Source organism: Gobius niger (genome assembly GCF_951799975.1).
Source record: "Gobius niger genome assembly, chromosome: 13".
Classification (NCBI taxonomy): domain Eukaryota; kingdom Metazoa; phylum Chordata; class Actinopteri; order Gobiiformes; family Gobiidae; genus Gobius; species Gobius niger.
This window is the reverse complement of record NC_136864.1, coordinates 24,983,860-25,105,755: the sequence shown is the minus strand read 5'-3', so window position 1 is coordinate 25,105,755 and position 121,896 is coordinate 24,983,860. Positions and strand designations below refer to the sequence as shown.

The 121,896-nt window shown below is 40.4% G+C and overlaps 9 protein-coding genes across 12 annotated transcripts; 4 read left to right on the top strand and 5 right to left on the bottom strand.

Moving 5' to 3' along the window:
* Nucleotides 1-483: 483 nt before the first annotated feature.
* ccdc13 (coiled-coil domain containing 13) lies at nucleotides 484-16,158 on the bottom strand. The gene is made up of 13 exons (XM_079569297.1): nucleotides 16,067-16,158; nucleotides 13,534-13,710; nucleotides 12,830-12,975; nucleotides 12,543-12,685; nucleotides 12,399-12,464; nucleotides 12,194-12,313; nucleotides 10,470-10,574; nucleotides 9,952-10,119; nucleotides 8,442-8,618; nucleotides 5,628-5,876; nucleotides 3,927-4,015; nucleotides 3,678-3,740; nucleotides 484-679 (listed from the first exon to the last, which is right to left on the bottom strand). The coding sequence occupies exons 2-13, from the start codon at nucleotides 13,698-13,700 to the stop codon at nucleotides 592-594; spliced, it is 1,581 nt and encodes a 526-aa protein (XP_079425423.1). The 5' UTR covers nucleotides 13,701-13,710; nucleotides 16,067-16,158; the 3' UTR covers nucleotides 484-591.
* A 495-nt stretch (nucleotides 16,159-16,653) lies between these two features.
* On the bottom strand, nucleotides 16,654-20,879 carry LOC306972556 (HIG1 domain family member 1A, mitochondrial-like). Its single transcript, XM_079569227.1, has 4 exons — nucleotides 20,795-20,879; nucleotides 17,656-17,730; nucleotides 17,452-17,586; nucleotides 16,654-17,322 (listed from the first exon to the last, which is right to left on the bottom strand). Exons 2-4 carry the CDS (start codon nucleotides 17,723-17,725, stop codon nucleotides 17,258-17,260), a joined length of 270 nt encoding a protein of 89 aa, XP_079425353.1. The 5' UTR covers nucleotides 17,726-17,730; nucleotides 20,795-20,879; the 3' UTR covers nucleotides 16,654-17,257.
* Nucleotides 20,880-21,609: 730 nt separating this feature from the next.
* Nucleotides 21,610-61,497, bottom strand: LOC306972551 (HIG1 domain family member 1A, mitochondrial-like). 3 transcript variants are annotated; one of them, XM_079569222.1, is made up of 5 exons: nucleotides 61,488-61,497; nucleotides 24,923-25,004; nucleotides 24,176-24,253; nucleotides 23,958-24,092; nucleotides 21,610-22,481 (listed from the first exon to the last, which is right to left on the bottom strand). In XM_079569222.1, the coding sequence occupies exons 3-5, from the start codon at nucleotides 24,246-24,248 to the stop codon at nucleotides 22,408-22,410; spliced, it is 282 nt and encodes a 93-aa protein (XP_079425348.1). In that variant the 5' UTR covers nucleotides 24,249-24,253; nucleotides 24,923-25,004; nucleotides 61,488-61,497; the 3' UTR covers nucleotides 21,610-22,407. The 3 variants fall into 3 exon arrangements, with proteins under 3 accessions (XP_079425348.1, XP_079425347.1, XP_079425346.1); XM_079569221.1 differs by lacking the exon at nucleotides 61,488-61,497 and having other exon boundaries at nucleotides 24,923-25,059; XM_079569220.1 differs by lacking the exons at nucleotides 24,923-25,004; nucleotides 61,488-61,497 and having other exon boundaries at nucleotides 24,176-24,260.
* LOC306972437 (7-alpha-hydroxycholest-4-en-3-one 12-alpha-hydroxylase-like) lies at nucleotides 31,112-32,703 on the bottom strand. Its single transcript, XM_079569035.1, has one exon. The coding sequence runs from the start codon at nucleotides 32,676-32,678 to the stop codon at nucleotides 31,146-31,148; it is 1,533 nt and encodes a 510-aa protein (XP_079425161.1). The 5' UTR covers nucleotides 32,679-32,703; the 3' UTR covers nucleotides 31,112-31,145.
* LOC306972903 (7-alpha-hydroxycholest-4-en-3-one 12-alpha-hydroxylase-like) lies at nucleotides 46,888-48,423 on the top strand (the record flags this gene model as incomplete). The annotated part of the gene is made up of 1 exon (XM_079569609.1): nucleotides 46,888-48,423. The coding sequence occupies exon 1, from the start codon at nucleotides 46,891-46,893 to the stop codon at nucleotides 48,421-48,423; it is 1,533 nt and encodes a 510-aa protein (XP_079425735.1). The 5' UTR covers nucleotides 46,888-46,890.
* A 3,453-nt stretch (nucleotides 61,498-64,950) lies between the features above and the next one.
* On the top strand, nucleotides 64,951-69,896 carry gjc2 (gap junction protein gamma 2). Its single transcript, XM_079569296.1, has 2 exons — nucleotides 64,951-65,275; nucleotides 68,260-69,896. Exon 2 carries the CDS (start codon nucleotides 68,289-68,291, stop codon nucleotides 69,531-69,533), a length of 1,245 nt encoding a protein of 414 aa, XP_079425422.1. The 5' UTR covers nucleotides 64,951-65,275; nucleotides 68,260-68,288; the 3' UTR covers nucleotides 69,534-69,896.
* Nucleotides 69,897-73,214: 3,318 nt separating this feature from the next.
* iba57 (iron-sulfur cluster assembly factor IBA57) lies at nucleotides 73,215-81,861 on the top strand. The gene is made up of 3 exons (XM_079569242.1): nucleotides 73,215-73,620; nucleotides 76,020-76,348; nucleotides 81,430-81,861. The coding sequence occupies exons 1-3, from the start codon at nucleotides 73,313-73,315 to the stop codon at nucleotides 81,822-81,824; spliced, it is 1,032 nt and encodes a 343-aa protein (XP_079425368.1). The 5' UTR covers nucleotides 73,215-73,312; the 3' UTR covers nucleotides 81,825-81,861.
* Nucleotides 81,862-83,631: 1,770 nt separating this feature from the next.
* Nucleotides 83,632-87,912, bottom strand: jmjd4 (jumonji domain containing 4). Its single transcript, XM_079568981.1, has 6 exons — nucleotides 87,486-87,912; nucleotides 87,226-87,391; nucleotides 87,018-87,143; nucleotides 85,462-85,729; nucleotides 85,240-85,386; nucleotides 83,632-84,202 (listed from the first exon to the last, which is right to left on the bottom strand). Exons 1-6 carry the CDS (start codon nucleotides 87,736-87,738, stop codon nucleotides 83,864-83,866), a joined length of 1,299 nt encoding a protein of 432 aa, XP_079425107.1. The 5' UTR covers nucleotides 87,739-87,912; the 3' UTR covers nucleotides 83,632-83,863.
* A 2,427-nt stretch (nucleotides 87,913-90,339) lies between these two features.
* Nucleotides 90,340-106,784, top strand: snap47 (synaptosome associated protein 47). Of its 2 annotated transcripts, none has more exons than XM_079569184.1 (5): nucleotides 90,340-90,596; nucleotides 91,943-92,451; nucleotides 95,117-95,619; nucleotides 98,052-98,179; nucleotides 106,374-106,784. In XM_079569184.1, the coding sequence occupies exons 2-5, from the start codon at nucleotides 91,952-91,954 to the stop codon at nucleotides 106,518-106,520; spliced, it is 1,278 nt and encodes a 425-aa protein (XP_079425310.1). In that variant the 5' UTR covers nucleotides 90,340-90,596; nucleotides 91,943-91,951; the 3' UTR covers nucleotides 106,521-106,784. The 2 variants fall into 2 exon arrangements, with proteins under 2 accessions (XP_079425310.1, XP_079425309.1); XM_079569183.1 differs by having other exon boundaries at nucleotides 98,049-98,179.
* Nucleotides 106,785-121,896: the final 15,112 nt, after the last annotated feature.

Genomic DNA, 121,896 nt, shown 5'->3' with positions numbered 1-121,896 from the left:
CGTTTTCGAGGGAGTTTTCCTGGGAGCTACTGTCTGTGTGGAACTTTTATTCATTTTCAGACAAATAAGATACAACATTTATGTATTTGTACTGTTTATAAATGATATTGAGTCTGTCTGTATAAATAAAGGATGAATAAAAATAATTAAAAAGAGGTTTGTGCCTTTTCACAAACACCTGTCATCCAAAGTATAGTTGGTTGTGGACCACTGCTGCGATGTTGACTCGATGTGAAGCGACTGCCTTCTTTCCCCTATGTACTGCTCACTGCACTGTTCCTTTGTCTCTTGTCTTTTTTCCCCCAACTAGCCTGAAACAAGCCAGGGATTTTAAGAATCTAAGCCTCATTCTGGCAGTGCCATCTGGGAAGATAAGATCACTGAAAAGAAAAATCCTGGTCATTCAATTTATGCTGATTTTCTTTGGTCACACACGGTTCTTGAACATGCAGTAATTATCCAATGCGGCGCTTCTGCTTAGTTATCTCCAGGTGGGATGTTTACTTTGCTCGGGCTTTATCTATAATTCCAAAGCGGCTTGACATTTTCCAATCATGCTGTCTCGGGGAGTTGTCAGACTGTCCAATCTTCTCACTCCGGGTCCAAATTGGTCACCTCCACTGTCCCACTGGGCTCCTGTCCGGTCACCTCAACACTCCTCTGTGTCATCTCCTCATCTCTGGGGAGCACAAAAAAAACAACACTCAAACGCCACCCAAGGCCTCAACACAAACCATACGTGGCGGAACTGGCCTCATTAAGAGAGAGAGGGCCCGATCTTGTGCATCAAAACGGAGACGATAGCGTGACATTTTGCGCTCAGTAGGAGCCACTTTGTGATCTTGCCACTCCAGACTTGGCGCATTTAAATGGGTTGAGACACACACATTTTCCTCCAACCAGATCGACTCCGCGTCCAGGAGAGTGGTTGTGTGGTTGTGTGGGGTGAACATGTGCTTTTGTTTTGCTTTGCGTTCACGCCAAGCGCGGGCCGTTCCGCGCCACAGCGGACGCTGTAGCTCTTTTTCTCTCGAGACGTGAACATCGTTTAGCTCACGATGGGGTAAATAAAGTTTTTACTTTGACCTGTGAGAGCCTAAGGCTTAAGAAAGAACGCAAGACAGCGCAATGTAAAGGAGGAAGTGAATGTCAGCCGTGTTTCCATCAGTGCAGTGACGCCCCCTCACAGGTGGCGGAGGCGAATGGCACATATAGCTCCGCCACTCGGAAAATAATTCGCCAAGAGCCTGCGCCGCCCCGTGCGCCGCCACAAGATCTGGCCCAGAACGTTTCTTTTACAATCTCCAAACTTGGATTTATTGTTGTATTTTACTTATGTCTGGGATTATCCGCCTACATTTATAAACACAGAAGTCTCCTCCGCTAACTCTTGAGCAATGGCATAGGCACCTGGCGTTTGTTTAACCTCTTCACCTCCACCAGAGCTGAGCACATCAAAGCTTACATTAAAAACAACCTCAAAGGATGAAAACGCAACAAAAGCGTGCCGGAAAAGCAAAAAAAAAAGCAATGACAGAAAGCAGCGAAAAAAACATGAAAACATAGCAAGAAAGCAACAAAAAAGCGATAAAAACATGACCAAAAAAGCGACAAAAAAAGCGACAAAAACATGACGAAAACACGGTAAGAAAGCAACAAAAAAGCGATAAAAACATGACCAAAAAAGCGACAAAAAAAGCGACAAAAACATGACGAAAACACGGTAAGAAAGCAACAAAAAAAGCAATTTAAAAATCTACAAAAAAAGCAATAAAAACATGACAAGAACATGGCAAGAAAGCAACAAAAAATGCAATGGAAAATCAACAAAAAAAGCGATGAAAACATGACAAATAGTGACAAAAACGTGGCAAAAACACGGAAAAAAATTGACAAAAAAACCATAAAAAACATGAAAAAGCATTGAAAAAAAGCAATGGAAAAGCAACCAAAAAAAAGCCACAAAAAATTGACAAAAACATAACAAAAACACGGCAAGAAAGCAACAAAAACTGCAATGGAAAATCAAATCAATCAAAAAAACAAAAAGCGATGACAAATAGTGACAAATAGTGACAAATAGTGACAAAAACGTGGCGAAAACACAGTAAAAAAAAAAAAAACAGCAAAAAACGTGACAAAAAAGCAATGGATAAAAAGCGATGAAAAAGACACAAAAAAGTAAAAAAAAAATGTGACAAAAACAAGGCAAAAAACAAAAACCTACCAAACAAGCGATAAAAACATGACAAAAAAGCGACAAAAACATGACGAAAACACGGTAAGAAAGCAACAAAAAAAGCAATTAAAAAATCTACAAAAAAGCAATAAAAACATGACAAAAAAGTGACAAGAACATGGCAAGAAAGCAACAAAAACTGCAATGAAAAATCAGAAAATCAAATCAATCAAAAAACTTAAAAGCGATGAAAACATGACAAATAGTGACAAAAACGTGGCGAAAACACAGTAAAAAAAAAAAGCAGCAAAAACATGACAAAAAAGCAATGGATAAAAAGCGATGAAAAAGCCACAAAAAAGTTTTTAAAAAATGTGACAAAAACAAGGCAAAAAACAAAAACCTACCAAACAAGCGATAAAAACATGACAAAAAAGCAACAAAAACATGACGAAAACACGGTAAGAAAGCAACAAAAAAAGCAATTAAAAAATCTACAAAAAAGCAATAAAAACATGACAAAAAAGTGACAAGAACATGGCAAGAAAGCAACAAAAAAAGCAATGAAAACATGACAAATAGTGAAAAAAACGTGGCAAAAACACGGAAAAAATCTACCAAAAAACAGTAAAAAACATGAAAAAGCATGGATAAAAAAGCAATGGCAAAGCAACAAAAAAAGCCACAAAAAATTGACAAAAACGTGACAAAAACATGATGAAAACACGGCAAGAAAGCAACAAAAACTGCAATGAAAAAATCAGAAAATCAAATCAATCAAAAAACAAATAAAGCGATGAAAACATGACAAATAGTGACAAAAACGTAAAACACAGTAAAAAAAAAAAAAAAAAAAATCAGCAAAAAACGTGACGAAAAAGCAATGGATAAAAAGCAACAAAAAAAGCCACAAAAAATTGACAAAAACATGACAAAACTGTGACAAAAACGTGACGAAAACACGGCAAGAAAGCAACAAAAAGTGCAATGAAAAATCAGAAAATCAAATCAATCAAAAAACAAAAAAGCGATGAAAACATGACAAAATGTGACAAAAACAAGGCAAAAAAACAAACAAAAACATGACGAAAACCTACCAAACAAGCGGAAAAAAAGAGACAAAAACGCAGCGACCATTTGGCACAATGTTACAATCACTTTTGTAGGCCTTAGCTTTCAAATGAGCCTTTTCGCTCCCCAGTTGATAAGCTTTTAGTTTTGGGTAAAGTTAAACTGGAGAAAATGCACTGGGTTCAGGTTTAAAAGGCCGTATCATAACTTTTGGTTACTTTATGTTGAAAAAATAGTCAATGTCTAAAGAATTCAAACCATTTCAAACAGTCTTTCTCTACGCACAAAGCTTCATACTAGAACATTCTGGACATTACCTCGTGGACTGCTGAGCCATACAGCCAATTTCACTTGACAGCTCTTGATAAATTGCAACGTTATTATACGCAGGGAAAAGCTTTTAACAGTGAGCAATGCTTCTGCTTACTTAGATTCCACACTGCTCCCCACAGCGGGCAGAACCAGTCTATGACCAAATTTAGACACCGATCTGCAAAAGAAAGTCAAAAGTTCAAATTAAAAATGTACCCTGGTAGACGGTGACAAAACTCTGGGGGCATTAAACTAAATCAATATAATACATAGCGTCTACCTTCGCCAGGGGGCACCATTTTAAAAGATTGAATTTCTAACAAGTCACACGAGCTCAGTATGTCAGACTGGAGTGTGGACGTACAAGGAACGTGCCGTTTGCTTGGGGAGGTCTCCCTCTTCTGGGGGAAGTCCTGTACTGCACATGGTAGAATGACTGGACACTGAGTCTTCCTGCAAAAAAATAAAGGAAAATTATATTATTGAAACTGAAAACTATCAATAAATGAAATGTATTACTTTTCAGTTTCTGTTCCATGCCCAAAACAATTTTCAAAGGATTTTTAAAAGTAAAACATTATAGAATTTTCCATGGATTTCTCCAGCACGAAATTCTATAGCGATTTTCTGCATTTATACACTTTTATTGGATATTAAATCTTCAGTATTATTGTGTTTACCGTATATTTTACTCTTATTATTAATGATAGCGGCACAATTGGTTAGTGAGTGCGAGCTGAAAAATCAAAAAACAATATTTAGTGGGTGTGTGGCACATAATTTACCATTTGAAATATCCTCAGTGTTGTGAAGTAACTGAATACTTGTATTCAGAATACATATGTAGAATACTAATTTTGAGTAACTGTATTCTGGTTAGTTACCCTTTCATTTGAGGGTATTTAGAATACAGCTACTTTCCTAATATCAAAGGAATACCTCACAGTACTCAATCATTAAATTGCAGTTTCATAATTGACTCTGTGCATACAGTAACTTCTAATCATTAAAACGCCGCCCAAGAAGTGACTTCCTGTTTCGATCCAGCACACCAAAATAAAAGCACCATCTTATTCATTAGTTCAGCAAATCATTAGTTCAACTTTCTTTCTGTTGAACTGTTAACAGACAAAACACTTAAAATGTGTGTATTTAATTATATTCTTGTAATGTTGCAGGTACCTGCTGAACTAATCAGTGAGACGAGCTGTGTGCTTTTATTTTATTTTATTTTTTAAGTCATTTGTTGGGCAGCGTTGTTATGATTTGAAGTTATTCACAGAGTCAATCAAAACAATAACAAAGGGAAGATCAAAACAGCCGGGGAAAAGAAAAAAATGTGTCGACAACGCAAAAAAAGGTTTTTGCAGGCCTTAGCTTTCAAATGAGGCATTACCTATAGGCTGCAAGCTTAAGTCCAGAAGTTTTTTAAATTTGGGTAAAGCCAAACTGGATAAAAGGTGCTCGGTTAGGGCGGAGGGTAAGCTTAGCAAGAGGTCGAGACACAGAACCTCAGGAGGAGCTTTCTCTGAGCTGCTGCCGCGATCCTAAAACAACTGAAAGATTACTCAAAGATGCGTAAGTGGCTCAAAACGCCACTCCAGATATGTTTTTGGTGAGAGAAAAACATTGTAACATAGAAAAAAAAAGAGTATAAGACTATCCAAACCTGCAAGTAACTTCAAATGACGAACAATTGTGAGAGAATAAATAGATTTTAGTTCATTTTTTGCCGACAGAGAAGACAGAAGCCAAACAAAAAACATAATTCCCTCCATAAAATCCTCAGCAGCGCCCACCACCTCCATTTTGTTTTTTCCGTCACACATTTCCGTCACATTTTCCTTGCTTTGTTGGTCACGTTTTTTCACTCTTTTGTTGCATTTTCATCCTTGTTTTCGTCTCATTTTTGTTGCTATTTTGACACTTTCTTTCCCCACAAAGCTTTTAGATTTGGGGAAAGCCGAGCTGGAGAGAACGTGCTCGCCTCAGGTGGGGGTTAAGAGGTTGAACCACAGGCTATTGCAGAATGTCGTGACGTCGCTTGAACGCAACAAAAACTGACCCGCTGAAGGGAGAGCCGCTGGATCTGCCTCTTGAGCTGCTGAATGTCGGCGTCCTTCTCGGCCACCACCCGATGGAGCTTGTGCACCAGGAGGGACGAGGCGTCGGAGCCCGCGGGGGGGGTTTGGGGGGAGGCGGCGGAGGGGGGCCCGGCCTGCGGCGGAGACCCGGAGGGAGGGGCGTTCTGGCTCTGTCTGCTCTGCTGGAGACTCAGGCGCTTGAGAACGTCCTGCATCTGCGCCTGCTGCTTCTGAAAGGAGTGAGGCACAATACAAAGAAGAGGAGTGCTCTTGTTTACTATGTTGTTCAAATCATCATTGTATTTTATGTAATTAGGGCCTGGCACAACCAAACACAAGTTGTCTTTCTACTCCGGCTCAGGGGCCTTGGTGGATTTATTCATTTTTTTCTTAATAGGATGTGTTAGCGAAATGTTTTTGGCTAACTTCCTGTCGGCCAGTGTAAAGTAAAGACTACTTCCTATTCACATTTTGTTGCAGCTTAAAAATATAACACCATTTTATAACACATAAACCGTAAATAAAAGCCAATCTGAGTATGCTTTATAAGAGTTAGTACAGATGGTAATACAATTTTACAGTTTGTTAGCATTAAATTAGCAATTAAAAAATCAACAAAAAAAATCTATAAAAACATGACAAAAAAAGTGACAAAAGCACTTTGATGAAAAACATGGCAATATAGCAACAAAGACCGCAATGAAAAATCAACAAAAAAGCGATAAAAACATGACAAAAAAGTGACAAAAACATGACGAAAACATGGCAAGAAAGCAACAAAAAAAGGAATAAAAAATCAACAAAAAAGCAAAAAAAACATGACAATAAAGTGAAAAGAGTGACGAAAACATGGCAAGAACGCAACAAAAAAATGCAATGGAAAATCAACAAAAAAAGCGATGAAAACATGATGAATAGTGACAAAAATGTGGCAAAAACACGGCAAAAAAAAATCTACCAAAACCGTGAAAACATGATGAACATGATGAAAACACGGCAAGAAAGCAACAAAAACTGCAACGAAAAATCAGAAAATCAAATCAATCAAAAAACAAAAAAATATAACACAATTTTATAACACATAAACCTTAAATAAAAGCCAATCTGAGTATGCTTTATAAGAATTACCGTAGTACAGATGGCAATACTACTTTACAGTTTGTTAGCATTAAATTAGCATTAGCATTTAGCTTCAAGGCTAAAACCCTTACAGTTATAAACACAGGAGTCCTTCATTGAAGTATTTACATCTTGAGTGTTTTCAGCTAACTTCCTGTCAGCCAGTGTAGAGTTTATACTACTTCCTGTCCACATTTTGTCGCAGATTAAAAATATAACACGACTTTAAGAAGAAAACTTAAATAAAAGTCAATATGGGTATGTTTTATAATAACTAGTACAGATGGCAGTGCTGTTTCACAGTTTGTTAGCATTAGCCTTTAGCTTCAAGGCTAAAACCCTTACAGTTATAAATACAGGAGTCTACTCCAGTGAAGTATTTACATCTTGAATGTTTTTGGATAACTTCCTGTCAGCCAGTGTAGAGTTAAAGGAATAGGCCACCGTTTTTACATACTAAGATATGTTCTTATTTCACTTTAGAGGTGTTAATATATCCCCGTCTGGTCTTTGTCCGTGTGCTCTGCCAGGCAAACGGAGCACATACGCAGCCTCTCCCACATGTCCTATAGCTCCAAAAAAGCTCACGATAGAAGCTACCAAGCTCTTCCACGTGTTCCCTATTTAAATAAAGTTACGTGAAGTGTTTTCATGCGAAGTATATTTACCCAGAAATGTAGCATGTCGATTTTATAAGCAAATAAAAAGGGGGACTATATTGTGAGGCGTAATGATACGAGGAGCAAAACGTCCGCGCAGTAACTCCTAAAGGTTATTGCCGGAAGTGAGCGGGGAAGTCTTTAGGAGTTACTACGCGGACGCTGTGCTCCTCGTATCATTACGCCTCACAATATAGTCCCCCTTTTTATTTGCTTATAAAATCGACATGCTACATTTCTGGGTAAATATACTTCGCATGAAAACGCTTCACGTAACTTTATTTAAATAGGGAACACGTGGAAGAGCTTGGCAGCTTCTATCGTGAGCTTTTTCGGAGCTATGTGACATGTGGGAGAGGCTGCGTATGTGCTCCGTTTGCGTGACAGAGCGCACGGACAAAGACCAGACGGGGATATATTAAGTCGACTAAAGTGAGCTAAGAACATATCTTAGTATGTAAAAACGGTGGCCTATTCCTTTAATACTACTCCCTGTCCAGATTACAAAAAATATAACACGATTTTAAAACACAGAGGAAAGTAAGGGGACTTCGCACATGGCGTAGGATTAAGGCTGAAAACAAAATCTAATGAAGAAGTTCCCGCACACCATCAAATCTTTGGATAAGGTTTATTTAAATGGCAACATTTGGACCCAACAGACCTTTAGACCCGACTTTCAGACTTAACCTGAACATTAGACTTTTATTACACAATTATCCCCATGGGTTTTTAACTGTCAGCATTACACACAATTCTGTGGTAGGGACAGCGCCTGGTTTGGAGAATGGAGCACAATGGACAATTCGGTTCATGAGACTAGAGTGAAAAGCACTTAAGCTTGAGGTCTATTCAACAGATCTACCTCATCAAAATCACAATAGTAAAAGCGATATTAACCGTATATGTGTATCATGCAAGGAATGTCTTTTGTGCTTTATGGTCTTGCCAGGAATTGCAAAACATTATTCTAATTTCATGTGTTAGTTACTGTAACATTACGTTTTCGTTTCTTACCAGCAGTGCGTCGACCAGTTCATCATCGTGCTTTCCCTTGTCCAGGAGAGTGGCGATCTGGCTTTTGAGACTCTTCAGTTCAGACGACAGCGACGCGTTGCGTGCTTTGGAGGCCTCCAGCTTTTTCTTCACGTCCACATGGTCTTTCAGCAGAGCCTCGTGCTCAGCTGAAATCCTCTGCACACAAAAGAAGGGGTTTAGAAAGATTGTCCTGCACCATGATTATACAGGCTCATTTGAACACTTTTTGGGTGACTAACAGGTTTTTTTTTTTTTTTAAACAGAATGTCCTAGGGCAAAATTTAACCTCTTACCTCCCACTTTCACAGAGCACATTTTCTGCAGTTCAGAGGCCAGTGTAATGCCTCATTTGAAAGCTACAAAACTGATCTAAGCGGATCTTTTTCCTCATATTGTTGCCGTTACTTTTTTGGCTTTTTCATAATCACTCTGTCAGTTCTTTCCTGCCTTTTTGTAACTTTTTCATTGCTTTTTAGCGTTTTTTTTTTCATTCTTTTTTATTTCTTTTTTTGTCGCTTTTTTGTCACTGTTTCATTGCTTTTTTTGGAACTTTTTCATTGCTTCTTTGACACTTTTTGTAGCGGTTTTATCTTTCATTTTTTCATTGCTTTTTTGTCGCTTTTTCATTGCTTTTTTGTCACTTTTTTATTGCTTTTTTGTCACTTTTTTGTCTCTTTCATTTCTTTTTCATTGCTTTTTTGTCCCTTTTTTGTCTCTTTCATTTCTTTTTTGTCACTTTTTCATTGCTTGTTTGTCCCTTTTTTGTCTCTTTCATTTCTTTTTTGTCACTTTTTCATTGCTTGTTTGTCCCTTTTTTGTCTCTTTCATTTCTTTTTCATTGCTTTTTTGTAACTTTTTCATTGCTTTTTTGTCACTTTTTTTGTCTCTTTTTCATTTATTTTTCGTCACTTTTTCATTGCTTTTTTGTCACTTTTTTTGTCTCTTTTTCATTTATTTTTCGTCACTTTTTCATTGCTTTTTTGTCACTTTTTTTGGTCTCTTTTTCATTTATTTTTTGTCACTTTTTCATTGCTTTTTTGTCACTTTTTTGTCACTTTTTTGTCTCTTTTTCATTTCTTTTTCATTGCTTTTTTGTCCCTTTTTGTCTCTTTCATTTCTTTTTCATTGCTTTTTTGTCCCTTTTTTGTCTCTTTCATTTCTTTTTTGTCACTTTTTCATTGCTTTTTTGTCACTTTTTTTTGGTCTCTTTTTCATTTCTTTTTCGTCACTTTTTCATTGCTTTTTTGTCACTTTTTGTTGCGTTTTAGTCACCTTTTTGTAGCATTCTTGTCACTTTTTCATTGTTTATTGACACTTTTTCATCGCATTTCTGTTGCCTTTCCGTCACATTTTTGTCTCGTTTCTGTCGCCGTTTTGACGCTTTTTTTTCCCCCAAGGACCTTTTAGATTTGGGTAAAGCCAAACTGGAGTGAAATGTGGTCGGTTTTCAGTTGGTTTTGGGGGTTAAATTCGGGGCTTATCTCAGCACCTCAAACATCTCCCGCTTCTCCTTCTCGATGGAGCGTAAGTAGCTGAGGTTTCGGTCTTGGGGAGGCGTCTTCTTCAGCGTTCCCATAAACTCTGGCTCGTCTTCGCTCTGGAGGCCGGCCTGTCTGCGCTGAGCCCATTGGTTGAGCTGCTGCTCCAGATCCCGAACCTGTGGTGAGAAACGCACAGTCACAGTGAGTCAGTGGCACACGAGAACCTAACAAAAACAAAAACAAAACAAGTCTGTCTAGTTTTGCTGTGCAATGATTGAGCCAGAACAGCAACAATGCCACAGCTATCAGATATTCAACAGCAGAGTCAATGACCCCCATCAAGTACATTTGCAAAGGTTAGGTCAGGACAGACAAACAAAGTCACTTCTCATGACAAAGTTCTTTTCTTGTTTGCCCACGTGGAGGCTAGCTGTTGTGTACATTACCGTGACACTATTGCTCCCTGAAAAGCATTTACGTTTTGCCCAGTCTGTTGCCTGCCTTGTCCCAGTGTAAAAGGCCTTACCCTTGTTTGCAGGGCCAGGATCTGCTGCGCTCGGCCCCTGAAGCTCCCGGGACAGCTGAGCAACTGCTGCAAGTTAACCTCTTCTCCGACCTCATTGCATAAAACCTGAAAACAACCACAATGACTGATGTAGCTCTTCCAGGAGATTCACTGTTGTCAGGCATATGGAGTGTTGATTTGTATTTCCCTCAGGAAGCCTCCCGACATCCCTTAATAATACATTTAAAAAAAAAAAGTGTTTCTTGCTTTATTATAAACAGTGAATTTTGTAACATGTTTTTTAAAAGTCAATTTCTCATTTAGCCAGAAACCTAAGTACTTGCAAGAAGAAACTTTATCTGTGCCATCAAGTCCAGAAAATAGGAACAGATATTTTTGCCTGCCTTTAGTGAGAGTTTTATTAAAGGATTTTGAATGGCATCAAAAAATAGCTTGGCCAGCAGAGGGAGCAATGGACTTGAGATGAAGCCTTGGCGGGACAGTTTATATGTGATTAACAAACCCACAACCTAGAGGCATCGGACTAGGGGGTTAAAGGGTACCGAGTACCCAGGGCCCGGGGCAGGGTAGGGTTTAAAACATGTGTAACATAGAAACACTTTCTAATGGAAAACTAGCTTTAGTGGCAATCACTAGATGGAGGTATCACATATATAGTGGCCTATGACTGCGCCCTGTATGGTGGTCACTGAACTCTGCTACCCGCAGCCATTGGCTTCAACTCAAGTGCGTGTGTTTAAAGAAGGTGTGCTCCTTAATGCAATGGCACAGAGCTAGGAAAGAGACATCTTAGTCTTGCCTCATCCTTATTAAACATTATCCTACTGTGTTACATATTACTATGTACTGTTACATATTACTATGTATCGGCTCATTTTTAATTACAGTTAAAAATGAGCTGTAATGACTGCCTCTGCTGCTGCGGCCGGTGCAGTGAGGCAGAGCGGGCACTCCTGCCCTTTCCACTCCCTCTCTCTTCATTTAAATCACTAAAGTTTCCCTTTCTTTTTATTTGTTGACTGCCATCAGGCCAAAACAGACAGTGACAAGACATAAATGAGCCACACGCATTTGTAGACTCGTTCATTATAAATGCAGCGCTTTAGAGACTCATTTGACGTGGTTCTCTTGAAAGTGTACGGGATAGCCCGTGCTAACAACATATAAACTGCAGCCTACACCTAAATGTAGGATTCAAATCTGGTTCAACCAAAACTGTCCACACCTCTGGAACAGAGCCATGAGGCAACATATCATATGAATTGTACAAATAAACTAATGTTTTAAAGCATTTTATGCCTATTTCTAAGTATTACATGTATTATACCTGTGTGCAGTTCAACGCCCTGTTAATGTGACATCTTTAAGGTCTACGTAAGAGTAATCATTTCAATAGACCTACTAAAAGTAGACAAATTTAAACATCTCACAATTATGGTTAAAGTTACAATGTGTGTGTGTGCGTGTGTATGTGTGTGCGTGTGGAATGGGGGGCCCATCAAAATAGTTTGTACCTAGGGCCCAGAATTTGCTGCTACACCCGTGCCACAACCTAAAGCTACTACTACTACAACTGGGCATTGAATTTGAATTTTAAGGGGCTCTTTAAGGGGGACACAATTGTGAACTTTGCAGTTTTGTCTAGTTTATCAGGAAAACATATTACTTTGACAAAAAAAACTACAAGAATATAGTTTAAAATCAACACACAATAGACTAGGTACCTTGTGGGCAATTTTCAGCTCCCTGTTGACAGCCTGGACCTGGTTGCGGAATTCAGACACCTTGAGGTTGGCAGCGGCCAGTTTGTCCTGAAGGGATTTTATCAAAGGGTTGTCCTGCTCCTGAAAGTGAAGTAGGAAGTTTCAAATCCTTTTTTTAATTTTTTTTTTTTTTTTTTTACAATTTACATTACACTGCATATCATACCTGAGAATCCTTAACAGACAGCGACTTTTCATGACCGTGCCCAGGAGTTATCACAGCACTTTGTAGCTGCAAATGAGCCCAAAAGACTTAACTGACTGAAGCATTTACATGTGGACAGTGTGTCCTTGGTAAAAAAGCAGCTACCTCTTTCTCAAGCTCTTTGATAGTGTTGCTCTTCTGTCTGGACTTGATCCTCTCGCGCTCGATTTCGGCCGTCAGCTCCCGGTTTCTCTTGGACAGCTCCACAATCTTGGTGGCGGCTACATCCCCCGCCAGGCCCGCTGTGCCTGAACAGACAGTGCACAGCTCCACATTCACGGCAACCGATTTGAAGGAATATCTACAGGGGTCTATAATGACTGTACACAGGCTGGAAATTACAACCATCAAACTCTATACTTTGTCCAGATGTCAGGCAGTCACGCACTCACCTGTGAAGGCCAGGCGCTCTTCGTCTCGCTTTTTCTGGACGTGTTTGATTTCAAAATCCTTCTCGCTGACGAGTTTCAACAGCTTTCCGTTTTCATCCTTGAGAGTGCGCAGCTGGTCCAGCAAAATCTCGTTTTCAACTTTTAGCCTAGGTTTGGAGGAAACAAGTTTGATTGAGAGTCATTGATTTGAAAAGGGAAGGTTTGGAACTGTAAATCTGGCTAGAGGCAGGTTCGAAAACATACTTTACTACAACAAAGTACACGCAATTATATTGAGGATTTAGAAGTTGTACCTTGTTTTCCCCATTTTTATACACTTTTGCTTTTATACTTCCATATTTTTGCCGATACAGTAGCTATCTCTAGCTCAGTTTCTCCAAGCAGATGATAAGTTCGGTCTCCAGGAAACAATTTACCAGGAAACCATTTTGTAACTACTCCATGTTCAAATGTGTATGATTTTTCTCGTTTGAAGACCCAACAAAAATGAATGAGGGTGACAATTAGAAAACACTCTTGAAATTGCTTGCAAAATGTGAATGCCCATTGTGTATAAGTTCTCTTTCAACATATTATTAACTTAATTTTTGTATACAGTGCTAACTCCTCGTCACATTTTACATCCATTCTGTCTGCATGCCATAGTTGTAGTGTAGATTGACCCACCCTCCAACCTAAAATGTAGCATAGCACACAGGATTCACCTCTCTTCTGCGGTGTCAATTGGACTGCGTTGTTTAGACAGTTGCAAATCTTCCGTCTTTCCAAGCGGGTCCACGTTCTTCTTCAGGTCCAGTTGTCTCTTCTCCTGCTGCTTCCGTAGGACTTCGAACTGACGCTGCAGTTCAGTGAGAGCACTGTTGTCATCCATGGGCTTTAAGCTGGAGGATGTAAAAGCACACAGTGGGCATCAAACTGAACTGAGCTACTTTTTGTCACATTGACGCATAGGGGCCAGTAGGATTTGTATTGCGATATTGTGATTCGTGAGTGTTTTGCTTTTTGACGAGGAATTTTGATGTACAAAGCTGGGGTACTTGATTTTTTTTCCTGTTCAAACTTTTTTTCCTGTTCAAACTCGTTTCTAGTTCTCACAATCCCTCCTATCTTCAGTTAAAAATGCAATAATATCTGATTTTTGCTGCGTTTACAACATACTCTGTGGAGGCAAATTACACTATATCGATACGCATGCCACATACAGTATACCTTTCAATGTGTCTATGATGCTGTTGGATGGTTCCCGGCTATTTTGCCCTTTGATATGGACAATATGTGGTTATGGTTAGGGCCAGGAGTTGAAAATGACTTAAGATATGTTCTTACTTGAGCATAGACGAGTTGATGCTACCTGTCTGGTTGTCGTTAGCATTTGGCCTCTTCTAGTATATTCCTATAGCTCCAAACGGGGTGAAGTTAGAAACTACCACGCTCATTCATGGGCACGCACAAAGACTAGACAGGTACGCTTCAACTCGTCTAAGCTCAGCTAAGAATTGAACATATCTCAGAATGGGAAAACGGTGGCGTGTTCCCTTAAGATTAGAAAAAGGAAAACAATTAAGGTTAAAGGAATAGTTCACCGTTTTTCCATACTGAGATATGTTCTTAGCTGAGCTTAGACGAGTTGATGCGTACCTGTCTGGTCTTTGTGCGTGCCCTCAGTCACGCAAAAAGACCAAAGATGTTGTTGCATTTGGCCTCACCCGATGTATTCCTATAGCTCCAAATGGGGGGGGGGGGGGGAGTTGGAAAGCTCTTCCACGGGACCAGACAGGTACGCATCAACTCGTCTAAGCTCAGGTAAGAACATATCACAGTATGGAAAAACGGTGAACTATTCCTTTAAGGTTAGGGAAAGGTTAGGGTTAGGTTTATGTAGCAATATATAATGACGTGACAGTTTTAACAGATAATTAATTTTATCTCTCAAACCAAGACTAAGTGCATTAAATTCACAAAAAACATGTAACTGTTCAAAATGTTTACAAAATAAGTGGTGTGAAGCCTTGGTCACTTGGACGTCTTTTTAAACATTATAAGGAAACTGACGGTGCTATAGACACTGCCTATACTTTTATTTTATTTTTGGGGATACGGCCCACACAAATGAGCCCCGAATAGTAGGCAAAAACACAGCGCACTGTAGTGTCTGATGGCTTTTATTTAAATAAAAAACTCCAGCATTTTACACTTTAAAGCCTCAGCTGCTCAACTCCTGGATTTAACCCCTTACCTCCCACCTGAACCGAGCACATTTTCTCCAGTTTGGCTTTACCCCAGTCCAAAAGCTTCTGGAAAAAAGCTGTGAAATTAGCAATACAACTGAGACGAAAACAATGATGGAAATGTGACAAAAAAGTGAGAAAACATTGACAAAAAAGTGACGAAAAATGTATGAAAAAGTGGCAAAAATGTCACAAGAAATTGACAAAAAATTGATAAAAAATGGACAAAAAAATGACAAAAGTGTGACCAAAAAATGTGACCAAAAACTGACAAAAATTTGATTTAAAAAAAAATTGACGATAAAATGACAAAAATGTGAAAAAAAGGGATAAAAAAATGACAAAAATGTGATTAAAAATAAAAAAAAAAGGACAAAAAATGGACGAAAAAATGACAAAAAAATGACAAAAAATTACAAAAAAGTTACAAAAATGAGTTGAACACCCAACAAAAAAATTATGGGAAAAAAATCTGATGACGTGAGGAAAAAGATCCTCTCGGTTCAGGCGGGAGTTAAGAGGTTAAACAATGTAATTACATGAATATTATTATTTTTATGTGTAACGTTGTGCTATCTGGTTGTAAATCAAAACGTCAAACTGATATCAATGTCCAGACAATAATAAACAAATAAACTCATTGATGCTCCAAACAGAATTTATGTTGCCTTAAAGTAGTCATAAGGCTACACTGTGAACTCGTTTGTCATCTTGTACTTTTTTTTCAGTGAACTTTTTGTGATACATTTTGTTCATTTTGTTGTTGACTTCAACTAAAATAACAGTTAATGACTTGGAAATGGTTGTAACTTCGACACAGTTAGAGACAGGAGCAGAATGCGACGTTAGATCGTGTGCGGAGGATATTGCTCGTTTTGTTTTTTGCTAGCTAGCTTAGTTTTAGGGGGGTTGTGCTGGGGGGGGGAAACTAAAAATAAGTGACTGGTGGAAGAGCGAAGAATCTGTATAATCTTTAGCAGAACTCGGTAGATCTAATTTAACTGCTTACCTTTAATGTAGCGCTGTTAACTACGTTTAATTCCCGAATTCAACATTACGGGAAACTAGAGCCTGTGCTGGAGAGCGTCCCGGGGGTATCCTAGCAACGGTTTCCGAGGGGACCAAATCTCGCGGGAGGAGAGAGGATGTTTACCCATACTTTTCTCTGTGGTACAAGCTATGGGTACAAGCTAGTGCTCTCTTGTTCTGCTCTGTAGTTAGCATAGTTTGTTAGCTTAGAGTTGAAGACGCTAAAGAAAGAGACTACCTTCATATTTAGTAGTATCTTTATTTACATTTTCCTCATGTAAATAACCATGTGGGTTTAAGGCAGTCGGTACAAACACAAGGAAGAATGTCAAAAAAAAAAGATCAAATAACACAATGCAAGATGACAAGGATCGACCCAATTGAACTACATCAAAAAAGATACTCATGAAAATATATATTCAATTTTAAACTGCTAAAAATATATATTTATTGTTGACAAGCTCAGTATAGGGAGCTGTGGTACAAATGTTGGCAAATCTTGATGGGACTTTTTATTACGAGATACAACGGGAAATAAACACACTTACCGGTGCTTAAAAAAATTAAAGCCACACCGTGAAATATTTTACCCAATAAATAAAATTGAAATACAAGCATTTAATTTATGACACACATTTTACAACATTGAAAAATACCTCATAAATGTGCAAACAAACATGAGCCTTTGCTGTGATCGGCTCAGCTCTCCTAACACATGATTGTAGACTTTACCGGGAGTGGGTGCGTCTCCAGCTCGTTTCCATGGAGATGTCGACTGAAGTCAGTAGAATTTGAGATTTAAATTGGATACGTTCTCATCCAAATCCATTCTTTGATTACCGACTGCAGAAATAGCATATTATGTGTCGAGCTGCTCATTAGGAGCATGTTTTGTACTGATGGCAACAGTGTGTCAAAAATGTTACGCAGTGTGCCTTTAACATCGCAAATGGGTTCATTACAGGGTGAATAAGTGTATTTTCTTTGATTGTGCACATTTCAAAAAGACAACACTGTTCTGGGGTGGTGGAATGTAAAAAAATATATAATAGTGCAATATCTTTTAGTAGTCCTATATATATATACTAAAAAAAATGATAAATTAAATCTGTGACTTAAAGAAATAAAGTAGTGTGATAATTATATTAAGGGCAGACAACACTGTTCATCTTCACTTGTCTTTCTTGTCTGCTATGGGATGTGCAAAGTAATCACGATACATTGAGTATATGACACCTGCAAAAAGAAATAATAATAATGTTGCAGTTAGAATTTTTCACAGAGAAAACAACGAAGTTAAAAGCACAATTTAGTATAACTTATTTCAATCATATATGGCAAGGTTTCAATGCACTCAATACACACCCATCGTCATAGCTCCAACCACGAAGCCCTGAGCTGCCACTCGCATGTGGATGAGGTGCACTGACATCTTTGTGTCACCGCGATGTCTCATCTTCATCAGCTGGTATGCAACAATGGCAATGCATCCAGTAATGCCTTTGTAAAGCAAACGCACACATTTAGACCGGTGTATTACATCAAGGAGACCGTTCTGAGTGTACATACCCACTGGGACGAAAGGATTCTCCTTGGCTTTGCGCAACAGCTTTGATTGATTCTCCTCATCGTCAGACATCTCCACTAAAAAAGTAAAGAAAAAGTATATCTGCTTGAGTTGATTACAATAACATGCAGCTCAAATCATTTAGTGAATATTACGACCATGAATGACAAAAATGACATCATGAAATATAATTATTGGAAGAGAGTTTAAATGTACAGCTGCTCCATAACATGTTTGTTTTCCAAGAATGTAGCATTCCACTATCCAATATCTATGCAAGGTATTCTATTCCCTCGAAACAAATAAATGATTGTGATTTCAATTATGCCTAAAATATTAATCGATAAAATCAGATTATTGCTGTCATTATTGAGCTGCCCTACAGTAATGTAGGTAGGTAGGTAATTATATTGGTGACAAATGCCAACACTAAACTTGATTTGTTGATTAAATGACGTACTATTACACTGCGTGACATAACAAGTTCAGCTCAACTTAGATGGCTTCAAATTAAAAGATTTTTTTCCATAGTGGGCAACATTATTGATCATTTAAAAAAAAATATTTTGTCGCATCACTTAATCCATGGTGAAAAGTTTTTCAAATTGAATTGACTGCCTTTACTGATTTGCTAACACAGTCTAAGACTTTAAAACGCAGCTGTCATCTGCAGAAGTTTCTCTCTGACTCCGCCATCGTGGGCTGTGTGTCTGAGAGGAACGAACCGGTCGGTTATCATGGACTTTGTGGACTGGTGTGAGCGCAACCACCTGTGCTTGAACACAGAAAGACGACGGAGATGGTGATCGACTTCAGGAGGAAGACACAACCACACACACCGCTGAACATCCAGGGGGGGGACATTGAGGAGGTGTCAGTGACAGCGTCAAGTGCCTGGGTGTTCACCTCAACAATAAACTGGACTGGTCCCACAACACCAACAAGAACGGACAAAGTCGCCTCCACCTTCTGAGGAGACTGAGGTCCTTCGGAGTGAGCAGGCCTCTGCTCAGGACTTTTTATGACTCTGTGGTGGCCTCTGCTCTCCACTACGCTGCCGTGTGCTGGGCCCCGGGCAGCACAGAGCGGGACAAGAACAGACTGAACAAGCTGGTGGGAGGGCCAGCTCCGTCCTGGGCTGCCCCCTGGACTCTGTGGAGGAGGTGAGGGACAGGAGGGTGTTAGCCAAGCTCACCTCCATCATGGACAACACCTCCCACCCACTGCACGGGACTGTAGAGGAGCTGAGCAGCTCTCTCAGCGGCAGACTGAGGCACCCTCAGTGCAGGACGGAGCGCTACCGCAAGGCCTTCATCCCCACTGCTGTCAGACTGTACAATAAGACTGTGAAGTAACATGATGTAAACCTGCACATTCCTTTTTTTTTTTCTGTCTATACTTTTTTGTCCTCATAAAGTACTTGGTAGTCATTGTTTAAAAGACACCACTATATCTACTATGTAATCGTTTTTCACATTTCCTGCGTATTTGCACACGTACGTGTAAGCATACGTAGCAAGTGAATTTCTCCATTGTGAGCTCAGCAAAGACTATCTTATCTTGTGTTGAATGTCTGATGGCACTTCAAGTTTCAGGTTAATTTGTCATATGCGTCATGGCGCCAAAAGCAATAAAAAAAAGAGGTTTGCCCTGGCTCTCTCTCCGCATTCCAGCAATAAAACACAAAAACCTCAGCTCTTCTTTAGGCGAATGTTCATGCGCCTCACCGCCTGAGGATAAACGAGAGGTCTGAGTTTTGATTCTCCGCAGACATCCCCCCGAAGGGAAGTAGGAGAAGAGGGAATGTGCGGGATGACCAGGGTCCAGCATGAAGCTGAAAGCCTTGGTCTCACAGCCTCAAGTCCTGTATCTGAGGCAGAGGGGATCCAATCATCCCGGATGCAGTTTTAACCTCTTAACTCCCACCTGAACGGAACCCATTTTATCCAGTTTGGCTTTACCCTAATCAAAAAGCTTCTTCGGAAAAAAGCACCAAAACAGCTACAAAATATGAAAAGAAAACAAGGATGTAAACGCAGCAACAAAGTGACATAAATTCAACAAAAATGTGACAAAAACTCAGCAAAAAAAATGGGACAAAAATTCAACCAAAAAGTGACAAAAATTCAACAAAAATGTGACAAAAATTCAACCAAAAAGTGACAAAAATTCAACAAAAATGTGACAAAAATTCAACCAAAAAGTGACTAAAATTCAACAAAAATTCAACCAAAAAGTGACAAAAATTCAACAAAAATGTGACAAAAATTCAACAAAAATGTGACAAAAATGTGACAATAAATTGACAAAAATTCAACCAAAAAGTGACAAAAATTCAACCAAAAAGTGACAAAAATTCAACAAAAATGTGACAAAAACTCAGCAAAAAAGTGACAAAAACTCATCCAAAAAGTGACAAAAATGTGACAAAAAAGTGACAAAAATTCAACAAAAATTCAACAAAAATGAGACCAAAATGAGGCATTACACAGGCCTATATAATAGCCAAAGAATGCATTTGGTTTAGGCGGGTGGTAAGAGGTTAACTGTCCTCATCAGAAGGCTGTGTCATGTGATTACCAAACCACACCAGCAAACTTCCTGTCACAACTTTCGATCATACATCTGTAAAAATGTATGAGTGTCTCTTTTCATATGTTATTGAGACACCTTAAAAATAAAGTCTATGCTGAGGTTTGGCCATTGTGAAGAGTGATGTGAAGAGACCAGTAGAGAGTTTCACAAATATGAACTCCAGCAAGTTTTCATTATTCAGTATATGAAATGACAGATAACAGCATTTCTTATCTGCTCTAGCTGGCTACTCTAATCCTTGTGTACTTTAAGAATAATTCAATATCAATCACAACATTTAACACATTTACAACCCTCAGAAGCCAGGCTGAGGCACGTAGGCACGTCTCACCTCATTCAGCCCTGGGTGGCAGGTTATTCAAGGTCACACAGGGTTAACCTGCGGAATCGACCTGCCCAGTAGCAGGTCTGTAGGTTAATCTAGCGAACCGGGAAGAATTCACGATAACGGATACAATTCAAAAGTATGTACAAGTGAGAAAAAAGTGTCAACATGATGTATTTTGAAGATTACAAACTACTGTGCGATTAAAGGCCGACTCTTACCTCTAACAATGGAATACGGCTTTGATTAAGAGTAAATAAGCTGTAGCACGAGCTGTGTCTGTAGATGTTTCTATGGACGGGAGATCCAGGAAGTGACAAGCGCGCACAGTCAGTGACGTCATCAGCGGCCGGCAGCGGTGCGTTTGAAGTCATCGGAGTTTTATTACTATATTTGGAATGCGCTGCAGAAACCTAACTTTATGCGTTCAAACAATGTTTACACGACGGAGGAAGTCATGTTACAGCTGAGAAGATGAGTTAAAATGCAGATAAAATCGTAAAAATAGCAAGACATGTTCACAAAAAGGAAAGTAAACAAATAATTTTCCGGTTTCCGACGCCAAAAAACTATTGGCCATATTATCAAATACTATGAAATATATTGAAGACCTCGCAACCACTCTTGCCACAGAATAGCCTGGTGGCAAAAGGAATTGAATAAACCTATTATTTGGTCAAGGACAAGGTGTGTAAAACATGACATAAAGAGTGGAACTATCCAAAAAAAAATGATGGAGACCAGGCAAAGTTAAAACATTAACTAATACAAGTTCAAAGACATGTTTTATTTCCTGAACAAAGTCAATCGGAAACACAATTCATTCAATAACACTCACTTTTAAACAAAATAATTTATACAGATAGACTTTCTACAATGGTGTAGCTGGATTATAAATACTGCACAAAGTTTACTGAGGTATTTTAATGAGTCTGTTCTGGTGGAAAAAAGGTTCTGCACAAATAAAAAGAAAAAAAAGAATAATAATAATGTGTTGATAAGGAAATTCCTCATTGTACATTGAAAAGTTACGGCAACCCGAAATGGTTCCTCAAATATTGTACACAACCTCATTTTTTGTTGAAATTTTGAAGAAAAAGTGTCTTGAAGATGTAACGCACATTATACAATACAACTCTAAGAATGTAATGATTAAGCCAATAACAAATGTCAGCTGGTGGTTTCCATTAAAATAATAGCTCAATACAGTAAAGGGTAAGGCGGCACCATGTATACTGGACACTGTTCTGGCCTCAGCGTCATGAGACTCAGCTATGACAACTTGCCTATATCCTTTACCTACTCTTCAGCCTCTTTCATGCAATTAAATACTAAAATGATGAAGAAAAAAAAAGTTTACCATGGTTGTTTGTGTGAAAGAAAGCATTAGCACAGAGAAAACACATTATAAACAGTACATTGATAAAATCCTATAGAACCAGTGTGATCTCGTGGAGTAGAACACGACAGACAATAAACCCTGTCAGTCCACAAAGCCCATTTACAATGAGCCAAGGTGCAAACAATTTGGAAAATTCCTAAGAAAATATACAGTATTTGTTAAAAATACTACTTTGGCTTTCAATGGGTGAAGCCTGAGAAATACTTTGAAATAAGGTAGAATATGTTCTCATTGTACCATATTTATATACACAACAGAAGACCAAAAGAACGTGCTTGTATTGTCCATAGAGCATTGAAATCAACGCACGGTAAACTACAGAAGGTAAGTGATACTGAGGTTCAAAAGCTAAAATGCTTGACATAATCTGAAATAAACAGAGAAACCTTAATATGAGGCAATATTAAGGGAGACAGGACAGAGTTCCATCCATCACTTATCCATCACCGCTTTCTGTCCTTTTTTGACACCGAGGTAGAACTCGTTGTACATCGAGTAAATGACTCCTGTGGAAATGAAAACACAAGGTAAGATTACTTTATGAAACAAAAATAGTTTCAGATGGCATCACATTTTCCTTGTTTGGTTAAGACTGGGGCTGACAAAATGACTGAAAATATGCTTCTTTTATGAAGATGAAGTATTTTGCTTTTGAAAATAAAGTGAGTTACTGTTACAACATGTTTTATTCGATGTTGTTTGTGCTGTTATACAGAATATGAGCCGACAGGTGCGGACCTGTGCGGTCATCAGACCTGTCTGATGAGATGTTACACCAAAAAGAACGATCAGAAATGAGTTGTTTACTCTCTTTAATAACGTTTGAAGGAGATTTTCCTCAGTCTTTTTTTTTACCTGCCCAGTTTTCTCCCCTAAGCACTAAAAATAATTCATTTTCCGGTGAAATACATACTGTATTTTCTGGACAATAAGTCGCACTTCTATTCCTAGTTTGGCTTTCACACGACTTTCGTATAAATATCAAAATATATAATTTCCCCCGTTAAACTCTCTTCTTATCGTCTCTAGCGGTGAATCAGGACAGTAGTTTGGCGAATAGACGAGAGTAAAGCCGTCGTCCGCGGCCGTTTTGTCTCAAGGAGGAGTTGAATCCACACAGCTCTCATGAGCGCAGTTACTTTCAGAAACTCTGAATGTGTTTAATCTCAGACGAGTTGGGCGACTCACAGGATAACTCTCAATGGTAAGACAGAAACCATCAGGGGCAGGTTTCAGATCGTTTTAAATCAGCGGTTCCCAAATTGTGGGTCAGGGACTAGAGGTGAGAGAATGTGACCATTTGCCATTTACCATTTTAAAAGTGGGTAAAATAGACTAAAAGTAGTCCTAAACCCCAGTCTGACAGTGGCTCAGTGGTTAGTGGTTCTCACACAGAGGGGCAGGGCCTGAACTGAGGTCATTATGTTCCACTTCTGCCCCGCACCACAGCACAGTGGAACTGTTTTTGACCGTGAACAGGTTCTTCGTTGAATAGCCATAGGATACGTTAACGTTAGCCACCTTAACCAATGGGCTAGCAGGGGCTGAAGCCTAGGGGCCAACCATAGTCAAGGGCCTATCAGAATTACGGAAAAAAGAAAAAGAAAAGGTGATTGGTTGATTTTCATGTCAATCACTTCACTTTGCAGCTAACCGTATGCGATGATTGAGGTTAGGATTAGGGTTTGCGCTGAGGGGGGGTGGGGGCCTACAATTCTGTTTAAGCCCTGGTCCCCCATTAAGGCGGGCCTGTGCGTAGGTACTGTAGGACCGAGTGTTGATTTTTGCTTAGGGCCCCAGAAAGGTTAAAAGAAGTAACGAGTAACGAGAAAAGTTACTGCTCCAGAGCGACTTAAAGTCCGGAAAATACAGTACATATTTTCATGAGTAATTTTGTTTTGTACACCTACATTTTTTATCACACGCGCAACCAAATAAAAAAAGTGAATTTTGCGTCACCGTGTCTTTATATCTGAACATACCGAGCGTCATAGCCCCGACCACAAAGCCCTGAGCGGCCACTCGCATGTGGATGAGATGCACCGACATCTTCACATCGCCGCGTTGCTTCATCTTCAGCAGCCGGTACCCAACGATGCCGAAGAATCCCGCCAGCCCTTCAGGAAGAAAATGCACAAATGTTGCATTAGTGAAATTATCTTCATGAATGTTGTATTGAATGAAATCTAGAGGCACTCACCAATGGGCACGAATGGATTCTCCTTCGCCTTGCGCATGAATTTTGATTGATTCTCTTCCTCGTAGTCGGCCATCGTCACTAGAAAAAACAACTTTTAGATTTGTGATGATATATATTTATTCCCTTTTTTCATAATATTACTTTTTCTTTACACGTGAGAATAATCATGTTCGGCGTCACTTTTTAATTTTTTTAACATATTTTTTGTTGCTTTGCCTTTTTGTCGTTCACGCCACATTTTTGCCAAATTTTCATCCCTTTTGTTGTTCTTTTGTGTCACTTTTCTTGTGTTTCCGATTTTTTGTTGTTGCATTTTTGACTTTTAGATTTGGGTAAAGCCAAACTGGAGAAAATGTGCTCGGTCCAGATGGGGGTTAAGAGGTTAAACAGTATTACATCCAAGTCCAGAACTAAAGCAAGTTCACTGAAGACTAAAGCAAACCGGGGCGATAAAACCATTAAACCATTAAACCCCGCTCTATGAGGTAAAATCGACAACCACGACCCTGACAGGTTACGCACCAAGGACAGGGGAACAGGCATAGAAATGGAACAGGACGTCCAAGCAGAAATATCTCTCCGCTTTGACACGAAAAGCTTCTCTTTAACAGATCTTAATATGCGCTTACGTTTAATGTTGATAAGAGAAGAACACAATGTACCAGAGATCTGCTGTAGGTCATTGTATCTAATGTTGGCTGACACGTGTAGCCGTAACGGAAGAATCTAAAACAATGTGGCTCTTACCTTAAATGAAAAGGAGATTTTCGTCTATTGAAAAAAATGATCTTTTCTAACTTTGAAACGGTCAAAGCGAGGCGTGGATCTGAACAGGAGACAGCAGCCGGTGTGAAGTGATGTAACAACACGAGAACCAGGCGCACGCTCTTACGTCAGTGTTATAACGTGTGGTGCGTTTGCGTGGTGTGGGGAATTATGCATGTTACGCTACTATAGGCCTATGCGTACGTAATAAAATACTAATAAAATATATATATATAACGCATACAAACTAAAAGCGAGCGCCGTTTATCGCGGCTCAGCGCCGCATATTTTTGTCAAAATAATTCAGTTCTCTTAAAACAACGTGAAACTCTGCCCAGACATTCTCAATAGTTTATTTCCTTTTCTTAAGCCCCTGTTTTCCGCCACAGGCCAGAGAAGAGAGTGACTTGTGCCCTGGGGCAGATGCCCCATGCAAAATACCCCACTAGCAAAAGATGCTGGCAAAAAACAGTATTAATAAACTGAAAGCAGTTGGTTTTCCCCAAATCTATAATTTGAGCTCCTATACCACACAGCCCCTTTTACTTTTGAATAAAATAAAAAACAAAATGGATTTGAAATAGATTGTGATAAGAATTTAAGAGGAGCTGTAACGGTCGGTTTGTCAGGGGCCGCGGGGGGAGGGATGGGTGTAGTGCCCTTTGAATTTTTGAGCTCCTGGCCCTCTGTAGCTCTGCACGGCCCTGTTAATGGGCCATGTTCGAAAGGGAATCCATAGTGGATTTACAGACTCCTCCTATCCTGCTCTGACCGAGCATGTTCCTAAAAGGGCATAAGGGCAGGATCTTCACTGTAGACTGGGCCCTCGACAACTCCTCCTCACTCCTCCCCGGTTGCCACAATGACCAAGTTTGAGGGCAAATCATGGTGGATTTACAGAATCCCCCTCGCCAGCTCTTACGAAACATGTTCCTAAAAAGGACATAAGGGCGGGATCTTCACTGTAGTCCCTTGCATGACGTGTAGTTCGGTTGTAGCCGCGCAACTCCAATGCTAACAGTCCGACCTCATTAGTATATGAGATTTCTAAAATGTTTCTTACGAAAACGAGCCTGGTTTCTTTAATTGCACCTAACCCAGTGTTATCACAGGAGGAATATCTAGCTGTAGAAAGTTCCCAAAAATTAGCCATCAAGCTCTAAAGTTGTTTTTAACATGTCTATAGTCCAATGCATTCCAATGGGTACCTAGCGGTTATATGGAGATGCTGCAGCAATGGCGGAGCAATGGCGGCCCCTGGTGTCGTGGTCACAAAGCAGAGCAGTCAGTGGCCATTCCTCGGCCCTCGCGGGGCGTGTAGTTCAGTCAACTGCGCCGGCACCATTAGCTCTAATGCTAACGGCCTGTCAATCAAAGTCAGGCCCCCCTTAATATATGAGATTTCTAAAATGTACCTTACAAAAACCTGCCAATGGCTGCGCCCTGTATGGTGGTCACTGAACTCTGCTACCCACAGCCATTAGCTTCAACTCAAACATGTGTGTTTAAAGAAGGTGTGCTCCATAATGCAATGGCACAGAGCTAGCAAAGAGAAATATTAGTCCTGCCTCACCCTTATTAAACACTATTATACTACTGTTACATATTACTATTTATCTGTGATAAATTACTGTTGAAAATGAGCCGAAATTAATGCTGCTGCAGCCGGTGCAGTGAGGCAGAGCGCGCTCTCTCCAGCCCTCTCCAGCCCTCTCCAGCCCCCTCCAGCCCTCTCCAGCCCTCTCCAGCCCTCTCCAGCCCTCTCCACTCCTTCTTTCCTCATTTTAATCACTAAAGTTTCAGGCCAAAACAGTCAGTGTCAATTTCATTAGTCAAAGTGATATTTTAGAGTAAAATCGGACTAAAACTAAATTAAAAGTTTTTCATGAGACTAAAACGATGACTAAAATGTCCAGATATTTTAGTCGACTAAAAAAAACCAATGAAAAGAAAAGACTAAAATTATCCAAACTTCTATTGACCGTCTGAAAGAGCCTCAAATCATATACATTTACTGCCAAAGGAACAGCATTGAGCTTTGTTCATGTGGGAGCAGCTCCATGAAGCAGAGGGCCTTTATTATGACTATAATGAATATTATAAAGGAAAAGTCGACTTAATTTGCTGGCAATTTTTAAAACTAGACACAAATTGAAGATATTTTTTTTATTAAATCTTGACTAATTTTTTTTTTTATTTTCGTAAAAAGACTAAAACTAAATAAAAAATAATGCAAAACCCACGGGTCACTTGCGATTAATTATGTAAATGAGCCACACGCACTCGTTCATTATAAATGCACCACTTTAGAGACTCATTTGATGTGAAACTCTAAAATAATTATTTTTGATTTTTTTTGCAAAGTGAAAATAGCATTTTGACTGAGCTAAATTACATAATTATCGTATCCAACTAAACCGTCTTTGGTGATGTAATAGAATGGCTGCTTTACCCATGTGCTAATGCAATAATACTGTCAAATTATGTCCATAATGTGCCTGTGAGGTTTGCCTTAGGTAATTATGGGCACCATGAGTCCTCTGGTTTATGTAAATAGAAGATTAAAGGGAAGATACAGGGCCAGGTGTTTTAGAATGCCCTGCATGAGAGATATTATGATGCTAATTCAACGTTGACCTTTGGTCAGATTGGTTGTTTCTGGTTGAGGTTTAAAAGTCAGTGTTTAATCCATGTTTTAAAAAAGCTGTTAAATCAATGTTGAATAAACAAGACTGTTTTAAGGTTAAAGTGCCAACATTAACTCAATGCTTCAACAACATCAGTGTATATGGCCCTACTAGTTAGGCAGGTGTAAAAAGAGCATGAAGTTAAAGGGATATTTCAGGATTTTTGACATAGGGCGTCATTTCCTAGTTATCCAGAGTGTTGCTGGTACCTGGAGATATTTTTTTTGTAATCCATGCAGTTCTTATGTTTGAAGAGTTTCGCGGCGCTAGGCTAATGCAAGGCTAGCACATTTCTACGATGTCAGCTAGTCTGCATTAAAAACAGTCTTACGCACTCCACAGTGTGCTGTACCTGAGGAAAATCATTTATTGCGCCAGACTAACCATATATATGTCTGTGTCGATAGAATAAGTTTAACCATTTTGCATTTAAAATACCTTATATTTGAACAGCATCTGCTTCGTGTATAAAATGCGATCATTCATGTGATGCAAGGTCAGTTATTTTCCAAAAATACTCTATCGACACAGACATTTATATGGTTAGTCTGGTGTTATAAGTGATTTGCCTCAGGTGCATTGTGGAGTCAGACTGTTTTTAATGCCGGCTAGCTGACATCGTAGAAATGTGCTAGCCTTGCATTAGCCTAGCGCCACGAAACTCTTCAAACATAAGAACTGCATGAATTACAAAAAAATATCTCCAGGTACCAGCAACACATATAACTAGGAAATGACGCCCTATGTCAATAATCCTGAAATATCCCTTTAAGTTGTCATGTGACCCAAAGCATTCAAATCTTAACTGCTCTGGACCACTTGCTGCACTGTTGGTTTGGAGAAGTAAACTGTACGTTTAATGAGATCTTTATTACAATACAACTATTCATAACATTAACAATGTCACACATTTGCCCACACAACAATTAATAATCTTTTGGTAATAGTGTCTTATTCAAGTTAGGAAAGTTATGTTGTTAGCTTACTTAAATATATAGCCTATATACCTACATTTTGTGCCAGAAACACGCCTGGTACAAAATACAAGATAGATTGTTCTGAACTTGTTTTGTACCATGTCAAATAATTGAAACACATTTAAAAATGTATAATAATACTTTACACATGCTGTTATTATTGCTGATTTTTTTTCTCTCAAACGCTTCTGTTATGTTTCACCTTTCCACTGATCGTTGCAGCAGTATACTGTATATTGTTCTGGAATATTACTTCTTACTTTATTCTTTGTAGTACATGTCCAGCCCTACCTACACATGTTGCCATTAGTATTTGTTTCTTGTTATAGACTATACACTTCGATAAAGGTATCCATTTTTCCTTATTGTTACAGTGACATTATTGTTTCTCTTCAATGAATTGATAATAATATTTGCTAAAGTAGAGCACAGTTGAGACACGTCTACTGTGCAACTCAAAACAAACATAACTGGGTGTGCAAAGCTGACTTGAATATTTCTGTTGGAGCTGGTAAGGTTTAGCTCCAGGGGAAATGTTTTAACAACGGTGTTCGAGAGGATAGATGAAGAACAGCAGTCTGGATGTCTTATACAGGAGAAGTTTATTTACCATCGGTGCAGGACCCGGAGACATGAACTCGACATATTGCGCTAGTCCTACTGTTCAAGTCAAGTCAAGGCCATGGCAGAGATAGTACGACTGTGCAGCTTGACCCAGTATGATAACGTGATGAGAGCTTGTTTTTTTGATATGCAACTGTAGATTAGACACAGTGATAGGCTCAAAGAAGCCAATGGAATCTGTTTATTAATAACAATATTAAAATAGTTAGAGTATGACACTGATATTGTTGCAAAAGTATTTGTGTATGTGTAATTAAATTCAAATTCAGTGTGGTAAGTCAGTCTTTATTTCAGACCTTAAAACAATCAGATTAGGCTGATAATGTCCCTGTGACGTTTCCTTTTTTGTAATTATGTGGGCGCCTTAAGCCGTCTGGATCATGTACATAGAAGATGAAAGGAAACATGAAGAGAGGACGGTGGCGGTGAAGAAGCTGTATGCAGTATTCTCTGCTCTCGTGGCCTTCGCTCTACACCAGGAGACAGAAGCACTGGCAAATATTGACGGGAAACTCCATTAACTTGAGTTCTTTAAGTCCTCATGTAAATATGCCAGAGTAAGCCACAAGGGCTAATTCTCATCTGTTGTCCCAGAGCAGGTTGATGTGTAGAGACAGGAAAGGCCACGCAACAACAAGCACAATTCTATAGACATTTGAAACACAGCGTAAAAACAAGCAGGAATATTTTCCCAACTGAAAATAATATAGATTTTGAGAGAACGTGGTAGTGCTGATAGGAGCTGTGCTGTCGATCTTCTGACTACACTTGTTTGACTCCAGGTTAAACAGTAGCAAATGTGTGACATAATCATGGCATTAAAGTAGCTCTTTACTCTTCTACAGTTAGATCATTTCATATTTGACAGAAAGTTGCCGAAGTGAATTTGATTTGATTTGTTGCTTTCTTGACTTTTGAATCAATAATAACCCCAAAGTATTTATATTCTAGAAGTACTGTTAACTCGCATCCTGCAACATCAACCGGTGGGTCCGGTTCCTTATTGAGTGGCTTAGAAAAGCAAAGAGTTTTATCCACATTTGTATGTACTTTACTAAGCAACTCAACACGTAACCTGACCCAAACAATCATTGGATGTGTGGGTCAGGATCCACATTTACAGTAGTTCAGAGTGGCTACTCAAAATAAGTATTACTCAATATGAGCATGATTCAAAATTAGCATTCTAAATATGTGATCGAAATATATGCATTTAGCAATATCTGTCGAATATCTGTTTCAACTTTTATGCAGATTGTTGTTTCAGATACAGACATTGGTGACCACAAACAAGTTTACATAGATGTACAAACGATTTAGATTAAGTCAGTTTGCTATGAATTGCATTTCAAATGATTAAGACCTATGAACAGCAACACGCCCGGTGAAATAAACATTAAATAAAATTTAAAAGAAAGCAAAAGATTATATGCTATTTGCATGAATGTAGTAAGTAGCTAATAACAACCGAAATATCTTGATTGTTGATTGTTAGTAGCAATGAAACGATCTAGTCATTCAAAAATATATTAAAAGAGATAAAAAAGAAATGCAAGAATACTTTTCGTTACTTACAAATGTGAAAATCATTTATTTTCATCTTTCATCAAAACCTTTTTTTGTATCTATTATATATTACAGATACAACTCAGAAAATTTGATTATTATTAAAAAGTGCATCCATTTCTGTAATTCAACTTATACTGCGAAACTAGTATATGATAGACTCATTACATGCAAAGTAAGATATTTATGGCCTTTTTTTGTTATAATGTTGATTCTTTCTTATGGCTCAGCTTGTAAAAACCCCAAATTAAAATTCTCAGAAAATTAGAATATTTTGAAAATGGACTGTAAGCCATAATTATTAAAATTACCCTCTATATTCTTTTTCACACCAATACATAGCAAAGTGATTTAATACCTCAACCTGTAACGAAACTGGACTTCTCTGTCTGGTTGCATGGTTCCAAATCCCCACCGATTGGGGTCAATGTGTGGGATCTTCTCATCTGGATTCATCAGCTCAAAGTCAAAGTAGACCAGCATGAGGAAAACAAACTGCTTGAGTTCGTTGGTGGCAAAGAATCGACCAGGACACATAGACACCCCAGAGCCCCAGGGCATGGTGTAGTACCTGACCCTCTTCCCTCCTTTATAGAAGTCAGTTTTCTTGGTTCCCTCTGGAGTCAGGAATCGGTCGTACTTGAAGGTGAATGGATCAGGATGGATCTCAGGGTCCATGTGAACAGCAATGTAGGGGAAAATGGCCAGACGATCTCCTTTGCGGATTAAAAATTCCCGACCATCAGCCATCTTTAGAGTCATATCTTGAACAACTGACCTGGTAAGGAGCGGTGCAGCTACAAGACGAAGAACTTCTTCAACAGCACTGTCCAGAACTGGTGTTTTCATGAGCATTTCATGGGTTAGGTTAACTAAAGGACCTCCAGGCCGGACCTCCTGCCCAGATTCTTCCAGAACTTTAAGGACTTCATTTCTCACAGCCTCCATTGCATCTGGGTGCTTCATGAGGTAGAAGAGCAGCCAAAATGAAGAAGGCCCAGTGTTGCCCTGAGACGCCCAAAGCAGAACAAACATGTGTCTGTCAATCATTGATTCTTGCATACCTTCCTCTCGGTGGTGAGACAGGTCCCATATCCAACCACTAATATTTTCTTTACTTTTCATTCTTTCCATGGACAGTGTATCCCAGAAGAAACTCAACAGTCTATTTGCCTCCCTTCTTCCTTTGGGGGTCAAGACACCATAGGCTAAATTAGGAAAAAGCTGGTCATATTTGCGGAATTCATGATACAAGGCTTCAGACTCGGTTCTGTCTTTGGCTCTGGCTTTCTCTTCGTCTCCTTCGGTCTGGGAGGTCGCATTGCCATACAGTGCCAGGTAGCCAGCTCTGAACACAATGTTGTAGCAGTAGTTAAGCAGTCCATCTTCTTTCCAACTCTTTTGGTTCACACCAGACCCAAGATGGTGCAGCATGAGATTCTGTAAATTACTCATCATAGATTCTGTCATTATCTGCAGTCCATGACCTTTGAGGTGCTTCTGACTCGCAGCATCTAGTATTGACGGCATGTTGCTAGTCCCCGTAAAGCCAAAGACTCTCAGAACTAGCTGTTTAGCAAATGCATTAAAGCTCAGTTTGTCTCTGCTTTCTCTGACAAATGCTCCAAATGACAAAGGATCCTGAAGAAAAGTCACATAATAACCACCCAGCTGAATTGTGAAAACATTGCCATGTTTTTGCGTCAGCCTCTGAAGAAATGTTGCCGTGTCCCTTCGAAATTCCAAAACATGGCCAAGCCAAGGAATCCACCCTTTATCTAGAGGAGGCTCTCCGGGACGTCTTTGTCTGAAAAAGCCCAGAATGCACAGCCCTCCAAACAGACAGGCAAGAACACATAGAAACAAGGGCAGGAGCAGCTCCATGACTGATAGCACTTGTTTGCAGCTCTTGTTTTCACTTTTATCTGGAGGCACTCGCTGCAGCAGTTCATAGTTCCTCCCATGTGGGACTGGCTTCTCGGCTTTTGTCAGCCTTCATTAAAGTAATGTGAAGCAGATTGGGCTGCAACATGAGAGCCAATAAGAGTTCTTTTTATCTCTTTTTATATTTTTTTCAATATGCAAAAAAATAATGCATATTTGTGTCAACTAACGATAGTTACTACTACAGTTACAGTAGTTATAACATAGTGTAGTGTTCCTACCAATAGTTACTACTAGTGTAGTTATAACATAGTGCAGTGTACTAACAATAGTAGCTACTGTAGTTATAACATAGTGCAGTGTACTAACAATAGTAGTTATAACATAGTGTAGTGTACTAACAATAGTAGCTACTGTAGTTATAACATAGTGTAGTGTACTAACAATAGTAGCTACTGTAGTTATAACATAGTGCAGTGTACTAACAATAGTAGCTACTGTAGTTATAACATAGTGTAGTGTACTAACAATAGTAGCTACTGTAGTTATAACATAGTGTAGTGTGCTAACAATAGTATCTACTGTAGTTACAACATAGTGTAGTGCACTAACAATAGTAGCTACTGTAGTTATAACATAGTGTAGTGTGCTAACAATAGTAGCTACTGTAGTTATAACATAGTGTAGTGTACTAACAATAGTAGCTACTGTAGTTATAACATAGTGTAGTGTACTAACAATAGTAGCTACTGTAGTTATAACATAGTGTAGTGTGCTAACAATAGTAGCTACTGTAGTTATAACATAGTGTAGTGTACTAACAATAGTAGCTACTGTAGTTATAACATAGTGTAGTGTACTAACAATAGTAGCTACTGTAGTTATAACATAGTATAGTGTGCTAACAATAGTAGCTACTGTAGTTATAACATAGTGTAGTGTGCTAACAATAGTAGCTACTGTAGTTATAACATAGTGTAGTGTACTAACAATAGTAGCTACTGTAGTTATAACATAGTGTAGTGTGCTAACAATAGTAGCTACTGTAGTTATAACATAGTGTAGTGTACTAACAATAGTAGCTACTGTAGTTATAACATAGTGTAGTGTACTAACAATAGTAGCTACTGTAGTTATAACATAGTGTAGTGTGCTAACAATAGTAGCTACTGTAGTTATAACATAGTGTAGTGTACTAACAATAGTAGCTACTGTAGTTATAACATAGTGTAGTGTACTAACAATAGTAGCTACTGTAGTTATAACATAGTGTAGTGTGCTAACAATAGTAGCTACTGTAGTTATAACATAGTGTAGTGTACTAACAATAGTAGCTACTGTAGTTATAACATAGTGTAGTGTACTAACAATAGTAGCTACTGTAGTTATAACATAGTGTAGTGTACTAACAATAGTAGCTACTGTAGTTATAACATAGTGTAGTGCACTAACAATAGTAGCTACTGTAGTTATAACATAGTGTAGTGTACTAACAATAGTAGCTACTGTAGTTATAACATAGTGTAGTGTACTAACAATAGTAGCTACTGTAATTATAACATAGTGTAGTGTACTAACAATAGTAGCTACTGTAGTTATAACATAGTGTAGTGCACTAACAATAGTAGCTACTGTAGTTATAACATAGTGTAGTGTGCTAACAATAGTAGCTACTGTAGTTATAACATAGTGTAGTGTACTAACAATAGTAGCTACTGTAGTTATAACATAGTGTAGTGTACTAACAATAGTAGCTACTGTAGTTATAATATAGTGTAGTGTACTAACAATAGTAGCTACTGTAGTTATAACATAGTGTAGTGTACTAACAATAGTAGCTACTGTAGTTATAACATAGTGTAGTGTACTAACAATAGTAGCTACTGTAATTATAACATAGTGTAGTGTACTAACAATAGTAGCTACTGTAATTATAACATAGTGTAGTGTACTAACAATAGTAGCTACTGTAGTTATAACATAGTGTAGTGCACTAACAATAGTAGCTACTGTAGTTATAACATAGTGTAGTGTACTAACAATAGTAGCTACTGTAGTTATAACATAGTGTAGTGCACTAACAATAGTAGCTACTGTAGTTATAACATCTGACGAACATTAAGGATCAGTTTCTTGTGACGATGGATGTTGAAAGCTTGTATACAAATATTGAACATAAAGAAGGTCTTTCTGCACTAAGACATTTCTTTAGGGAGAGTGATATCCCAAGAACATCTTGTGATGTTTTGTTGAAAATACAGAATGGGTTATTCATAACAATATATTTATTTTTATGGACGAACTATACATTCAAAAGAGCGGTGTTCCCATGGCTTCTTGTTTTTCTCCAAACTATGCATGTCTATTCTTGGGTCTGTGGGACAAGGACTATGTCCTTAATCCTATTAATCCTTTCTATCATAAAATGACCTGGTATGGTCACATTTTGTTATTTTTGATGGTAATTTGAATGAATTATTGGATTGTTACAAATGCTTGAACTCTATCAATCCCAATATTAAGTTGTCCATTGAATAGTATTATTATGAGTAGTATACAACACTATTTTGAGAGCAGATTCCTTTCATCCTCAACACCAAAAAAGAACATCCCCTACGGGCAGTTTAAGCGTCTGCGACGCTTTTGTGAGCGTGAGGAGGACTTTTCCGACTAGGCAGAGGCCATGTCCTGCAGATATTTGGACAGAATTCACAAACCTGTGGTCGTGAAAGATGCCCTTGACAAAGCCGAGTCTCTGGATCGCACCATTCTACTTGCCAAGAACAAAAATCCTCATTCCAGTGAACTGTCCTGTGTGTGCTGACCAAATTAAAAAACATTGACACAATTGGTCTATGCTCCAATGTGATCCTGTGTTGAGTGAAGTTTTCCCAGAACCACCTTTATTTTCATTCAGACATGCTCCAAACCTCAGAGACAAACTCATGCGTTTGTATCTTCCACCAGAGAATAAGTGCATGTGGTTGAGAAAACCAATTGGTCCTTTTATTTCATTTTCATTTATTTATTTATTTAACATGGACATAGCAATTACATTGGACGAACCAGATGCAAGTGTTATAGGACATGTGCTAATTTCCAACACCTGTCCATAGGGGGCTTTTAGGTTTCAAAGATAAAACACATTTTTAAACAAGGTTACAATAAAACAAATTATTAAACTAGATAAGGCACATTTTACACATGTGAACACCTTTGGCCCGATTTGAGCCACTGTTTGAGCTCTCTGGTAAAGATGTTAATATTAGTCTGCAGTTTCAGAGCCGTGGGGAGAGAGTTCCACAGTGTAGCCCCTCTGAAGGAGCAGCTCGACTGTCCAAAAGATTTTCTACATTTTGGGAGTGTGGAAATATGTGTCTTCTTGTTTTCTAAATAATATAATATGTTCTTAGCTTAAAGTGTGAGAGTAACTGTATGGTTTACAAAGCTATAAAATTAGGTATGCGACCTACTTGCTGCCCTGTGTTGACCATCAGTTGACCTGAAGAACAAAGGGGCTCAGGAGACTGCTTTTGGGGAAATTGCAGTCGTAAACTTGTCGTAAAGCAGGATGCCCATTTGTTATCAGTTTACTAAAAATGCTTTGATGTAGATCTTATAGATCAGCCCCTTTGGTATAAAAGCTTGGTGTTTTGTTAAACCTGCAGACTCTCCTGCGACTGTCTTCACGCTGTCATCTTGTGCTAATAAAGGCTCTAAGAACTGCTTTGCTTTTAGCATTTTTCTTAGCATTTTTGTTAGCCGCAACATCCACAAGAGCACACAATCCCCGTTAACTGAGGCTCTGGTGGAGGGTCTGAGAGAACCTCACCATGAGGCCAGAGAACAGTGGTGACACACAGTTGTTCAGACATTTAAAAGTCAATTTTCATTTCTCTGTGTATCTAAGATTATGCCCAAGTATTTTGTTTCATGAACCTTCTGAATGGGTTCATGTTCTAACTGAACCTCAAAGGTGCTGTCAGGGGACCTCCGGCTAATGGAGGATCACATTGAGAATGTTTTCTTTACATTTGAAGACAAATGGGAGATGTCGAGTAAAGCCTGTGTTAACTGCTGCCCAGCCAGCGCAGATGTTTTTGCTGAGACATGAATAAAGCTGGCAGTTTACACCCTGAACAATATGAACTGTATGAACTGTCCTCATTGTAATAACATCAACCAGACCAAGACTTTTTTGGATGTGTACAATAATGTGACTTTTCAACAAACCAATTTCATTAAAGAGGGGGTATTATGCTTTTTTCAATCACATAGCACCAGTCTATATCACACTACAATGATAACCAAACCTTCTGTTGGTCTGTAAATGCAGTAAATTAGAATAACTGCCTTGTATAAAATGTCTCTCTCAAAATGGCTGTAGTGAATGTCTTGAAATAGGCCTCTGTCTCTTTAAGAACCTCTGACCCTTTCAGACACGCCCCCTCCACACGCTGTCTGTGGCATCAGTGGGGAGGGGGTTCTGCTGAGGAGCAGTGGTCGGTTAATCGGCTGGTGACGAAAGCTCGGAGGCGTCTCCAGGAGGTGGGGGCGTTCCTAGGAGGACTCAGGCAAACCTATCCCTAAAATGGCCGCCATCAGAGTCTTTACAGATTACTCAAAAATACGTGAATGTGTCAAGGCAACACTTCAGGCATGTTTTTAATGAGGGAATGACATAATAACATGATGTAAAGCTTGAAAAAGTCAATTTTGCATAATACCCCCCCTTTAACTGTAACACTACTTTTGTAATATACCGCCTCTCTTGCCCTTGTCCAGAAGGGTTTTTCTATGTTGGCCGTACAAAAAGGCGTCTGCGGGATCGCCTGGCAGGACACAAATATGCGATTAGAGTCAACAATCTGGACTATATGGCAAGACATTTCAATCAACAACATAAAGCCAATGACTCTTTGCTTCGTATTGAAGGTATTGAACATGTCAAACCAGTGGCATTAAAGCTCAATCAAAGACAGGCTTTTTGGATTCATAAATTGAAAACTTGTCAGCATCCGGGTCTGAATGAGGACTTTGATTTATCTTGTTTTCTGTAATAAGTGTTACATTTGTATTTGTTTTGGTGGTTCTGTTTTTTTCTTGTTTTTTTTGGACCACTCCCTAACCTGGTCATTTTATACTAAGCCCTGACGAAGAAACATGTTGGCTTGGCCATCTAAATACTTAAAGGCTTTTTAAGTACTTCCTTGTGCTGTGCGTATTTGTTTTTGGAGTGCCTGGGTTTTCTGTTTTTTGTAAGTTGGATCCCTTTCCCAAGAGCATCCATATCTACTTTTTGTAATACATTGGGACACCGAGAGCAATCAGTCATTTTGTTGTTTTTACATAGTGTGTAAAGTGTTTCTAAAGATAGTTACTACTGCTGTAGTTATAACATAGTGTAATGTTAATAACGATAGTTAATAACATCCACAGCAGTGTTGTCTGCCTCTCATAACTGTTTATGTAGCGTGAAAATTATATTTAAAACTATACAACAATGTTTTATTTCATGGTTTATAATATTAATGTTAATTCTATTGTGAATTGTATGCATTTGTAGCACAAATAATTGATTTAATTAACTCCACAGAAATATGTTTGGATCCTGAACAGATGTTAACCATATGTGCATATTGAGCAAGGAAATTTCATTTGAATCAAGAAGGTTTTGAAAGTTTCTAGGAAGCCAGTCCCACTTGGGAACAATGGGTTTAATAGGAAACATGTGCAAATAACACTGAGCTGTAAACAAGTGCCGTTAGTCATGAGGCTGCTGCTGCTGCTGCTGCTGCTGCCTTTGTTTCTGTGTTTTCTTGGCTTTCTGCAGGGCTATGCATTCAACTCTTTTTTTCTAAAAAAAAATGAAAGCTGAGATGCAAAATGAAATTGCATCTCAGTACACCAGGGGTATGACCATACTTATTTCAGTGTGACCCCTGTCTTTCATTCATGGCTTAAAGGTGCACAGTGCAACTTTTTATGTGGAAAAAAAAGTTGATATTTGTGTGCATTTGACGTTTTGCACTGACCCAGCGGCTGAATCAGTGGTCAGCATGGCACAGGGGCGATTTTAGAGTTTCAACTTTTGGGGTGCACCTGCGGGTTCTGACCCCTGTCGTCACACTCTATCGGAGCCAGTGTCATGGCGGCACAACAGCTGTCCACTCTACTACGACTAGTCGCATTGTCGCTGTTTGTAAAAGCTCAGCGATGTCATAGTGTTGCGAGTATCGTGTGAGTATCCGGTGAAAATCCACTCATTTGCGTGTGGTTAATGCGGGTTTTTTGCGTGAGGGCTTGTGTCGGTGCGGGGAACACAAGGGGCGCGCCATGACCTCTGTGTGTCGCTAAATCTACCTGGTTACTATTACTATCACTAAAATGAACAAAATGCTGTTGTTTACAAATGGTCTATGTTTATTTAGGCTCCTGCTGGCAGTGGGCCTCCTCTTTGTTTAATGTCCTCCACTGCTCCACGTGTGACTCTCCTCTCCGGTGTGTTCGACGTGTGGCTCAGGACGCAAAGCTACGCCGCTCACATGGCTGGAGTAATGTCCGAGTGAAAGACTGCTTGGCTTCAGAGGTAAAAACTATGGAGCTTTTGTTCTTGGAGCGCAAATACGAACAATAATATGGACAACTACAATGAATGAGATGGACTGCACAGGATCCTGTGCTCGGCCCCTTTGTCCTCTCACTGACACAGGCTGCACTAAACTAAAGTCTGAAAAGTGGGTGAGGTAGAATAAGGTGAAGATGAGAAGGATTTTCAAAAATTAAAAACTGGCCAAAAGCTTGTGATGTACAGAGCCTCTCCATTAAGATCTATACAATTCAACAATCATTATTTCCTCCGCATGTGCTGTTGGAGACCAGCACCAAAGTTTAAACTCCGAGTCTGAGGCGACAGCGCTGTGAGGAGAGGGGGCGGAGCTCAGCTACAGCAACGAGACATCAGACCAAATCATTTAGTGAAGAGGGATGTTTATGTTTTATTTTTTATATTAAGCATATTTTAATAAATCAACTCAGAAATATATTATAGACATACATTAGTGTGGATTTTATTTCTGTTATTATATTTTTGGCCTGAAATTTTTAGGGGGTCAATTGTTTTAAGGGGTGCTTGAAAATAGGCCGAGCCTCGCCCCTGGCATGGCGCCTTAGGTTTTGATCACGGTGGCTTCTACAATGCTCCAGGATCAATTGTTTTGTAGGTTTTCTGGTGAAAGGCTCTGTCAGCAGTGAAAGCCTTCCAAGCAATTGTAAGGATTATAAAGAAATCTGAACAAGCCTCTGACTCGTGCTTTGCTTACACGCAACAGAACAAGAAGACCATGTCACTGAGATGAGCTGATAGACAATGGTCCACACCATAATCATTCTGAACAACTTTGTTATACAACTTTGTAACTAGGAACAATGGCAATAAAAGCCTTGTCTTTGAGACGACTTCTATCTCCAGTGTCTGCTTTGGCTATATCCAAATAACTGTTCTCGCGTGATACAAAAGAACCAGATCATAACAATTGGTGCCGAGACCAGGATATCTTCGCGAGAGTAGAGGATCGCTCTTATTTTTTTTTTAAATATTTATTGTATATTTTTTTTCCGTCAGTGCTGAGACAGGCCAAACAGGAGCAGACGTGGGAGCCGCAGCCTGAGCACGTGACCACTCAAAGGGGAAAGGCGCCACAGAACAAGGTAAGCAGAAAACCTTTTCTAAATTTCTGCCACGCTCTCGCGTGTTATTTCCCTATATTTGAGTGGCCTCGCTCTTAAGGTTTGGTACTTCCCTATTTAAACATTTTGACATACACTGATCAAAGCCAAGAGAAAGTGAAAACATTTTTGCCGTTCCTTCTTACAAGGATTCATTTAGATAAGTCAAATCCGCAGGGGTCAGGGACCACTATATAAACTTGCGCGGCTGGTCAAGGACCCGGTCAGGGACGGAAAAAAAGCCACAGGCCTGAGTTTCTAAAAAAAAAAGCGCGCAAAGAAAAAATAAATAAATAAATAAATACAAAAATAAATAAAAATAAAATAAAATAAAAAATGTTGTTCCGTGCGCAAACACGTCGAGAAAACTAGGTAAACTACAAAAAATGTTAATAAAAAATAAAAAAGTAATAAAAATAAAAATAAATTATTGTGATTGGTCATGAAACAAGGCAACAGGCAATTGCTTACTTTAAATGTGAACAGGGGGACAGTGTAAATCAACAGGGGGTATGTGCATAAACTAAAACTTAAATGGCTAACTGCACTATAGTGCTATTTGGAATGAGATCTCACCCTGTGGAGGCCTGTGGATTTAAGCTCCATGAGGATCTCACAGGTCAAAAAGGCCATGTCCTCTGACTGTAGGGCCAAGTGACAAAACAATATTGTTGAAAGAGCAATGCTAGTAAATAATTGAATATATGAGAATACTAAACTCTGCTGTGAAGTTCTTATCTCAAGGTGTACAGGAAACATTTGTCGGGGAACCCATGGACGTGGTCCTGGAATAAATACAGGAAGGAGACTCGGTGATGACAAGATGACAAGCCAGAGGTGGTAAGAGCCTCTTGATTTATGATTTTGTATTTTAATACTTTATTTTATACTTGGTTTTCTTGTGGGGAGGTTGTTTCAGTTTAGCCTTGTGTGTGTTGCTCATTGCAGATTTGTTTGGGTTAAAGGGGAATGTTTGGGGCTCTGTTCGTGGGACTGTTGGGCCTGGTATAGGGGTTTTGAGTGTGGTTTGGCCTTGGTGGGGGTTTCTTGCTTAGCAGTTTTCAATAACATTTTTTTCCTTTTTTCTTTGGATTAAACTTTGGAAGAAAGGGAATTATATTGGGTATTAATTTAGTTAAAATAACAAATAATAGTAACTGTCTCGTATCTCTGTTAAGGGGATTGACCATAAGACGGATACATTTTTGATTGTGATAAGAATTGACAATACATGTTTTGAATTGAATTGAATTAAAAAAAAGTCCATAGACGTAGTCATTTAAAAAAGTATGGGAGACAAGGCCCAAATTTAACCAAAAATAAGGTAAGACAATTGGAAAATAACAAAGTTAGACATGGGGGTGAGGGAGAGTAGGGTAACCTTTCCCCCCCCTAATTCTGTTACAGACATTGGTGAGATGGAGATCATGTGGCTGGAATTCTTGGACGTGAAAGTCTAGGGTCTACATTACTGATACATAATGTTGCTAAAGTTAATCACACATGATAACGCTGTGCTTTGCTAGAAATAGTTGTAGGTTTGCTTAATTCGATTATTGGGAGGTACACGATGTTTAGTAATAAAAATAATACACTATGTGCTTTGCAACAAAAAAACAAAACAAAAAAAACACGCTACATGCTGGCATTGACTGGAACTGAAAGGGTGGCAGAGCTGATTTGGAGGTGGTCAGCATCACGTTGAAGCCACAGGAAGTGACCTCCCTCTCTCCAGGTGCAGCTGAATTGTGAACCTTTTTCTGCGAAATGCATTTGTGATTTCTGCCAGGTTTCTTCCGAGTGTTACAGTTTCCCCGTCCTCCAAGGTCATGCGGGTCAGGTTGACGAACAGTGACAGCGCAATGGAAAGTAATGTCAACCTTTTTTTTTTAAGTAAGGTGGCCTTTCACCTTCCTGAGGTGCCATTTTTTAAAAGGCAAGGTATGACTTGAACATCCAGAAGATGGAGCCACAAACCAGCAGAAACTCTCTCACTGATAGAAATAGATCTTAAAACAAGGGCATTAAACATACTTAAGACAATTGTCTGGGCTCAAAACCTTGGATTTGGCCGCTGAAGCTTGACAATCCTGGTAGTGATCCAGTGTGGCAGATTGTTAAATGGAAATTCTGGATCATTCTGGAAAACAGGATCAAATAGATTTTAATGAATCAGTAACAGTTATCTGTTACTGATTTAGGCACCCAGGGGAATTCAGCAAATACAGTGGGAGGAAAAAGTGAGTACAACATTTGGAATTTCTTACATTTCTGCCTAAATTGGTCATAAAATTGGTCTGATCTTTATTAGGACTTTTGACGGGAACCATTTATGTTCTTGCGGGAAAACATTCAGTGGACACTCAACAGGGGAGGGGCAAAACATATAAAAGGTTCTCTGCATGAGAGTCCTGCCAACATCACAGTCTGTCAGGTAGATTTTACAAAATGAGCTGCCGAGGCAAAAGGATAACAGTCTACGAGGCTCCGGAACTCTTCATTGATGATGACAGTGAAAAGAGGAGGATCTGTCTGAAGATGAAGACTATCTTCAGCTAAATTCTAATGATTTTGAACCAGATGAGGGAATTGGTATTCCTATTACTCCAAGCAAGACATTCATGTAAAAAAACATTGGTGAAATACAGCGGTATTTATCCCCAAATACGCGTCAGGCAAGACTGTCTGCAGAAAACAAAATAAAGACAGTGCCAAGGCCCACTAGGAAGGCAGTGAGTCATGTGACTGACATCAAGTCAGCTTTTGAGCTGGTCATGCCAGATTAGATACAGAAAATCATTCTGGAAATTACTAATCAATTGTGTTTTATATGTTGGTCTTTCAAAAGTAATAAAACATTTTAAAAAAAAGTTAGAGCATTTAATTAAGAGGGAAATGGAAATTTAAATACCCAAAAGTAGATTCAACAAAAAAGAGTATGTGTATAACAGTCTGTGGTGTAAAATTATGGAATAAACTGGATGAAAAGCTAAAAGAATGTGCGACTATTAAGGACTTTAAATGTATGTACAAACACCTACTTTTTCAAGAATACAATAAGAATTGAAGGTGTCAGTGCTATAGTTGTTCCTCCTGTCTGCTCTTCCATGTGACCGTCCTTGTTACCTTCCACACTCATACTCAAATAAATATATCAAATACACACAGCAAAATACTAAGGCAAGCAAGAGGTAACCAGTGCTCGAGTGGGACCACCACTCCGGTCCCAGGTCACTAAAAATCTTGCTCTTTTAATGCACAGACCAGGACACCCAAAGGCACTCCTCGAAATGTACAATGAAGAATAGGTTGAGCAGGAGGTTGGTGCTCGAAGGGCGCCCCCTTCTGGCAACAGCTTACCAAACCTTACTTCTTGCATAGACCAGGTAGGACACATTGAAATGTACTCACAGATGACAAATATTTAAGACACACAAGAAGGAAACTATATGTTTATATATGCATGTACTGTCCATGTACATGTATATATAAATATGGTAATGATGGTACTATATGGGGCAGTATCAGATGGCAGCAATAACCTGTTACCATTCGATATTCAAGAATGTACAGTACAATGTACTGTAAGACAGTATTCTAGACCTGATTCTATACATCAGAAGACTATGTAAACTGATTTCCTATGTTTGATTATGGTTATGTATCTATATCCTGAACTATGTGTTGATTATGGTTATGTAAATCTTAATTGTACCATAATGAGCTGATTTCAGAGAACAAACCGGAATGTAAACCAATGGCAGTTGTAAACTTGTAAATACGTTGAATGGGGGTAGGCATAAATAAGCATTGTTTGCTTCGGCCTACTCCATTTTGGGCATTATTGTGTTCTTTTATTTCCAACAACTTGGAACTTGGAATTGCTCAAATAAAACTAAACTAAACTAAACATGTATCTTTTTTGTGAAACATTATCCTTATTGAACCATTACCTGTTAGAGGTAAGGAACACTATTGCACTAAATATTTTAAAATAATTAGTTATGGAGCTAGTAATGAAATATTCACACGGCTTATCAGGATTGTTTTGGTTTCAGACGTCTTTTGGATAGTTAAACATGTACCGGGTCAAACTGACCCGGGATCACCATTGATGTTCCTGACAAATAAACAGGAGGGTTAAACACTTACTGGTAGTTCTGTTTCTTGGTCGTTTTCCGGACTAACCACCCGGTGGCTTTGTCGCAGTCACCTTAATGTACACTTAAGTTTTACATCCTAAAGCTGCTGAGCTACACCACCCTGTCTAATGTGCATCCACATGGAGCCATTCATGTGTGTGAAAATGCTGTAATGCATATAACAAGCCTTTGTGAGGCGCTATGATGCAACCACAGAAAATAGAACAAAGCAGTAGATTACGCAAGCACAATAAACATTCTGGAATGAAAACATTAACATCATGGATCTATTATACTGTATTAGCTGGATGGGGTACCGTGCCCTCAGATCAGAACGGACCCTGGGCCCAGAGAGGATATTTGTCATAGAGGCTGTGTGTGATCAAACTGCTCGCTCGGCTGACAGAGCACCTGCAGCTTTCACAAAGTTTGGATTTTGTGGTGATTATTAGTTATTTTAATTTTAATTTACTTTTTTGCCTTTTGACAGTTTGACTTTTAGGACCTTGCCCTGCTCCAGATTTCAGCACGCAGGTCGGTCAGAATTGAAAGTAATGTGGAAGCACATTATTCTGGAGCGATGCACCAATGAGCACAGTCCATTGAAATAAATACAACACTGTTTTGCATTGCCGGTGACACTGGTCTGTGCAACTATTCCATGACTTTAACATCTCCAGAAGAAACGAGGAAGTGGAATTCATGCTTTAGTATCTCACTGGACTAAAGCAGAAATACAGTCAGTGAAATGTTACTGTATGTTCATAAACACTGACAATAGAGGCTATTTCCACAGTGTTTTCTTCATGTTTCCTGTGGCTCACAGTGAAGATGAGGTTTTGCAGTAACAGCCATGTCAGTAGAATACCCATAACATACACATTGTACTTGGGGCTGATGTCATCACTTTAAGAAAAGTTGTGCAAAGGCTGAACAAATGGAGCCACATAAAGTGTTTAGAAATCTTCCCATTCTGGGACCTAGTGCTCATTTATAGACGACCAAAACACTGGGTTCATACCAATGATATGCAGGTTTGATAACATACTTTTGCGTTTAGACCAGAGCTCGACTTTATGTTGATGGAAACAATGCAGTCCAAACCCGAAACCTGTAAGAAGCCTTTGGGCTCTTTATTCTTCTCAATGTAACAATATATAACTACCAGATGACGTCCTTTTCTTTCCCCTGTCTGTTTATTACTGTCACAACCTATATATGAATTGTATTGAGTTGTAATGAATGTGTGAATGAGTGTGAAGAAATCTGAAAATAGTTCCATAAGGGACTTGCCTCTGAACAGTGGCGTGCACAGACATTTTGAGGGGCAGGTGCTCAACCAAGACAAAAGGGCCCTGACTTAGTCTGAATAATACAGCTCATTTTCAGAACATTTTATAGCGCGATAAACAGAACCGCTTAAGTTACTGACTTCTTGCCACTGACTTTGTCTGGACGGTCTCGACACGCGGCACTGACATTCTCGCCACGACGGCCCTTTCTTTTCCTTTCTTTTCCTTTCTCCTTAAAAATCCAGTCATGTCGTGCTGGCTCATTCATAAAGTTCTCAAATATACAGTTTACTTTACTCCCGTGTCTCACAGAGATGGGCTGTACCATCTTCTCAAACGGGGGAAACACGGGGCCAGCACAGCTGCCCTTCTGGGATCAGGAGCGTCTGCGCTGCCGCGACTCGAGAGGCAGAGGAGGAAGGAAGTGCCATTTGAAGTTGCTGAACATTAAAACTGTGTTTTCAGCACATGTTGGCTTAGTAGGGCAAATATCTAAGAACATTAAAATAAATAATACTTAATATTGGGGAGAAAAAAAACAGGTCTTGAGAAGGGCCCTTAAAGGGCACAGGGCAAAGGGGCAGGTGCTTGAGCACCACCTGGGCTCTATCTGTGCACGTGAACTCTGAACACCGTTCATGCTGTATTACCTGTTGTTCTTATTGTTTTTTATTCTATTCATTTTATTAGGTTTTATTCATGTACATCACTGGACCTTGCCCTTGGGACTAAAATTCGCTCTGTCACAATTTTGGTATATTGGAACGATAAATAAAGTAACCTTGGACCCTTGAACTTTTACAATGCAAAGGCTGCAATAGAACCAGCAAGTGTTGCATAAGACTTTCGTTCTCTTGCTCATGAGTGGATGATGTCAGGAAGTTACATTAGGAAATTCTAACTTTATCATGATCACACGACATACTTTTACTCATGCTGACCCTGTCAATGAAGGCTGTCCCATTTGGCACGGGAGGGGCAAAGGTTTGCTATATAAAACAGGTCCCTCTCCTGTCATCCAAATAACTTTGCAAACAAGTGCTATCAGTCATGGGGCTGCTGCCCTTGTTTCTGTGTGTTCTTGCCTGTCTGTTTGGAGGGCTGTGCATTCTGGGCTTTTTCAGACAAAGACGTCCCGGAGAGCCTCCTCTAGATAAAGGGTGGATTCCTTGGCTTGGCCATGTTTTGGAATTTCGAAGGGACACGGCAAAATTTATTCAGAGGATGACGCAAAAACATGGCGATGTTTTCACAATTCAGCTGGGTGGTTTTTATGTGACTTTTCTTCAGGATCCTTTGTCATTTGGAGCATTTGTCAAAGAAAGCAGAGAGAAACTGAACTTTAACGCATTTTCGAGGCAACTACTTAAGAGAGTCTTCGGGTATGTGGGCTTTGTGACTGATCACTCAATTTTGGAGGCAACTAGTCAGAAGCACCTTAAAGGTCATGGACTGCAGATAATGACAGAATCTATGATGAGTAATTTACAGAATCTCATGCTGCACCATCTTGGGTCTGGTGTGAACCAGAAGAGTTGGAAAGAAGATGGACTGTTTAACTACTGCTACAACATTGTGTTCAGAGCTGGCTACCTGGCACTGTATGGCAATGCGACCTCCCAGACCGAAGGAGACGAAGAGAAAGCCAGAGCCAAAGACAGAACCGAGTCTGAAGCCTTGTTTCATGAATTCCGCAAATATGACCAGCTTTTTCCTAATTTAGCCTATGGTGTCTTGACCCCCAAAGGAAGGAGTGAGGCAAATAGACTGACAAGTTTTTTTGGAGATGTTCTGTCCATGAAAAGAATGAAAGATAAAGAGAATACAAGTGGTTGGATATGGGACATGTACCACATGCGAAGAGAAGAAGGAATGAAAGAGTTAATGATAGACCGATATATGTTCATTCTGCTTTGGGCGTCTCAGGGCAACACTGGGCCTTCTTCATTTTGGCTGCTCTTCTACCTCATGAAGCACCCAGATGCAATGGAGGCTGTGAGAAATGAAGTCCTTCAAGTTCTGAAAGAATCTGGGCAGGAGGTCCGGCCTGGAGGTCCTTTAGTTAACCTAACCCATGAAATGCTCATGAAAACACCAGTTCTGGACAGTGCTGTTGAAGAAACTCTCCGTCTTGTAGCTGCACCGCTCCTTACCAGGTCAGTTCTTCAAGATATAACACTAAAGATGGCTGATGGTCGAGAATTTTTAATCCGCAAAGGAGATCGTATGGCCATTTTCCCCTACATTGCTGTTCACATTGACCCTGAGATCCATCCTGATCCATTCACCTTCAAGTACGACCGATTCCTGACTCCAGAGGGAACCAAGAAAACGGACTTCTATAAAGGAGGGAAGAGGGTCAGGTACTACACCATGCCCTGGGGCTCTGGGGTGTCTATGTGTCCTGGTCGATTCTTTGCCACCAATGAACTCAAGCAGTTTGTTTTCCTCATGCTGGTCTACTTTGACTTTGAGCTGATGAATCCAGATGAGAAGATCCCACACATTGACCACCAACGGTGGGGATTTGGAACCATGCAACCAGACAGAGAAGTCCAGTTTCGTTACAGGTTGAGGTATTAAATCATCATACAAAGAAGTAATATTTAAATTATGAAGAATTGTTCAATTCTGTTGCATATTGATTTCATGTAGGGTTGAACATCTCATATTTGTTTATTTGTAAATTTGTTTTAACTCAACTGTCGAAATTGTTTTGTTGCTATTTTTTCTCACACATCTATATAAATATAATGCATTTTAAATGTCTTTTGGTCTTGGTCTTTTATTGAAGATAATATTTATTTATGTTCTTTTACCTTTATTGAACATGGAAAGTCCCACTAAGATTAAGAATGTTTTTTTTTTTCAGGGTAACCCCTCGAAGGCAAACTTTAATACCAATAGTTTGCAATGCTAATGTACTTTATGGAAAAAAGTTTATGTATAGCTGTCATGAAGACATGAAATCCAGTCACTGTGCAGAAAAACAAGAGGCCAACCTGCTCCTTGTGTTAAAATGTCCTATATCCAATCTTTTTATGTCTTACAAATAACAAAAAAGGCTGTGCATTGATTTAAAATTGTTAGCTGTGGTCCACTCATTCCTTACTTCCCAGTTGCATCCCAATTTTTAACATGGATTAAGAATAAAAAGCAGACTTTTAACATCCAAACAAAATAACTATGCCTCCTTGTATTTCATTACATGCCACACAAACTAATTTACAAATCAGTAATTGTCCATTACCAGTAGTTTGTAGTGAAACAATAACATAAGGCATTCACTTGCTTTCTCAAGCAGGGTGTGTGACCGTTTAACAATTATTTTATGCTAAATATCCTCTTCTCTAAGTCACATTTACAATAAAATGTGATCTGTATGATCAAATATGATAATGTTACAGTCATTTTTCATGCCCGTGCAGAAGCCTGAATGCCGAGGGAGGTGCCTTCCACATGCTTTACAGCCTTGAAAATAACCTTTGTATACTGTAAAGATAGACCTTGTAAATACAGGAGACGAACGCACCCCATGTCCTTCCGTTTGACTGACCCAGTTTTACTGCACACTGTCAATCTGTACCATCAAATACATGTACCGACATGCACCTTCAATTATACATGTGATGAGATCATAGCGTAACTACTAAGCTGCCCTCAGACCGGGGGTTAGGAAGCGGTGCCAGCAAGAATGGTGACAACCCTGGGCATTTCACACCAAACGGATAGTAAACAAACAATAGTCCTCTGATGGGTAAATGTCCATTGTGCAGTGTCCTGTCTGTACTTGATGATGAGAAAAACAACCCAGCCTCCTAATATGTGAGGCTATTTATTCTATTTATATTATGAGATTTTATTTATGCACATCACGGCCTTGGGACCAAGTTTAATTCTGTCGTGTTTTTGGCATGTTGGAATGAAAAAGTCCCTTGAACATAGAAAAAACAATGCAAAGGCTGCCATAGAACCAACTATGTTGCAAAAGACTATTGTTCTCTTACTCATGAGAGGATGCTGTTAATAAGTTAGGTGATACAATTCCAATTTTATCATTATCAAATGACATACAGTGTGTTGCATAAGTATCGGCCCCGCTTTAACTTTCGACTTTTTGCCACATTACGGACCAGAAACAAAAATATATTTAATTGAAATTTTGTGTGATCATTCATGAAGTGAAATGAAATTTATGCATGATTTTATCAATAAAAAAAATGAAAAGTGAGATTTTCAAAAGTATAGGCCCCCTTTCCTTTTAGTGCAACCAATTGCATTCAAAGAAGTTGAATGAAGATTTCTGAATGACCACATGTTGACCCAATGAGTAAATAGAGTCTACCTGTGTGTAATCTAATCTCACTTCAAGTACAGCTGATCTGTGATGTCTCAGAGGTCTGTTAACAGACCGTGTTTGAACTGACATTAGATTACACACAGGTAGACTCTATTTAGTCATGGGGTCAACATGTGATCACTAAGAAATCATCAGTTAACTTCTGAAGGCAATTGTTTGCAATAAAAGGAAAGGGGGGCTGGTACTTATCCACATCCCACTTCTCAATTTTTTATTTATAAAAAAAATTCTAAATCATGCATAATTTTCACTTCACTTCACGATTGTGTGTCACTATGTGTGTCTTTCACATACAATTTCAATGAAATATATTCATGTTTATGGTCCATAGTATGGCAAAATGTTGACAAATTAAAGGGGGGCCAATACTTATACAACCCACTGTACATCACCTCACGCTGACAAAAGTGTCCAAGCAGGGCTTTTTGGAGCGATGGAGCGGTTAAAATAAAGAGAAGTGGTTGCAAAGATATGACTCTAAAGATGGCTGATGGTCAGGAATTTTTAATCTGCAAAGGAGATCGTAGGGCCGCTTTCTTTCTTGCTGTTCACATTGACCCTGAGATCCATCCTGATCCATTCACCTCAAGTGCGACCGATTCCTGACTCCAGAGGGAACCAAGAAAACTGACTTCTATAAAGGAGGGAAGAGGGTCAGGTACTACACCAGGGGTCTCCAACAGGTGATGACTTCAGAGAGAGAGAAGAAGTGAAGTCCAGAACTCCGTTGACAGTTGCCTTTATCCTAGTCTTGTACACCTCTGCACAGAGAGGGTAACTTGTATTTTAACTGTACTTCACGTTATGTTCAGAATGATTATGGTTTTGACCATTGTGTATCAGCTAATCTCACTGACATGGTCTTCATGTTCTGAAGCAAATCCCCCTGTTACTTACTTAAAGGGACTATACAGAGTTTAAAAAATGTTAAAATTAAGTATTTTCCTCCCCCTACATGTTCCAACAATGTCCTAAGGCAGGGGTGTCCAAACTTTTTTCATGGGGGGCCACATATTGGAGCGTACACGGGGTAAAGGGCCATGGGTCGGTGGTTAGTTCTGCAAAACCTTCCACTAGCAGAGGTTTAAATTGTGCCTCATGCCTTTATTTATGCTTAAAACCTTAATGCCAGCTCTGTCTCACAATAAAATGTTAGTTGTTAGTTAGAATTGTGTAGAATTATTACATATTAAATAAAAAGGACCATCTCTGATGATGTGAACCGATTCAGCAAGAAATAAAACCAAAAATTGGTCTGAGGGCCACATTTGGCCCGCGGGCCGCACTTTGGACACCCCTGTCCTAAGGTGTAGAATGAGCCCAGACCTGTTCACCACATCTGCCTCTAAAATTCTGCCCTGTCACTCAAAAAGGTGTTAGGCGGATAAAAGGGGGAACTATATTGTAAGGCGTAGTAATACCAGGAGTAGTTTGGCATCCGCGCAGTAAAGTGAAGATTACTGCGCGGATTTCGAACTACTCCTGGTATTACTACGCCTTACAATATAGTTCCCCCTTTTATCCGCTTAGAAAATCCACATTGTTTAATTTTGTGTAATTATACTTTGTAGTGTAACACTTCACGTAACCATATTTAAATAGGGAAAACGTGGAAGAGCTTGGTAGCTTCTATCTTGACCTGTTTTGGAGCTATAGTGGAGAGGAGGAGAGGCTAAATGCTAACGCCGTCTGTGCTGTGTTTACGTGACTGAGGGCACGGGGGAAGACCAGACAGGTCCTAAAGAACTCGTCAAAGCTAAGGTATCTCAGTATGTAAAAACGGTGGCCTCTTCCTTTAACATTCACTGTATCTTTCTCCCACTGCAACAAGTGGAAACCTGGCTCTGTAAAAACCTGTCCTCACGTAAACATGATGCTTAGCTTCACCTCTTTTTTATTGTTGTCATGGAATAAAGTCAGAGCGGCATTACAGTGGAACTTAAAATATGTGTGTTTAATTACATTCTTGTAATGTAGCAAGTACCTGCTGAACTAATGAATGAGACGAAGTGCGTCCTTTTATTTTGGTGAGCTGGTTCGAATCCGGAAGTAACTGTGTGGGCTGTGGAGCTGCCATTAGCATGATTTGAACGTTACGCACAGAGGCAATTCAACACATCTAGTAAAAGTCGGAAATCAGGAGTAACTAACATGAGGTTTTTTACTATTATTTATGTTTTGGGGTGATGAAAGCATCTGGAGAACACAGGCACAGGGTGATCGTGGGAACTTCACACAGAACCCATGGACTTTGGCGTGTTGGTTATAAACGACCATTTTTAGCTTGATCGTGCTGGTCCAGGGACTACCATATGGTTTATCAGGGGCAAATATGGTTTATTCACAGTGTAAGGCGTTGCTTCGCGTACTAAGCAATGCATTGCTGTATCGTCTCAGTAATGTTTCCACAATTTAGATACTGTTGTAGGGTCCTCCTCTTTTGAATAGCCTTCTGGAACTGGCACTGTGATGCGTGTCCTCTAGTAAACTGAGCCCCAGCCCGTCTCTAGTTTGTTTACATTTTTACACTGTATGCTGAGCTCCAAACATATTGCAAACCAAAACGAGGTCAGGTCACAAAACGTCCGCCGTCCATATAAAAAAGTGCCTAGAAGTTTAAATGTATCTGTTTTTGCATTGTCGGATGTCTGAGAGTTCCTGTAGTAGAGGTCAGGTCAGTTCACCTACTTAAGATTACTGATCCATCATCCAAAAAAACACTTTGACATTGGTTCTCTACTGTAAGGTAACCAATTTACTTTGATTATTACCTCATGCCTCATGCTATTTTGTTTCAGCACCCTGTTGAGCTCACTATTGTCGTCACTCGTACAGGGAATGGGGCACAAAGGGGACAAACACTGTGTTCTAAAGTGAACTCTTTTTAACTCATTTCATTTGAGTTGAATTATGCGACGGCTGGACAAAGGACTTTAAAAAGAAAACCACCACCAAACATGTTTATGCTTCCGCTTTTATATCATTCTTTTCTTTGATAGACTACTGACATTTAACCAGGATCTGCCTTGTAAAGGGCAATCTCAGTCATTGACCCACACTATCAGAATCTTTATCAGGTCAATAACTCCTAATAAACCCAGTGGATATACCTGGTATGCCAACAGAGTAAATATGAGCAGAAACTCCAGCGCAATTCTCTATTTTATCAGGTTTGTGTTTTCTTGAGCACAGTTTTACAGAACCAGGTAATTTTACACACATTTTTATATGAGCAAGAAACAGAATGAAAATAAATGTGCACATTCTAAAGAAGGAGGCAAGACCTAACAGGGGTAAAATGTCGGGCCTAAAATTGAGCCCTGTTGCACCCCACAGCTTTATCTGACATAAGCTTGACAAGAAGAAGATGGTAAAATATATATATTTGTATTTTCGAGTGGGACATTTGTGCCATGTGAGATCGCACCTTTAGTTTGTAGCGGTAGAATAAAATGGTTTCACATTTTACAAGAAGAAACTATCCCAGTCATGACAATGAGTGCAACAGTTAGCTAGTAATGGTCAGTCCAGAAAGTACCCCACCGCTCGGCCTAAGCAGCTGAGTTGTGCTCAATCCTGATCCTAAGCAGAACAGTATAGGTCATAAAAGTGCAGATTTGCAGAATTTGTAAGGTGCGACATGTCTCGACATGTCTCATTTCTTATCACTACATGTTATCTTTGAATGTTAAACTTTTATGATAGTTCAAGGAAGAATGTAATGATCAAGCTTCTGAAAGAAAACACAGATTTTCTAAAGTAGAAAGTTGAGTGTTCAAGGTAAAATTATAGATCTTACTATTCATTTATTTATGTATTAATTAATTTATTGTCATAATATCATATTATTTATTTAAATTTGATTTGTTACTTTTGCCATAGAAGTTGCTCAAAAGCAGACAATAAACAGTTAAACTTATTTTAGAAACAAAAAGTGCAAATGGAATAATTGAACTAAATATATTAGAATATTAGATACAAAACAAGAAACAATATCAGCTCATTGTTGTGTTTTGAATGAGAGTGGCCGGTACACACAAAGTCACACATCCTTCAGGAACAAATAGCCTAATCTCAAACCTTATATGACGCCAGTGTAGATCAGGGAAGAGTGCAATGATTCAGACGTGGAAGCAGTGCAACGGGTTCACTGACCAGCAGGGCAATGGCCCTGCCACTGCAGGAGAGTGAGTGTACCACTACAGTAGATGACCCTTGATCGTCTGCTGCCCTCTGCAGGCCAGTCTCAGAACAGCTTGGCCTCTGAGACCAGTTTAGACTCTCCCTATTAAAGGCACACTGCGTAATATTGACCCTGAGATCCATCCTGATCCATTCACCTTCAAGTACGACCGATTCCTGACTCCAGAGGGAACCAAGAAAACTGACTTCTATAAAGGAGGGAAGAGGGTCAGGTACTACACCATGCCCTGGGGCCCTGGGGTGTTTATGTGTCCTGGTCGATTCTTTGCCACCAACGAACTCAAGCAGTTTGTTTTCCTCATGCTGGTCTACTTTGACTTTGAGCTGATGAATCCAGATGAGAAGATCCCACACATTGACCCCAATCGGTGGGGATTTGGAACCATGCAACCAGACAGAGAAGTCCAGCTTCATTGCACGCGTAGGTATTAAATCATCAAATCATATTTAAATTATGAAAAACTGTTAAAAATCTGTTTCATATTAATTGCATATTGGCTAATATCTCATATTTGATCATTTGTAAACAATTTTAACTCACCTGTCGATACTGAAGATTGAAATGTTAAAGTTAAAGTTTATTGATGGAATGCCCCTTGAGATGTGCCATCTCGTTTTCAAGGGGGTCCATTAAATGTCTGTAAAATAAAAATATTGTGAAATAGTTTTGTTGCAATCATTTCTGATCATCACATCAATATACATGTAATGGAATTATATCTTTTTCAGGACTATCCTACCTTCAGTTTAATGTCAATAGTGCTAACATACTTTACAAATCTCCCCTTAGCAACATATCAAAAGGTTGAATTACATATACTGTATGTTAGGGATGGGACGAAAAACCGATTTTACGCGCTCATATCGGTTTAATCTAGATAGTTATGGATGTAAAGCCCCTCGGGCCACTGCGTCATCTGCGTGTGTGCACATGATGCTCCTCCTACAAGGAGCGCGTGTGTCTTCCAGGCTGAGAGCGGCAGAAGTTCAGAAACACATCTGCTGTGTGGAGTCGGGTTTGGCCTCTGCGCTGTGTTGAATAAAGGACGTCCCGTGTGCAGAACGCGATGAAAAGTTGCAGGAAGAAAAACGCTGATAAATATTCCTAACATCGCCATGATCAGCCATCTTCGTTTGCCCAAGTCATTATGTCCACTTAGAAGCGTAAAGAGTCAGGAAGAGTCCCCAAATCCACTTTACTGCATTTGAGCCAGGTGGGGGAACACGTGAGACTGCGCTGAGGCAGAGGGAGCCCCGCCCATTCATTAGCAAAACCATGTGAGCTTTTCTGTGTGCGCTATTAATGTGGAAATAATACACAATCGCCTTTTTAATTAACAATACTGATCATTGATTAATTATAATTGTCCCCCCAAAATTGTTGAAAAAACTAAAGAACAAACAAAGGGTGGATAAACCCATAGAATATATAGGATACAAAACCAAAAAAAGTTGAAATATGCAGTCTACATAAAAAAAAAAATGTAGTTAATTTTAAAGTTGTCTAATATCAATTAATGGCCTCAATAATTGTGAATATGTGTCAAATCTTAATTTATTTTAGCTGATTCTGTTGAATCATGGCATCAAGCAAAGCGTGGGTCACGAAACATGGAGATGCATCGTGATAAATGGAATCGTATCGGGCTGGTGGTGGTTACAGATGTGTGGATCCAGATGCATCGTGGTCTTGGTGATGATTCGAATTGCATCGCAGCTCTGGTATCACCAAGTGTATCTTAAATGAATCGGATCGTGGCAGGTGTATCAAATCGGATCGGACAGTGGCCTAAGATTCCCATCCCTACTGTATATATATATATATTTGTTGCTACATCAGAAACAGTGTTGGGTGTCACATATGTCACATGGCTTGTTCATTAACTTGCACTGTCCCGACCAAATAAACCAATAAATAAAATAAATAAATATTACACAAGAAACATATTACAATAATACATTACTTTTTCAGTAGCCAATGAATACAACATACACAAAATATGGTAATATACTAGTCATTACAATTAAATTAACTCAAGTTACAAACACTCCCCAAATACAAGTACAAGACCTGCAGGAGCTTGTAGTAGAAATCAAAACACAACAGAATATATATTATCACGTATGCAGGATAAGTTTGATGTGTAGCTCTCATGAAGACATGAAATCCAGTTAGAGTGCAATAAAACACTAGGCCAACCTGCTCCTGGTATTTAAATGTCCTATACCAGAATTATTTTTTGGGGGGATGGAGAGGCAATGTGGAGACAGTGAAACAACTGCTGGCAATGTTAAACCAATAAAGAGAAGGGGCAAAAACGCTTTCCACTTTTTTGAATAGCCTTCTGCAACACTGGCAATGTTGTGTGTGATGCTCCAGTGTCCTCTAGTAAACTGAGCCCCAGCCCAAGTGTGTTTGTTTACATTTGTACACATTTGTACACTGTATGCTATATTGCAAACCAAAACGAGGTCAGATCATAAAACGTCAGCCGTCTATATCTAAAAATGCCGAGAAGTTTCAATGTATCATTTTTTTGTATTCTCGGATATCTGAGAGTTCCTGTGGTAGAGGTCAGGTCATTTCACCTACTTAATATTACTGACCCATCATACAAAAAAACACTTCACTTATACAGAGATTGGGACACAAAGTGTGCGCGGAACAAAGTGTGTGTTTTCTTGAGCACAGATTTACCGAACACATGACACGCATTTCTACATGAGCAAGAAAAAGAATGAAAATAAGTTTGTACATTCTAAAGAAGGAAGAAAGACATAATATGAGTAAAATGCCAGGCCTAAATTTGAGCCCTGTTGCACCCCACAGCTTTATCTGGCATAAGCTTGACCTAAAAGGAAATGGTGGGACATTTGTGCCATTTGAGATCGTACCTTTACACCGCATTCCAAATGATTATGCAAATGACATTTTTCTCTGATTTTGTAAACTGTCCACTCAAATGAGAGTCAGCATAATTTACAAATCTTTAACTGGTAGAGGATCATTTAAATTTGGTTGAAAAAATCTCCCTCAAAAATAAATATAGTAAAAAAGTCAAAATCCGCTGTTCCAAATTATTATGCAACTCATCGTTTCAATACATTTTAAAGCTTGTAATTAACTGAAAATGGTCATTTGTTGAATTTGTAGCATTAGGAGGTCATATTTACTGAAATCAAGAGCTTTTTCAATCAAAATTTCTTAATTCCATTTAACTTTTGAGTCTTTGGAGAGTTTCTTCTTGGATTTGTTTGCAGGATGTCCGCATAACGTCCCAGAGCTGCTGTTTGGATGAAAACTGCCTCCCACCCTCGTAGATGTTTTGCTTATTGATGCTCCAGAGGTTCTCAATAGGGTTGAGGTCAGGGTAGGATGGGGTACCACATCAAAAAAGCACCTTCAGGGATCCTAAAGGGGCCGACCAGCTTTCTCCCCATGATTCCAGGCCAAAACATGACTCCGCCCCCTCCGTACTGACATCATAGCCTTGTTGGGACATGGTGGCCATTCACCAACTACTACACTACTCCATTGATCTGACCACCCAGGGCTACACGGCCTCATCAGTGAACAAGACTCTTTGAAAATGAGTCCTCATGTATTTCTGAGCCACTGCAGCCGTTTTTGTTCATCAGCTTCAATTAACAGTTTAGGGGAGGCCGGATAGAAGGTTTATGCACAACTGCAGCCTCTGGAGGGTCCTACACCTTGATGTTCGGGAGACTCCAGAGCCACCAGCAGCTTCAAACACCTGTTTGATGCATTTTAGCTGCTGTTCTATTCATCTAATGTATTTGTCTGGCAGAAAACGTTCGTATTGTGCCTTTATCTGCACAAACCCGTGTGTGCTCTGAATCAGCCACACATCTCTTATCTGTGTGATGATTACGCTTAATCTTTCATGAAATATCGAAAGTTTTCATACCTAGACCAAGGCATTCAACTATTTCACGCTTTTCATCAGCAGAAAGATACTTTTTCTTTCCCATATTGCTTGAAAATGGTGTTCTGCTTATTAATGTCGAACGTCCTTTTTCAGTAGTTTTTCCTTTAACTGGGCTTTCCTGACAACTCCCAGGTCTCTGAGATTGATGTCAGTGATTCAAAGAGCCCTGAGACCACAATACCATCCATGAGTTTCATTGAAATCTTTTTTTTTAACGTTTTTTTTACGTTTTTGACACTGAAATACAATTTGCATAATAATTTGGAACACAGTCTTTTAAGAAAGTCTTTCGGTACTGGTCAATATTGGATATCGGCAGATACTCAAAGTCGGTTGATGAGTCGGTGCATTTCTAGTTTTCATAAGAAGATGTTACTCTTGCATTCTCATATAGTCGATGGTGCAAGAAAATTCAAAAATACACACACACAACAACATAATCCATTTGCAGCGCAGTATAAGCGACCAGTGTCAGTGTCCGTGTTGCACAAGTTGCTTTGCTCATATGCGAGAGAGACGCGGGGCTGATGAAGTTGTCGTGCATCCTCCTCCAGGCTCTTCTTCATCTCCAGTCGCTTCAGTGGAGTGCAGCTTTAGTCAAACTGGCACGGGACGCACTGGGCCCGGGGGTAGGATAGACTCTGGTGTGGAAGGAACTGGGAGCGAACACGGACAAATGAGTTTGGACTGCAACGACTCAGAGGCAGCCTAACGGACAACATCCCCCCCCCCCCCCTCCTTCCCCACACGCCGCCCAACTCCTAACAGGGCTTTAATGACGGCGGCTCGGGCCCGAAACACCAAAGCCAGCACGTTGTCTCGGTCTGGTGTCTTTGCCTTTTCTCTCGAGGAGGGTGCAGGCAGGGCTCGTCCCGTTGTGCCACGTGGCCCCAACTTGATCTCTTACATAAACCCCCCCCTCCCCTCCCAACCCCACCCCACCTCAGTCTGCTCGCATCAACTTTGTTCACTACGACAACGCGTGCATGCAAAATCCCCGCCGTGACATTAGTAGCAGCCAAGGAGAGCTGTCAAGATGTTTGGCGCTGCGCATTGCGTCACTTCAGCGACGCAAACCCCCGCAGCCACCGCTGACCTCCGAAATGCAACAATGACATGAAACTGTTCAATAAATGTCAGAAAGTCGTGAGGAATTGAATACAATACATTGCGCAAATGCGTCAACAGTAGATGATTCTATGTAGGCCAGTAACTGCTTTCTTATCGTAATTATTTGATTACTTTGACGATGTTATAAGACCCAAGCTTTTACCCTCATAAAACCAAGCGCATTTTCTCCAGCACAGCTTTACCCACATCTAAACGCTTCTTCTTGCCCCTAGAGGCCATAAGCGCAACTGCAATTAATATGTTTTTAACTTATTAATTGTCTTGGAGGGTAAATACTACGCTCACAGGAAAGGCGAAGGGAGAGAGGGATATTGTACATCCAGTTATACAATGGCAATATTTCGTTTCACTCAAACTTGTCGGCAAATACTGTTTAAAGTGACGTTAGCCCGCAGCTAGCTTTGCCCGTTAGCATGCTAGCTTCTTCTTCTTGATTCCATTAGTGTGTATTGCTTGCTCCGATCCGGTGGCAGTCAAGTTGCAAACGTGGTTTTCTGGCCAGAGACACCAGGGGGAGATGAAAGACCCTCCAATCATCCCATAAACACTTGTTTTACCCCCACAGGGACTACGGAAAGGATTTATTAAGGTAAACACGTTACTTAGTACTGCTTTAATAAAATGCGCAAAATGAACAACTCTCTTGCTTAGCTATAGCTCAAACTTAAAACATTGATCACTGACTATTTTAGTGTCTATGCGCAGCTTTTCCCCTATGTCAGGGTACTTTTTTTTTTCCCATCCAAAATAACCTCAACTTCATGAATATTCAATATCGTCATTTGGTAACCTCGTGATGCCAGTCCTTGCAACAAGAGCAATGTCAGTCTTACATACAGAGTGATGGCTCTGGGCTCTCCAATCAATATTTATTATTGTGAAGCTCAGTTACCCAAAGCTAGAAACGCCCCAAATGTCTGAGGACACAGGGACGCCGCGCACGGAAGTAGATTCCGTCACCGACTCTGTTATTGGTGCAATCATCCTCACAGAAGCAACATTACCACGAAACTATGGCTTCGTAATGGGAAAGTCAATCAATCCAATTCAAAATGTTCAAATGTATGGGCAGAAATCTTTTGAGTTGGTGAGTGAGTGGGTGTTGGGCATTTTAGTTTTACTTATTTGGTCGGGAGAGGGCTTGTTAATCAAAACACACATGAGACACATAAAGCAAGGTTAGCCGGCGACTTAAGAGTGCGAGGTATATCCTGCATTTTAGACACGTGCCTATCGGTCCCACAGGGTTGGCACATGTTTAAAGCCCAAATGCTTGGCTCCTTCCCGCAGCATGCCCCCGTGTTGTATATTTACTGAGCTACGCTACATCTCCTCCATCCGACGCACAGGCTGGGCTTTGGGGCTGCAGCCTCTCCACTAAAAACCTGTCGGCCCATACAGCTTATTCAAACAGAAACGAACTTGGAAATGCAGACGTGTATATCTTGTGATAGGTGGCTCTCCTCCAACTTAATGACTTTATATAACGCACCGGGTTTGGTGTACTTTCAATCCAAAATGTTTGTCGTTTACTCTATTCTAATCCTGATCCTTCATGTGGGGGATGAGTTTACAATGAAATGACCTGAATTGCCATTGCGAACCCCGCGTCCCACAAGCCCATTGTCGGTTTCGATACTCTACGCAAAAGAAAAGGTAAGTTAGATGGCGGTCGCGTAACACCTGAGAGAAATTTGGGGCTTGTTTAAGGGTGAACCACACAGAACGGACCTTTTAGAGATATTTCTTTGTTTTAGAATAAATTATGACTTGGTTCTACTGGATCTCAGCGCTTCCTTAGATAAAGTAAACCAAACTCTTTTTCTTCCCCTCATTACTGGCAGGACATTATGGTAAGTATAACTGCTCCTCTAACGTCCATAAAATCACATGTGGGGTACCCCAGGGATCGATTTTAGTCCCAATGCTTTTTACTGTCTATTTATTTACTTATTTATTTGGTTTATTTGATAAGGACAGAAACAAAACATATATACAAACTGTACAGAAGTCTGATGTATGCATCGTAATGCTTATAGCAGAAGCTTATTTGCAGCATTTGTCCCTAGTAGCGCTTTTATAGACAGTTAAAAGTAGTCAACATGTTAAAAAGAGGGAGAGGACAATGACCTTTACTGAACTGTACGTACAAAAGAAGACAGAAACACAACACTAAACATGAGAACAATGCTGCTGCTGCTGTTGCTGCTGCTGGCACATCCATAATTTTGCACGTTTTTTTGAAGATGCCAATACTGTATGTATAGCCTATGCTCCCTCTTGAGAGAGTCATCAAGAGACATTGATGATGATACCCAATTGTACATCTCTATGTCTCCAAATGACACCAGCCCAATAGAACTGCATTTTAGACATCAAATCCTGGATGGCAGAAAATTTCCTCCAGCTTAACCAAGACCAAACTGAAATTTTAGTCATCGGCCTTGAGGCCCAGAGAGAGAGACCTTTACCAAAACTACTGTCACTGTCTTTTAATCCATCCTTACAAGTGGAGTATTATTTTTTGTCTCTTTTTATCCACATATCAAGATAAAATATATTTTTTGAGCATTTAACATTTCAAGAACAAAGCCAGAGTCTGTTCCATTCTCTCTAGTCATATTGACAACTGTTATGCCCTGCTTTCTGGCCTTCCCAAAAAGCTTCTACAAAATTCAACAGCACACGTCCTACAAAAGACCAGAATGTGGGCCCACATAATAGCACTTTGTGTTACATTTGACAGAAAAAGTAAAATTTACAATGTTGACACATGCGCACATTTACAAATATGACACAGAACTGCAAGGTGACAAGATAGATTTCACCACTGCATGGAAATATTAAGTGCACCCCCTCTAAAGGCTAGAAATGTTTTCGACCTATTCCTGAGCCTGCTGCATGTGCGCTGGCTGCCCTCAACTTGTTCAATGCTGTGCACAATGATTTATGTGTCACAGCACTTTTTGCTGAGCGGCCCCAATTTTAAAGGGCCCCAGAGAATTCATTGTTTTCTTTAAAAAAAACAACAACAAAACCTTAAAGCCCATATAACGTGTTTTTGACAACAACAAAAGGACCAGCTGAAAATAACGATTCATTGTCAAAAATGCCCCAGAATGCAGGAAATGTGTGTGGAAAGATTACAGCCACACCAAACAGGATTACTTAAACATTGTGGTTTCGGAGAGCAAATATTATTGTGAAGAGCACAAAGGAATAGATTTTCACAAAATACGTCTCTTACCTCCACCTGAACTGACCACATTTTCTGCAGGTATCCAGGCATTACCCAAAACTAACCTGGTTAAGGGGCTGAAGGGTTATTAAATCCCTGTGACCACAGATGGGCCTTGCATAATGGTGAGTTTAACAATAGACAGTTCGAACATAAACCAGACACGGTCGTACCTGTCACTTCATGTAAAAGTCCTGCTTCTCTCAATAACCCGACAGCACCGGTTTCAACAATGGGAAATTCCTTTGCGCGATATGAATCTTGTGGGACCAACTCTTCATTCTTCAGTCTTTTACATACAAACACACACAGGCCACTTGACAACCTTCAAAAAATAAATATCAAAGAAGAGGGTAACGAAATGAACTTGGTCCACGTTTGAAAAGTGTTTGCACCAATTACCATTTTCACCATCATACCTAAAGCGTAGTTGCTCGTATGGGTGGATAATTCTTATATTTAAGGGATCTGGCCTGACCGGTCCACAGCTGTGATCTGAACACATGCCTGGACGTAACGGTTAAATATTATGACACATAGAAGACAGATTGCACCTGTTGGACAAACGGATCTGCTCTGAGGCCTCCTGGCTTCTGTCTGTGTGACACCTCTGTCCTTAATGTCTGAATTATCCAACTGATACTGACATAGGTGACCCTCTTAATTACAATGTGAATATTATTATTCCTGCAAAAACGTTCTTTGTGTTTTTGTCAAACTTAGCAAAGTTCAAATTGGCAAACTGTCTTATAATGGCCATCGAATGTTGAATGACTTGAACTTACGAACATTTAAAGATTTGTAGATCCAGTTGAATTTCTATTATGTTTTGCTTCGTTTTTGGGACTTGTGACGTGACTTGACGAGAATATAGGGTTCGATCCCTGGCTCAGGCCTTTCTGTGTGGAGTTTGCATGTTCTGCCTGTGTCTGCGTAGCTTTCCTCTGGTTTTCCTTAGCTCCAAAAATATGCTGGTCAGGTTATGGCTCAGGACTAACCCAACATCTTATCTACGCAATTTCGTTGAACAATTGTATAATGACAATACAGTTCTTCAGGCAGAGAGACTTGGATTGGACCAAGCACTGGACTCAAACTTGACAGTCTAGACTGTCTTCGGTTTGACTTGGACTGGGGAAGTCGTAGCTTGATCACAACACAACTCCAGACTGTATTTAAGTCAATGTACCGTGGTGGAGTCATGCCACGGTACATTGATTTGTATACGTAATGCCAAGTCAAGTATACAAATCTGCCTCCTTTTTTAACAGAACTGAGAACCATCCATCCATTAATCCCTTTTCTTCCTCTTTATCCGGGGCCGGGTCATGGAGGCAGCAGTCTCAGCAGAGATGCCCAGACTCCCTGATCCATGCACACCTCTTCCAGCTGTTCTGGGGGGACCCCGAGGCGACACCAGGCCAGCTCGGAGACATAGTCCCACCAGCGTGTCCTGGGTCTTCCACGAGGCCTTGTCCCAATAGGACATGCCTGGAACACCTCCCACAGGAGGCGACCAGGAGGCATCCCAAACAGATGCCCTAGCCACCTCAGCTGGCTCCTTTCGACGTGAAGGAGCAGCGGCTCTACTCCAAGCTCCTCCCAGGTAACTGAGCTCCTCACCCGATCTCGAAGGGTGCGCCCAGCCATCCTGTGAAGGCAACTCATTTCGGCCGCTTGTATCCGCAATCTTGTCCTTTTGGTCATTACCCAAATCTCATGACCATAGGTGAGGGCGGGAACGTAGATCGATCAGTAAATCGAGAGCTTTGCCCCGACTCAGCTCCCTCTTCACCACAACAGACCGATACAGTGACATCATCACTGCCGACGCCGCACCTGATTTTTTTCTTATTTGGACTGGTATTACTATGAAATTACTGAAGAGGTTTTTCTTACTCGTTTGCGTATGATGACTTGCAGGATTATTCATCACAACAGAAATCACTGAACTGAATTAGATGGATCACATTAACAGCATTTGGCCTCTCTTGTCAGGGGTGCAAAATTGAGTGCTGAAATAAACACATGTCGCTTCATGGTGCAACCAGCGCTGGTTAGTTTCTCCTAGAATGGGATCTTGCTTTGAAAAAGAAGCCAACTTTCATACACGGCGAACTGTTGCTTCTCTGTCTGACACTTCCAGTTAGCTCATGTGTGTTACAGATGTTGCACATGGCTCTCGGACGAGGGGGGGAGCTCCGTCATTAGCACGCTCCCCCAGTCAAGTCTTCATTTCACTCCGCACCACTCTGCCATATCCTCAAGTCTGAACTCTGCATCAGGGTCATCTGTAGCTAGAGGAAGTTTGTTTTTTTTCCTTTTTTTTCCCTCTCCACTGTCTCTCAATTTTTTTTTTTTTATTCTTCCTTTTCAGACAGAAGACTGGTGCAACAGAAGACAGATCTAATCCACAATGTGAGCCGTGTAGAGCAGAGAGAACTCGGTGAGGGCAATCTGCAAACAACAAACATGAGGTTGGAGGCAGATGGGATAGACCGGAGGAGATATGGACGGAGATTTGGACGCTAAATTAATGGGAAACTTTTTAAGGTAAGATTAAATCCACTTTGTAGCCTGACATAAGATAGAATTTGGAATCAGTTTCAATGACTTTACGTGTGTGATTCAATGGCAACGCAGTTTAAAAATCCACACTCACATCTGACATATTGTAAAACAGTATTACAAAATTATTAATTATTGTTATTTCAAGCAGCAAATTGTATTTTGGTCTAAATGATCATGACAAAATGCAAGTTATCAGTTGTAAGTCAGTTGATTCAGTGTATTTTGAAACAAATGTTGCAAAAATATATCAAATATAGTTTGAATTCAATCAATTTTGAGATTTCTTCAACTTTCATACTGTTCTTAAAATGACCATTATCTATTTTCACACATCAAACACACATATAATATTCTGGTGAAAACGCTTGGTGGTCTTGTTCAAGAGCATCCTCGCGTTTTGATTCATTTATTCATTTGTAACTGTATCTCCATGTGCGAATGGGCGATTTCTCCGCAGCCTCACCCTCCCCACATGTTCTCCCAGATGACACACGCTCGGCTGAGGAACATAGTGCCCAGCCTGTGTCCATGAGATCAGCCTGGAGCGGGCATATCTGTGGAGTGTGAGTGAACGGGAGGCTGGTGCCGTCATCTCTGAGCGGGGCACATCACACAGGCTCTGATGACTGTGACACTGATGACAGTAACAATGATGCCATTAGTCAGAGAGCAGGTTCCTCAACTGGTGGGCTTCTCTTACAGAAGGCTTTTCATTCACTCGAGCGCCATGAGGTTTGATTGAAGGTTTGCCTGTTGCTTTTCTTTAGACGCTTGATGCCACTGACATTTAACAGCTTAGTACAAGGTGAATGTCTCAATCGAATATCAACCTGTGTTTCAGAATGTGAGGTTTAATTTCTCTTCATGGCGGATTTGGGTTTGGCTTTATCTCTCCACTCTAGCAGCTTAGAAAAGTGAATATCAAGCATTGGCTGAAATGACTTGAATTGAGGAAATGTATCTTGTTTTGAGCGGTTTTCACTCATTTAGACACTTTTCCTGATCGGACCAAGTTTACTTCGCTTGTTTGAGGACATTTCAGACCAGTTCTAAGGTTAAATCTCGCTTGAAATAAGAAAGTAAAATTGCCAATGAGATAAGACCAATTTTCTTACCCCATTGGCAAAGAAAAGGACCTGAAATAAGGAAGAAATGTATTGAAACGAGTCAGAAACATCTCAGAACAAGTGAAATAACCTAGGACAAATGCCCAAGAACTTCTTAACTAGTCAAAACAACTAAAATTTGGATTATTATGCTCAAATTGAGATGTTTATGCTGATCTAGTTAAATACTTTTTGCAGTGCAGTATTTTTTTGAGCTGGTGTGATGAATGGGAGGACCAGGGAAGAAAAAAAAAAATCATAGTTGCTGAATCCTCAGATATATTTTCTGGATCTTTTGCTCAAAAATCCAAGAAAATTAACAGTGCTCAATCACATGCACTGCCAAATAGCACGGCGCTAACAGCTCATTGATTTGTAGTGAAGGAGATTTTCATGCTGAAGCGATTCATATGGGAGGCTAAAGCATTACATGAGTAGTTCTTAGGTTCAGTTGTTTGTGTTAAGCATAGACCGTAGAATAGCGAAGGAGGAAATCGTTTTTTTAACATGATGCTAGTGACTTTCCACCAGTGACTCAGTTCTTGCTATGTAATCTTGAGTGCTGCTTGCTGTCCCACCACCACGCTCCAAAACAGGTCGAAATATGGTTTCCCAGCCAAAATGGGAGACTTGACAGCTACGCGGCCTCACGAAAACTGCCACTCAAGCTTCTGCGGATGGCATTTCTCGCCAGGCTGGTGACAGAGTTCAGTTATGAGGGGCAGAGGAGTGTTAATACAGGACATTTCCAGGAAAAACGAATCCTTGACGGTTGGAAAGAGGGGCAAAATATGGTAGTTTCAGGCCAAAACGGGACAGTTGACAGCTATGCTACAGTCTATGGTGGCTCAGTTGGCAGGCAGAGTGGCTCGTCTTATAAATCTGAGGGACGGTGATGGGAATCCTGGCCCCTGCAGGTGCAGACTGTTGTGTCCAACGGCAAGACATTGGCCTGTATGTAGAGGTTGGAGGGGCCTATGTCGCAGATTGGCAGCCTTGCTTCTGTCTGTCTGCTCCGAGGCAGCTGTTTCGAGTGAACGATGACTAGGGTGCATGTTGGTCGCACACCATTGTTGGTCTTTCCACAATCCCTGGCACTATCTAATAATCATAGGATATGAAATGAATTTTGAAATGACAGTATTATATTGATATTGAGCCCAGGTAATTTGTGATGAGATGGATAGTGATTCGGCTAAAGCTTCAGAGCTACATTTGTGCTTCTGAATGACAATGAACAGTACGCCATTGTTTAGCTGAGTATCTATTGTCCAGTGTTTCCGTACAACTCTTTGACCCATATTGTGATTGGCCGCACACTAAGCATGTGATGACACCAGAATGCGCTTTAGACAAGGAAATGAGTTTAGAGAAGAAAAGTAATTGAAGTGAATGACAATACAATGTAATCTGTTGTGCGCAACTTTGTCGCACAATTGTATAATGACAATAAAATCACTTCAATTTACTACTCAGGTTTTCGCCCAACGGTGGCTACAGCATACATTCTGTTGTGTCTACTATCAAGTATGTCTCTGTAAGTTCTGAAAGTTTTTAATTTTTATTTTCTCTCTCACAGTCTTTAACTATCAGAGAGAGACTTGTCATTGGCACTACCTTGTTCACCCTAACTTCTACGCTCATCTTCAGTTGAAATACATTTGATTACGGTGATGGTGAAACAACTCGTATGCATCACATTTACTGACATGATTGAGTTATGAACACATTGAACACAATCTGCAAAAAAGTTCTCAGCTATCTATATTTCTGATTACGTTGGATAAAAGGGTGGATCCCCCTTGTACATTGTGACTTTTTCAATGAACCAAAAGACGTGTTTTGCTTCTTTTGTTTCAGATCTTGATTAAAATAGTTCCTGGACCAAGATGAGTTGGAGTTTTCTCACTCGTCTCCTGGAAGAAATCCACAACCACTCCACCTTTGTGGGGAAAGTCTGGCTCACCGTCCTGATCATCTTTCGGATCGTCTTGACCGCGGTGGGAGGCGAGTCGATATATTCCGACGAACAGACAAAATTCATATGCAACACCAAGCAACCGGGCTGCGACAACGTTTGCTACGATGCCTTCGCGCCCCTTTCCCACGTGCGCTTCTGGGTTTTCCAAATCATCATGATCTCCACTCCGTCCATTATGTACATGGGCTACGCAATTCACAAGATCGCGCGGACCTCGGAGGAAGAACGCAGGAAAAGGCAAAGACTGGAGCAGCGTAAAAAGCCTCCTCCGCATACAAGGTGGCGGGACGGTCAGCACATGGCGGAGGCTTTGGAGGAACACGTCGACAGCGAGGCTGAGCCGATGATTTTCGAGGATGCGCTTGAGATGCAAGAATTGAAGCCGGAGCCCGCCAACAAAGGGCCAACTAAATACGATGGCCGCCGGAAAATTGTCCAAGAAGGCCTTATGAGAATTTACATCCTCCAGCTTACGTCAAGAGCTGTTTTTGAGGTGGCATTCTTGGCGGGACAATACCTCCTTTATGGCTTCAAAGTAAGTCCTTCATATGTTTGCAACAGGGTTCCATGTCCGCACCGAGTGGACTGTTTCATTTCAAGACCGACGGAGAAAACCATCTTTCTACTCATCATGTACATCGTCAGCTGCCTCTGTCTTATCCTAAATGTTTGCGAGATGGTTCACATCGCGGTCGGCACATTCCGCGATTCGCTGCACCAACGGAAAAGTCGTGGAACATTAACGCCCTACCACTACCCATTTTCCCGGAACATCCCATCTTCTCCCCCAGGATACAACCTCATCATTAAGTCCGATAAACCGGGGCGGATTCCTAACAGCATCATTCCGCACGAGCAAAACATGGCCAACTCGGCGCAAGAGCAGCACTGCGGCAGTCCGGATGAAAACATACCGTCGGATTTGGCGAGTCTGCACCGGCACCTGCGGGTGGCCCAGGAGCAGCTCGACATGGCTTTTCAAACGTACCAAACCAAAACTATTCCGCAGACATCGGGATCGAGCAGTCCTGTGTCGGGAGGAACCATGGCAGAGCAAAACCGGGTCAATATGGCTCAGGAGAAACAGGGAGCGAGGCCAAAGTCAGCGGAAAAGACCGCTGCCAAAAATGGGAAGACATCGGTGTGGATTTAGACCAAAGTACGAGACCTTGAATGACTGGACTCTGGTTAACCAGTGTTAATCCGCCGCATGGTTCAATAGAATAAGAAATACCAGCAAACGGCATTCTTTCTCTTTTGGAAAACAGTGTAAGTAGAGTGTGTTTGAGAGACATGTTCAAAGTTGCTTGTGAGAATTTACCCCTGCAACTATAAAGACGGGTTTTCAAAAATTGGCAGTTATCTGAGCAAAAGAAAATCCTACTCATTTTTGAGAGTTTGCGTAATTTCATTCAGTCACGTGATTATCAATAAGCCATAACTTCTAACTCCAACCCAAGAAATGCAATAATAAATGAAAAATGTTGCCTAATAGGGGGAAAATAGGGGAAATCAAGCTTGTCCATCCAGCCATCTTCTTCCACTTCTCCGTTGCCGGGTCGTGGGGGCAGCTGTTGGAGCTGCCCAAATCACTTGCACCAGCCCCTTATGGCTCCCCCTGCAGGTGGTGGGTCCACAGAAGGACGGCCTCACGATTAACCGGGGCCTGTTGGTCTCTCATAAGGGGAAAAATCAAGCTTGTGCCCCACTAATCAGCAGAAAATGTTTTCTGGTGTAGTCTTAACATTAATTTTAAATGTAAGCATATTTTATCTGATAAGAACGATGCACGAGGGAACATTAACCTTATAAAAAAAAGAGACATGTCATGTGTCGGGTTGCCCCCTCACTGCCTGGACAACGGACACACGGACACACTTAAGTATCCAGACTAATAGGTAATACAGTATATGAGGCAAATGACTGACAAGTGTGTTTTCTAAAATGCTGAAACATTTATATATTACTCCATGAGGTATTACTTTTCACTGACTTCTGACTTGGATATTCTATTATTCAAAAGGCTGCGCTTGTGTTTCCCCTTTCCAGTGTGCCATTTACATATTGCTTTTGTGAAATGGACAGCATTCTACTTCTGTAAGAATGGGGAAATACCGAGAGTGTGTGTGCATGATGTTTTATCATATGTCCGACTCCTGGGTAAGTGCTGCTAAGGATATCCTGCAATAACTTCTGTGTTTTTCAAATATTAGGGAGCTAAGGTTTTAGATGCATGCTATAGAACTGTGAACGCAGTACAGGTTACACACACCTCTACCATAGACACTCAAAGTTATTTAGCCATTTATCCAACATCCCGTGTTTAGAGTTTTAGGTTTCTGTTTGTCAACTCAGTATACATCCCTAAGTGCCTTCCTCAAACAAAGACTGTTTTTATTTATTGAATAAATGTATTTCAAACACCGGTTTTCTTGATTTATTAGTTAGTATATCTCATTATCAGGAAGTGTGTTTATTTGTGTTCTCACAGCTGTGTCACTTTCCCCCGGCGCAGTATGAGCATGTGCACTAGCTGTTTGTAATTCATCCATATTATGAAGACCAAACGGTGGCTTCGGAACCCACCACTACCCTAGGATGACGAGCCACGACCCCAAAAAATGTCATATATCACATAAAATATTGCCTTTTCCACAGGGTTTTATTGAACAAGCAGTAGACATGCGGCCTTTGATGCTGAAATTCCCAATAACATTTATTTTAACAAACTTCCGTAGTGTTTCCATGCAGTTTCAGATGGAAAACATTGAAAAGAATGTTCCCCGGAATAGGCGCGGGACCACTGAAAATGGTTCTGTGACCCGTTTTTGGATAGAAGATAGAAGAGAAAACTGGAGTTGTATGTAGCCCAAGTAATGATCCCGAGTGGTCTGTGAAATAAACATAGCTGCTCTATCTCCTCCTACGAAGCCTGTTCCTTAAAAGGGCAAAAAAGGTGGGAAACAACGCCCTACAGAGCCCGTCAATCATAGCGTTGTATCATGGGTCATAGCAATTATTAGAAAAAAAAAAACTCTTTGGAGCCAGGCTTTTAAGCAGTGCTAGAGAGGTGTAAAGTCACCATTGGAATCCTGTTTACCAAGTGTCTTTTGGAATACCACAAGGGGGTGGTATTATAGCGATGTCAGCTCCCCGCCATAAGGACCAAAGAGAAGAACTTTCCTCGCCCATTGAGAATCACTGCAGGACTGTCATTGAACTGTCCTCAGGCTAAATAGAAATAGAAAGATAATACCACTGCCTCAAGAGAAAACACAGAGGCCTGATGACAAGTGTAAAAGAGCTTATATGGGATTTGTAAGTGAAGAGGCATGGGCAGAGAGCCAGATAGCTATAGAACCATTAGACTGTAATATAAATGGACAGCTTCTGCTCACTCCTCCCCGTTGACCATAATGACTACGGTCGTGGGGGAATTCATGGCGGATTTACAGACTCCCCCTCCCCAGCTCTGACGAAGCATGTTCCTATAAAAGGGCAAACGGGCGGGATCTTCACTGTAGACTCGGCCCTTGCGTGACGTGTAGCTCGCACTGCTCCAATGCTAACAGTCCCTCATTAAGTACGAGATTTCTAAATTTCTTCTTCCGAAAACCAGCCTGGTTTCTTAAAGGAATAGGCCACCGTTTTAACATACTGAGATATGTTCTTACCTTAGTTTTGACGAGTTCTTGGCATCCGCACAGTAAAGTGAAGATTACTGCGCGGATTTCGAACTACACCCGGTATTATTACGCCTTACAATATAGTCCCCCCTTTTATCCGCTTAGAAAATCCACATTGTTTAATTTTGTGTAATTATACTTTGTAGTGTAACACTTCACGTAACCATATTTAAATAGGGAAAACGTGGAAGAGCTTGGTAGCTTCTGTCTTGACCTGTTTTGGAGCTATAGAGGAGAGAGGGAGAGGCTAAATGCTAACGCAGTCTGCGCTGTGTTTACGTGACTGAAGGCACGAGTGAAGACCAGACAGGTCCTAAAGAACTCGTCAAAGCTAAGGTAAGAACATATCTCAGTATGTAAAAACGGTGGCCTATTCCTTTAAATTGTGACTAACCCAGCGTTTATCACAGGAGGAATATCTAGCCTAGTCTAGTGTTGAAAAAATTTAAACCAGGCGTTAAAGTTGTTTTTAAGGTGTCTAGACTCCAATGCTTTTCAATGGGGAACTAGCGGCGATATGGAGGTACTACAGCAATGGCGGAGCAATGGCGGCCTCCAGGGTCGTGGTCATAAAGCAGAGCAGCCAGCGGCCATTGTATAGAATATTTCTATGTATAGAACACACAGTTTACAGTAGGCCACATGCCATGGCTTATCTGAAAATAAAAAGATAAATAATAAAAAAGATATCTATATAAAAGTATTTTGTTGTATTTGAAAATGATTAGTGCGAATAATATTTATTTATTTATTTTTATTATTATTTTTATTATTGAAAAGTATATGAGTATACAAAGTATGCCAGGGGGTAACAGAATTGTACAATACAATTATTCAGTTACAAATATATTATATTTTGAGCAAATACTGATTACTGATACTGTTTTTAGAGCCTTTTTGTTATCAGAACCTTCCAAGATCTTGATATATGAGAGAAAAAAAAAATGTGCAAAGTTGGGTTTCTGCTTAGAATATTTACATTTGTGAATATAAAATTAGGACAAAAGGATAAGTAAATTAATAACAAAATAGATATCTTCATTCTTTTGCTTTCTGAAAATTATTGTTGATTTTCGTAACATTTCGTCTACACGCTGACGTCACCGCTTCCACGTGCTTGTTGTTTTGGAGCGGTGCATTGTGGGATTTCAAAATGGCGCCGATGTTACATGTCCGCTCGCTTCTGTCATCGAGCGAAAGTTCACCTTTACTTTAAGGCCATTCCTTTGATCAGAAACCCTGAGTCATGGGCGTCTTGTCTTTCATCAGGCCTGCGTTAACATTAGGCCGCTTTTACCGACTTCACGGCGCCGTTTCCCCCAGATGCGGCGGTTTGGGGATAGGACGGAGGTTCAGCGCGGACACGGGACAGTTCGTATGCTACCCGCAGCCTCACCGGGCCCTGCTGGAGATCCGCGGACAGGACACCGGCTCTTTCCTACAGGGGATCATCACCAACGACATGCTGCTGCTGGAGGACTCTGAACAGTCGGTCCTTTACTCCCACATGCTCAACGTGCAGGGCAGGACGCTGTACGACATCATGCTCTACAGGTGATCAGCTCATTGGTGACAACAGTAATGTGAACATCTGATCCTAAATCTAGAAATCACAGTGCACATTGTTGGATTGAGGTTGAGAATGAGAGGAAGTGTGGCCAAAGCAGATCCACACTCTCCATCAGGCTTTTAGAATGATCACTGTGCAGTTTCAGAATCGAAGCAGTGTTAATTTCGTCGACTAAAAATGTAGTCTTAATATTAGTCAAAGTGATATTTTTGACGACTAAAATTGGACTAAAACTATGACTAAAATGTCCAGATTTTGCAGTCGACTGAAATAAGACTAAATAAAAATGAAAAGGAGAGACTAAAATCATCCAAACTTCTATTGACCGTCTGAAAGAGCCTCAGATCATGTAAATTCACTACCAAAGGATCAGCTGAGCTTTGTTCATGTGGAGCAGCTCCATGAAGCAGAAGAACCAGATTAAATATGATTATAATGAACATTATAAAGGAAAAGTCGACTAAATTCGTCTTAAATTGAGTCGACTAAATTCACTTGCAATTTTAGTCGACTAAAACTAGACTAAAATTGAAGATATTTTTTTTTACTAAAACTAGACTAAAATCGAATTACATTTTCGTCAAAAGACTACAACTAAATTAAAATATGTTGTCAAAATTAACACTGAATCGAAGAACCATCAAAGGTTTTCTTGCCAATCGCCAACGAGGCCGCAAGAAGCAAGTTTGCAGGAGAAATCCAAAGTCACTTTCAAAGACTGAAGGAAAAAACCGAGCGCGGAGCCACCAGGAGTCTGTTATCTAACAGTGCTGTCATTTTCAGCAGCTGTTACCGACCTGAAGTGTCCAGAAATAGAATCCCATGTATTTCAGGACAAAGTGGAGGTCTAGACTCACGTGATAAATCCCAATCATGTATATACCATATTATATTGTAAAATAACAATTAGCAGTGGGAGTTTAAATAATGATGATAATGGACGTTTGACAGTTGGTCTTGGTGTGGCCCCTGAGGTTATCTCACTCGTGCAGAAGTTTGGAAACCAGAACTATTCACAGTAGCTATCCTTTCAGACTGCATTTCTAGTATATAAAGCTTTAACCTGACCTGCATTTGAATATATTTCTGGTGGGAATTTTGACCAGTTACAAATTTGCAAGTATTAAAGTTTCACAAAATGAGAACGTGGGCGTCGTCTAGGGATGCACCGATCCGCTTTTTTCAGCTTCTGATCCGATATTTTGACACTTCATCTGGCCGATAACGATCCGATATATATATTACAGTAGTTTTACCATTTTTTAAAAATAAACATGCAAGAGGTTTTGGCTTTAGCTTTGAATTTTAAATGAGAATGTTTCTCAGAAGCAGGTGTTAGTGGCCTCATTATTAAATCAAATCAAATAAATCAAAGTGTCCTAGCTTAGCGATAGCCGTGAATCTGTGGTCCTGGATCTGCAGAAGCTCCAGTCTGCAGGTTTACCACCGTGCTGCGATCAACCTCGAAGCGCCCGTCCAGTCATTAAATCCGATCCAATGAGATACTCTCAAAATGCCCGGATCGACTACCGATTCCGAATATCGGATCGGTACATCCCTAGTGTTGTTATTGCAATAAACACCTGCACTGCAGCCATACATGAACCTCTTGACCCCCACCTGAACGAACCAGATTTTCTCCATTTCGGCTTTACCCAAATCTAAGCTTCTTGAACAAAGCCTCAAAAACAACGATAAAAACAAGGAGGAAAATACAACAAAAATGCAACAAAAACATGATTAAAGGATGAAAAAGGGACAAAAATGTGACAAACACGCAGTGACAAATGCAACAGGTCTTAGCTTTCTTTCTTTTTTTTGTGTGATCAATTTCTTTTATTGAAGTGTTACATTGCATTGGCATTTTGCACTTTTTGCATGCGTTACACTTTCGTTTTATACCCTTTTTGTTATCCACATCCCCATTTCCCTTATGATGGGCAGAGAAACTCAAAATTGCGTAAAAAGCAGTCACCAAAAATGAAAAAATAGATAATAAAAAATAAAATAAAATAAAACAGAAAATAAAACAAAAAATAAAACCCTGTCCAGGTTCACATATATAAGTGAAGCAAAATGTACAGTTGAGCAATACAAGGTGCTAATTTCCTCCGTCAAAGACATCCACAGAAATAGCTGTATACATAGGGCTATATACAATACATCAATTCACATAGTACATATAATTCAACACACAGTACATCAAAACATGTTCATTGTAACACAGGTCTTAGCTTTCAAATGAGGCGTAACTCTAGCCAAGTGGAGAAGCTTTTAGATTTGGTTAAAGCTAAACTGGAGAAAATACGCTCAGGTTAATATTGTTACATTAAACAAAAGTGCGAGTCTTTAATTGTGTTTCATTATTGACTTCTCTTTGCAGTCTGAAAGAAGCGGATGCGTTTCGTGGCGTGCTCCTGGAGTGTGACAGCACAGTCACAGACTCCATATTGAGACACTTGAAGATGTACAAAATCCGCCGCAAAGTCACCGTCGGCCCCTGTCCCAAACTGTCGGTCTGGGCTCTGTTGCCTGGGCCCAGTAAGCCCGAGCTCCTCGCCCCAGAGAAGGCTTTGGTGCTGGAGGCCGATCCCCGGACACCGAAAATGGGCTGGAGATTAGTGATGAGCAGCGATGAAGACCCCGGGGACGTCATTGCATCGTGTCAGAAAGGCGATATTGAGGAGTATCACAAACACCGATATACAATAGGTAAGGGGTAGTTTATTGCAGAGAATAATGTCAAGCAAATCAATATCTGACATTAGAGGTCGAACGTTTTCTAAGGCTCATGTCGGTTTTGGGGGATTTTTTTATTGGCTGATGCCGATATGCTCGGCCGATATTTGTGACCGATATTTTTGCCTGATTTTTCCAAATGTCTGGTCTATAATCCTGCTGGAGTGGCCAAGTTTACTTTATTACTTTAGGTCAGTGGTTCTCAACCTGGGGGTCGGGAGACAAATTTGGGGGGTCGCCAGATCATTTAGATAAAATATACATATTGTCAATTTCATAATCTAATGTTTTATTGTAGCATGTGTTTGCTATTTTACCAGAGTGCCATTATTTGTTTGTAGTTTTGATTTTTGATTTTTATTTTAATTTGCTTTTTTTGTTTGTTTTTGAAGAATTATGTAGGCCTATTTCTCACGGTGTGACCCGGGCGGGGGGTCACGAACCCCTTTACCTGTTATAATGGGGGTCGCGGCTCCAAAAGGTTGAGAACCACTGCTTTAGGTGATTCACTCATCGTTTCTGTCCCAGCTTTGATTAGTTGCCGTTCGGGTTAGCATCCTGCCACTAGCATTAGCACACTGTTTTTTTTGGGGGGGGTTTTGTTGTTCAAATAATAAAACTATTTAATACAAATAAAAGTCGATCATCTACTGCGAAGGTGTTAAAGGAGCACAAAAATATTCATAACAATAGTATAGCCAAAATTAGGAGCAAGAAGTACAAATAAAAACGAAATGCAGACGTGTTTATCTTCATCCTCTGGCCTTTTTTCAGCATTTTTTTAGATGTCGCCTCTTCTGCCATTCCATTCAGCGTTAGCACACGGTTGCTAGCTGCGGCATTTTACGCGGTGATAAAAAAAATACAATTGCGGGGGTTGAAGCTAACTCAGCGATTGAATTCTCCAGGTTCTGTGCTTCAAAATGAAACGCAGCATGTCCGTATTGACGGAGATTTAGCGAAAATTGTATATTACAAACTTGTAGCTAACCAGTTTTCATGTTTCAACGTTTCTCTTTTTCTCTGAGGCCAAGGGAGTTGTGGGTATCGGTCCACTTCTATCTGACATTATGTTGGTTAGAAAACGCAATATTGATCTAAAACAGCTTAAACAAAATATCCTTTTGTGTGACTTCCTGATTTCCAAGCAGTCTCACTCGTAAGCCCCTCCCACCCCATCCCCTCGCACCCCCCGCAGCCCACGTGGCTGTAGTGGAGCTATGGACAGTTTTATTTTACTACGTAGGATTAAGCTTAGCAACAGACTGAGAGGTGAGGAAAGCATTTCCTGGATACACATGACCTCAGGAGGAGCTTTTTTGGAACAGCCATCACGGTGCTAAGAATAACCACTAGATCCAATGATTACTCAAAGATGCGCAATCGGCTCGATAAACACAACCCCAGGTGTGTTTTTAATAATAAAAGTAATAATACCTTTCATTTGTAATGCACTTAACATGAAAATCTCTAGTGCTACAACACAAGTGGCAACTAACAACAATAAAAGCACAAAGTTAAAGTTAAAAGAAATGTTAAAACGGGAACAGAAAAGTCTTCAGTCCTCTTCTGAAGGTCTCCAGAGAGTTTTTTGTTGTTGTCGTCACATTTTTGTTGCGTTTTGATCCTTGTTTTCCTGGCTATTGTGATGCTTTTTTAAAGCTTTTAGATTGGAGGATTGATCGGTTACATTAAAGCAGTACTAAGTAACGTGTTTACCTTAATAAATCCTTTTCGTAAACCCTGTGGGGGTAATGCAAGTGTTTATGGGATGATTGGAGGGTCTTTCATCTCCCCCTGGTGGCCAGAAAACCATGCTTGCAACTTGACTGCCACCGGACCGGAGCAACCAATACACACTAATAGAATCACGAACATGCATGCCCATTGTGTAATTGGATGTACAATATCCCTCTCTCCCTTTGCCTTTCCTGTCAGCGTAGTATTTGCTCTCCAAGACAATTAATAAGTTAAAAAAACGCAACTTGCTACGACACATGCATTTGCGCTTATGGCCTCTAGGGGCAAGAGTTACTTAGTACTGCTTTAAGAGGTTAAGGGGTTCATGAACTGGGACCTTCACTGTAAATTCTAATACAGCTTTAACTACTATATTCTGAATTTAAAACCGTGAAAAGATATTGACAAAGGGAAAGAACATCTTGACAGCTTTCACTAAAAGACCTACGATCTTTGTTCTTTCTATGATAAGCTCTGATTTGAGCCGCTGAGGAAATCCTTTTTCATGACCTGGGAACAATGCCAAAAAAAGAAACATTTTCTATGATTCATGGTGCTCAGTGACTCTGGCCTTGTCATTTATAGCTATGAATGATTGACTCTTGAGTTTACAGCAAAGCGTGGGTGGAACTTTCTCTTGGAACATGAGGGCAATAATGATAATTCAGGTGTTTTTTTTGTATTGCATAACTTCTGTACATAATTGACAAACTGACTGAAATGTGGCAACCAGGCGGAGTCCTTGATTGGAGTCCAATGATGACTCTGGCAGAACACCACAGAACCAAACATTATCCAGACATGAAATGCTCCTGACCATGAACCTTGCTCACAATCTGGGCTCTGACCCGCTGCTCCAAACAGGCTGGCAGTGAAGAATGGGTCTAATGCTAACTGCAAAAAAGTTATATTTTAAAATGACTGAAATTATGACGTTTTAGTTGGTTCAGTTTTTTGACTGTAGAGTCTACAGCCTAACAAGTGTCACTTGGGCCCATGTGGATATTTGCTCACTGCAGATTGTTCAGTAGAACTGAAAAAACAGCAGTTGTAGCTAGCACTAGCTAGCCGTTAGCATGAACAAGATGAAGCATAATATTAGCATTCTCCGTTATTTATGTATTTATGGGCTGTTGAACCACTTTGCTCCTCTCCATGTCTTTGTATCTTTGTTTAGTAGTAAACTATATTCATAATTGAGCGTTTGTTAAAGGGGTTAGATGCAAGTTAGCCATTTTATACTCACTACTGCCACCTCAGGTCATACATGTAACTGCACCTTCTATATTAAGCTCGTGCATGACGGCAATTCGGACCCGAAGTAACACCTTTTTGAGTGACATTTTAGAGACAGTTGTGGTGAATATGTCTGGGCTCATTCTACACATTAGGACATTGTTGGAACATGTTCCTTGTTTTTGTTGGAATTTTTGTGGGTTTTTCATTAGTTTTCATCACGTTTTTGTAGCTGCATCATTATACAAAAAAGCTATTAGAACGTGACAAAAACGCATTAAAAATGTGACGAAAACACACAACAAAAATGACTAAAACTTGACAACAGAAACGAGGAAGCTTTGTAGCCTTGGCCTATACGCTTTTAGATTTGGGTAACGCTGAACTGAAGCCACTTGAATTGAACTGTTCCGCAGTCGGCCAGGTCTATTTTCAGCAACACCATGTGCCCAAAGAATAAGCTGACGAACCGAACATCCTGAACGACTCCATCAGTGGACGTCTTCTTCCTGAACAGGCACATTCCAACACGACAATGCCTGGATTCTTCATTTTTTCACACATGGATTGACCTCCACAGAGTCCAGATCTTAACTCCATTGAGAAGTCTTTGGGATGTGCTGGAGAGGGCTATTTTCTCTACTTAAATCGTTTAACTAGCGCTTATGAGTTTGTTGCAAAGGAAGACTCTGCACACACAAGGCAGGGCAATTTAACCCTTTAACTGGGCACATTCTCTGTGGTTCGGCTTTGCCCAAATTTAAAAGCTTCTCACCTGGAGAACAACACTGTAATCCTTCGTTTGAAAGCTAAGACCGACAAAAGTGATATTAACGTTGTCGGTGCGTTGTTACATTTTTGAAGAGTTTTTGTTGCCGTTTCATTGGTTTGTCACTTTTCTGTTGTGTTTTTGTCACTTTTCTGTTGTGTTTTTGTCACGTTCTCGTCGCTCTTTTCATCCTCATTTTTGTTGCTATCTTGATGCTTTTTTTTTTTTTTTTTTCTTCAAGCTTTCAGATTTGGTTAAAGCCAAACTGGAGAAAAGTGCTCGGTTCAGGCGGGGGCTAAAGCTGGGGTACCTGATTTTTCCCTCACAAACTTTGACATTTTTTTATTTGGCCCAAAGTCATTTCTAGCCCTCACAATCATGCATGATTGTGAGTGCGGAGGAGGCTCTCGACGGTGTGGGCCACTCTCTGGAGGTCGAAGGAGGCGTGGTAAGGCGCGAGAGTGGGGAGGGCGTCGGACGGGTGCCGGGGGCAACCCGAGGGGGAGTCCCCGGGAGCAAGAGTTCATGCATGTCCAAATGATTCTAGCAAATTGTTTATACACTGCAAAAAGTGAATATCAAGCATTGGCTTAAATGACTTGAATTGAGGAAATGTATCAAGTTTACTGCGCTTGTTTGAGGACATTTCAGACCAGTTCTAAGGGTAAATCTCGCTTGAAATAAGAAAGTAAAATTGCCAATGAGATAAGACCAATTTTCTTACCCCATTGGCAAAGAAAATGACCTGAAATAAGGACGAAATCAGAGTCAGAAACATCTCAGAACAAGTGAAATAATCTAGGACAAATGCCCAAGAACTTCTTAACTAGTCAAAACAGCTCAAATTTGGATTATTGTGCTCAAATTGAGATGTTTATACTGATGTAGTTAATTACTTTTTGCAGTTCATGCACGTTTCACGCCCGTGTACAGCTTGTGGAAAAGTAGAAAAAGGATGATCTTCTATCACTCAATAAATAACTAGATGAATACAATTTAACAATATCTGTTTTTTGCTGTGTTTATAGCTCACCCTGAGGTGGTAAAAATACATTTACTTTTCAACAACAAAAAGTCAGGTACCCCAGCTTTAAGACATTTATTGCTGCAAAACGTCAATGCTCATGAGCTCCTGACCTTACGGGTTTATGAATCACTGTGTATTCGGTCTCCTTTTCTAAAACACATCAAAGGAATAACATGTACAAACGTTCTGTCAGCCATGATGTATTTCACAACAAAGTCCTCTTCCTAATCCTCCCGCGTTACGTAAAAAAAACAAAAAACATTTGGTGTCCTTGTCTCGCAGGCCTACCAGAAGGGGCCAAGGACCTCCCCCCGGGCGTCGCGCTACCTCTGGAGTCAAACCTCGTCTACATGAACGGCATCAGCTTCAGTAAAGGCTGCTACATCGGGCAGGAGCTCACGGCCAGGACGCACCACACCGGCGTGGTGAGGAAGCGGCTCATGCCCGTGCGCCTGACCTCCTCGTCGGTTCAGAACCTGGAGGAGGGCGCCCCGCTGAGCTCCCAGACGGGGAAGCCGGCCGGGAAGCACCGCTCTGGGCTGGGAGCGTCGGGTCTCGGCCTGATTCGAACCGCGCACGCCAAAGAAGTGCTGACGGTCAAAAGTTCTGACGACAGCACCGTGACGCTCGAGGCGTCCGTCCCGGATTGGTGGCCCGAAGACGCCAAGCTGAACTGAGAGAGAAGTGTTGTTGTCCCCCCCCCCTTCCCCCTCCTCCACAGGAACAATGACAGTTATCAGCACTCCAAGGGTTTTATGGACAGAAGCCGCCTCAAGTGTGATATGTTACTTTGTCAATGTCACATTATGTACTCGTGTGTCTGTGAAATAAAAATGAGAATATTTTCAAATTACTGCGTCAAGTTGTTCATCAGTTCAAGCTTGGTTTGTTGAAATGTTTATCTTATTAGATATTATATGGAATTTAGCAAATTGAAATGAAAACATTTTACAATAACTTTAGGTCTTCTATCTCGTGTACATGCATTTCTTTCTCTTATTAAGTTTGAAATTAAAATGTGTAGTGTTTGAAAAGTCCTATTTCAGTAACAGATGCCAGTTATTTAATTAACCTGTTTTTAAATTTGGATTTATGATGACTTCTTTGAAAAGCTTTTTACGGACGTCTTGGCTGATGCACAGGCGACCTCTGCTGGCACGACAGCAGAATGGCACTTGGTAATATAATCGGAACGTGAAAAGCTCTGAAATTTACTAGAATCAAGTTTTACAGAGATACACTACCATTTAAAAGTTTGCAGTCACTTAAAATGTCCTTATTTTTAAAAGAAAAGTACATTTTCATTGATAACGTAAATGAATCATAAATACAGTCTAGACATTGTTAATGTTGTGAATGCCTCTTCTTCCTACATGGGTGTGCAGAGGCCCATTTCTAGCCCCCATCGCTCCAGTGTTTTAATAGTACATTGTGTTAGCTAATCGCGTTAAAGGCTAATTGATGATTAGAAAACCCTTGTGCAATAACATTAGCACATTTGACAACTGTTGGTGTAGATTGTAGGGTGAGCGAGTCAACAAGGGAAAAACATCCGGTAAAAGCTTAAATATTTATTCACTTTACAGTGCAACAATCATGACCAAACATTCACAAGCACGACATAACTGAAATGCATTGGCTTTAAGTAGCACCTTTTAAAGCACAATCTCATGTGGCGGTTCTTTTTTTCCAAGATATTACCATTTTGTTTTGACAAACCATTTGTCGCTATTACTTTGAGAGGTTGGTATTAATCACTTACATCAAGTACATTTACATGAATCACATGATGCTTTATGGTTGAGATGTGGTACTTTTCCAACCAATTTCCTGACTCAATTTGAACATCAGTGTCTGAGGGACGGCAGCTCGAATCGAGCTACAGACTCAGACTCAGAGTTGACTCATTCAGAACTTGGACACTGAAGACTGGGTCCTACACGGCCAAAAGTAAATAAGTGGCATTTTCTTGAAAATAAATAATTGTGTCCTTGATTTGATCGTTTAATTTAAAGAAATCTAGCAAGATCTTCACACTTGAATTAAAATAAAACAACAACAGTTTTATTTCAAGTAAATTCAGATTTTTCATCAAGACATCAAGAGATTTCTTTTATCTTAATTTAAGTGTAAATATCTTACCCTATGGACAGATTCCTTGAAATTAGATTCACATATCAAGAACAAAAGTAGTTATTTCAAGATTACTTTTTGCAGTGGAAGTGATTTAGGTCCCGCAGCATCGGTTCTGTCATCTTGCAAAAACACACCTGCTGCCAGTGGCTGTGACCCTTGGCCAGAGAGTGTCGACTGAGGCCTGGTCTGCTGCAAGAGCACCAAACCGCTGCCACCTATTCACAGCATTTAGGCGACACAAGAGAGAAAGAATATACTCTGGCTCTGGTAAATAATACTCTTATTGAGTAAATGTAATCTGTAGTTTGTACTTCTTGTACTTATCTTACAAAGTATTTCTGTGTTGTTTATTGTGTAATAATTGGAAATGTCTGAAACTTTTTTTATTTTACTTCTGTCATCAGACATTTAAGCTCAATTACTCAGTAGCATTTCAACTTTTCTGTTTTTACTCTTGTCTGAGTCATTATTTGGCTCACTACTTTGTACCTCTTCTTGTGTAACAAAACAAAAAACATTCAAAGCAACGTAAATCTTACTTGAGAGAATATTTTGTCTTCTCTACCCCCTTCTGATCCCCTTACTCTTGGTAGAGCAGGTGCTGCCCTCTGGTGGACTGTATGGTGTCTCTGATTTGCTGCAGCAGTGTCTCCGGTTGGACGGTCATTGTGGAGTGATCGAGCCGTTTAAAGTCTTCATTACACAGGAGGCTCTCGACGGTGTGGGCCACTCTCTGCAGGTCGAAGGCGGCGTGGTAAGGCCCGAGAGTGGAGAGGGCGTCGGACGGGTGCCGGGGGTAACCCGAGGGGGAGTCCCCGGGAGGGCAAGAGTTCAAAAAGGCGATGCGATTGTCGGCGAGGATCTTCAGGAATGAGCCAAATTCGGCGTAATTTATTCCGGAGCAGGCCTTCATGATCACCTGAAACACACATACACAGCGTTGGAAGTGACCATTAGTGACCCATAGAGTGAAGGGGTAACCACATCATACCATCATAATGATTACATGTCGAGCATGTCTAGGGCTGGGTACTATTAAATGATACTAGAATTGTATCGGAAAAAAGGTTTAGGTACAGTAAAAGTATAGAAAAATAAAAGTATTGAAAGCAGGTACTGAAAAAAAAAAAAAAAATCTTTAGATTCAAGTTTTGATGCTGTTGGTCATCAAAAAAAAATTGGGGAAATTTGGGAGAAAATAGGTGAGAAAAGGTGGGGGAAAAATTTGGAAAAAATTGGGAAAATATCGTGAAAACGTTGAAACATTTGGGGAAAATATTCAGGAAAAATTGGGAACATTTGGGGAGAAAATTGGGGGGGGGGGGGATTTAAAAAAATGGAAAATTTGAAAAAAACAAAAAAAAACAAATCTGTAGTTTGGTAGTTAATGGAAGTTTCTTGGTTGTTTCCGCTCAAATACATGATACAAATGTAAAATAAATGAAATGGAAGGAAAAGGATTACATCAACATTAAAGTTCAATATGACAAATAATTTTATAGTATATAATATTAATAATCAATAATAATATATAATATAATAGTTAATGGAAGTTTCTTGGTTGTTTCCGCTCAAATATACGATACAAATGTAAAAGAATTGAAATGAAAGGAAAAGGACTACATCAACATTATACAGTTCAATATGACATGTAATTTTGTATAGGTATCGGAAAAAGTATCCTTCAGGTATCGGTATCGAAAACCAAGAATCGTTAAAATACTGGTATTGGGAAAAAATATAAAAGACTGTATAAAGAACGCTTGAATGGAAGCTTGTTTGTACAGCGCTTTTCACATGACACGAGGCACCCAAAGTGCTTCACACAGTTTTAAAGGATTTTGTACTTTGCTCCACACACAGTGGTGCTAAGCTAATGTGTGTGTAGCTACACGCAGCCACTGACCAAAGTTACAGTATTTACGTATCACAGAGTCACGGGGCATCTCTTTTCACCTGACAGTGCTGATGCCATGAATCCATGGTGCTTCTCCACTCTTCGATCTCCCTTTGCACCGACGAGAGCTCATTTTGAAGGAACTGCCACATTAGGTCAATATTGCAGCCGTTTAACCAGTTATGATTGATGGATATTGTGTCCTCCTGAAAGAGAACATACGATCACTTTAAATACTGTACATCCCCCGCCTTTCTGATACAACCTAAGCAGAAACCAACCAGATTATAAACTTGATGGTGCCAGCCGCTCGGCACAAAGATGATCTCGCCCGCCTCTTGTATGATCTCCAGGGGCTGGCAGGCTTCTTCGGTGTGAGGATACAGGCCTTTGTCGTGCAATTCAGAAGAAGTTACGTCATAAGCCAAGTTGCCGTGTGTGTCCCTTAGAAAGTCTTCTTGACCCGGAGGATAGAGCAGCCATTTCTTTCTCCCACAGATATTTGCAGACCAGCTGTAGGAGCGGAACACGTCGGCGTGGAACGGGGTCCTGGTAACAACATATTTTTACATGTCATTTAAGGTTGCTTGATGACTATGTCCACTTTCTTCTTTCCGCATATGAACAACATTTAATAACCAATAAAAAAAGATACATTGACCATTTGGTTTGACTATACCTTTGGATCAACATCAAGTTGTTATAGCAGTTGTTAAATTTGACCTTGGCCTTGAACTAGTTTAAGTTGGAGGTCACATCTTCCGTGTGTAAAAAATTAACAACTAAAAGAGGCAAATGCACCTGGCAACCTAGAGCGTCTCATAAAAAATCTTATCTACCTTTCCCTATAGATACTTGGCTCAGACCGACTGTCTTCCAGTCACTGGACAAACTCCACCCACCAGTATATTGACTCATCTCTTTACGATGTGATACATGTGTATTTGGTGCATAATTAAATATGTGTAACAAGAACATCTCAATGGTCAGTGTAAATAGTTTAACACTTAAAGGCCCAAATCAGATTTTTTATTCTAGAAGGGGAACGGAATTTGTTTAGTCCTCCTTCAGTACATAGTAAACTCAGACATCTGTTAAAAAAAAACAAAATAAAAAAATACTATGATGCTAATTATAAACCATCTGTATCAATTTCAGAAACTTGCAGGCTAGTTTTCGTTTCCTATGTGTTAGGAAAGTTAGAAATTAGACTGTAAATTAAGAATGGACTAATTCTAGCCTCTTGCTTCCTGAAGAAGTAAGAAATCTTTAAGTCAGAATTGAACATAAGCTTGTCATTCTCACCTTCACATGTTTGCTTGTCTTAACAGTGGCAGCATCGCTTTCAATTGTTTTTCCTTTTGCTATTATTCGCCCTCTTCTAAATAATGGAGCTGGCTCCAAAATCCTAGCCAAATTGTTAGCATTAACAAGCTTCAGTTAGCCTGCGCCTAACGCTACAGCCCTACGGGGAAAGCCACCCTCACTTAGTCCACTCTTACACATGCTCCCTCTTTCAGGTAATGCAGAGAAAGTACTTCTCACACATAGTTTATATTGATGAGGGATTCCCTTGTACTAAATGTATATTAAATTGCAATACGTCTACAATAAGGCACAGCTAAGAAGGCTTTTAAACTTAAACCTCCATTACCTTTACTTTTAGTTCCAGGTTAAAAATTGAAAGGAGCAGGATGCACAGATACCTGTTCTAAAATATAGTAGGTAAACATACACATTCTATAAAATGTACTAAGGTACCAAATAGTTTCTTTCTGACCCTAGTTAAAAAAAAGACACTTATTATTACCACAGTACAAATGGTCTTATTTTATACCATGAGCCTTTGGGTCCCATGTATACAAATCGGTAATCATCCACTTCAAGGTGATCCCAATATTCATTGAGCCAGTCAGAGGAGAAGAAGACCGGTGTGGTGTATACGTTATGTTCTGGAAAATCCCTGTAGCAAATAAACAGAGGACAAGAGCTTTAACTACACACAGAACAAATACAGACAATGAACTGATGTTTCAAATATCTACCTGGTCATGTGCCAGTCTTTTAGATAGAGACATCCCTTCGGGGACGAGTGTCCATTCTGAATGTACTCCTTCCAATATTGTATGAATTCCCGAAAGGGCATGACTTGTTTAGGGTTGGCATTGTACTCTTTTGCATTGCAGTTTGCTACAGGCACAGGGGTCTGGTCTGCATGGGGGGAAAAAAATGAATGAAATCATAAATCACACATTGCTCAAGCTCATGCACACAGCACAGGATAATAAACTGTATGAACTATTACCAAATTCTTGCAGGAGCTTCTGAAAATTTGGCTTGCCATCTTCAGTGACCCATTGCTTTCTGCACTTCCACTCGTTTGTAAACCGCCTCGAAAACATGCACGGGTGATTCGGGAGGAGGTATTTTCGGAAGAATTTGGAATAACTCAGGTCCCTGTCGATGTAGTCCACGAAATGCGACGACCAGAACTGCTCGTAGGACTGTCTGGTGATTTTGACGAGGCTGCAGCAGTTGCGATACGCCTCTCTGTCCATGATGTAAACAACGCTAGCTTTAGCTCGGAGCTCAAGGTTTCCAGAAAGTAGGATCAGATATTTGAGGCGACTTTTGATATGTCAGCGCATTTCTAAACAAATACATTGGTTACGCTACAGAAAGCTGCGACGCTAACTAAAATAACTTCATAAATATCTCATACATTTAGTGCAAAAACAAAGAGGAAAAGGAGCACGCATGTCATGTGAATCCGTGAGCAGAATCCTAATGTTTCCCACATGTCATAAAGTAGTGGGCAATTCCATGCATCAAATCGTGCACGTGCGCTTACATAATGTCTTATAAATACGGCAGTGCCTCCTGTTTATTACAATTCGCGCAATAAAATAAAATGTGCTAAAAAAAAACAATTGTTCAACGTTGCAGGGAGGAGAGTTAGTTTTTTTGACGGACTCTGTTTCACCCCGGACCGTAAACAAGACCGTACCTATAATGCTGCCTTCATGTGCCCTCGTAATTATGGTAAATACCACTCGTCGAGAAGAAAATTGCACATGAACGCCAGCTCATGTCGTTTTATTTATTATTATTATTTTTTTAAATTAACTCAAAGAATACAAACTCTCGCTGAGACTTGAACAAAGGCTAGGGGGCGAACAAGGCTCTCAAAACACAAAGAGAGCATTCAGCAAATAATGGAGCAAGTTCTTTTAAAATACAAGCAGTTTTGAAAATTGGTGGCTGATAGTCCGTGCAGTTTTCCAGTCTTTTAGTGTTTTTAGGGAGCTGTAAAACATTTTAAATTCATTGATAAAACAGGGAAAGGAGGGCTTATTTCCCCTCCATTTGCACTAATGAATGTGATATTTGGCTAAAAGTAAAATAATATTAATGACATTTGGTAATGAAGGGTCCAAATTGTCCATATAAAGCAAAACGTGTGACATGTTAAAAGGGGGAATACTAAGCTTTAAATTAATCCATCTCCGGACATCATTCCAGAAAACATTTGAATAGTGACATTCAAAAAATAAATGGCAAATAGTTTCAACATCTTGGTTGCAGAAAGTACATGGGTCAACATCAAATTTAAATTGTCTTTCAAGAAATTGGTTCACAGGGTATACGTTATTTATTAATTTGAAATGAGTCTCCTTCACTTTAGGGCAGGGGTGTCCAAACTTTTTTCATGGGGGGCCACATATTGGAGCGCACACGGGGTGAAGGGCCATGGGTCGGTGGTTAGTTCCACGAAACCTTCGAGTAGCAGAGGTTTAAATGTGCCTCATGCCTTTATTTATGCTTAAAACCTTAATGCCAGCTCTGTCTCACAATTAAATGCTAGTTGTTAGGTTAGAGTTGTGTAGAATTATTACATATTAAATAAAAAGGACCATCTCTGATGATGTGAACCGATTCAGCAAGCAGCCCGAGGGCCAACAAAAATTGGTCTGAGGGCCACATTTGGCCCGCGGGCCACACTTTGGACACCCCTGCTTTAGGGGAAACTGGCCATTTAATAAAGGCAGAGTGTGCGCTCATGTCGTATTTATTTACCACTGGGAAACTGGGAGATCATTTTGATGCCCGAGTTCCCGAGATGAGATAACCTTTGACCTTTTTAACACAACAAAGAGCAGTGATGATACAATTTTATGTCTTTTAGCTGATTGTTATGAAGCCGATATGCATTTAGCAAATTAGCTACTCAGTTTTTAACACCGTCTCCTTTACACACTTATCGTCTTGTAAAAAAAAAAAAAAAGGCCAATCTTTATAGCCTATGTTTTGTAAATCAAAGCAAATACAAAGTAGCTAGCAGTAGCTGTTTGTGGATAACTTTCTCATGTAAATGTATTTGTTTGTAGTGTATTTTAACCGCCACATTTTCTCTGGCATAACCCAAATCTAAAAGCTTCTTGAACAAAGTGTCAATATAGCAACAGAGACCAAAACAAGAATGAAAATGCACCAAAAGAGCTAAAAAAAAGAAAAGAAAAGGTGACCAGACACAACAAAAAAGAGACAAAAACGCTACAAAATGAAAATGGGCGAAAAATGTGTTGAAAATCCAATAAAAAAAAGCGATGGAACGAATGTCAAAAAAGGGATGACAACAAGATGATTTTTGTAGGTCTTAGCTTTTAAATGTGGCGTCACACTAGCCTATATAGTTCGGGAATGTCCACAGTTACCCTGGAGATCCGCCATCTTTGCAGCTGTTAGCATACATTTCATTTCCATAGACTAACATTAGCTAAAAACAGTATAAAAAAGTGGGGGGAAAAACAGTGGAACGACTCCGTTAGCTGCTGAGATACTGCTGGTAAATACATCTAACACACTGTGGTCTCCAAGTGTTTTAATGTGAACAATAACCCCAGTATTTTAACTTTTAAAATCTCCATTAGTTTACAATGGCTGCTAATCCCATAATGCTTAGCGATATGGCGTCACATTCCCGAACTCTATAGGTGAACGCTTAGATTTGGGTAAAGCTGAACTAGAGAAAATGTACTACTTTACTACGGCACAAAAGCACTTGAACACAACGCACTCGTAATTTCCACTTCACAACTGGAAAGGACCGTCTTTACCAGAGCACTTGAAGGCAGCAGACCCGACCCTGACGTCACTTCCGTAATAAACACTAGTATCGTGGAGCACTCGTCACGCTCAACGATAGACTGTCAAATTAAACCGATCAAAACATCATGTCCCCAACCAGTATTACGCGGACAAATCTCGACAAATATCAATCCACGTAAACAATGTGTTAGCGACGTGGGAAAAGACGTTATTTGTCGGCGTTATGCGGTTAGTGGGAGCCATCCATCATCACTGAAGTGGACAGCCGGGTTTATCTGCAGCTTTCTGGGTCTCCGGTTTCACTGTAGTAAGTATGATTTGTAAGGAATATCCATAATCGTGTACTCAGAGAATATTAGGTGATCATTGTCAGCATTAATGATGATTAACTTGAGACAATCTGCAGTCAGATCTAGTCTAAGTGGACCAGCCAAGTAACATGAGATTGGTTATTTTTCGTGTTGTAATTCTCAAACCCTAATGGTGATGTGCGAGTTACTGATGAATAATGAATGTGATCAACAAGCAAAAGTTCATCTCTGACTCTTAATTTAGTTTATTATGGTGTTTATCATTAATAACACAGATGTACTACATTTCTTTCAGTAGCTGTACATATATAATTTTCACCTTTTATCATCAAGTGTTTGCTCTTCTTATGCTGTTAAACTGAGCTATTCTTACATGGTCACTTAAAGTAATATGTTGTCTCTGAATTAAGATTGCAGTAGTCTCTTATTTGTTTACATTTTTTAAAGTCTCAGTCAGATGTTGAGACTTACAATTCATTTATACTGTGCAGTTGAAGAAATGTCAGCATTTCCAATCTCTTTTATTCTTTCTCCGATATTGTCAACGTCAGGTTTGGGGCTTTTACTCACTTGAACTAATTGGCCCATTATTTTTAGGGCTGTTCCGATACCGATACTGGATTATCCGTTTTCGTGCAGATGCCACAGATTTTCCTGGTATCGTATCAGTGAGAACCTAAATCCAAACCTATCTGATACCAAATTGTGTTTTTTTGGTCTATGCAGCAGAGCCGTGGGAAGATGTTTTAGTTAGGGGGCACTGAGAGACAAAATTTACCCCCAAAATACTTTTTCTGTGCATAAATCCTATTTATTAAGCTCTTAACTCCCGCCTGAACCGAGAGCATTTTCTCCAGTTCAGCTTTACCCAAATCCTGTAGGTCAGCGTAACGCCTCATTTGAAAGACCTACAAAACTAAATTTATCTTTTTCCTCACATCAGATTTTTTTTCATCACTTTTTTTTTGTTGGGCAATCATCTCATTTTTGTCAAATTTTCGTGACTTTTTTGTCACTTTTTTGTCAAATGATTTGCATTTTTTTGTCAAATTCTTATAACTTTTTTGGCAAATTTTTGTCCATTTTTGTCATTTTTTGTACATTTTTTGTCACTTTCTCGTCAAATTTTTCTCACTTTTTTGTCACTTTTTCGTCCATTCTTTCCTCAATTTTTCGTCAAATTTTTCTCATTTTTTTGTCAATTTTTTGTTAATTTTTTCTCACTTTTTTCACATTTTCATCCTTGTTTTCGTCTCAGTTTTGTTGCTATTTTCAGATTTATATTTTGAAAAACATTCTATTTATAACAATAATGTTTTCTTTCTGTTTTTCCCATTTGTAGGTGTGCAAAATGAATAAGGACCTTGCCATTCACTGCTGGCCTGGCTCCTATTACCTCGACAGCGAAAAGCGATGGGAAAGTGGGACATTATCGCTCACTAGAACCACGGTGCGTTTCGTCTCCAGCCAAAGCAAGGACAGCCTGGCGAGCTTCCGACTCTCCCGAATCGTGGACATCAAAATGGAGACGTCGAGCTTCATCTTTAGCACCCTGACCGTCCTGGAGGAGGGCAACGTGAAGCACTGGTTTGGCTCCCTTAAACCCAACAGGCTGGTGGTGTACAACGTTTTGGAGCATTTCTGGAGAGAACGATTGCTTTCGTCCGCCAGCGCAGAGGCGCGAGGGGCGGAGAGCCAGCCGACCAAAGGCAGACAGCTGATTAATCTCATGGCCGGTGCGCAGAAAAGACTGGAGGACACGGGGAGGGTGCTGAGCCATCAGGGGGAACAGTTTGATAACATGATGCAAGGACTGGAAAAGATGGACTCAGACCTGGGGGTGGCTGATAAGTAAGTGCACATGAATCCCAGCAGTATAAGCTTAATGCAGTGAGATGTGTAGTTCCTTCTCACGATGAAGCTGTTTTTAGCTGTTAGATGAAAGACTCGGCTATAAGGAGAACATATGACCAAGTAGAACAGCATCAGGGCACCTATATTCCCTTGGAACCTTCAAAGCTGGATTAATGGAGTGTGTGAAGCGATTTCTGCTGACTACAGTGTCAACACACCACTAACTATTGCTCGCATCTGTTCATACGACCTACTTCATTCTAGTACATTGTGCGGTACAAGTTTGTATTTGGCCTTCTTTAGCGACAGCAGATGAATTGGTGGTAGATGTACTTAGAGACATTTTGGCTGCCAAAAAAAAAGCCTTCATTTGGATGTGATTGTGTTTGCAACTGTGATTCTGCACAAATTGTCAGGAATTATCGTTATTAAAGATTGATTTGCAATATTCATATAGGAGGGGTCTCCAACAGGCGGCCTGTCAATCCGGCCCCTGACTTGTCGAGCACAAAGTCCTGAGTATTTCAAAAAAAAAAAAAAAAAAAGTAACAATCCCATTCCTGTGCTGAGTTATGATCTTTTTAAAGAAATAACCAGCTCACTCCAGCCACTAGGGGCAGCTTAAAGAAAGGAATGAATTCCACACGTGTCCAGCAGAGGGCACTGATAAAAGATCCTGATTTAAAGGAGCTATATCATGCTATTTTAGCCATTCCAAAGTTAAGTATAGGCATGTATATGATATATTGTACCTCTACCACTATGGAGCACTCATTTTTGTGATAAATATAAGTGTTTTCTGGAGGTATTTTTCAAACCCGAAAGACACAACGCTTCGATTCAGTTAACTCCGCCCCCTCTCCCCGCACATACAACTTTACCGTAATATAAATAAACAGCAATAAGTGAAATTGCTTCACGATGCCGTTATACGGAGTTGACATCTGCAACACAGCTTCATAAATGGCTAACACACATGCTAATATGCTAACACACAAGCTAACCCGCGTTTTAATAAACTCACCGCTCTGGTCCATCGCTGTTTACATTATGGGACTTGCGTTGGTTATAAAAGTTAAGCCACTTTGATTCTGGCGAAGGTTCACCAAACATCCATCAGTGACAGTCACAGAAAAACAATATTTTGGTGATAGTCGCTGAATCCTGGAGAAAAAAAACAGCTGAGTGGCCTCTTCCTGAAAAGGGTTGAATAAACTCCGTAGCCAAACGCGCTTCTTTTTCTCCGTGACATTATCGTTAGTTAAGAATTAAGAACAGGTGTGTCCAGAGTAGGTAACAAGCTCCATCTTCAGCTGCAGCGCAAACATGACTGATCTGTTCAGACACTCAGGGTTTGTGTTTTGGAAGCACCTCGGGCACATCCTTTTTTATTATTATTTTTTTTTTTCTCTTTGCATCTCTCTTACGACAGAAATAATGAAAACGCTGTTTTACAAATTAAAATCTGGCTGTAAGACATTACATTACAGACGTCGAGCACTTCTGTTCCGCTGTGTCGACACAACTGAACACTCAGTCGTTCACCAGGAGAGGGCGGAGCAGCTGCTCAGAGAGCAGGATTCAGGAGGATTACTGAGAGCTGCGTGAATGAAGCCACAAACCACTCTGGGGGTGTTTTTGATAAGGAAATAGCATAACAACATGGCTAAAAGCTCCAAAAAGTCGATTTTGCATGATATAGGACCTTTAAACAACACATTGTAGCCACATGGTAAATGGACAGTCCGACCCAGTGGCTGCATTAGTAGCTTTCCACCAAGTGCGGAGTGAATGAATAATGGCTACAGTGCAGCAGACTAGATGTGTAAGCCGTTTTTATACAGTCCTGTCAGGCTCATTAATGAAAATACTTTCCTCAATAGTATTTTCCCAATCAAGACATATTTACTGGAGCTTTTGATTATGGTCACGGGCAATACATACATGTACTTGGAGACCAATCATATAGCAAGAGGACAACGATAGCCATGGCAAATGTATAAAGAGCACCATTCATGCTCAGTTAACCCCCCCCCTGAACCGAGCACATTTGCTTCAGTTTGGCTTTACCTAAATCTAAACGATTCCCCCCCCCAAAAAAAAAGAGCAATGAAAATTTGGGGAATTTTTTTTTAAAAAGTGACAGAAATGTGATGAAAATGTATGACGAAGACGCAACAAAAAAGCAATGAAATTATTATTATTTTTTTTTTAAAGTGACGACGATGCAGCAAAAACGCGAGGAAAAAGATACATTTCGATGAGCTTTCAAATGAGGCGTTACACTGGCCTATAAATTGTGAGCACCTTTTCTCCAGTTTGGCTTTACCCAAATCTAAAAGTTAAAATGGCGATGAAAATGAGCACGAGAACACGGCAAAAAAAGCAACAAAGAAGTGGACAAACATGTGACACATGATAAAAATGCAACAAAAAGCAACAAAAGAGCGACAAACGCAACAATTAAAGGAACGAAACATGACAAAAAAAGAGACGAAAACACTTCAAAAATGTGACAACAAAGAGATCAGTTTTGTTGGTCTGAGCTTTCAAATGAGGCGAGGTTTAAGAGGTTAAAGAATGTGCCTTTTCCCTCTTGTTTTGGTGTTTGTTCTGCATTGGTTAAGGGTAACTTCTGTTTTTTTTTGTGTGTGTTTTCCAGACTCCTCTCTGAACTGGAGTCCCCTTCATGGTGGCCTTTTGGAAAACTGCCCTGGAAGCTTCAGCAGGAGGCCAAGGCCGAGGACGCGGCGCGGGCGGCCTCGGCGGCGGCGGCGGCGGCGAACAGGGGCTCGGTGAGGAACAGGGTCATCAGCAGCATCCCCGCCGTGGTGTCCAGAGGAGCCGACTCCGACCTGAAACCCGGCTGCCTGCTGGTGCTGGTCTCCTCCATCGAGGTCCGGGACACGAGCTGCGTCATCCTCCACCGCTTCGAGCGCAGCGAGGTGGACGAGATCCGGGTGCACAGCCCGTACGAGATCACCGTGCGGCAGCGGTTCATCGGGCGGCCGGACGTGTGCTACAGGCTGCTGTCGGCCAAGATGCCGGAAGCCATGGCGGTGCTGGAGATGCAGTATAAGAAGAAAGTGGAATTCACTCCGGAGTACGCCGTGTTCAAAACGCCGCCGCTCTCGTCTCCTACTGACCCGCACGACTGGCATCAAGGTAACCAAGGTGTCGCAAAATACCACAAAAATTATTATAGTAAAAGGTCCTATATCGGATTTTTTTTTTTTTTTTATGTTTTATTCAGATCCTTTGGCTGTGATTTGCTTAAGTTTTTGTTTAACCTCTTACCTTCCACCTGAACAGAGCACTTTCTCTCCAGCTTGGTTTTACCCAAATGTAAAAGCTTATTGGAAAAAGTGTAAAAAAAAGAAATTAAAAAAAAGAAGCGACAAAAAAACAATAAAAAATGTGACAAAACATTATAAAAAATTGACAAAAAATAAATGACAAAAATGTGACAAAAATTAAATAAAAATGTGACAAAAAATTATAAAAAAAATTGACAAAAAAAAATAAAAATGTGACAAAAAATTATAAAAAAAATTGACAAAAAATAAATGAAAAATTGACAAAAAAAATATAAACGTGACAAAAAAAACCAAAAAATGTGACAAAAAATAATAAAAATGTGACAAAAAAATAATAAAAAAATGTGACAAAAAATAATTAAAAATGTGACAAAAAACAATAAAAATGTGACAAAAATTATTAAAAAAATGGACAAAAAATAATAAAAATGTGACGACAATAATTTAAAAAAATGTGACAAAAATAAATAAAAATGTGACAAAAAACAATAAAAATGTGACAAAAAAACAACAAAAATGTGTCAAACTCTGGCAAATATGAGATGAAAAAGAATGTGAAAAAGTGACAACAACGAGGCAGCAATGTGAGGAAAAGGATCTGTTTTGTATGTCTTGGCTGTGAGGCGCTACCCTGGCCAATATGCTGTAAGCGCCAGGTGAGAACTTGTTAGATTTGGGTAAAGCCGAACTGGAGAAACTGTGCTATGGCGGAGGGTAAGAGGTTAAAAGAATAAAATCACCCAATTAGAGTTAGAATGTAGTAATGGTGGCTGGTCTGATCTGCGCAGAAGTATTTTCTGCTGCTTGTCACAGAACCCACAATACAGACGGTTCTCATTCCCAGAGCTCAGAGCGTCAGACCCAGCCTGTCAACTGCACTCAGCCCTTTTTTTTTTTAACTTTGAACAAAGCACTTATCATAAACAACTGAGCTGCACACTGACATCCAGAGAAACACTCCTCTCACTGATGCCTCCAGTCTCTCATTTATCTCATGGCAGCTTCCCCACTTCATCTTGTGTTGCCAGCGTCACATCTTGTTGCAACAAGTCATGAAAAACTGAAGAATATCCTTATAATATCCCCATAATCCACTGGTGTTAGCGAGGTTCCCCTCAATGTTTTCAGAGCCCTCGTTTGAATGTGAAATTTTGCCTGTTGCTGGACTCATGCGCTTCAAAAACATTTATCTTATATTGCTACTGTTTGTATTCTCTTACAAAAAATCCTGAAGCGCATTTAGTATCTTGAATATGGGGTATGCACATACAAGCTTTCTTGCTTCGGCTTACTCCCTTTAAGTTATTATTTTTTTCTTTGGCTTAATGTGACATGAATGTAAATATATTAATGTAAATAATGTAAATAATTGCTCAAATAAATCAAATCAAATTAACATAAACCAATGAAAAGGTTTTCCGTAGACCTCAGACTACATGTGTATAGCTGTGAGGAACTACAGTAATAGAGATTTAGTCCCAAAGGTGTGTGTATGCGCAGGAGGCGGGACTTGCAACTGTCAATCACTACATTCGCGAGGTTCGACGTGTGTGATTCAAGGATTATAAAAATAGTAATGATAAAAAAAAAAATAATAATAGTAATGCTTTACACTTGTGTTGCGCTTTGCAGGCCTGTGTTGCCAAGTTTCGGGCTCTTAGGAATGAGAAAAGAACTAATGTGAAATGTAATGTAACTAAAATGTCCAATCTCATTTTCTTCTCTTTATAAAAATGAATGGAGAGACACCAGCCGTCACTGGTAACAATGGCCATTATATCAATTCCATTTAAATTTAACTTCTTCCTACTCCCTTTGAGCACCTCTTATGTTGTGAATAATTCTGTATGTTATATGTATACTATACCTGTATGCATCTGTTGCTCAAATAAACAAACTAAACTAAACTAAGCTAAACTAAATTAACATGACATTCTAAGTGAAAGTATGAGCTACTCTTCATGCCAAAATGAATCTATTTTAAATAAAAATCCCATAAGAAAGTAGTATATTCTCCGCAAAGAAACTAGCCGTCACTTCTGCCCGCAGTTCATACACTGGTCCACAGCGGGGCAGTAGAGCTAAATATTTCAGCTCATATTTTCCAGAGCTGCGGCTGAACTAAATTTACCTTTGGACACTTTTATTTGCTCCTCTGACACAAGTGCATGTAGATGAGTCACTTCAGCCTGGATGCCTCTGGTACATTTACTGTCTGGTTTCCCCATAAACAACATGTGCCCTGTGCCTCGCCCCCGCCGCCTGCAGCAGCAGCAGCAGCCGGGCCGCAGAGGTGCCAGGAGCCGGAGCTGCCTCGGGAGGTCCCGGCCGGAGGGGGACTGTCCCAGCTACAAGTGCACAGCCAGCAGCAGAGTGTGAGCCAAGAGGAGGCGCAGGAACTGAAACAGGTCAGACTCTAACACACACACACACACACACACACACACACACAGTCTGCTGGTCAGAGGTGGACAGTGTGGCCTTAAAGCGTGTTATTATTTATTATTGCACAAGTAAGAGCCGGGGTGACAGGTTTGTTTTCTTGTTGTTGAGGAAAAAGCAGATGTGAAAGAGTTGGACTAGAATAAAGGATGAAGTGATAGCAGTAACAGTGTAAAAGTATTTGGTGAAAAAATATCTTTTTTTTTTCACTTCTACCTTAGTTATATTATTTAAATAAAAGGACTCTTATTTGAGTAAAACATTTGGTCATTCTTTCCACTGTAAGCGACAAAAGCTTCATGTCAACATACAGTATATGAAAAGTAGATTAGTTTATGAAATTATTATTGAATCTATTTTCTAATATATATTTTATCTCATTTTTAAAGGTGGATATTTTATATACATCAGAATTTACCAAAAAGGTTTCTGTTTTGTTTTGTAGGGCTGTGCAATTAATCGAAATTCAATTACAATTTCAATTATTACACTAAACGGTTACAAAATTAGCATATTCGGAATAAACGATTTTTTTTTCTCTAAATTTTTTCATTTTTTTTTGCAAAGCAGACTTGTATTATTTCACGGCGCTGGGATTATTTTCCCTTCGCATTTCACGTGCCACGGCTCATGCTTTTGCCGGACATAAAAACAAACGGCGCTGTGTGATGATGTCATCAGGCCGCGCTGCTCAGTTTACTTGCGCAGGTGTGAGGGCTGGCCAGTAGGGGGCAGGCACCTCTCCTTAATCGAGGCAAACTTGAAATCATTTGTACTTTTATGACTGTCCAGAAAACAGAAAATATTCAGCATAGTTTTTTTATTTTTTCAATAATCGAGCAGCCCTATTGTTTTGTAACATCAACATTAAAAGATAAATGAGACTTTCACACACAAGCAGTTCATTGAAATTTGATCAAAGAAAATTTTGTAAAAGAAAATAAATAAATAACCATTTAAACCCCACCTAAACCAAACTTATTTTCTCCAGTTTGGCCTTTCCCAGTTCTAAACGCTAAAAAAAGAAGAAAAAAAAAGCATTAAAATAGCGATAAAAACGAGGATGACAACCCGACAGAAACATGACAAAAAAAGCAACAAAAAAGTGGCACAAAAAGTGTCAAGAAAGTGGCGACAATGTGACAGAAAAAGTTGCAATCAGTTTTGTAGTTCTTAGCTTTCAAATGAGGCGTTACACTGCTGCTCTCCAGTTGAGAAGCTTTTAGATCTGGGTAAAGCCGAACTGGGGAAAATGCGCTCGGTGAAGGCGGAGGGTAAGAGGTTAAAGGTGCATCATGCAACTTTTTTATGTGAAAAAAATATTGCTATTTGTTCTTATTTGATGTGTAGTGACCCAGTGGCTGTATGAGTGGTCAGCATGGCGCCTCTACCTTCCATCACAGTGGTCTCTCGGACGCTCCAGGACCACTTGCTTTGTAGGTTTTCTGATGAGAGTGCTCGTCAGCAGAGAAAACCTTCCAAATAGTTGATCCTGAAGCGTCTTAGATGCATAAAAGATACATAAAAAGATGCATAATGCGCCTTTAAAGTTAACTTTAATGCATTTAATACTTAACATTTAATAAAAAGCCTTCTCGGACAATCTTCACCATGGATGTTAAAAAAAACCTCCCAAATCATACTGTAATTAGCATTGACAGTCAAATAGGAATCACACTGGATGCGCTGGTAGTGTATAAACATGGGTTTTATATATAAAAATATTCCTAAATGTAGCAGAGAAACATTCTTACAAACAAGCGCCCTTAAATAACACGGGTCTGACCACTGTTTTAGCAACATGCTTTTTTTTAAATCTTTTTTTTTTTTCCCAAACCAAATTTTAATATGATTTTCACTTGACTATATTCTATCCGGTCTGTCTTAAATGCCGGTTGGTGAGACCTCAAACCAAAAGGCCGTACAGGTTTTACGACGGGAAAAGAGGCTCGGCCAGTTGTTTGGCCAAACTCAGCCACTTCTTTCCACTCACAGGCTCCTCTGGACACTGGCTCGATGTGAAGCCAACGGCAATGCACGTGATCGCCGAAAGGTAGAGATCATGTGAAAAACCAGCTTCGCCTTTGTTATTGCCCTTAAAGGAGTAGGCCATATGTTCTTACCTGAGCTTAGACGAGTTGATGCGTACCTGTCTGGTCTTTACGTGTGCGCTCAGTCACGCAAAAACACCAAACATGTTGTTAGCATTAGCCTCTCCTCCTCTCGTCTATGGATCCAAAAGCTCTTCCACGTATTCCATATTTAAATACGGTTACGTGAGTAGTTACACGATCCAAGTATAGTCACACAAAATTAAACATGTCGATTTTCTAAGCCGATAAAAAGGGGTACTATATTGTAAGGCGTAATAACACCTTAGGAGCGTTCCGACGTCCGCGCAATAAAGTTGTGTTATTGAAAGTTGCCACCGGAGGGCGCTAAGTCAATACGGGAGTTTCCCAAAAAGCGAGAATAATGGTAGTAACCAAAACAAGTATTGTGCCACCAACGATGTTTTTTTATTTGGTGAGGTTTGTTTGCAAATTGTTCAAATCACGTTTGCACGGTTTGGCCGGTTGTTTTGCTTCACCTGTTGACCTGTGGGGGGCAGTAGTGTTCCTCTGTTGATGCGGCTACGTTAACGGCCGAATCCCTCATTCCCCGTGTTCGCCCCGCTCCTCTCCGCACCCCCCCCGGCACTCCGCAGCAAATACGTTGGTATTTTAGTTTTTGAGAAACATTCTGCATCCTCCGTCGCTCTGTTCTGCCCCGACAAAAATACGGATGATCTCTATTTTCTGCACCGACCAGATCAAGCTCCACGGTTCAGATTGTGCCACACGAAATCCGGATTTTCAAAGTAAATATCTTCTGCACTGACTAACGAAAATTTCACTATTTTACTTTCTGTAAGAGTTTGTTATTACTTAAGTCCATGAAAAAAATCGCACAACCTGATTAAGCTTTCATTGCACTCATTTTACCTAACTTTCCTCTGCCCCTCGCCCACAGGAGAGAAAAAAAAACTTGAGAAAGCGAAGGGGGCTAGCTTCAAAGCGATCCCCTCTGTGACAGGAGTTTACAGCTCATCTACCCTTAATAGTTAATCATTATTTTGTGAAGAGTGTTGTTTGTTGCCTTGCGTGTGCTCTCTTTGAGCTCCTCGCTAACCTGCGGACCCGGCGAAGAGGAACGGGGCGGACAAAAGCGGAGGGAGTGGGCGTTGATGTTGCTGTCATTCGAAGGCGGTCTGGAGCAGAGTGGATTTGAGCGAGCAGGGAGAACGTGTGGAATCTCGGGGTTAAATGTGTCCATGAAGCTCCTCCTTGTTTTCAGACGTCCAGACACCTTGATCAAGCTTGTTCTCCTTCTGTTGATACCATACTACAAGAAATGCAGACACAGTTAAAGGGTCTGAAATAGTTTGAAAGGCTTAACCTCTTAAAGGGGGGGTATTATGCAAAATCGACTTTTTCAAGCTTTACATCGTGTTATTATGTCATTCCCTCATTAAAAACATGCCTGAAGTGTTGCCTTGGCACGTTCACGTATTTTTGAGTAATCTGTAAAAACTCTGATGGCGGCCATTTTAGGGATAGGTTTGCCTGAGTCCTCCTAGGAACGCCCCCACCTCCTGGAGACGCCTCCGAGCTTTCGTCACCAGCCGAGTAACCAACCACTGCTCCTCAGCAGAACCCCCTCCCCACTGATGCCACAGACAGCGTGTGGAGGGGGCGTGTCGGAAAGAGTCAGAGGTTCTTAAAGAGACAGAGGCCTATTTCAAGACATTCACTACAGCCATTTTGAGAGAGCAATTTTATACAAGGCAGTTATTCTAATTTACTGCATTTACAGACCAACAGAAGGTTGCGTCATCATTGTAGTGTGATACAGACTGGTGCTATGTGATTGAAAAAAGCACAATACCCCCTCTTTAAACCCCACCTGAACCGAGTACATTTTCTCCAGTTTGGCTTCACCCAAATCTTAAAGCTTCTTGATAAAATAGCACCAAAAATGAGATGAAATGACAACATGATAACTATGTGAGGAAAAGGCTCCATTTGATTGAGTTTTGTAGGTCTTAGCTTTCAAATGAGGCGTTACTCTGGCCTATAGGCTGTGACCTTATGGATTTGGGTAAAGCTGAACTGGAGCAAATGCACTCGGTTAAAAGGCGGGGGGGGGGGGGTTAAGAGGTTAAACAAAGCATAAAAGCATAATTCTTCAGTAAAATGAAAGCGGTTACCAGGGCATAACCCTTTGACGTTTCATTACCCGTCTTATTAAAACCCCACATGTAAGAGAATCGTGACAGTCGAACGCGAGCCGCCTCGGGTCACTGCCTCACATCTTAAACAGCATTATCAATGACAACACTGAGTCAGCCCGTGTTTGGCCTTGTCTGCCGCGCGTACAAATGGCGCACTGTGCGGCCCTGATAAAGACTCCCCACTTCAAAGTGCCTCCGAGTCGCTCCTAATGCTACGCTCCTGCACACGCCCTGCTCTTAATGTAATTCATGTCCAGATTACGATCTACAGGCCGCCGTCGAGGCTTAAGTGCTCTGGCAAATATTCCCTCCGAATGTTTTGTAACGTCCACCGCGCAAGTTTGCTTTAGCGGTGCAGACGGGGTCAGTCGATATGATAAAGCCGTTTGTTTACTTGAGTAAACCCTTTGCAGAAATTGTACTAATAGGAATAGTCTTCCAGTGTTTCCCAATCATGGGTACAGGTATCTCAGATTAACCAAATCTTTCAAAGAATGTTTGAGAGTATTTTTGCACAGAACACTCACTAAAATACTCAATACTGAATAATCTATATTTAGTTGGTCACTTTGTTAAAATGTTGGCAGGATCTTCAAGTTAGGGGGTACTCGGAGTATAAATGAACGCCTCAAGGGGTACGTGGGACAAAAAGGGTTGGGAACCAATGCTTTAGCCCAGGACTAGGCAAGTTTGTGGGCCAACTTTTTTGTCGTTATTAGGGGGAGAGCCAAGTCTCTCCATGTAAGGACCACTTTTTACTTGTACTAGCATTGTATTTTTTTTTATATAACAAAAGGGAGGTCTGGGTGGTCCTCCCACAGGAAATTTTTCGGATGCTGACAATTTCCCTGTATTTTTTAGATGGGATGAGGACCGGATTTTGCCCTCGGGCCTGACCTTTCCTAACCCTGCTCTGGAAAGCAGTATTAAGTAACTTGTTTACCTTAATAAATCCTTTCCGTAGTCCCTCTGGGGTAATGCAAGTGTTAATGGGATGATTGGGATTCCCTGCTCCGACCCGGAGGCCCCAATACACACTAATGGAATCACGAAGAAAAAGCTAACGGGCTAACGGGCAAAGCTAACTGCGGGTTAGCGCCACTGAAACAGTATTTAATGCCAAGTTTCAGTGAAAAAAATAATTTCCATGGTGTAATTGGATGTACAATATCTCCCTTTCTCCCTTTGTCTTTTCTGTCAGCGTAGTATTTACTTTCACGGACATTAATAAGTTAAAAAATCGCAACTTGCTATGACACACGCAATTGCCCTTAAATGGCCTCTAGGGACATGAGTTACTTAGTACTACTTTAACATTTGGTTACTCGTTATATTGGGAATAAATCTATAAAGGCCAATAGCTTCTCGTTGACATAGTATGAAATAATAATTTGTATTTTTATTGTCTCTTAAGAATAATTTCTTGTACTTTTGCTGGTGTGTTTCCTTTTATTTTTCCTTTGCTTGTATCTATTGGAGTACATCGCTATACTGAAGTGAAAATGTTACACTTTTATGCAGTTGCTAAGTACTTGTTGACAAAATACTTTTGAACTGTACGTATTTGAATACTTCCACTTGAGAATAAGGTTTTAAACTTTACTTTTAGCTACGTACATTTTTTTTTCTACCCATCTCTGGTTATACATATGTCAAAGTTTAAACAACACTTGGCATTTTAGCCCCATTTTTATACGTCATACCCCTAGCCTAAATGTTTGTCTCTTTGGCTTTTGACACGACTTAAGTTTTATAAGCAAAGGCTAAAAATATTCACCAAGGTGTGATTCCGTCATCGTAGCCCGGATTAAACCGTAACAGCCACTGGTGATTTGAGTGTTTTGTCCAGTGGCAAAGCCCAGCTGACATCATGTCCCAGGCTGTATGCTGTATGCGTGTGAAGTATAACATAATATTAGTTTAGAAGCAGTGATGGTGGGCTCTGGACTGACTGTTTATGAGGTTTTGCTTGGCGCTTTTCGGAGCGCATTTAGATCGTTCTGTCGACCGTAACGTAAGTATACAGTAGTTGGGCAAAGGGTAAAGCAGGCGCAGTGGTGGTGACTGGTGCCACAGCCGCAACCACCAAGAATAAGCGAGATGAAGACGCAGAAGTCGTAATTTGGCTGAAGCTCTCATCAGAGAAAGGCATGGACGGCATGTATCAAGATTATGGCAAAAATACTTTAAGGTGAAGCATTCAACACACACAAGACGTTATAAAGTCTGCTCTATCGTAGACAAAGGTTGTTATTGCTCTTGGTAGTTTAAGTGTTGGACGTTTCTCCTCTCATCCGAGAAACTTCGTCAGCACTAATGATTTTAGGTTTGGCAGCAGGCCGAATATATACTGATCCAGAAGGAGGGGTTTAACTTGTAATAGTACAAGAATTTGTTCTACTTAGTACTACTAAGCAGCAAGTAACTTACCTTAATAAATCCTTAACGTAGTCCCTCTGGGGGTAATACAAGTGTTGATGGGATAATTGGGGGGTCTTTCACCCTGGTGTCTCTGGCCAGAAAACCACAATTGCAATTTTGCTGCCTCCGGATCGGAGGCCCCAATACACACTAACGGAATCACGAAGAAGAAGCTAACTGGCTAACGGGCAAAGCTAACTGCGGGCTAGCGTCACTTAAACAGTATTTACAGCCAAGTTTGAGTGAAACAAGTATCTCCATTGTGTAATTGGATGTAGAATATCCCTCTCTCCCGTTGTCTTTCCTGTCAGCGTAGTATTTACTCTCACGGACAATTAATGAGTAAAAAAACGCAACATGCTACGACACCTGCAGTGGTGCTTATGGCCTCTAGGGGCATGAGTTACTTAGTTCTTCTTTAAACAATTTATCAAAATTTGCCAGTGATGTGTTTTTATGTAATTTCTCATGTTTGTTCATTAATATTTTCCCAGTCATAACCAAATAAATACATTTTAAATTGAAACTACACATATGGTGCTAGTTTATATCTATCTACTCCATTTGGTCAGGATATCTCTGTAAATCTACAGGTTTAAAAAGGTGAATGTGAAAGAGATTATAGCATCTGGTGCGTAAGAATTTCCCCACAGCACCCCTTGCTGGTCTAGCAGGCTTACTCCTGTCATCTGGTTACTATGTGGTTCAGTTTTCCCCCACCGAATCCAAAATAACAATCAAAATTATATTTTCACAAAGACAATGAAAGAACAGGTCTACTTAGTAAGTTAAAACAGTGTTGTTCAACAGATGCTCTTTAAGAATAGGGAAGGGCGACTTACTGTGTGAACCTGGAAGTGTTTTGAGCAGGCGGTCCAGATGTCAATAAAGGACTTTTAAACATTTTTTGTAAACGCCTCAGATTTTTGATTGCTCAAAACACTACTAAGTTCACACAGTAAGTCGCCCTTCCCTGCTTTTTATTATATTTTCATATTCAGAACGTGCCCCAACAACCCAACGTTCAAATCGTTTCTTTTTTACCTCAGCTGCTCTTTTTCTCCAGCAATAAAACCAGCCCCTTTAAAAACATAATTTAAAGTTAGTGTCAAAAATGTAAGTCAATAACAAAATGAATATCTGCAGAGCACGACGACCAAAACATAAATAAAGAACGCCAAGAAGGGTTAAGAGTATTTTCATTTCATATTGACCATTAACAAAAGCAATATTTTCACAACACCAGCTCGAGGACGCCGCCATTATTCCTGCTTCTGTTTCTTACAACATCAGTAACGGGAGCTGGGGGGGGGGGGGGGGAGGTCGGAGCAACGTCAAAGTTCCGTGCCAAAGCGCTCAATTGTTAAGTCAGTCAGCTTTGTTCCCCTGCTTCCTGGCCCTCTGCACGTCCATGTGGGTCAGCGAGAGTGAACGTAAATACATGTGCGTGCTGTATATTTTGCCAGATGCTGCTGCAGTTGAAGAGCCTGGCCCTGGAGGCTGAGACGGAGCTGGAGCGGCAGGATGAGGTGCTGGATGTTCTCACCAACTCGGCCGACCGCGCCACCATGCAGATAGGGAAGCACACCGGCCGCATGAAGAGACTGCTCTGAAGGACATCCCGGCTTCTCCGAGAATAAGACGCTCCCGATGGCTCCATGAAGCGAGCAGTGTTTCAGCAGTTTGTGTAAGCTTTCAGCCTGGGAGTTTTGCATTGTAGCACAGGTTTTTGAAAAAGTCGTCATCTGGACTGGGTTGTAAAGAATTGAAGGAAAGGCAAGTTTATCTACAGAGCACAGTTCGCGCACAAGGCAATTGAAAGTGCTACACAGTTGCATTAAAGTGGACACATCATGCATAAGGGGCTTTAAAATAGACTGGAAACATTTTATGTGCCTCAGCATTGATATTTATATGGTCATACCGCCTTTGAGATGCCCAATCCCGTCAGACCTTAGAAGCTAAGCAGGGAAGGGCCTGGTCGGTACTTGGATGGGAGACCGTTTAGTAACACCAGGAAGCCTAGCGAATGTAGTGTGTGAGTGAGTGGTTGGTGGTGGTCGGAGGGGCCGATGGCGCAGACTGGTTGCCTTGCTTCCGTCAGTCTACCCCAGGGCAGCTGTGGCTACAATAGTAGCTTATCACCACCGGGTATGGAGTGAATGACTAATGTAAAGCGTCTTTGAGTGTCCAGAAAAGGGCTATATAAAACCGATGCATTATTATTATTATTTTTATTAATGTTTTACAATGGATAAAGAATGAAATAGTAACAATGAAACACATGGGGCGAGAACTGGTGAAGACTGACTGGGGCGCCTCCTGCTGGCAGCGTTGGGAATAGCTTTTTTTTTTTTCAAATAACTTAGTTTACAGCTGGTTTACAGCTTCAGCTCGATGTAATAAACACTTTGAGCAGAACGGCTCAGAACGGATAAAATGTTGAATTATGGGCTTTAGAAACGATTTTGGGTTTTAACTATAGTGCACCTGTATCCAGGAAGTACAGAACAAAGCGCTGACACAGTTGGAGATGAAAATAGCTAAATGAAAAAGGATTACTCGAAACTGTGTGAATGAAGTGCAATACTACTCTAGGCACCTTTTATGTTGAAACAACATTATAATATTGTTTAAGGTTGATTTTGCATGGTATGTTTTTTTTTATTACAAGAAGGAAGATAAAATCAATCCATTAAAGACATACATATAATAATGTATTAATTACATCAAAAGCGAGGAGTGCCAGGGTGCCAATGACAGACTTTCAGTTGTCATTTTAAGAGAACCTGGCTTTGAACATTGTCAGAGCTGAACGCTGAAAAAGTTTGGCCAAAGTTTTCTCACTTCGGATCTTCATCTTCTGGTCTGGAAACTGGCTTTATGCACTCCTCAAGAGGGGAGGAGTTAGACTTGCCTACATTGAACGGATCTAGAAAAAATATCATGTGATGACAAGCAGGGTCAGGGGTAATTTCTGGGGTGGCAACACATTTATAATGTTGAACGTTTATAGCGGGGGTACGCAAGTTTTACTTGATCACGAAATGGATGGAAAAATTATATACAAATATCAGCATTGTCCATAATATAAGCAGGGGTTTCTAACTCAGGTAAAATATAAACATTTGTAAAAGAAAAAGGATAAAAAGAAATCATCATCTTAGGAGCCACAGGAGCTCCTGGCTCCTTATTTAGCTATAAAGTGGTTATAATTCTTTGTCCTGTCAAAAAAGTACTAACTGTGAGTGAGCCTCTGTAAGCAGCCCAGTAGCATCGAGAGCAGATGTGAGACATTCCATCACATCAGTGGCGTGACAGTCGGGGTGGCAAGACCTTTACTAGGGGTGGCAGCTGCCACACTGTGCCACCTCTCTAGATCCGCCCCTGCTTACCTCAGCCCTAGCCTGTTGTTTTCACTACCCTAGTTTGGATCATTGGGGGTTTGCACGATCGTGGCCATCCCGTTGTTGTGATTTAAGAGTAAAGTGGTAGAAAATTGTGTCTTAACCCTCCATTTCTGGTTAGTGAAAGACGGTTAGCAAAAAGCAATTTAGGACTAAACTGGTATACACGACTTGTATGTTTAATTACAAATAAAACTTTCACAAACCACCTTTTTCTCCTTGGCTAAATTTGTGACTGCACTGCCAACAAAGATGGGTTGGCTTCTCGCTCCCAGATCTACTCCAACAATATTATGTTCATGCAAATGAGAGCCATTAGTGAGCCCTAAACTTATGTAGTGTATACAACAGGTCAGACCTGCTCCTGTCCGGAGTGCACAAGTCCAGTTTCCAGAGCGCAGGATGATCAGAACTGAGGAGGCTCCTTGGATGAAAGACAGAAGGTTTTCTATTCTCAACAACCCAATCAATCCAGGTAACCGCTTTTTTCAATAAACCTTTGTTACTATGTTTCAACAGGTTGTGTTCCTGTTTGGGAATTTATGCGAAATATTATTTGAAAGACATTGGATGATATTTCTGAGGTACAACATTTCAAAATATACCAATCGGACTTGGAATTTAAAGGAATAAAAGCACCATATTTGTTTTATAGTGAAGAGATAATTGTATTAGTTATTTATTTGCTGAACAAAATGATGTTCAACTACTATATGGACAGTTGTGTGTCAAGTGAATCGGCGGAGTAAAGATGGATTTATTTATGGTCAACGTGGTCAAAAATATAAACAAATTTAACCCCCTGAATGAACATAACCTGTCCTGGGAGCGTTTAAGCCTAAAGCAGCCAATGTAACGTCTAAAGGTTAAGGTTCATAATGGTCGATATAAAAAGGTTTTTGGCAACAATCGGCAGGTCAAAACTGTATCTACATTAGGGATGCACGATTTTGGCTTTAAAACAAAACCCTAATTGCGATTTTTCAAACATCAAATATAGCCATTGTGATTCGATTTGCAATTGTATTGATTTTTATATTTGGTACATTTAAAAGCATAAACTGCTAAAATGATAAATGAAGGAAGTTGCTTTTAGACTGTCGAACAGCATATTTTTTTGCTCAAATTGCCTCACATTAGAACAATACACAATTATAATAAAATAAAAAAATTTGACTTAAGTTCAACTTCCACTTTCCCTGTCATTCACAGTACCTCTGGGGGACAGCCACGTGACTAAAGTAAGTCAGGGATGGAATCACAGAGCGGCTATCTAAACACTTTAGAATCTGCTTTATGGAAACTCAGATCTTTTATCTGCAATGCTGAACCTGAGATCAGACGTGAACATCTATCACTCAAATGCCAGAGACAGACGAAAGGTTGACGTTCGGTTATTACAGTAGTGAAAACCTCAATTGCGTTTCGATATCGACTAACCTAGCCGCCCTAATCGCTAGCAACATCTTGGGCCCTGCTGTATGTTTAGTCACAACCCGTAAAGTGACTCTTGGTGCATTTCCTCGGAAAACTTGCCTCGTTTGTGTAGCTGTTGAACACAAACTCACCCTGGTCTGGTGCACATCAATAATTCCAAACCAAGAGCCTGAAGAAATAATGTAGATTACTATTGAGTCATCACAATCATGAATACAGTGTTTTGTTTTGATCAGCCAACATTAGGATAGGGTTACTTTATTTGTGACCCTAGATTTGATTTGTTGTAAAACGCTTAATGAATATCCCTTTCGTTTCGGTTTTGTTGAAAGATAGAAGGTTAGCTGCGCACTCTCTGCTGAATCTGAAGACATGAATACAATATAGGATCATTTGACAAATTCTAGTTGTCACTTTGATAAATCTGCATGATTTTTATTTCAAGATCCCTAACAACATTTTCTTTACATTTACTGTATATTAACAGAAAAGTCATGGTGTGTCATAACGGTCCAATTTCTCATCCTTGTTCTATTCTTCATTTCATAATTTGTGAGTGTACAATCTTGATGATACGTGCAATCCAAACACACATATACATATTTATACAGTTTGTATATAGGCACCTTCATACATTTGATACTTATGCAAATCCCATGATGGGCATGGGGTTACTATAATTTAAAGGAATTAGTTGAGTGGTTGTCATTTTTTTGTTGCCATCTGTGATGTGTTGCCATGTTTACAACTGGTCATTCACCGGCCATTGCCTGTACATAGAAATAAAATTGCCTTGTACTTTAACCCTTGTGTTGACGGTAATATTAATGATATGTCAATCTGCATGTCCTCTAAGATGCACTGTAACAAAAAGGAGGGCACTGTTATTGTACAGTATGCATTTTTTACCCTTTAACCGAGCGCGTCGTCTCCAGTTCGGCTTTACCCAAATCTAAAAGCTTCTTGACTGGAGGGCAACAGTGTCACGCCTCATTTGATAGACAATGGTCACTTTTTTGTTGTGTTTTCGTCTCTTTTTTATGTCGCTTTTTTGACGCTCTTTTGTCAATTTTTTGTTGTTGTTTTGGTCACGTTTTTGTTGTTGCTTTGTTCTTTTTTGTCACTTTTTTGTGGTGTTCTTCTGGTATGTTTTTGTGTTTTTGGTCACATTTTGTTGCTTTTCATCCTCATTTTCGCCGCTATTTTGACGCTGTTTTCAAGAAGCGTTTAGATTTGGGGAAAGTAAACTGGGGAACGTGTGCTCGGTTCAGGAGGGGTTTAATGGGTTTAAAAGGATCTCATACGATTTAGGATGTTTTAGTTTAGAGGTGACAAATCGGATCATGCACTGCCCAATATATCGTTATCGTATTGATATCCAGATATGAACATTCAACACATTAAAACAGAAAAAAGCAAGATATAAACAGTATAGATTTTCATCAATAAAACTGCACTCTTTGTTATTATTTTTAAATTTTTCTGAGAAATGCTTGGTTTTCACCAAACATATAGTTATATCGTATCATATCGATATTGAGATATCTGGCATGAATATCGAGATATGAAATTTTTTGAAACTAACTTTTATAATCTAGGGTCACTGCAGTTGGTCAGGTCTAGCTTCGGCAACACTATGTGCCCAAACAATGACATCTGCTAACTACCAGAGTAATGACCAGGTTATCTCATCAATGGATTTCTTATTCCCTGATGGCACGAGCGTATTCCAAGATGTCATCGCCAGGATACATGGGGCTCTCATTGTGGAATAGTGCTTCATGGAGCATGAGATGGATCGGCCGCCACAGAGTCCAGATCTTAACCCTATTGAGAATCTTTGGGATGTGCTGGAGAAGGCTTTGCACAGCAGTCATGCTCTCCCATCATCGATACAACACCGGATCTGTTGACGTTGCAGAAGCTTATTGAAATGCATGCTGTAATTTAACCGTGTGACTTTTTTCTTTTGGTCTGGTTCAAGTATGAACGCTGACGCCAACCAGGTGTTTGCGTATGTTTTTATTTGATGGCCAATTGCCAGTAAAACATGCTGAATTAGATTAGATTAGTTTATTTGAAAAGGTGACAGTTCAATTTCATAAAACACTTGATAAGATATGGTTGAAAAAGCCAGTTTTTCATCTGTAGTCCCCTGGCCAAAGCATTAAAAAAACATTTACATGACGATACGTTTAGTTAGTATGAGATATAACAAAACAACAAGTCCTTGACACATTAATCGCAACACATCGTATAAACAAACAAACTGAATTACGCACAACGGTAGATAAAAAGTGACGACAATGTTCATATCGGTTCAATTATTGTTAACATGACCGCACATTTTTCCCCACCCAGTATGAACGCAGAAAGAGCCAACGCTGTTTTATCTCAGCCTCACTTCAGTCTACATTTTATTGCCAAATTATCACTAGGAATAAAAAAGGTTTTGTAATGCCTTCACACTTTTACGGCATGTTTTGAAATGATTACGTTTTCAACAGCGGAATCAGTAGTGTCTTGGCATCGAATGACCATTAAAGCTTAAAAACAACAGAAGTTATTGAGTGCAAAGAAAACAAAGCATTCGTCTGTGGTCATGAAAGTGAGCCAGACAATAAGCCTAAATGATAACATGGCTTCGAGGCAAAAGTGCTGCGCCCATACTGTAGATAGTTATAAGTCCCATAAAAAAACAAAGCAGCTGAAAATATCCACTTGTGTAAGCTGAAAATGGCGTTGGTTATTGCGCATTGGACTTTTAAAGGTGCAGTGCTAATTCTTTGCACTTTATTTTCTCAAGTGTTTCTCATAACACATTTTTAACAATCGGACATTTTTTTCACGTCACTTTAATGGTGATGGGTTTTGAATACAGTTGAGTTTGTCCAGTGGAAATGTTTTTGATCATTTATGGACGCAGACTAGACGTTGAGCTACAGCATCTAGCTAGGGCCTAGCTAGATGCTGTAGCTCAACGTCTTGTCTGTGGCCACGGTTAGCCTACCTGCTACGCTACCCGTTAGCATGTTCGACTCTTTCGAAAACAGAAGATCTTTCTAGAATACTGACTTAAACTTACGGTTATGCTTCTGATAATGGACTTGGAGGCTAGTTGTGAATTAGAGATTTTGCTTTTGAAATTTGCTTTGGTTTGAAATGCCTTTCCCGTGCCCAGGCATTCGGATCAGATGCACTTCAATAAACATGGACACAGACTCAATAAAGAACGCAAAGCCACACATATTTAACTCATACCCAGGAGAGGCGGGAGGGAGGAAAGGTGAGGTTTCAAGTGTCAGAGAAAGGTAGGAAAACAATACATATACAATACATACTTTGTGTGTACATACATTGAGTTTTTCTGGTAGCCAATGCCTTTAGTACAACTGCATTTTATATAATGTCATCAAATGCAGCACATGTAGTGTGTAGTTCGCTCTGTATAAGCTCAGACATATATTCATTTACTCTATAATATAGGCTTCACAACCAATGCTGAAAGAAAAATGGCGTACTGCAAGTCACATTGGAAGTATATGCGGTGACGTGGTGCCCCTGAAGTCCAGGAAAAGAAGCGCATTAGCCAAGCAACAAGGAAGTGATGGAGATGGAGAACACAAAGATGATGCCTATCCAAGAAGTGTAGACAAAATGTAAAATTTTATTTTGCAGCACAAAACCAAACTTTTAGCTAAAACTATCATGAGTTTTCCATCTTAGAGAATGTTGAAGAAAAATGTCTGGCTCCCCCACTGGTAGTCAACTGTTAAATGACACCTTTCCACATAACACGCTTGTGTCCCGCACGCCTTGGTCGATGTTCTCGCCTTGTCACATATTCGACTAGCCAGTACACACTTGTGTTTCCAGTACACTACACATCCGGAGTTGTTGTGGGCGGCGCCCCCCACAGATGTGCGCTGTACTAAAGCAACAACAGCGACTTCAGCTGGTGTTAGCATAACAGTTGCATGTTGCTTACCTTCATAGTTCGTCTTTTAGCGGCTTCTTTCCTCTAGTATTTGCCTTGGCACTTCTGAATAATTTCATGAACCCCACTAGAAGGCAGCATTTGTCCATATTTGTTCTCATCGCGGCTTACAAACTTTTCATGATGAGAACATATGTGGACAAATGCTGCCTTCTAGTGGGGTTTATGGAATTATTCAGAAGTGCCAAGGCAAATACCAGAGGAAAGAAGCCGTTAAAAGACGAACTATGAAGGTAGGCAACAGGCAACTGTTATGCAGCAAAATGCTAACACTGGCCTCCCCTTTTAGAACAGCAGCATGATGTTGTGAAATATTAAATCCGTATGACCTGCTTGTTATTAGTGAGGGCTGTCCTCTCTCTTGTTTGCCAATCGAGGCCAGCGTCTGTTCACATCACATTAGTCTCGGTTCAGCACTTTGGCCACAGCCAGAGGTCGGTGCCAAAACGTATACCTGGTCAGATCGGTTTGGCCCTGGCCTCGGCAGTCGAAAAGCTCAACCGGGTTGACCAGGCACTGGGCTGTGTAGTGTCTGCCATTGGAAAAGCCCCTAAATCCATTCTGGATTGTTACCTCAAAGTGTATCCAATGTTGTCAACATCGATTGCTACATAGATGCAAAATAGTTGGTGCAATCTTTTTTTTTTTTTTTTAGCCCTGTACACCATACTTTTTCACTTAGCGGCAAAACACCTCCACTTCAATTGTTTACTTCAAGTTTGATTTACGTATAAATAGTTTGTGTCATGTTGATCGAGCAGCCCGAAAAGGGAGACGTCTCGTTATGACATGGCACGCTCGCCTCTGCTTCCACTGCGCTTATTTTTGTTGATTTAAGTGATAAACATTGAGATTATGGAAATCCCAAACCCCGGCACCAATACCGCATGGTTATGTGAATTCCAGTTCAGAACAAAAATGAAGAAAAAGAAAAAAAAAAAAGGTTGAGGAAACAGTGGCGTGGTTTTCAAGCAGCCTGCAATAGAAGGAAGTGGCGGCGGTGGCGTCTGACCACAGATACATGAGAGCCGGCTCTGCCTTTGCTACAGCGGATGGTTTTGGAGACACCAGGGACTCGGCTGGCCTTGACTTCCAAGACTGTTTACGTGATCGGGTCTGTGGCCAGCGCTGTCTTTCAAGCAGCGTGTCTACGTTGATGGCCAATCAGTCAACTCCCGCTTGGCGCAGGCATCAGAGCTATGGCACACGCAGAGACTGGTGCAGGGGGAGTGAGGCGCCAAAAGCTAAAAACGTGACCGTGAGCAAAACAGACCAGTCTTGATTCTTTCACATGTTGCCGTCAGTGCCTGTGTTGTAGAACTACAGAGTGGAGTCAATCAAAGCTGTACAATGATATGCTGTCCATAACTGAAGCCATTTTAAAGAACAGAATGACAATATTACAAAGATAAAGTGCTTTAAATAAGATTGTGTGCAATGAGCGCATGTGCAATTCTGAAATAGGCTAAACAAAAACACAACACAATCTGACTAAGCTGTTCACGCACTTGAAATGTGCATTTGTTTGAATGGGGGTATGCAAAATCGATTCATGCTTTTTACCATGTTACAATCTCGTTCTCTCATCAAACACATGAAGCTTAAAGGAATAGGCCACCGTTTTTACATACTGAGATATGTTCTTACCTCACTTTAGTCAAGTTAATATATTCCCGTCTGGTCTTTGTCCGTGCGCTCTGCCAGGCAAACGGAGCACATACGCAGCCTCTCCCACATGTCACATAGCTCCAAAAAAGCTCACGATAGAAGCTACCAAGCTCTTCCACGTGTTCCCTATTTAAATAAAGTTACGTGAAGTGTTTTCATGCGAAGTATATTTACACAGAAATGTAGCATGTCGATTTTATAAGCAGATAAAAAGGGGGACTATATTGTGAGGCGTAATGATACGAGGAGCAAAACGTCCGCGCAGTAACTCCTAAAGGTTATTGACGGAAGTGAGCGGGGGAAGTCTTTAGGAGTTAAAGACTTCCCCCGCGCAAATTCAACCTTGATGTACTTGCGGCCTTCATTCATCGCATAATTTAAAGGCAGCCTTTACCAATCACGATCACGGCCCCAGCTCAAACCTTCATGTCAGCCAATCATCGCAGCTGCTCATGCTGCTTTAGCCACTCATCGCCCAGGATGCCCTTCTTAAGGTCCACGGTCAATCACTCGGCCGTTTCCCAGCAGCGCTGCGACCCTCCTCCACCCCTCCTCCGCCAGGCCTCTCCTCCGCTCTGCTCGTCGTCGCCAATGGCAGCCCCGGGTCGTCCTACCATCGCCAGTGTCCGGGCTCCGGGGGAAGATTCTGGCTATCGTCCATCCACCGCCTATGCTATGCCCAATCCCGTCAGACCTTGGAAGCTAAGCAGGGAAGGGCCTGGTCGGTACTTGGATGGGAGACCGTTTAGGAACACCAGGAAGCCTAGCGAATGTAATGCGTGAGTGAGTGGTTGGTGGTGGTCGGAGGGGCCGATGGCGCAGACTGGTTGCCTCGCTTCCGTCAGTCTACCCCAGAGCAGCTGTGGCTACAATCGTAGCTTACCACCACCGAGTATGGAGTGAATGAATAGTGCAATGTAAAGCGTCTTTGAGTGTCCAGAAAAGTGCTATATAAAACCAATGCATTATTATTATTATTGTTATTGTTATTGTTATTATTATTATTATTATTATTATTATTATTATTATTATTATTATTATTATTATTATTATTATTATTATTATTATCAATGCCATGTATTCCATATCATTACTGCAATCCTCCGCCAGGGTCTGAGCCCAAATCATGATTCACGTTCAATAAAACTTCCCTAATGCATTCTGTCTTTTCAGGTTGAAATAGCTGTGTTCTGACCCACTGGTGCATTTTTGAGTAATCTTTGAATCTTCACCAGAGGGAGCAGCTCCCAAAAATCCCCTCCTGACCCCCAAAATCTCCTGAAGTGGTACGTATCTAGGACTTGCACAATTTCAAAATAGGAAAAATCCGGCACCACAACGAAAAGATTTGATTTCACCAATAAATTTGCCTTCTGCATTGGACCCAATTTTCGGTGTCTGATACAATTCTCTTTTTAGATTCCTGACGATATTCCAGCTGCCGCCATTCTTGTTCAATTCTCTAAAGATTTATACACCTTTTCACGCGCCTCATAGCAACACACAATTTTTAACGTTCACTCCCGATTTTGATTTATATATTGCAGTAACACAATCTGTGCCGTGCGGGTATGAAGTCACTATTTACATGCTCCCACTGTCTTTCCACACCCGGCAGTGAAATGCAAACCGTGCCGGGCTGAACTGGACCATGCAGATACATTGACCGAACGTGTGCGTGCCGCGACAGCTCCCGTGTGTGTGTGTGTGTGTGTGTGTGTGTGTGTGTGTGTGTGTGTGTGTGTGTGTGTAGGTGTGTGTGTGCGTGGCGTCCTAGCCTCGGCCCCGCGTCCTGGCTGGACTTTAGCGAGCGCAGGTGTTGCCGGGTTTCCTTTTTTGCTCAGGGAGTCTCCGGTTTCAGGAAATAAGGGCCTGTTGGTTAATGCTAGAGCTGGGAGAAAACGGTCTTGGAAGGGAAGGTGCTTGAGTCCGACCAGGGGGTTTGGAGAAGCCAAAAGACAACGCTGTGACGCGCCAAATCAACAGTCAGTTTCAATAACGACGCTTTCGTTGTAATTGACGTGAAAGATTCCTAGAAGAAGGCAATTTTGCTCAGTCCCAGGATCCAAAGCCTGCTTCCTTTGTTAAGTAAGACCCAGCGACTACAGCAAAAATTCCCTCTTCACACATTGTTTGGGTTCCTATCCTTGCTCCTAGTAAATGTTTTCTGTGGTGCTAATAGGGTACTTTCCCAGATGCTGCTGCGTGATGATATCATGTGCTTTTGTGCTTATGTTTTCTTTGGTGCTGGACACACACTTTGGGTTTTCTGGCATTCGAATCAGAAAATGTCTATAGTTATCAGCTCGGCAGCCAAAGCAAACCAAAAAATCCCTCTGAGCCGTCTATCTAAACTCCCCAGAAGTATCAATGCACATAGTTCCATAAAAAATATCCCTTTATTATAACAAAGCTGAAGCAACTTGTGAATTGTCGGACGACTGTAATTTCTGCCACATTAACCTTAACGTTCCACCTACCTGTCTGTAGCTGTCAACAAATCACAGCCTGCCACCATTGCTGCTCAACCAATCTTCTAAGTTATATAAATACACTCTCCCTACATCTCCATCATCTTGTCATTTCAGCAGGTACCACAATCTTCTGTGGACCCATCTCCACCACAACAGCAGACCCATCAGCCGCTGCAGCTTTAAAGGCTTTTCTGGGAAGCCAAGAGTCTTTCAATTTCTCGTCTTAGGGATTTTTGCTAATTCTTCCTTCCAGAGCAGAGAGATTTCTGGGCCATCTTGCACGGACTGCTATTTGAAGGTTCATCCACAAATGTCCCATAGATCTTTCGATCAGGAGATGCATTTTCAGGTGTGTTTTTACGATCATTACCGCAGCTTTTTCACAGATGGTGTTCTGTTTTCCTTGAGTTGGGAATTAATTGAATCCATTCTTCGATCTACCCATAGGAGATCTAGCCGTAACCACAGAAGTGCGTATCAATCGAACATTTTCATAACTAGAACTAGGGCTGGGTACCGTTAAACGGTACCTACTTGGAACAAGGGATGGGACGATAATGAAATTTGGGGTCACGATTATCCAAAATAATTGCGATTAACGATATTATCACGATATTTGCCTATGGTTCACTGAGTTCACTAAGAATCGCTGAAACTGCAGAAATGGTGGGGATGGGGCAATTATTAAATATTCCTCTTCATAGTCTGCTGTAAATGTCATATTGAGTGAGACATTAAGTAAGTATTTAAAGGCACACTGTGTAACATTTTGGACTACACTGTTGTCATCAATACAAAACATGCAGCTAATGAGCAGCTCGACACAGAAAATGCTTTCTAATCTTGTTGTAACCTAGGACTAAATCAGGTCTGAAGAAACTAAAGGTCTTAAAGGGATATTTCAGGATTTTTGTCATAGGGCCTCATTTCCCATGTTATCCAGAGTATTGTTGATTTCTGGAGATATTTGTTTTTTTTATTCATGCAGTCCTTATTTTTAAAGAGTTTAGTGGTGCTAGGCTAGTGCTAGGCTAGCGCACGTCTATGGTAACTAGTAGCCTGCATTAAAAACCTCTTCAAGATCATGGGGTCGTCCTCCAAACGTTGCCATATCTGATTTGTAGAAAGCTTCTTTGTGAATTCCACGTGTAGTAATGCCGGCCGCAGGTAAACAAACTACTGTAGATCCGGTAACCTAGCAGATCACTCCGCCGCTGCGTAGCGTACAACAAGGAAGCTGATGCTGCTCAAATATAAGTTATTTTAAATGCAATTTATTCAGTCGACACAGACATTTATATGGTTAGTCTGGTGTTATAAGTGATTTGCCTCAGGTGCACTGTGCTTGGGTCGGACTGTTTTTAATGCAGGCTACTAGATACCATAGACATTCACTAGCCTAGCATTGCTAAACTCTTCAAATATAAGGACTGCATGGGGGGCTATTTTAAACTTTTGAGAACCTTTTTAATTTCATCTTCCCCTTGCACTCATTCTTCAGTACAGCTCCTGAAAAAGTACTAGTCTGTCAAACTGACTGGTGCGGATATCTTTTGATCTTGATTTCAACTTGATCACCACGCTCTAAAGTAAAGTGTGACCTAAATACATCAATAATGACTGTTTTTGTGGAAACTTCAGGAGCTGAACACGGATACGACTCCGGTGTAGTGGGACTGGATTATGTATTCATTAAAACACCATCTATACACTTCCTCAAGCAGGTTGTCAGGCCCGAAGCCAGTTCAGTACCGCATCAGTACTTTTTACAAGCCGGCCCCCCCAGAAACCTGCCGCGCGCCTGTTTTTAGTGGCTCACGCTGCAAATGGAAACACTTAGCTCCGACCGTAAATTACCCAACCAACTGATGCCACGCCGCGCGGACCCCCGACCACTTTTGTCACAGATTTATATACTCCACTGTAAACCCGCTTTAAGATCGCAAAGGTGGCTGAAAGTGAGTCATTTTCGACCGCTTAGGGAGGGAGGAAGATCAGAGGTCTAGAAATAAAGCGATGATTTTATTGGTGGAGTTGCAAAGCGCGGTTGCAAAACATTATTGGACGACTGTGGTAATCTGAACTACTCTGAAAGGTCCTTGTAGATGTAGCGTATAGGAATGGGCAAAACAAAGTGTCAAATGAAAAATCTGTCTGAAATACTGTGAAGACGTGGATGTTCCAATAATACTCTTTTTCATTTGTCTGGACAAATGCTGAATGTGGCAGTAAAAGCAAGTATCTGGGTCACTTCATCACAGATCAGTTCTATGATGATGATGATGATGGTGATGATGATGACATTAATCGTCACTGCCGTGCACTCTATGCCCAAGCAAACATTCTCGTCAGAACGTGTCATGTGTTCGGACATTGTCAAAACTACACTTTGTAGTGCAGATTTAAAAAGACTTCTATAAAAAAGCTCAAAGTGGCTGAAATGATGCATTTAGAATCCTGTTGAAAAAGATAAGGTACACAAGTGGCATTCTGTTGTTTTCTCAGGCTTGTTTGTACTTTTGTTGCTCTCATGAGAAATCGTATGTACAGGTTTATCCACTGTTTGAATGAATCACAGAACAGTCTTGTTTGGAAGCTGGTGAATCTTACTGTCAGTGCCATACGTTACCAGTCAGCTCTGTGGACTTACTGGCACGGTTGTCTTTTATAATATATACTGTTGTGCTCAAAGGTTTCCATATCCTGGCATATTTTCATCATAGGCCGTCATTGGCCTTGTTGACAACAAAAAAGTGCACCATACCTATTGTGAAATATGGAGGTGGTTCGCTGATACCACTGGCTCCAGCAGAATAAAGTGAAGGTCCCATTAGTGCCATCTCAGTCTCCTGATCTCAATATCATTGAACATCCATCAGAAACAATAACGAACCTCATCCACAACTACCACAAAAGACTCCAAGCTGTCTTTGAAAGGGGGCAATACACAGTATTAAAAACTGCAGTATGTAAACTTCTTGGTCATTTTGGGACTTTCTTTTTTCATTATGATTTGAAAATAGGAATCTGAGTTGTTTCATATAAATATATATAAAAAGTGAAGTGTAAGTGTAGCATCAAAGAGAAATCTCCCAGGGGCAGCTCACACCCGTCCACAGCCATCCAAATCCTTTGTTTTGATAAAAACTTGATGAGTCCAATTAGACATAACTAAAAAGCATAAGTCCAGTCTGCTACTAATAGTTGATGTCTCATCATTAGAGGTGAAAGGTGTTCAATGCTAAAACAGCCTAGTGGAGATGACAGTTTGAGACATTTTTTTTTTCTAAAAAACGGCTTAGATGTGCTTGTCCTTTACATTCTGGCCACAGCTTGAATGTAGATAATAATGTGTCTAGTTTTAAAGCGTGTCAACCATAGCAGTATTTTGAGCAAATATAGTACCTAAAAATAATGGATGGCTCTTGGAGTTGTTGCTACAGCCCGCAGCGGCTCCAGCCTCTGATTAAAGCGGAGGATGTGTGCCCCGCTCTCTCACCTCGGCTGCAGTTGACACGGGGGGAATATGGGGATAAAATTAGACTTTGTTGGTCACTCATTTTCTCCGTAATGTAAACAGCCATTAGTGGAGCAGGCCAGTGATCTCAGGGACAACGGCAGCGGCCATTGTTTACCCCGCAGCTGCCTGATTAAAAGGGACATGGCAGCATCGCTATGACCACGCAGTAATGACCGCTGCCGCTTAGTGCACTTCAGTGGAGTTCAAGACCATAAACTGCAACAAAAAAAAACACTTAACTCAGCCTTTGATGACCACTCTTGACCCCTGGACCACTAAGATTTATTGCATGTATTGAAGTGCGACAGTGCAAAGTACAGTAGCCTAGCACAGCCTCTCTTTTGTTGCTTTTTTGTGGCTTTTTAATATATGATCGGTTCAGGTGGGGGTTAAGCAGAAATGTTTGATCGTCTTCTGACAGTGTATTGGTTTTCCAGGGATTCTGATCATTGACATAGACATGTTTTTTGAGAAATGATCTGAGAC

Coding starts and splice junctions, on each gene's coding strand:
- gjc2 (XM_079569296.1), top strand. CDS start 68,289: ATGAGTTGGAGTTTTCTCACTCGTCTCCTGGAAGAAATCCACAACCAC.
- LOC306972551 (XM_079569222.1), bottom strand. CDS start 24,248: ATGGCCGACTACGAGGAAGAGAATCAATCAAAATTCATGCGCAAGGCG. Junction 24,093..24,175: donor GAATCCATTCGTGCCCATTG/GTGAGTGCCTCT, acceptor TTCTTCCTGAAG/GGCTGGCGGGATTCTTCGGC. Junction 22,482..23,957: donor GGTCGGGGCTATGACGCTCG/GTATGTTCAGAT, acceptor TCATTTCCACAG/GAGTCATTTACTCGATGTAC.
- ccdc13 (XM_079569297.1), bottom strand. CDS start 13,700: ATGGATGACAACAGTGCTCTCACTGAACTGCAGCGTCAGTTCGAAGTC. Junction 12,686..12,829: donor AGAGCGCCTGGCCTTCACAG/GTGAGTGCGTGA, acceptor CTGTCTGTTCAG/GCACAGCGGGCCTGGCGGGG. Junction 680..3,677: donor GGGAGCAGTGTGGAATCTAA/GTAAGCAGAAGC, acceptor TGTGCTCCCCAG/AGATGAGGAGATGACACAGA.
- iba57 (XM_079569242.1), top strand. CDS start 73,313: ATGGGCGTCTTGTCTTTCATCAGGCCTGCGTTAACATTAGGCCGCTTT. Junction 73,621..76,019: donor TACGACATCATGCTCTACAG/GTGATCAGCTCA, acceptor TTCTCTTTGCAG/TCTGAAAGAAGCGGATGCGT. Junction 76,349..81,429: donor CAAACACCGATATACAATAG/GTAAGGGGTAGT, acceptor CTTGTCTCGCAG/GCCTACCAGAAGGGGCCAAG.
- LOC306972556 (XM_079569227.1), bottom strand. CDS start 17,725: ATGTCTGACGATGAGGAGAATCAATCAAAGCTGTTGCGCAAAGCCAAG. Junction 17,587..17,655: donor GAATCCTTTCGTCCCAGTGG/GTATGTACACTC, acceptor TGCTTTACAAAG/GCATTACTGGATGCATTGCC. Junction 17,323..17,451: donor GGTTGGAGCTATGACGATGG/GTGTGTATTGAG, acceptor TTCTTTTTGCAG/GTGTCATATACTCAATGTAT.
- snap47 (XM_079569183.1), top strand. CDS start 91,952: ATGAATAAGGACCTTGCCATTCACTGCTGGCCTGGCTCCTATTACCTC. Junction 95,620..98,048: donor CCCGCACGACTGGCATCAAG/GTAACCAAGGTG, acceptor CAGCAGCAGCAG/CAGCCGGGCCGCAGAGGTGC. Junction 98,180..106,373: donor AGGCGCAGGAACTGAAACAG/GTCAGACTCTAA, acceptor ATATTTTGCCAG/ATGCTGCTGCAGTTGAAGAG.
- jmjd4 (XM_079568981.1), bottom strand. CDS start 87,738: ATGGACAGAGAGGCGTATCGCAACTGCTGCAGCCTCGTCAAAATCACC. Junction 87,392..87,485: donor GAAGCTCCTGCAAGAATTTG/GTAATAGTTCAT, acceptor CCCCCCATGCAG/ACCAGACCCCTGTGCCTGTA. Junction 84,203..85,239: donor CATGGCATCAGCACTGTCAG/GTGAAAAGAGAT, acceptor TGTGTGTTTCAG/GTGATCATGAAGGCCTGCTC.
- LOC306972437 (XM_079569035.1), bottom strand. CDS start 32,678: ATGGAGCTGCTCCTGCCCTTGTTTCTATGTGTTCTTGCCTGTCTGTTT.